The sequence below is a fragment of the Clupea harengus genome, chromosome 15, assembly GCF_900700415.2.
Source record: "Clupea harengus chromosome 15, Ch_v2.0.2, whole genome shotgun sequence".
Lineage (NCBI taxonomy): Eukaryota > Metazoa > Chordata > Actinopteri > Clupeiformes > Clupeidae > Clupea > Clupea harengus.
The window spans coordinates 23,004,413-23,148,591 of record NC_045166.1 but is presented as its reverse complement, the minus strand read 5'-3'; the positions used below and the strand labels follow the sequence as shown (position 1 = coordinate 23,148,591).

Here is a 144,179-nt window from a genome sequence, read left to right as displayed (position 1 = left end):
ACACACCTAACTACCCTCCCCAGTGGGTCTTCAGCCCCTATATCTCTCCATCCCTCCGCCTCACTCAGTCGCCCCCTCTCCTCGTCTCCCTCTATCTCTGTTTCAGTCTCTCTCTCTCTCCCTCTGCATGTTTCTGTCTACGTCTCTCTGGCTCACTCCCTCGTTTTTTTCTGCCTCTCTATGTCTCAGTGTCTCTCTCTCTCTCTCTCTCTGCATGTTTCTCTATACATCTCCCTGGCTCATCTCCATTTCTGTCTCAGTCTCACTTCCACACTCTCCCCCTGCGTGTCTCGTTTCTCTTAACATCTCTTTGCTTTCTTGCCTCCTTTCCTCTTCTCTCTCTTCTTCTCATTCTCTGTCTTCCCTTTTTCTCTCTCTTCAATCATTCCCTGGCGCTCTCCCTTTCTTTGTCTGTGCTTTTTCAGCGTTCTCTCTCCCTCTCTGTCAGACATCTCTCTCCTCCACTCTCCTCACCATTTATTAGGACACATCTGCATCACCTCAGTGTGCTCCCTCTCTCTCTCTCTCTCTCTCTCTCTCTCTCTCTCTCTCTCTTCATCTCATTCTCACATTCACTCCTCAGCCCACCCTCGGGACTGCACTCATCACCTCTCCTCTCTCCCTCCTTCTTGTATTCCCTCACTCTCGCCTCCCTCTGCCACGCTTGACCTCCATGTCCCTTTATTCCCCACCTCTCTCCTCCTCCTCCTCCACCTCTCTCCCTCCTCCGCTCCCTCCATCTCCCCGTGTCAGCCAATATCTCCTGTCGCATGTCACCCCGGAGACCCCCATCTCCCGGACTTCCTGCGTGAGCTGTTTACCTGACAGCCCCCACGGGGGGAAAGCTGACTGGCCTATCTGAGCAGCATCTGCACCCCACCCCGCAACAACCAACACCCAACCTCGTTTCCCCCAGCCGCCTCCACTGTCCCCCGGGGAATGGGGGAGGACGACAGGGGATGTGGGGAAGAGGGGATACAGGATTGTGGACAGTGGTTGTGTAGGGGGAATGATATCTCTCCCTGCCTCACCACTGCACAGGTCAAAGGGGGGCTCTGTTCAGCATGTTTGCGTTCAGGCTAGGAGCTCCGGGTGTTTGTTTTGCTGGTAGTTGGGGTGGGGGGTGGAGAGGGGGAGGTTGGTTGAGTCTATCACCACTGACTGACACGTCGGGGATTGAGGGGCGCTCGCTCACTCGCGGTGTGGCTCTCTTCAGGATCGTTTTGCTGTAGGGGTAAGAGAAGGAGGACTGAGAATGCGGTGGCATGAAACAGAAACCCTGCTTGCCATGTACTCAAAACATCTTGACAACGAGTGGTTTTCTTCAGATCAGTCCACCTGTTCAGATGACTCTAAGTGAGTTCCTCACCATGTTTCTTTTCTTTGTGTGTCTCTCTCTCTCTCTCTGTCTGTCTGTCTGTCTGTCTATCTGTCTTTTCTGTCTACCAGCAAAGTTTTAAAGTATGCAGTAGTCAACCTGACAATGGGACAGGATAAAACAGACAAGATTCTAGCCCTGATTCCTTTAATGGTAGAATCCCTATCAAGGAGCACCAGGCGCGGATCAATTGTGGGCCGATAGACAAGTCGAAGACATTGACTTCAACCAGCATCTCCCACTCTATAAATAAACAGGAGAAGAAGCAATTCAGGCTGTCTTTGAATTTGAACTTAGAGATATAATGATATGTTTAAAATTGTCTTTATTGTTTGTTTGAGTATTACAAAGTATTGCCTCAATGTACCTCATCCTGCCAGGGATCTGTTCAAAAGGTGTTATCTTAGCCATTTCCTTTGAGGCCAGGTTAGCAGAGTTTATACCCGATGGGTCTTGTGACTGAAATATTAATTTCAGCTTTCTTTGCTCCATGTGTGGAAAATATATGTTCAGGCTTTGAAAATGAAATAGAGAAATAAAAAAGTATTTTATATTGCAAAACCTAGGCATGAGGCGTATTTATATTGAGGCATGTTTGTTTAAAACAGCTCTATAAAGTACGGCAAAAAATGAATCAAGCATGTCTCTCCTCCTATATGCAATTAGCTATACACACATATATATGATCATTCCCCTCAATCGACAATTTCCTCAGAGGCCAATACTGGCAGGGAAAAAAAAGCTATATCTGCATTGACATTGGCCTTAGTTGTTTTCCTTTGCAATGGATATAAATTGTTTACAACTTGATGCATTTGCAACTTGACCTGTGTCTGATGCTTTTCGAAGAAAGTAATTGCTCAGCAGTAGGAGAGGATCACTAACAGTAACCGCAATAACCATACATGGAAACAAAAGCAGTGGACACATACTGTGATGCCGCGTTTCCTAGGCGCATCCTCACCGCGTCCTAATGGTGGAAAGCAACAGACTTTCGTTATACTTTTAACCCCCAACGGAGATTTCTACAGTCCTTATTGTACATCCCCACATATCTCTATGAACTGGTTCATCATGGCTGGTGTGTGTGGGTGCACACTTATCGCTAACACCACGCCAAACATTTCACTGCACACTCATTAATTTACCGTTGATCAAAATCTCCATTTTATTATTCCGTTATATCACTGATATTCCGTTGTCTTTACATATAGAATATAATAAAGTTTGACAGCGTACCCAGCATGCTTGTTCACCAAACAAGCTTGAATGAGTTCTTGCCGCCATTGATCATTTTCCTGTATTAGGAAGTGCACTCCCGTCCCGAGACAACTTTATGGTTTGGGCAGGTTTACGAGGAACATGGTTTCGCCCTCGCGAATTCAATTAACTATAGTGTAAGGTTTTCAATGGTGAAATGTGACCTATAACTATTGTTATCGTTATTATAATTATTATTGGTACCATTCTAACATTGTATAATGTGTATTTCTTCTGCCACATGACATCACACCTGAGCTGTGAGCCTGTGATGGTATGTGCCAATTAGGGAGAGTTCAGCTACCTGTTAATATGGTTGGCGTAGTAGTTGTTGGGGAGCTTCTGTGCAGAGAGTTTCTTTGGTGAGAATATGGTTGTTAGCTTAGTCTATGCTCTTCTCTATCAGCTTCAGAAGCGTGAGGTTGATATCTGTGCACAGTTAATACAGTCATAGATTTCCTGCTGATGGGTGGAATGACAAGAATCTGTGGAAAAGCGTCTGTTCTTTTTACACACACAATTCTGTGCCTGATAGTCTATAGGCTACCAAGGTAAATCTGTTTGTGCACTGACATAGGCTATTTATGGACCGCAGCTGTCCTAATTAAGTCGCAGTTTAGGCAAGACTATTTGTTTGGTGGGAAATGCAATCAGTTATCCACTAATCCAAAATCAGTGGATTATATGAATTATATATTTTTTTACCTTACTTTATCATGTCCATCTGTAAGCGTTAGTGTATTCTTTATTTTCTACAATCCCAATAAATAAATGGCCTTAGATTCTATAGATAATAGACAATAGATTCTACAATTGATTGTATGCATGTAGACATACAACGTGTTGATGGCTTCTTCTGTATTTGATTTCACATGCATTCAAAGTGATCATGCTATAGGCACCCCAACCACCATTAACCCATCAAATCCATCTTGCATTCTATTCCTGCAAACTTGTTGAACACCTTATCCATATCGGTGTTTGCAGCTCACTCTCGATAAAAAGTAGTGCAAATTGTGAGAGGCGTTCCTTGCCCATGGTGGCACGCAAGTACATTTGTAATAGTTTAAAGCGACTGAAGGAATGCTCTGCCTGTGTGCTACTCACAGAAATTGTGCAATATCTTTTGTAAAGCGGAGGCAGTTTCATGCCATTGGCTACAACCAGGCTAAAACCTGGCCTGTGGAACTGAGAACATGTGGAACTTGAGCTTTCATTGTTTGTCTACAGGTCCAAGAGCATAACATTTTACCAAAGTCCTTATAATGTCTCTGTTTTCTCTCCCTCTGCAGGCAGCCATGAGTGTGTTGTGTGTTTTAGAAGGTACTATCGGTAAAAATGTTTGATTGAATACACCAGAAACTGTGGTAAACTCGCCAAAGTGATTATACTAGGTAATACTGCTGACTCCAAAGATATTTTTTGCTAGCCGTGGGACTTGATCGAGGGTGCAGGACTATATCCTGGGTAAATAGCCTGCTAGTCACTTGCTATGTGAACATTTATGGGCAGTCTGTTGATTATCAATCAACATGTTTAAGTTCATAACTGACCTGTTTTGTAGTGTGTAAAAGGCAACGTATGAGCATATATGTGGACACAAAGTTAGCTAAATTTAGCTGTTGGAAGTTACTGTTTGGGCCTGCTAGATATGTTAGTGAGTTAATGTGTGGTTTGTTATTGTAGACAGTAATGTACTTTGTCACTGTGAATTTACACAAGCAAAGCATCAGCTATAATATAGACTGCTATTATTCCGCATTGGTGGAGGTAACCTTCATTTGTTTGAAAATTACAGCAGGTGAGCAGTAATATGTTTCCTGCTCGCCCCGGAACAAAACAATCTGTTCCATTAAAAAGGCAAAAGTCAGGTGTAACTTCATGGTGTGGTGGAAATGTAAACTTAATGGTGTGGTTGAAATGAAATCTTTCATTTAAAGTTCGGAAAATTCTCTGATTAGCAGCCAGATTTGCACTCTATAATCTTTTGTTCGCTACCATCTGTACCTACTGTAGCCTACAGCTGGCAGAGTGAGTTACGTCACAATAGAATAACGTTACACCATTCATTTCAATGGGAAAAGAGAGGGATAAAAAACTAAAATAACAAAAGATGGTTGCATTGCAACCATTGTTACAAGATCACTACAGAGGATCAGGACGGATTCGTCAGAGCTGGAGCGCTGTCGATACGGCAAAAACGCTAAGAGCAAAAGCTGTGCCAAAAAAAGGGTGGAATAAAGAAAATAGACCTTATTTTAAAAAAGGCAATAATTACCTGTCATGGAGGATCAGACATGGAGGATGATTTCCCCTGCATGAGGGTTTTTTTTTGCGGACGTGCATCGATTATTGAAAGGGGCTGCTAATAATTCACAAGGTAAGTGGAGCTTGGTCTCACACAGATGGCCCCCCTGAGCGGAAATGAATATTACCTTCATAGCAGACCCACTGGAAACAAAGGTAGGGGGAAAGGGATATTCAAGGCAGACTCTTAAATAAGAAACCATTTCTTGAAGACAGGAAATGGACTGACTATTCTTTCAGACAAGAAATGGGAAGACCGTGGGGGTAGAGAAAGAATGAATGAAAGAACGCAAGAGAGGAAGAAAGAAAGAAAGCTAAAAGTACTGCTAGCATTGGTGACCTTTCCTTTCATAAGTTGGATAATGAGAATGAATTAAGCAGCAGGCATTTATTGACCTGTCCCTTCCTTGCATTCTGTCTCTGCCTCCCTTTCAGGGATCTGGTTGCTGTCCACTCAGCCTCTTCAGTTCCTGATCCTTGCTCATGTGCCTCTTTAACACCCCCAATGACATTTGCCACTAGCAGTTTCCCCTGCTTCATAGTGCCTCTTCTCTACAATGAAACAAGCAAGCATATGCTTATTGAAAGAGGATCCATGTCAATAAACACCCACAGAAAGAAAGAAAGAAAGAAAGAAAGAAAGAAAGAAAGAATGAAAGAAAGGATGGTTGGGATGCAAGTTAAAAGTTACAGTTGCTTCATGTAAAATACAGGAACACACCAAAATCTGTAGTATGATAATGTTTTCCCAACTTCCCATCCAGTTATACAATACAGTATGTTTGACTGGACAAATTCCAGATACTTATTTAATAGTAGTCCATACTTTTGTCATTACTATTATATATTCACATATTTATATTTACAAGAGGTTTATGCAACTTAACTCACAGCAATGGGAAGGTATACATTTTAACAGCAGGGCCTTCAACTGCACATGTCTTTGACGATACTAGAGCCTTGTACATCCAGTTGTGTTATAGGAACACATCATAATCCAACATTAGATAACACACACCTTAATTCAACATCAGTATTAAAAGGAATAACGAATTAATCCAACCTAGAGAAAGTAAACATGGGGGAAAGCAAAGCATTCAGCAGCTAATGAACTTAAGACACAGAGTCTAAATTACAGCGTTGTGGTTGCCATTAATCATTCATAGCGCCTGCACGCCATGGCTTGAGCTGTTTGGAGCGCATCCACACAAAGGCCACTGCTTTGGCAGGCGACGATGAGTGGCAAGTACATTTAAGAGCTCATAATCACAAAGCACCTCCACTTAATTGCTTGGCCATCACATTGCATTATTTTAGCTACATATCTATTCACGGCATGACAACCCTGGTGACATGAGAAACTAAAAACTTCACAAAAGCTGTCCCTAGTAAGAAAGAAAGAAAGAAAGAAAGACATGCTCTTTCAGCAAGTTTGCATTTGCATAGAGAATGATGAACGACCATGGGCATGATCATTAGGACGAGCAACAATGGCCAGTGAGCTGCATGTCATGTGACATGAAGAACGAGCCAATCAGAGACCTGGGATAAACAACTGAGACAGGACAGGATGGAGATGTGTGATGGACTGCTCCATTAAGGAAGAGATGGGGGAGAACTGGAGACCCTTCAATCAACTGTGAAATACAAAAGTAGAATGCCTAGATAGACTCATGACTCCCATTGTACTCACTACAGAAGTGCAGATTCTATTCAGCATTGCAGGGGCAGTGATAAAATGTAGTACGCAGTGCCTTTACAAGTCAGCACACTATTTAGTGTCCTTATTGTGTCGATTGAGCCAACCCATTTCAAGAATCTCCATCATTGTCTCAATCATTGGATTCTCTCTGGACCAGCACCAATGTAAATAACTAATACAAAGAAATAAAAAAATAACATACATACATGAGATACATAAAATTATGCAAAAACAAACAGCTGTTCATTAGCTGACGCTCCATTATTATGAGGCAACACCTGGTACAGCATAACATTCCCTCTCTCTGAAAGAGAAGCAGAAAGAGCTCTTCAAGAGCTGACGAGCTGCTCTTTATCAGACCAAATCTGGTGCTCACGCTATGACCATTTAGACATGTGACTCCAAACTCTATTTTATCTTCACCATCCCTATCTGATTTGAAATAAGATGATCAACTCTTGAACACTCCCTTCAGGTGACGTATGATCGCAAGCAGAGGGCACCATCTATCTCTCTTGCCCTTAAATGCGAATGCATATGCAACCGGACCAATCTGAGCAGACATTAGAGAGCAGACATGTTTCAGACAATAGCAGAGGGGATGCGCTACCCACTGGAGCATAGGCACCTTTAAAAGCCTGCGCTCCGTGGCGTTATCCTATGTGACACACTGCATAATCACCAAGGACCCACGGTAAGACGTACGAGGCCCGTCGGCCATCAATCATTTAGGGAGTCACATGCTGGAAATGATGATTGCTTGCCTCCGAGCCTGTTTTTTCCCCCCGTTTTTTTCCAGCTCAATAATATTCTCAAAGGGGACATAAATATCTAAAGAGCCGCATGAAAGCAGCCCATCCTCAGTCTATCAACTGGCTGAGGAGGGCGGGGAGGGGACAGGGGAGGAGGGGACAGGGGAGGAGGGGACACGAGAGGAGGTGGTGGAGGAGGTGGTGGAGAAGGTGGTGGGTGACTGGGTGTAGGGGAGAGTATGTGATGTATGCCTTTAAGTAGCTAACCCCTCTCCTCATCCCGCGCCCCCCACAGTTACACACACACACACACACACACACACACACACACACACACACACACACAGATACAAAACACAACACAAACCCTCACACAGACCCCCCCACCACCAACTGAAAAGAGGCAACATCTGCATGCGGCAGAGAGAGAGAGAGAGAGAGAGAGAGAGGGGAGAGAGAGAGCAATAGGGGTGAGGGAGGGGCAACTCCCACCATCACCATCCCCGCCGCCGCTGCTGCCAGCGCTCCTGAGAGCAGCTGTTCTTTGGCGGGAAGCCAGAATGAATTACACTTGCCAGTGTGGCAGCGGCCCGTGGGCCACGGAGGACGGAACACAATGGAGGAGGAGGGAGCCTCACCTACAATAGGCAGTCTATACTGCCGTCTCCAGATTAAAGCGCATGGTAATACTGTGAGGAGCTCTCCCAGAAAAACCTCAACCCATAAGAAATAGAGTAAGACGTTTAGAAATCTGAACTGTGGGACGCCTTAAACTATGTTTCTTGCTGCGTGCAATGTTACACTGTCACATTATTTGGTACTCCAGTACCGTAATGAAAATATGTAATTTAATGACTGTGGATAATTCAAGAAATAAATAAAATGTGGAACTTTTTTGAGTGTCACATATCATGTTCTCCATAACTCCTAAGAGCTGCCTGTAGCAGTAGAAGTCAATGATGGATTGTGTTAATTACAGCTGTCGGATTGCATTCTGGGATACAGTGTAAGGTACAGCATACAATAATTCCTTCTTTCTCTGCCAGTCTGCTCTGACTTGTCCCAGGTAATTTGGAGATCCCATATCAGACTCCAGGCTGTCCACTCTTATGTCTTTCAAACGCAGCATCTGTCAGAATGCATTCCCTAACAAATTAAGAACCCTCCAGGACCTGAATGTACATATAATTCAGCGGCACAAAATAGGAAACTCATCTTGCCAGTTAAGACAATCTTGTAGTGTAACAGGTCTAAAAATACAGAGACAGTGTAGCTTATTAGACTTGTCTAGAATGATATCTTTATTAGAATTACTACTGTATTTGTACTGGCTGAGTATACTGCATATGCTTCCTTGAATACAGCTCTTAATTTTTAGGTGGAGCATAATCAGGGTCCAACACACCACTGCTATCTTTAAAAAGGCAATACTGTAGCATTGGCCTGGTAGTCTGCAGAATCAAACACTGAAAATAGCGTCAAAAAGGACCTAACACACATAAATGTATTGATAGCGGTTTCATGTGTGGGTTCCCACAGAAGCCTTTAAAAAAAAATCTCCACAAGCTGTGGACTTCTTCAGCGCTACACATTCTGGCAGATTACTGAAACAGAAGATTACTCATAATACTTCTCCTGGAGCTAGGAGTCCATTAGCCCAAAGAAATATCACCACTACACATTTGCGCTGCCTGAACATGGGACCTCCTGAGTGGTCAAGTGAAGCACAATCATAATCTGTCATTACAGACAGCCTCCAGAAGCAATGTACTCCCCACTCCCCAACCGGAGAGTGTAATACCACAACAGTGGAACAGCAACATATCCAGAGGAAATCTGACACATCATGTATACTGTAAGTCTTATGCTACACCAGTGGAACAGCAACATATCCAGAGGAAATCTGACACATCATGTATACTGTAAGTGTTATGCTACACCAGTGGAACAGCAACCTATCCAGAGGAAATCTGACACATCATGTATACTGTAAGTGTTATGCTACACCAGTGGAACAGCAACATATCCAGAGGAAATCTGACACATCATGTATACTGTAAGTCTTATGCTACACCAGTGGAACAGCAACATATCCAGAGGAAATCTGACACATCATGTATACTGTAAGTCTTATGCTACACCAGTGGAACAGCAACCTATCCAGAGGAAATCTGACACATCATGTATACTGTAAGTCTTATGCTACACCAGTGGAACAGCAACCTATCCAGAGGAAATCTGACACATCATGTATACTGTAAGTCTTATGCTACACCAGTGGAACAGCAACCTATCCAGAGGAAATCTGACACATCATGTATACTGTAAGTGTTATGCTACACCAGTGGAACAGCAACCTATCCAGAGGAAATCTGACACATCATGTATACTGTAAGTCTTATGCTACACCAGCATATGAGATGATGTCACATTGACACACAACCAAAAAAACGAACAAACGCAAAAAGAAAACAAAACAAACTGGAGCCGAATCAGAACGAATCGGAAAAACGGAGTATCTGTGCACTGTGCCATACTGAAAACCATGCCGCTGGCACGCGCTGCACTCCGCGTATCACTACATTCCAGCATACTGGGAGGGACAGCAGACGGAGAAGGGAAGGAACGGAGGATGCAGACTGTCTCGGGAGATGTGCGAGATGCTACTGGACGCCCACGTGAGCGGCATGGTGGGAGACGTTTTAGAAATAAATGCCCCCTTCTGCTGGAGCTGGGAGACCATTAGCGCGCTGAGATCTTTATTGGTGTGGACCAGCTGCCACGTCGGGCTGCAGGCGCAAGGCACAATAACCACGGCTGACACTCCTGACCTTTCCCATTAAAGGAACCGCGCTGCTCCCCGCAAACGGGCCTTTCTCTGCTCATTAGCCTGTGTGTGCCTGTGTGTGCCTGTGTGTGTGTGTGTGTGTGTTTGTATCTGTGTGTGTGTGGCTCAGCTTGGCTTCCATCTTTATGTTGGGTTCAGGTAATTAATTTCTCCCCATTATACTCTGCTAGGATGGCCAGACTGGGCTTGTTGCGGTGGAGAGAGAGAGAGTGTGTGTCTGTGTGTATTAATGTGTGTGTGTTTGTGTGTGTGTGTGTGTGTGTGTGTCTGTGTGTGTGTGTGTTGGTTGGTGTTTGGGTAAGTGGTGTGTGCTTATGTGAGGGCATGCGTACATGCTCTTTGTGAGTCATCATTCCCTCAGTCTGTCTCTTTCTCTCACCCACAAACAAACATACACATACGCATATGCATATACACACATACACACAGCCATTGCTAACCAATGATTAGCAACGCTTTTGGCTGCTCCCTCCACTATGAGACAGGAAGTGACCCATCTAATATGCGGCAGACCACACAGACAGAACAAGAGCTCTGCCAACGCAGAGTGGCATAGCTTCCACTAACAGCTACCAGCGATTCATTAAAAGCCCCAACGCACAGTTACGCCAAGACAGGTGTTCTTGGCAGATTACAAAAATCAACTGCTGTCAAAACCACACATAGCCACCAGCTCGAAAACAAGCAATGGCATATGATGCTATTAGAATGCATATGTGCAGTAAGGTTGTTAATCAGGGAGACAGGCACGATTGTCCCTAAGATTGCAACGCCCGCCTGAGAGAGGGGATGACGAGAGGCAGAGACAGAGAGAGAGAGTAGGAAAGAAGATGACAAGGAAGAAGAGGAAGGAGAAGAGAGAGATGAGAAGAGTATGAAAGAAAGGGGACAAGGAGACAGGAATACAGAGAGAGTCAGAGTGGTACAGAAACAGTGCTATGCAGATGGACAGAGAGGAGGGGAAGCTGAAAGAAAGAGACACGGTAAGTGTGAGACAAATGGCGAGGGAGTGAATTTGATGAAACGAGAAAGAGAGAGAGACAGAGGCAGAGAGGGAGTGTGAGAGAGAGAGAAAAAAGCGGCCCTCATGCTTCCAGGTCTTTTCAGTGAGCCAGGTCTTTCCCTAGTGGGGGCCGGGAGGAAAGCATCACAAGCCGGAGCAGATCCATCATTCCTGACCACCTCCCCGGCTCACTCTCTCTCTCTCTTTCTTCCTCTCTCTCTCTTTCTCTCTCTCTTTCTCTCTCTCCCCCACAAGGTCACCACGCACTCAGGCGTTCAGGCAGAGGCAAAGGCACAGGCAGCGAGGCAGGCAGGGAGGCAGACGGGAAGGCTCACCCCCCCCCCTCCCCCCTCCCTCTCTCTCTCCAACACAATCAGCACCGCTCCCCACAAGCCCACTGCCTGGAGGCTTCAAGGAAATTATATTTATGAATCACCAACAGCCATCGCTCCTCCGTGACCCGGCGACTCTCTCTCTCTCTTCTTCTGACATCCACCACCACCATCGCCACCACCACCACAACCGCTACCATCACCAAAATAAATAAATAAAATAAAATAAAAACAAATAGAAATAATAATAATGGTCTGCCCCTAGACAGTGGTCGATACAGCCTGTGGGGTCGGCTCCGATTGTTTATTTCAGTGGTTGCGGCTCCTTGTGCGGTGGTGAGGGAGGGTAGTGAAGGGAGGCTTTGTATACTAAAGACCTGCTGGACGGTGGGGGGGGGGTGATGGGGGGCGTGGGGGGGGTACAGGGAGAGCGAGTCTGGAGGTGAGCCAAGAGAAGCAGGGGGTTCGTGGGCAGGGATGAGCCCCCACCTGGAGCCTGTGGCTGGAGGCAATGGGCGGATTTAAGAGGACACAGGCAAAGCTGGCAACATGAATGTGTGAGGGACATGGTGAGAATTCTTTGCATAAAGCATTTATTTCACATATACAAACTACTACTACTTAAACATTAACAAGCCATGGTCACGTAATCCAAGCCTGTATGAACTTTCAATTTCTGTGCCAGTTTCGGTGCATTGCAAAGCTTTGTGTTACGTGTGAATGTCTTGTCAGGGTTAACCAATGTCAGTGCAAGGGCTATTACAGGATCCTGTAACATAACACATCATCTGTTTTAGGACACAGTGTGTTCACCAAGTCAGTCCAATGTACAATGTGATCCTTAGGAATTCAAACCCAATTTACTTCTAGGTACCACAATGATTTTCTTTAGTCTCTAATGTTTCATCTGTTAACTCAGCCCCTTTGTCCAAACTTATTCTAAACACAATGTGGACCTCCTATTCATGTCTAAAATACTGCCCACTCCTGAGTCCTGGCCTTGCATGCAGGGCAATGCTTTACTAGCTGACCTGCGGGAGTTTCTTATAGGTCTGTCTGTGCGTGTGGTTTAAAGCAAGCACATCCCAGCTTAAGTTGTAGAGACTCTAGTTGGAGGAGGGCTGCTATTGGTTGGACAGAAAGACCAAATACTGAAAAACCTGCCTCACGATTGTCCCTCTGTCAGACCTTGCCTCTGCCCTGCTGCTCGTAAGCATGTTTCTCTTTTCTCTGGGTCTCAGCAATCCCCCTTCTCCCCACCACACCTGCCTTGCACACAGCCGACCGGCTCTCAAACAATAACAATCAAATTGACATTCAGTTTCTCCCACCTGCTCCCCTCGGCTCCTGTCAAAAAGCACAAAGTGAGGTGGGCAGAAAGAGCGAGAGGCAGCCTCGTTCTTTCGCTTCAAGCGTCCTAAATATTACTCATGTATTCAGCAAGGGCTTTCGCTTCTCTCCCTTGTGCTGAGGTTCAATAAATATTTCTGACTCTGTGAATGAGGAGGTTTTTGTGGTGGTGGTGGTGGTGGTGGTGGTGGTGGCAATGGCTCCTGAAGCACAGCTTCAGCATGCAATCGGTCATGCTTCGTCACAGAATGACAACAGAGCCCTTTCGATTCCTTCAGAAAGGAAAAAAAAAGCTGGATAGCTGGGATTCGCTAGCCCACCAGTGTGCTCCAGGGCAGAAATGGAATGAAGCTCTCGGAATTGGAAAAACGGCTTTGATGGAAGCCTGTCTATCCCGTCAGGAGAGGGGGAGAGGAAGAATGAAATCCGACTGATCTCCAGGGGAATTATTTGGGATTCTGCTGTGACAAATTAGCACTCGGAGCTAGAAACGTATACCTCGGATACAATAGATACTAACACTCTCTCTTCATTAGAGAGCCCAAGGAATGATTTAAATTTACGGAATGCAGGAGAGGTGTTGATTCAGAGAAAGAGCACCTTACATGCAAATGAAGACCTCTGGAGTCAAATAAAAACCTTGAGGCTTGAAAGCTTTACACAGCTGCTCAGAGTGAAGATGTATCACTTTAAATGTGATTCGATCCCTACTTCATATCCGTCACAAAAAGATGACCCCATGATGGCCACTGAAGTGTCTCGCTTTCCCAAATCAAAGGCCCCAACAATGTCAGGGGAACCATCTGCTACCCACCCCTTCCCAAATCACCCTTTATGAGAAGCCCCTTTAGAAACGATTCCTCATTGACAAAGACCTTGACCTCTAATGGGAAAGAGACTTTGAGCGCTGAATGGGAGAGGTTAATAAACGGGGGAGTGGAGCATGTATGGTAGCAGTCCGCAACCGCCCCACGCCCAACCCACTCCACCTACCTTCCTGCACCCCACTGACCTCAACCGGAGCCTGGGTCACTCTATCATACAGCTGGCTCGCCACCTGGGACCATGTTTTCTCAGATGGAGAACCTCCCAATCCAGCAGCCTTTGGGGCATTTCTAGCCCCTTATGCAATCTTCCAGGCGCACTATTACACTGCTTTAGAAAGGGAGCGTATCCGTGGCCTAGTTTAGCTGACTAAATGTTCACGAGGAGATGGGGTTTTGGGGGGAAACATGATAGGAGACAGGATGGAGGACGGTTGTCATTTCATGTATCCTAATGGTTTTCCTATGTTTGATGTCATCACTTAGCACCATTTTCAAATGAGGGGCCACTCTCCTCTCCCAGCATACACACACACACACACACACCAACACACACACCAACACACAGGTACGCACGAACAGTCAGGATGAATCAAAATACCCTTTCAATAAGCATTAATATTCAAAAGGTGGAATCCCATAGTGTAGTTGCTGGTTTGACCCAAAAGCTGAAAGGGTATTATGTATGTAAAGCATTATGTGTACTGTGTATTAGCAATGTATTATCAGCGCTGTCATCATATAAACTCACAAATTTGGAACAGGAATAAACACGAAAACGCTACTGACACAATAAGCCCTAAATTCCATTAGACACCTTGTCCAGTCGCATGCGTTTAAACGTGTCCTAGTTTGTTTGGTCCCAGTTCTGTTGTTGGTCTGCCAGGCACATTGATTGGACTTCCTTTTACTGTCAGATTACAGATCAGATTTCAAGCGCACACATCCGACTTGCCACCTGAAACCTGTCACACTGCCCAAAGATAAGCACCAGCGATAAAGCAGAAGAGAGAGAGAGAGAGAGAGAGAGAGAGAGAGAGAGAGAGAGATATGGCCCATATTTCACATGTAACAGCACTGTCACAAAAGTGTGCCCACAATCTGATTTTGGCAGGGATCAAATGGCAGAGGCTTCAGTCATGTTTGGGAACACTGTATAAAGGGTATCAATGACTTCAGGGTGAAGCAGACACTCATTTCTATGTAGACGTGCATTCCTCATTCTTTTCCAAAAGGCTTTATCCTCTGTTGAGTCAATATGAAATCAATAGTCAAACCTGTAGTGGGATCACTTCGGCTTTAGTTCTTCTGAAGTTGGCAAAATAGCTTTCAACCTCTTGCTTTATGAGCCTCGGTTCATACCATGGAGTAATGATTTAGGTATTGCACAGTACATCATCCATGTAAGGAGGACTGTAAGTAGCTAGAGAATGGGGAACATGACTGTTTGTTATTCTCCTTATTTATCTCCCACCTTCTATTTATGGTGACAGGCCAAGCAGAAAAATATCTGTACAGGCTCCTCTGAGTGCTTCTTAATGAGAGCATTACCTATCATCTAGGCTAGATGTGCAGAAGCCATACCTATCGCATCACAGCCCATTCATACATCCTTACATACATACATACATACATACATACATACATACTGTACATACATACATACATACATACATACATACATACTGTACATACATACATTCATCCTTACATACATACATACATACATACATACATACATACTGTACATACATACATACATTCATCCTTACATAAATACATACATACATACATACATACATACACAAACACACACACACATACATAAATACATACATACATACATACATACATACATACATACATACATACATACAGACAGACAGACATTCATCCATCATTACATACAGTACATACACACACACATACATACATGCATACAAACATACTGTGTATACATACATACATACATACATACATACATACATACATACATACATACATACATACATACATACAGTACATACATACATACATACATACATGCATACATACATACATACATACATACATACATACACATACATACATACATACATACACCTATCTATCTTTTTCTTCCTCTTCCTTTCGACCATTTGCCCTTCTTTAAAATTCCCTTCCCTTTCCTCTCTTATGACCTTTTCTCCTTTCCTCACCTCCTCACTGTCTTCTTCCCTCTCCTTTCCTCTCCCTCTACCTCCCCACTGTTCTCAAGTCCTCTCACCCCCGCTCCTTCTAACCAATCCCTTCTCCTCCTCTCTCCTCTCCCCCACCTCCCCTCTCCCTCTCTCTCCCCCCACACCTCTCCAGTCCGCTCAGTCCTCCTGTCCAATCCCTTATCCCTTATCTCTCCCTCCTTTCTTCTCCTCTCCTCCCGTCGATGTCCCCTTCCCCTACCTCTGAGAGGACATTGAGGGGTAGAGCCCACGACACACACTCCAGACCCACTCCAGGCCCCTCGGTGCAGTTTACAGATGACGCCAAAGCCACCTTGAGCTTCCTCCTAACATCACCTTCAGGAATAACAGGCTCAGTCTGCGGACCTGCCAATCTAAAGCTATCCAGCCCCAGAACTCTTTCTCCCTGCTACAGCTCCAGATAACTTCATTCTCTTCCCCGGGGAGGAAGATGTGTGTCGCACGCGCAAGAGAGAGAGAGGGAGAGCCTCGGAAAGGTCGTCACCTGACGCGGCATTCTAATACCTCCATTTCAGGAGGAAGAGGCCTGCTGATAAGGCTGATAAGGCTGCTGGGGAAACAGGCCTGCGGTGACTCAATGGCTCAGCACTGGAGCTTTCAGCTCTGTGCGCCCTCAATGGAGGCTGGGCACACACACACACACACCAAAACACACACACACACACACACACACACACATACATACATACATACATACAGACACTGACATACACACACATTAGTGTACCAAATAAAAAGGTACACATCCATCTCCACATGCATATTCACAGACACACATCTACTGTATACGCATGCAGAGGCATGCAGGAATATACAGAGAAAAAACCAGTTGCACAGGTTCACATGAACACAGACCTGCAGCCAAAGATCCACAGTATAGCTACGAACACACAAACACTCACGCCCCACCCCATACGCACACACACACACACACACACACACACACACACACACACACACACACACACACACACACACACACACACACACACACACACACACACACACACACACACACAGACACACATAGTCATTGGAACAGAGAGGCAACAGATACTTTCTACATGGGTGCGTCTGCGCGTGCTTCCAGCAGCAGCATGTAAGGCCCTCGGTCTCATTCCCCTTGGGGCCTGCCGCAGTCTGAGAGAGTCTCGTACCGTGGGAGCGTACACACACAGGTACAGCTGCAGCATTATGGGTAGTCTTAGTCTCCGTGCCGCAGACAAAAGCTCTGGGAGATGTTTATTATTAGATCATAAAAACTACAGACCAAGGCTGCTCGACGGGACAAAAACAAGACGTTCTGGCAAGCCGTGGCGAGTTGTGGCCCAAAGACATACCCTGCCTCTCAGGTTGCAGGGTGTCACGCATCCAGAAACATGTGAATAATTCAACGGCATTCATGAAAGGTCTAAATTGTCTGGGACAAAAACGACTGGTTAATTATGAGATGTCAATCTGTCAATCTTTGGAAAGGGCCATGCTGATGCTGCATCACAGCTCCAGGTCACACCACGTCCAGAGCTTGCCTTCACCAGTGCACCAACCACCAGCCAACCAGCCAACCAGCCAACCAGCCACCATTTTGTGTCTTTTCGCACGTTGAGAGCCTCAGACGTTGAGACATGAATGTAAAAGTCACTCAGCGCATACATTACAGCACTCTCAGTGGCACGCCTCCTTAAACGAGATGCTTCTGCCAGCTCGTATCTGCTCTAGCGCCTGTGCACTCAGTGAAACTGACTCTCCGTTTGAAATCCCTCTGTGTTTGTCTATCACATAACCACAACATCATCAACCTCTCTCCCGTTCGGTTCCTTGGCTCTACCCGGGAGTCTACGGTGAGCGAGCCAGGTTCTTCCTGCCTGCCTATATGCCTTTACGGCTCGGCTCGATGGAAATCTTATCTGGGGAACACAGCTGCGGGGCTGGACCCCGTGTCATCGCTGTGTCCTTGCGTGCACTAAAAATGCCATTCCCGCCGCCACTCAGACATGGATCTGAGAGAAAAGGTTAATTTGATGCCATGGGGGCTGAAAGCGTTGCAAGTAAATGCCTCTCTGCTGATATGCTCTCCATACATACACACACACACACACACACACACACACACACACACACACAAACACACGCCTACTCACACATACACACACACACACACACACACACACACACACAAACGCCTACTCACACACACATATACACACTCACCTAATAGCACATGCACATCGTCACAAACATATGCGAAAAACATACATACTCATACACAGTCAACATACACAGTCATTTATACACATACACACACATGCATAAACACATAAGAGCACATAGTCACAAACACAGACGTCAGCACATACACACAAGTCACGTACACACACATACACACACACACACACACACACACACACACACACACACACACACACACACACACACACACTCTCATGCTAAACTCTGGCACTTGTATTTATTGACCTTGTTAAACCATGACTGATTTATAATATTTGAAGAGTCATTAAATCTCTCTGCCATCTCCGATATCCACCACCGGTGTGGGAAGCCGGTGATTCATCGCCACCACACTCCGCAATATCAAGGACTTCTTGCTCTTCCTCCGCTTCCCCTGGCAGGTCTCTGTCATCTGCCTGGCCCACCCGCCCTGCACGGTTCCTTTCATCTCCATGGGAACCACTGAGGGTTCTCAAAACATGGGAGGGTACCAGCTACTTTTCTCATTGTGCACTTTAAGGAAGGCTGGGCTGTGACGAGGGAACCACCAGCCATGCTTAGCCAAGACGTCTGGGGTCTGTTGGTGCCAGCACCTTCACTAAAAAGTATGATTTGTCAGAGGAGCAAGAACTATTGGGAACTCCTTCATCCAGGACCAAAAAACAGAACCTCCTTAAGCAAAGTGAGATGCTGAGGTGTCCTACATAGTTCTTACGCATGTGCCCCTTTGCAACTATAAAGCAATGGAGATTCACAGATCCTCTAAGAGCAAGACAGTACATGTGACTGACTGTTAACAGCTCGTAAATTATAAGTTTAGAGGCAGCTGTATCTCAACTCAGCTCTGAATTAATTGAATCAGCCAATTCACATAACAGTTCATTAACATTGAAAGTCTAACAAAAATAAATGATATGTGTTGTATTTCAAACCACCACTAAGAAATCTACCTTGAACATGCCATTTGTTTTCTCTCTGCAAAAAATAGCAGCAGTGATATTGCTTAAAACTGAACCTTCCGTACCAAGTTGCATTTGGTCTGTGTTTGCTCTGTGCATGCTGGGAAATATTTTGATGAAATCTGGCTGGCCGCCTTTCCCTGCCATCTGTCATGTGCGGAAACCTAAGGTCATATTCCAAGGCTGCGGCTGATGGAACCAGGCCTCATGTTCGCAGCCTTTTGTTTGGCCGGCAAAGTCTGTGTGCTGTGTTCTGTGCATATGTGTATATGAGTGAGAGAAATAAAGAGAGAGAGAGAGGGAGAGACAGAGTGAAAATGCCTGTGAGAGAATCTGTGTGTTTGTGTGTGAGCAGCTGTGCATGCATGCGTGGGTGCGTGTGTATGTGTGTGTGTGTGTGTGTGTGTGTGTGTGTGTGTGTGTGTTTGTGTGGGGAGTCCGACAAAGAGAGAGAGAGAGAGAGAGAGAGAGAGCGAGAGAGAAAAGATAGAGAGACTGTATATGTGTTTTTTAAGTGGAGAGAAAGAGGCAAAGCATAAACAGTGCACTGTGCATTTTGCACTTTATGTTAAGTAGTTCTTTCTGAGCCACTCACAGCAGGTGCCTCTTACTGTGTGTGTATGTGGGAGGGGGGGAGGGGGGGGGGGAGAGAGAGAGGGTGACTTCTGTTTGGGGAAAAATCCACAAGCTCCCCCGTCGGGGGGTAAACCTCCACCGGGCTCCTCTCCAGCAGGGAAACAGCAGAGGAGGGGATTTAAATGGCGGCGTGTGGCAGCCACCACAATTACAGAACACAGCCACTGACAAGTGCAGTGAGTCTTTAAAGGAAATGTCTTATCTGGATCCCTCGTCTCGTAGGGTCTCTCTGTTCTGTCCTCGGGCTAGTTTTCTATGTGTCTGTCAAAGACACGGCTCAGGACATTGGCAGATTCACAGTAGGACCAACGTGAGAACATCTCATTTTGTATGTTGCGGTGCTCTGACTTACAGACGGCACAGCATGAACAGGAAGGGGGCCATAACACTTGAACAAATGAGGCCCCAGATGAACCGTGATGGGAGATTTACTTCGATGTAAATAACCTGAGGTTGAATGCTCGAGCAGTGCGTTCTCCACTGACTGTCTAAAATGTGATAAGGGGCTTCCGTTGCCAGGCCAACCACATGGTCGGATGAAATGGTGAGCCAGATGCATTTTACAATCCACATCTGGGTACAGGCCGAGGGGGGTTTGGGATTAGATGGGGATGGGAGATATTAGGGAGTTATTTTGACATTTCTAAACCCATCCAATACTCCATAAAGGTGGAGCTCAACAAAGCAGTCTTGATTAAAACTGAAAAGTGACCTGTGTTCTTGCCAAGCTGTGGGGCGATTTTAAAAAGGACAGCCAGCCATGTTAACTGGGGATCTCATTCTAATCCATGACCAAAATCTTGGCTAATTCTCCGCTGCCAAATAGGACTAGCGTTGCAATTCTAGGTGGTGTGAAACCAAACAAATGGGAAACCCGATTAGGCTGACTCTCCCCCTTTAAGGACACAAGGGTTGTGTGTGTTTCCATGAAGAGTTTTGGAGAACTATCAGTACAGTTGGACTGTGAGGACCTCTCAGCACGGATTGAAGTATATGGGGCAAAAGTGCTCAGTGAAGAGAAAGGCTTGTGGAAATATGTGCCTTGAACTTTCAAATCCACCTCAAATTTGGTGGTGCCGTCTTGTGGGGATTGCTTGTTTCAAAAGGCTTGTTTAAAAAATGTTATGTTTAAATTTGGATTCCACTTGAATTCTTATTCTACACTGTTCATTCTTATTAAATCCATCCATAATACAACTAAATATGATTTCAAAAGTAGCGTAGCTGTTGAAACACGTATTGCCAACCATGTGACTGTCATGGAAGGCCTTGTAATAATGGCGAGATTTTTTTTTATCTTTTTAAGAAAATGGGAAGCATGTGCACTGAGACACGAGGGGATTGGAGTTTTGTTGACACCTCGCTCGCAAAGCTAAGTGGCAACACTTAAGAAATAACTGTGAACCATTACGTCTCATCAAGCTGAAAAGAGAAAAGAGAGAGACAGAAACAGGGAGAAAGAGAGAGAGAGAGAGAGCATAACAAGATGGAATGAGATTAAATGAGATAGGACGGGAAAGGAATCAATTGAGGGTGAATCTCATTAGTTTGGAGGTAAATATACGCAAAGAAAACTAATGGTGTATTTTTCCCTTGTCAATTTGTCAGCCATAAAATGAACAATGCAAACAGACAATAAATTGGAAGGCACTTTTAAAGCACAATGGAGCCATTGTCAATATGCTTTGTAATTAGCACTGTTGGCCCGTCATAAATATTGAGCTCGATTCAAATAAACTAAAAAAACTGAAAAACAGATGGGAACGCATCTATGAAAAACCTCATTCCTTCTCTGTTTCCCTCTTTCTTGGAACACCGGGTCCTCTGTGGCTGAAGTGATGCTGATTCTTTGAAAGGCAAATTTGAAATCAAACTCCAAAAAAAAAAAAAAAACTGGACAATGCATGGGCAACAAGACAAAGAGAAAGCTGCATAAAAACAATGAGTGTCTACCAGAAGACTCTTGCTATTTGTGAGATACATTTTTCAGCAGGTATTTGGGCTGCAAGGAAATCTGCTAAGTACTACTGCCTGTCATACCTCCAGCATTACCCTTACTGTCAACTACTGACTTCAGTGTGATTAGTGACGTATACTCTACTTTGTTTGCCTTCACCCTATGTCAAACTGGCCTTTCTCTTAAACAGACTGCCATCAGCACCACCACAATGCTGTAGTACAAAGAGAGATAGAGGAAGAAAGGAGGTGGAGGACAAAGAGGGAGGGAGCGTCTGAGTAAAGAAATCAAATTGGCCATAGAAAGCCACAATGACATGATGACTTGATGAGGTGCCCCTTTTCAGATCAAAATGATTCTTCAGAGTCAGATGTTAAGAGCTGTGTGTTGTTGTTTCCACCTCAGATTGGTCTACACTGTACAGACCACATTACAGATTAGTTTGTGTGCTTTAAGCAAACCACAGACAAGTTTCTCAAGGGCACTGGGTCAGTGTAGAAGCTGTGAACAGACTGATGACTGCAGCACAAAATAATAATTTTCCAATTATGTGGGCGCCTAGAGAATGAATTAGAATAGTGGACATTATTACAGTAAAACACTGAACAAAACTCAGCAAGCAACAAAGGAATGTTCTGGAAATGGCAGGAATTGTACACAAGCATAATCGTCATCTAATGTGATGATAAACCCTGGAACAGGCTAAGGGATACAAACTACCATGCTATCTCTACATAGTGCTCTAAGCACTTAGAAAACGTATTACTTCAATATATCAGTATCTAGTGTACTTGTACAGCTGACTAATGTCATCCCCCCCCCCCCCCCTTCACTGTAGCTTGTTTATGCGTGCCACTAACTGGAAGACTCCCTCAGCTTAAACAAATGTACAAACACACACACATCCACACATGGTGGGACTGTATCAGAATTTTTATTATTTTTTCCTAAATATTTAAGCCCTAGCAACACCTAACAACATCAAGCTGACGGCCAACCAATGAGGCACCAGGGGATAAGGTTCCCCCGGCTGCTATCTGAGAGCTAGCAGGTTAGACATGCCAAGAAGGAGGACCGCCGCTGAACGAACAGATATTTTTAATGCAAGTCTTATTAGACACTATCTGTTAACAGCAAGACTCCATGCTAATTTAGAGGTGACCTCCACAACATGTTTAAAGAGTACTTTGGTACTATGTTCAGTGGAAACAGATTTTTTCAAAGACCTCTAGCAGCTTGTGCCTTCAAGAAATATGTTGGGGTTTAAGTGTCATTTCATCAAGATGAAAAGGATCCGCAGACCATTTTTTTGTATTCCATCCAAAATAAGCGACATGGTAAGGAAATGTATTTTGTGGGGCCTAAAAAACAGAAGTTAACCAACTCATCCATACATGCACCTCATCCATAAACATGAACTTCACTGTTTTGCCGTCAGTGAGCTGGTAATTATAACATGCCAAACACGCTGCACCAAACAACCCTAAACTCATTTTCCCCTTAGCAATCCTTCAGCTGAGCTGCTCTATTAGCCTGGCACGTGCTTCCATTTCCAAAAGAAATAGGCATGTTGAGGTGACACCACTGCTCGCAGGGCTTTCTTTTATAGGCAAGCATTACCCAGCGGTGGGGTTAAAAGCTTGTAAAAAGCTTTTCTGTTGTGTTTATTTTGCCCATATTCATGGCCTCGCCAATAAAACTGGCCTCTCAGGCCATATTGTCAAATCAAAGGCATTAGCGCTACAATACATTATGTTGATGAGTCCTTGGCTTGTTGTGAGGGGGTAATCATGCTGTGGATGCAGATCATTTGGGTTAGTGGGTTTGGTAGGATGGGTGTATGGGTTCATCTGTGTGTTTCAAACTGATCCACACGCTGAAAGGTGAAGGAGATATCATGTGTGCATGTGTGTGTGTGTGTGTGTGTGTGTGTGTGTGCGTGTGTGCGTGAAAGTTGATAAAAATATGCTAGAAGTTCTGCTACATTGACTGAAAAAAAGTTAAAACCAACAGAATGGTTGTGAACCATTAAAATACAACAATGTTTGTTGAGGTTTACTGTTCACAGGGTCAAGTTAGCACTCTGAGATAACAGAATGGCCCTGAATGTAATTAAAGAAATGTACTGTGTCTCTCTAACAAGAACTCTCTTTAATGAAAGTGGAGGCTATTTTGGTGTAAGAACACAGCATGCCTACGAGTGATTCCAGAAATACCAGTGCTTCAAGCATTCAGCAGAATGCTGAGAGTAGACAAAGGCGTCAGGGTGTTGGAAAGAGCTATTTAGCACAACAGATAACTAGCCTGGTGTGTTTGTGAGTCTGTCTGTGTGTGTGTGTGTGCTCTTGTGTGTTGTGTGTGTGTGTGTGTTTGTGTGTATACATGCGTGTACATGTGTCTGTTTATGTGTGTGAGTGCATGAGAGTGTAGGTATGAATGTGCAAATGCAAATGATAATGTGTATACTGTACATGCAGTGTGTTTGAAGCATACATGAGTCTTTGTATGAGCGTGCGTGTGTGTGTGTGTGTGTGTATGTGTGTGTGTGTGTGTGTGTGTGTGTGTGTGTGTGTGTGTGTGTGTGTATGTGTGTGTGCTGGTGCTGGAGCCTGAGATGTACGCTGAATGGACAATAAGCTAAAGCAGAAGGAGAGATGGGGTGTGGTGCTGTGGAATGTGAAAAGGTCACCGGTATACGTGTGTGTGTGTGTGTGTGTGTGTGTGTGTGTGTGTGTGTGTGTCTGTGCGGTGTCCGTGTCCGTGAGGCAGGGCAAATGATCATTGCCTCCAAGACCAGAGGACCAGTGCAGAGGCTGTGAGTGATCTCAAGCCTCCTGTAGTCTGTCTCTGTGCTCACCTCATCTATAACACACACTGCACATCACAAAACAACACGGGATGAATGTTAAACCCAGCCCTGGGAGTCCACCCAGTCAACACCACTACAGCTCAGTCCAAATAACTAATCAAAAAATACCTATAAAGTTGATGTTATTGACAGGATATCATCGTGAATGGATACTTTCCTGACAATCTTGGCGCGTTCTGAAGTTTTCATGGAATATAAACGATTTTGTTTCTATATAGTAGGACCATATAGTAGGACCTTTACCTGCCAATGCTGATGGCTGTGACAAGATTGCTACTCATCATGGACATACATTTCCAAGATATCTTGGTGCACATGATAAACGTATGCTGCGTGTCAGACACGAACAAAGATTTCCAGGCCTTTCTTCCTGTTCACCTTACAGTTAAAAACAGGATACCATCAGCCAGGTCAGACTTGTTAAGGCATGTACCTGAGTACAGCTTCAGTGGGAGGCTGCATTTAAGGCCTCCAAAGTGGGACACCACCACTCAACCAGCATGCGGTCCCTTTTGAACCAGCTTTAAGTGCAATGTCCCCTTAAAGTTCACAGAAAAGTGAGGCCATTTCAGGACTGTCGAGCAAAAGGCACAGAACAAAGGGATTGAAAAAAAGAGAGAGAACAACCTGGGCAGTACACGGTTAGCTGTCTTTTAAACACAACCTGTCAGGGACCACGCCAGAAGCCTTCCCTCCACAAATTCTCAGCAACATCTAATTAACCGACTCCAATGGGGGTGATATCACGTGGGAGTTGCCCAGTCTGACTGAACAGTGTCAGTGGTTACTCACACTCACAAAACAGCCATCTGCGACCATTTTTATTTTGGTTGGGGTGGTGGTGAGGGGGTTATGGAGGGTTGGTTATGCTCATCAAATAACATGTCACCCATCACGAAAGCATGATTCATACGGCCAGCTGGTGGGCATAGAGAGTTTGCTGCCCAACCCCACCGTAATAAGTGCCTAACCACCGTGATTCATGGGAGCAGTGGGTGCGCTAGCTAAGTTATGGAATTTGTCGTGTGACTGTTCGCCGAGCAGCGATTAGACATGGTTTGGTGACTGCTGGTCAGCCAGACATTCTCGGAGATTAGATTTGATTAAAGGAGACTCGAGGCCACATTGTGTGTTTTTGGGCTCTACTGGCGAATGTGTTTTGGAGAAACAACATCATAAAGAGGGCCCTACAAGTGTGAGCACTATTTCACATATACAGGAGGGACATTACCAAATATAACTTGAAATGATGCATTCCTGTGGAACAAAGACCTTGTCTGTAACTGTGTGTGTGTGTGTGTGTGTGTGTGTGTGTGTGTGTGTGTGTGTGTGTGTGTGTGTGTGTGTGTGTCTGTCTGAGAGGGGAGGGGGGATTCTTGAACATCTATAAACACTGCCAATTTTAGCAAGAGAGTGTAATCAAATAGATTTTCGAGGAGCGTTTCCTGTTGATGCTGTTGATCTAAATGTATTTCCTCACTTATCCTAATTTAGTTAGGGTGCAGCTATGAGCTGTTCTGGATAAACAAAACCCTTTCTTCATCCGGACCCTGAAGTCATTTAAAAAAAGCTAACAACAGTCGCAGCTGCGTGTCCAAATACCACAGTATCTGCCTGTGGGGATAAGGCGCTATATGGCACGACCTGTCAAGAATGTTGTATAGAGTTCAAACGAATCACTTCACGACACAATTTAACCGTATCCGATTGCGTTTATGGGCAACCGAAACCACTGGAGTTACGCGAGCCGCACGTCATTACGCTTCTCCTAAAGCTCTCAGCACACACTGACACCGATAACCCCACTCCAAGATCGCACTTTCATCTGGCAGGCGCTCCCACGGTTACGCTCAGAAGGAACGGTGGTGTGCAGCGGCAAGAACCGGGAGGAGCAGCTGGATGCAAGTCCTTTGTGTTGCCGAAAGCACCCTCCGTTACACGTGAATGGAAACACATTAATTTCCCCCATATGTTACACTTGAATTGACCCGTGGACTGAGCTCACTACACAGATGTGTTTGTATTGAGTCAAAATGAAAGAACCGCCACAAGGCTTTTCGTGACATATGGGGTTAGATGAGCCCGTCTTGTGCACACAATTCTACTCCGCACTTTCAACCGCACACACCTCAGTATAAAAGCGCTGTTACAACTTACCAGCTGCATCCCACAAATGAAGGCAAGCGTGCATCGTCCGCTGCAACAGCCCATGGTGAACGCAACACTGGTTTTCCCTTTCCACGTGGGTCCCTGTACCTCCAAACCGACTGAAAATCACCACTCTTGTTGACCGGGCTGTGGCTGCCGGACCACCCCAGCAGCGACGCGGCGTGCCGTTAGCACCTGGTACACTTCCAGGCGATATCAATCAGTTAAACCGTATCTTCTTGCTGCGGTCATACCTCTGCGTCCACAATCATCCACCTTTTACCAGAGAGAAGATATAACTGATTTGTAGCCATATGAAATACGCCACCAAATTTCAATAGGACAAACACTTGTACGGGTGGCAATGATGGTGACTGTTCCCAGTTAAAGATTCTGAAAGTCCGTTTGCTCCTGATTGGCCCCAAGCTCTTCTCTGAATTGTTGGGTGTATGCTCCAAAACCCAATTGTGAGTGTAAACAATAAAATTAAAATCCAGACAGGCCTTATTTGATAGTCGCCTATATAGCCTATCTCAAGGAAAAATGTTCACTTTGAAAAATTAGTTAGCAGAAGCCGTCATAGAGAGTCCAAACCGTGAAGCCCAAATCCGAGATGAGAAATGTCACTCTCACCACGGTCTACCGCTGAGACAAAGCAATCCAGTGTTGTTTATGGCGATGGGGCTGCTTTCATCGCTCCTCCCTCCACGGGTAGCCTCCTCGGGTCGTTGTGTAAAACTGAATTAAAACAGCGATGAAATGTATTATGCACACACAGGCTACAAACCCAGCGACTAAATACGTCTCATACCCGTTACGTACTATTTCTTTGTCTTGCGAATATGCGACATATCGGTCCCTTGTTGGAAATCGATACAAACGAACAGTGTCTTGAGGAGCCTGTGCATCCTTGGTCGCCGACTCTCACAAATTGCCAATTGTCCGCCACCGCAACACTTTACAGCAGACTGTTTCGAACAGTATCCCGAACATTCATCCCGTGACAGACCTTGAGAGAAGCTCCAGAAGAGGACAATAGCCGAAGAGCACTTCGCCTAGTCGCCAGCTCTACCATCTGACGCTCCAGATTGAATGAGTCGCACGCAGTGTTTCTCACCACGGGGATGCAACTAGGTTTCTTTCTCACGCTGTGGGCTGGAGCTGAGACGAATACGGCGCGCAGCTGAAGGCTCGCGCATCCTTTGAATCCACTGGATTGGCTTTCTGCTCCGTTTTTCAGTGGGCGCGTATTGCCAAGGAGTTGAGATTTGATACTGAACTAATGATTATATACAGTGTCGCCCGGTGGTTGTGGAGAAGGCTAACTCGCATGTTCAAGGTGGAGACATTGATTGACATTTACTCGCCCTAGAGATTAGGTGGGTTAGTTGCCTAATCGGTGGATAGGCTATTTCAAACCGAAATATTCAGACTCTAGGCCTACCCAGTCTGTGTTGTTTAGTAATGTGTTTCCTCAAAAATGTTCCGTATTAGAATATTTTTTTTTAAACTATCCTGATGAAAGACATGTTAATGCGTCCCTTTCATGTGGATCATTCGCCTTATGAATATTTATGAATATGAATGACGCACAGATGCAAATCCATACTTCTGACTTCAACCTCAGTGTTTTTTTAGCGTTGTGTTTACTTTCGTGTAAAGGGAATGCTTCCCTGGCGGTGTGTCTGGATGTGAGTCTTTGGTGACAAGCCGCTGAGTGTGCTGACAGTGCTGACAGTATTGATTGAACTTTTTGACTTTGTCTTAATTCGAATGTCTGATAAAGTTATCTAGCCTTTGAAGCCTGTTCTTCACCTCCGCTGATAATTTGACTTCAGAGGTGACATTCGCCCACATTGCTTGTCATTCGTGAAGTAAAATGTCGCGGTGAAGTAGTCTCGCTCTGGGGGGAAAATGAATAAAAGGTTTCCGAGAGAGATGTGACCGTTTTCAGAGAGTTCGTTTTGTGCCAGTGAACAGCTGATGTTCTAGGATAGACTATCATTCAAAATAATAGTACACTTTCCTATGATTTTCTATGATTAGTCAAAGGACGCCTGGAAACTTGGTGAGTCATTTGCTAATCAGCTCAGCTACAGATCTATGAAAAAAATGGTAGTTTGTACTTTGACATCTCTACAGAACCATTTCCAAATGATATTTCCTCATGTGTCACATGGCTTGAACTTGGACTTTAAGATGTATGGAATTATCTATTTGAACGTGTGAATTTTTATGGAAAACTACACCATTAATGGAAAAAAAAAATCTGCATGAAGCTACAATCTTATCGGAAAGACTCAGCAAGCATGTTAAACCACGGCCCACTCACTGACTTCCCCAGAGAGAGCTGTGAGAGCATGTACTCACTCTCTTTAGTGGCATGCATCTGAATTGAAATGCTCATACTCACTGAGAGCAGCAATGACTGAAACCTGTAAACAGGAATCAGTACACTCCTCTGAGCAGTTTCTCATTTCAGACATGTATTCCCACGGAGTATTGCATCAATTATCTCCTAGACAAGAATGTCAACTGAGAAAATGACTTTAATAACATCCAGAGGAGGCACACCACGCAAGCTAAGCTATCCACGGCGCAGTAGTTGGGATGACATCATGTGCACTGGTGACAGACTGTTTGTGCTGTTAGTCTGCTTGTCATTCCAGGAGGTGTCAATTCATTTTCATATTCTCGTAACACTTCCATGACACTTTATGTCTGTGTTTGGTTGGCTAGGCTTAGTCTTGAGCAATAAGCAGCCGTACCATAAAATGTTTCATGCTCGGAAGCACCACTCTCCTTTGTCGTGAGACAGCCTGCTGCAGGCTGAAAAGACACAGGTAGCTATTTGAGGATAGAGGAACTTTCTTTGAAGACAGCAATGACATCTGAATCAGGACTGTGCAAAACCACTTCATACGGTTTTTCAAAGGAAAGAGTGCTGTTTGGAAGCGTGTACAGTTCTCGCATGGGCACCCGTAAGGCCATGAAGGTTCTTAAGAACTCTTTAGGGTTCTGTAAAGCAGGGTGACGGTTCTAAATGGAACTTGTCATAGATCTCCTCTCAGGGAACCTGTATGTCTTCTCACTGGAAGACAATGTTTCACTTTGTCATTTAGTTAATGGTGTCTTGCTGTACTGTATACATACTTTAGGACAGGATACGTGTGGTCCTCAGTGCTCCAGCCCTGGCACTTGTACATTCAGTGAATTCTGTAGAGCAAGATTGTGGATTAAGTTTCTACTACATTTCTGCAGTGACCCAGTAGTCAAAAAAGCAGAAGCTTATAGAATATCCTTATTTAAGTTTTTGTTTGTGTGTCACAGGTATAGTGCATTCACTTGCTGAAATCATAAACAGGGCTGTGTCAGTGTTTAGACTGAGCCTGCGCTGTATGGTTGCACAAACAGAGAACCCAGTGACCGCTGGGCACACGTGAAATCTCAGCCGCTGGCCTGAATCTACAGCTAATTACTGCAGGGAGGTTGACATTCATCAAGTAAAGGCACAGCTCCACATCTCTGTACTCTGTCTTTGGAGCCTAATAGAAGTGAGTGTTAGTAGGACACGAGGTGGTGGAGTGCTTATATAAGCACCATTAATGAAGCAATTAAATTCAACAACAATGCCTTTGGTGCAGTGGCTCAATAATTAATATTTTAATAAGGGCTGTGACAGGTCCCTGCCGGGCTCCCCAGTGCCCCCTAGTGGTTTAGGTGTTAGCAGATTAGCCACACCCATGTTCTCCGAAGTCGCTTTTAATTAGACAGAGGAGCGTCGGCTGGGGACAGTGTGGGAAGGGGGAGAGTGGTAGTTGCTAACGCGGAGGATTTCTTAAGTCTGACCACACATGGGGCTGGTCTCAGGGACGGCGGCACCCCTCCCCTTCTCATTCCTTTCAGTGCTGTGCTGTCGATAATTGAACTCATTTGAGGTGCTTCTTCAGGAGAATGCTGAGCCATTGAGGCCTAGCGATGATTTGTGTGCGTGTTTGTGTGCATTCCAGTTTGTACGAACACATGCATACACACACATACACACACACACACACACACACACACACACACACACACACACACACACACACACGCGCGCGCGCGCACACACACACGCACACACGCACACACACACACACACACACACTGTGAAACACTGTGCAGCAGGACAACAGCGACCACATATTAAACATTGCAGGTGGTCCGACAGTGACTCTCTCTCTCTCTGTCACGTCTATAACTCTTTCTTTCTCTCTGTCTCTCTCTGAAGCAAGCATGCGCTGTGAAGTCACAATCCCAGAATCCTCTAGGGACATCCAGGCCTAGTCGCTGCAGCCCACAGAATTCATTAGGCATCGTAACGAGTGCCACACTCTCACTCCCTCTCTTCCTCTCTCTCTCCTTCCTTCTCTCTCTCTCTCTTCCTCTCACTCTCTCTCTCTCCACGCCGGTGTCTTACATGAGGCAGCAGACTGCCCCTGTGCAGCGAGATGAGCGTTATTAATGAATATCACAAGCTGGCGATCGTAAAGGGAGATAGAAAGCGGCACACACACACACACACACACACACACACACACACACACACACACACCACACACACACACACACACCACACACACACACACACACACACATACACACACACACACACACACACACACACTCACACACTCACACACACAGATAGCCAGCTAATAACCAGAGCAATGGAACAGGTGTGGGCTCTGGTTTTCTTAGATAATACTCAGGATGTAACTTAATACAAGGGCCCTTTCCTCTGAAGCTCTTAGGCTAATTTGTCTCACAGCCAAAAACAATGCTCTAGTTGAATATTTTATTGATTGACTCAATGGCATTGCATTGCTTTACAATAAAAATAGCTCTATATCCCCTAAAGATATTTCTTTCTGTCATTTCTTTCTCTCTATTGTCTCTCTATCTCATCCTCTTGTATGATTTGTTTTCAGTGTTTTCATTGTTCTTGAATCTGTTCTCAATGACAGGTGCCAACAGTGAGATCCATCAGCAGCTGATAAGATCAAGTCTTTGCAGTTCATTTGGGAAAATGTTTAACTGGTGCCTTTGGTGCCTAATGGTATAGAAAATACATGGAAGAAATGGTCTGGTCTCTTCATGTAGGCCACTTCATTCACAGGGAGCAGCTATGACTGGAATGTAATGTGTCCCTTACAGGGACCCTTAGGGGCCTCTGCCCACTGACCATAACCCATAAGGATCTAAGGGTTGTCCAATCAACCAAGTCCAACCACCCATGCTAATGAAAAATATTTTGCCAGTGACAATGATACTTGAATACAACAACCCTGTTTTTTTTGAGGCCAGTATTCAGTGGTGCCAGGTTCATCATGAGCAGCCAAATCTCTCTCCCTCCTTTCCTTTCTTTCTCTCTCTCTCTCTCTCTCTCCCACTCTGTACATCTCTCTCCCTCTCTGTCTCCCTCCCGTTCTTTCTATCTCTCCCACTCTGTACTTTGCATTTCCTATCATAGCCTTTAGTGTGATGGAGAGATTCTACTCGGCACAACCCCAGGGCCTTCTGGGTGGCATCCCAGTTGAGTCACTATTGATATTCTCTTGGCTTTGAGGCTCTCATGGATTGCGGCTGTGGATGCGACCTGCACGATCTAGATAATATCATCACAGCTGAATGGACCTTGAGTCCTCTCACAGTAATCCCACACTAATGTTCCTGTCATGAATCCCCTGTGAATTAGCAGGAGAGGAGATGCTCCCCCCCCCCCCCCCCCCCCCCCCCCAACTTCTCTGTCCTCTATTTTCCTCTCTTGCCTTGCCACGTAGCTGGGATGGATGCTGAGGATGCTGTTTGGTTTTGGCATAGGATTGGTGTATATTTTTTGTATTAATGTCCGTCTTCACTTGCATGTATAGATTGATATCACAAGATTAGAGCCATAGCTGTGTAGTCAGCCAGACAGCTAAAATATATAAAATACAAAATATAAGTGATGGTAGATATGTGTTCCTATAAGGTTTGTCACCATTAATAAAAACCTTTGTGTGACTTCGGTTTGCATAAAGTGTATGAACTGTTCAGGCTTGTGTCCAAAGTGTTGATCGATAGATGCATGCAAATACCCCAGATGTTTGAGAAAATGAGATGTGGAGAGAGTAAAATGTGTCGGAGGCCGCAGGACATGGGTTGGACAGAGGGGATGTGGAACTGGCTACCATGGTGACGTGTTACTTTTCTATTATGGTCTGCCATTCAAACACACTGAAAGGAGAGTATCACAATGGAAATCAGAGACAACCATAAAAGTTGACCTCCTTTAGTCTTAAAAACTATTTTTTTAAATCTTGAATGGCATTTCTTCATGTAAACATGACAACAAAACCATAAACAAAACCATTATTTGTCAAAGTGTGTGATTCCCGGAGCAACATGCCCCTGTTGACCCCTACTATTACAGTGTGATCTCATCAAACAATGTCCATGTGCTCCTGCCAGCTTTGTGCCCTCAGAGAGTTCGAATTCATATATATATTTTTGTCTCTGCTGTGATTTTAGACATTTGCCATGTGCTCACGCCTCCATGTTGTGCCTGTGTGAGCGGCACCGGTCCAGATGGCCACTTAAAGCTGACATGCCTGAGAGATGATGCGCGGTGACGTCGACAATCTTTTGGCAGCGGATTATCTTTCTCTGTCTGCACCCACCGAATGACCACAACAACAGCAACAACCAGCAACAGCAGCCGTATCGTCATTCCACGACAACAACAGACACTAACAAACAACAAAGGCAGCCAGAAAAGCGATGAACACGACAAGCTGTTCCTCAAAGGACCAGGAGTGTGTTTCCCAAAAACAGCATTGTGCAACTACAGAGAGAGAGAGAGAGAGAGAGTTCAAAACGATAGTCTCTTCATCATTAAACAATGGTTGTTGCACAACGAGGAAAGTGAGGAGAATTTCGCTGAATTCAACAAGCAGTGTAATGGATTAAACCTTAGATTCCTGTAACTCTTTTCTCCCTCTACAATGCCTCAGAGAGAGACGTTTGTGCGCTGCAGCAATGATAAGAACAACTGATACTGAGATGTCTTTTCCTTCCATCCCAGACCCTCTAGTCCCACTGTGGCCCTTCTCCAGTCAGTACAGTAGTTATTGCACTGCAGGCTCAGCTGTCCTTTTCACTATTAATGACTACATCAGCACTCTGTGTAGATTGGAAGTGCAGATGCAGTTTAAAACATCCACCCAGCCACTCCCCCACCCCGTTTCAATTTGAAGCTTCAACATTGTACTGAGCTCAGGTCTATTGGCTGTGAGAAGGCTGAACAAGGGAGTTTCTTCAGTTTGCAGTACCGAGCCTCCGTTCAGCGTGTTTGTTTCCTCAACGGCATTTCTGGGCCCAAAGAAACGCTCCTGAGGGATCATTGAGAGTTGTGCTTTTTTGTTTCATGCCAGGTGAGTGATGCTGGAGTTTTGACATCTCCTGCACGTGACTTTTTTTGTTGATGGTTCTGCCTTTGACACGTTGCCGGGAGAACGTGGTAGCGGATTAGAGAGCTTTAATTGTCTTCAAGGGGCTGACAGAGGAGTGGAGTAATTGTTCTGTTGTTCGGGTGTTAAAACATCGGTAATGTGATGAAATGGCTTGTTTGCGTTGACAGCCTGGTGTATCTCATATTTTTTCCAACAGTTAAGTTGGTGTGTGTGTGTCTGCACATTTGAGTGTATGTGTGTGTGTGTGTGTGTGTGTGTGTTTAGTGTGTGAGAGATTCATTATCTCACAATGCAGACATTTTTATTCAAGGCTCTCTCCCACTCATTTGTTTATCGCAACGAGTTTGTTTTGAAATGAATCTCGGCTTCGGAGTGACCCGTGATTCATAACTCACATTGTGCCACTGCCTCCTGGGTAGAAGTGGAGTGCTCACACACACACACACACACACACACACACACACACACACACACACACACACACACTCACACACACACCGGTGTACCACTGAAGCAGTGTCTGCTCGTCTTTGCCTGAAATGTGCACAAACTCAGGCAGTCAATCACACCTATCAAACCTTTCTCACTGCTGTCAGCTGCTGCGCACTACATAAGAAAGGACGTTCAAAAACTCCTCAGCAAAACCTTTCAGCTAAGGTTAGCCTGACCTCAATGAGCCTTTGTATATGACTATAAACCTAGTCACTCTTGACAGATTTTAGGTGCTGACTCAATTATCTGTTTAGCAAAGATGGTGACAGAATTTGAACGTTGCTAATAATCGAGCGTGCGGAACGTCTTTGCTAAACGCTGTACTGTTGTCATCATTATTACACCTCGTGTTTAGTGTGCGTTTAAATGTGCGGGTTAGGCTAAATAGGCTTAAAAGGAAACAATAAGATTACAAAAGATTAGATTAGATTCAACTTTATTGTCAATGTGCAGAGTGCAGGTACAAAGCCAATGAAACGCAGTAGGCATCTGACCAGTGCAAAGGTGCAAAAAAGTATTATTTCCAGGAAAGTACAGGTATGAGAAAGTACTAATATCTGTGTAAGTGTCAACTTATACTGTAGTTATAGTATGAGGACAAAAAAGTAAGACAAACAAAATGGAAATATAAAATCATTTAAATCAGAAGCATCTGTATTCATTATGTAAATCATCTCACACTAACCCCTCTCCTGTTCCTTCCGCGCGCGGTCAGAGTTGGCATCCTCCTCTCTATCTCAGTCTGCTCGCCACGCTCTAATCATCTGTGATTGAGCCCTCAGGTGGAATGGCAGAGCCCAAACCAGGACAGCCTATGCCTGCATCCACTGTCAGTCTCCATCGGCAGCGTGCTAGCATGCGCACATGTAATAGCATGCAAACTCACAAACACTTGCACATACACATGTGCACACACACACACACACACACACACACACACACACACACACACACACACACACACACACACACACACACACACACATACACATACACATACACACACACAAACACACACATACACTATATCCACACACAAACACTACATTCGCATATGTGACAATGGACACACAGTCACAGGCACGCATACACACACACACACACACACACACACACACACACACACACACACACACACACACACACACACACACAAACCTTCAACTTGCACAAACAGTACATAACAAGAACAGAGCAAGAACAGAGCCACTGGCGCACAAAATGCACATACGAGACACACACACACACATACACAAAACAATTGCATTGCATCGCAGTGCCAGTCATTCTTCTCCATGATTGCACCTGATTTCATCACTTTCTCTCTGCCTCATCCCAAAAACCTGCGAAGAACGACAGCTTGCTGCCGGAGAAGAGCAGAAGTGATCTCTTCAGCCCAAGCAGTGATAGACAGGAAAGACATGGGGCGTAGGCCTTTTTTCTTTGCTTGGTGGCAAAGCATTGGTCTGGATCAGATTGACGTTTGTTTAAAACATGATGTTGTTGTCATCATAGATTGAATTTTAATCAAATTGTGTTTATGTTTACCTGTTTACCATTATAGTGTCACGATTCTGAAGATTTGTCTCGGCATATTATGCCTTTTTCCGTTTTGCTCCACGCAGATGCGTCACCCTCGTCTCACAGCTGTTTTCATTCGGTTTGTTAGAAGAGGCAGCTTTGTTTTGTTTTGTGAAGGTGTCACGGCATTGTGTGGTGTGCAGCGCACCGCTTTGTGTGTTGTTGTGGTTAACAGGTGCCAGCAAAACAAAGCCAAAGTGCTGCTATGTAATTATACACTTGCATGTGCCAGAACTTAGACTTGAGCTCGTATTCATGGATCGCAATTCTCTGACTGGAGTACCTTGGAATCCTTGTCTGAGCCATGTGAGGAGAAAAATACTGTATTGTGCAAAAGGAGTAAGGCTAGATAGTGACAGACCCGATTATTGTCCTGATCTGGCCCTGATCTGGCCCTGATCTGGCTCAGATGTGGCTTCTGTCAGGGCCAGCTCAGTTCTAGATCCGGCTGCTTTCTAGGGCCCTGTAACAGCTGATGTGGCGAGTCCTCTGATTAAATATGCTTGTCGGGAATTGCTTCACTTTAGAATCACACCGTAGCAGTGATCAATTTTGGTCAAAGTTGGTTTACCGCTGACAAATGTTTCATTCTCCTCTCCAAAAATATGCAAAATACTACATTTACAAATGAGGAGGAATCACACTCACCTAATTCATCCTAGATTGACAAAACTCTGTTGTTAGCAGCTCAGAGAGATATTTTCTTTTCTTTTCATTTTGCATATTTCATATGCATACATTTTTTTCCTCTCTGTGCTGTAGAGAGATGACAAAAGCAGTGGAGCAATGAGTCAATTTGCCCCATCATATTTGTTCCTGTACTCCAGTGGCTAAGGAATAGTAAGACCAAAGAGAATGTGTACATAGCTGGTACAAACCAGACACAGAAGAACATTAGAATCCACTGATTTATAATAAAAGCTCATATTTTAAACATAGATCAGTAAACCAAGAAGGGGAAAATAGAATGTGGCTCCGCAAAACGAGAGAAGCCTGGTATGACGGCTGAAACATTATGCTTTTATCGTTATAAATGTTCAAGTGCTTTCTGCATTATGAAAGGAGTGCTGTGGATATTTTTCTTTTCAAGTATCACAGATCAGTCTTTAACTCTTTCAAAACGCCCAGAGCACCATCACGTTTTCAGACACAGTTAGGACCTACCCTCCATCTTTAGTGACAGGCCTGAATGGCACTGGGCTGTTGGGCTTTGAGCACGTACTGTAAATACACCATTGGGCCCCTGGTGTCCTGTCACGGACCCCTCACCCCTGATGCTCTGACGCCATCCATGCCAGCCCTCTCTGCCCACCCAGACTCCCGCCGACAGAAGGACCCCCCCCCCCCAGATATCAGGTCCCACCCCTTACCTTAAAAGGCAAGGTAGAATGCAGCTGGCTGGGAGTGCAACCAGAAGCTCTAAGAATAACAAGTCCAGGCTCCAGTTAAGGGATAAGGTTACCTCCAACCATCCCCCCCACCCTGCCTGGATCCCATGGTTCCTGTCCTACTGAAGGTGATTTTGGCTGAATCTGCTCCACCACCCACCCAAACACCCACCCTCCAGCCCCTGTCTGGCCCCAGCACTGCTTTTCTCCCTACCCCAGCTCGTGATTGTAGGCGCCCCACCTGGAAGCGCGACCGTTCGGCCCCTCAGCAGCAACGTTCACCACCCCTGGAGCCTCCAGGCTCCGTGCCCTAAGCTGACTAGCTTTTTTTTGTACTTTTTTAATCTTCTGAACTGGACTGAAATTAGGACAAGGGCACGCAACAGGTGTGGAACTCTCGCTCTCTCTCTTGCTGCGGCGCTTCCTTGTGGGGGGCTCACTTCTTGCTCTGGACCTTTAGCTTGAAGCAGGACTGGACAGGGAATAGGCAAAGAAAAGCCACAACATTTTTTTTATTTATTCTTTTTTTTTTGTGGCGTGACCATATTCTCTGAGAAAAAGGGGATTATTTCATAAACTTGAGGTCCCAAAAACCCATCATGGCGGAGGCTGAAGGTAATGTACCCTCATTTTGTAAATAAGCAACTGTAAGTTTGCTCGCCTTTCTACTATGATCTATTATCTACTGTCCATTATCTACTGCAGAAATGGATGTTGTTTTTTTTTCTAGAAGAATGTGGCAAATGTTGAATTGTACTGTACTGATGGAACCACAACATTCTGCCTCTTAGACTTGGGAAGAACTCTTAGTGGGAGAATGTCACGATCGAAGGGAGCTAAAAATAGCGCGTATCATGTAGCCCTTTCAGCCACTTGTCTCTAGCGCCTGCAGGCATGTTTATGACGTTGGCTGTGCTTTTTAAAGGATCTCAAGAAAACGCTCGCAATTGAATTAGATTTCAGCCAGATGGGAAAAGAGCGAAAGAGAGAGATCAAGAGAGAGAGAAAGAGAAAAGGAGAGGAAAAAAGAGAGAGAGAGAGAGAGAGAGAGAGAGAGAGAGCGCATTTTAGACTTTTTCAACTTCCAGTTTGATTTTTCCATCTGCGTAGTGTGTAAATAGGGTTCAGGACATGTCGCTAGGAGGGAGGGCGTGAAGAGAGGGAGTGCATTCGCATGCCAGAACCACTCCTCATCCCACATTCGGTCAATTACCATCACAAAAGTCTTAAAAGGCTCGACTACATTCTCATGGCTCACTATGACTATCAAAGCCAGGGGGAATGTTTCCAGTTGGATCCCAGTGTTTTGGAGAAAGTGTCAAAAACCCATTGCATCCTCTTGAGTCTTTAAGTGGTAGTGTAGGTATGGTAGCAATATGCACAAAAAGAAAAGTTGCTGTTGCTCCGGCAAAACATACCAAAGCTTTCAACTGGCCAAAGAAACAAATCCATACAGCTCACAATTACAATTTAAAAAGCTAAAACCACAGACGTCGACCAAGTCTGTATTTATAGCGCTTTTCCGGGGTGCGATAACTGATCTGAGATCAGATTGATTTCCATCAATTTTTGATAAACAACTTTTAAAAAAGAAACGAGATACTGATCCCAGGCTGGCAATCTAAGAAGAGCTAAGCTAAGAGGGACTGCTATTTTTGTCTGCGCTTTGTCGCTCTGTCAGAGAGAGGCATGCCATGATGACAGTGCACTGTGTTGTTAGTGATGAGTCCCAGCACTTGTCTACCCCCACCACGCCCATCACAAGAGCAGCAACAAACATGCCTCTACTCCAGAGCTGCAGAATGCCTGACATGCACTTAGTTTAGTCTTTATTTAAGAAAATGACAAAGCAGCATGAAAGCACAGAGTTGCCTTATCAGGAAGTCAAAGGGAGCTCAAGCACTGATAGACGTGCATTAACACATGCGTAGGTGTAAATACACACACACACACACACACACACACACACACACACACACACACACACACACACACACACACATCTAGTTTGTTTGCACTCCTACACTCACTTATCTCTGACTGTGAAGATATGCACTGTCCCACATGCAAACACACGCACAAAAAAAAAGAAACATGGACATAGACACACACATACACACTCACACACACACACACACACACACACACACACACACACACACACACACACAGGGAAGTAGTGTTGTTCTTGACTGAAGGAGGTGGGGAGGAAACCCAGCATATGGTGTGTGTGTGTGTGTGTGTGTGATCTTAGCTCTTTGAGTCAGCATTAAAATGAGTCCCCATAATCCCCAGTCTGACAAGGGAGCATAGCCTGAGGAGTCCTAACAGGTGGTGGTAGCTGACAGCCTCATTTCCACACACACACACACACACACACACACACACACACACACACACACACACACACACACACACACACACACACACACAGACACAGACACACACAGACACAGACACACACACATTTACACAAATACATAAACATACACACTTATATATATACACACAAAAGCATACATAAAAGCATACATACACCCACACAAAAGCACACAATCTCACCCAGATCTAAGGCACAAAGTTGGATGATATTCAATATTGGCCAACATACAGACACACACGCACACTCATGAAAACCACACACACACACACGCCAACCACACACACACAAGCCATACACATGACAACAAACACACACTGTATATGCAAGCTATACAAACACACAATCACAGAATAAAACCACATGCACACACATACAGCAGCCACAGCTATCTTTTGTTTCCACAGAGTATGGCGGCCTCCCTGCCATCACGCTGAAGAAACCTTACACCTGCATGGCAATTGCCCGGCCAAGAATCAATCACCTCCTCTGGCCAAAGTCAGGCGGTTTTGGGAGGGATCGATAGGGAGACTTGTAAAACGAACTCTGCAGATAAAGGTCACATGTAGCCAATGTAAGGAACCATTGAACGCCAAATGAAACTGCACAGTCGCGAGGATTTGTATCCATTTAGAAAGGGATCTGACAGAATGCCCAGATCAATATCTCACCAAAAAAAAAAAAAAAACGAAAGAAAGAAAAAGAAACATAACTTCTTTTTTCTGCTGTGGCTTTTGACAGCAGGGCTTGGTGAGTTTTTTTTTCTCTGTCTTTGCTGTCTGATGATCTGAGATCTAAAGATGAGAGGAAAAGTTTAGTTGAGAGAGAGGGAGAGAGAGAGAGATTCTTGCCAAGTTTTTTCTTCTTTCATTTGACCCAGACTTTCAAAGAGAGAGCAAATTGTGTAACAGCCGTTGGGTTTGATTAACAGTGTCACATAGCAAATGCAGATACAGTAACAGATACAACTTACTGGGGGGGGGACTTTTGCTCGTTAAAGCTGAAATGGAGTACCCCACCTGAGGGGGGCATTGACCATTCTTAGTGCAAAGATCTCTATTAGGTCTTACACTACCAACAATACCAACGTCAAGCTTTCTGTCTCATGTACACCCCCTCAGCTCGATACTCCTCCACAACCACCACCGTGATCGAGAGCAAAAATGGTGACGTCATGGGCTCGTCCGGCAAGGGGTCCAAACGCACCATGAGCGATGACCTTCACTCCACCTTCAGCTCCCCCATGGCCTGGGTCCTGGTGCTGGCTCTGGTGATCACCTGGTCTGGTGTGGCCATCATCATGTTCGACCTCCTGGACACCGATGGCCTGAAAGGTAGGTCAAGCTCTGGTTTCAGTTCACCTTTGGGGGCTGCAACTCTCTTTAGGGGGACATCTTTGGCAGTTTTGGTGTCTCCTCATGTTTTAGTTTAAGCCAATACAAAACATGGGAAAGGGAAATAGTGCAGTGGTTTCCCTGCGTCGGTGTGTGAAGCCGAATTGTCTTTTTCACATAAGCTAGTCATTTGTCTTTTCTAATTTGGGGGTTGTCTACGGAGAATGAGAACTGGAGCCAACCAATAACAACCACTGTAGTTAATCCATGCCATCACGTAACCTATCACTGTGGCTTAAATCGGCTGTTGAGGTTTGGAGGAGGGCTAGCGAGACAATATGATTAAGCCCAGTGCTTGTATATGGCTCAGCTTGTCTATCAGGAATGCGACTGTACTCTGTCCTGAGTGTGTGTAAGTGTGTGTTGGTCAGGGGGCTGTAGGGGCTTGTTGAGACTGAGACAGAGCTGATTGGCTGGTGCCTGATAGAGCTGTCATTGACAGAGATAGATGAAGTGTGTTTTTTCACTGGGCACTCTCAGCAGTTACATGCTTTCAGCTGGAGTTTACTGCAATGGGACTGCAGGCTGTCAAAGGTCTGCCAGTCCCTCAGACACTTCCTGGAAGGTTTACTGTCTGGATAAATGATGGCATTGCATTAAAAACATTCATGGTCAGTTTTTGATGGGAGCAATAGATGGGTTTATAAATAGTGTAGTGTCAGATGTCATTTCCACTGGCTTTTGTGTCATAATGTGTATTTTTGTTTCAAGATGTAGTTAAACACAGACTGTTTTCATGAAATTGTCATTGTTTAGGTGGTAGTCATGTTGTATTGTCATGTCAACCATGTTAACCTGTTCTTCACCCATCATCCCATTGATGTCACACTTTCACAAAAAAAGGTCCATTACCAAGGCCTGTCACACAGAACAGAACATTTTTGAAAGCATTTCAAAAAAGTGGAGACCTTTTTTTACCACCCACCTCTTCTTCGTATCCATCTAGATCCACACTGTATAGCATCTCCATCACTCAGACCTTTCTCATCACATCGCAAAATGGTGTTTTTCTTGACTCTCCACTGACCAGACAATGGACAGTGAAAAAGTGGAAGAAAAAAAAAAACACACCACACCATAATTCACCAATCACACATTCAGAAACCCAGCCCACTCTCCCCCAACTAGCAGACACATTCTCACTATCTCATTCTAATGATTCTCCCTCCCTCCTCTTTTCTACCCTTGTCCATTCTCATCATCCTGCCATCCTGTGTTCACCCATTTAAAAGCCCATACATTATACTGTGAAGACCCGTGTATGCCTCTGGGTAAAGACTCTCTGCCTGCAGTGGACTGCCTCTGTGTCTTTTGTTTTTCCATCAATCAGTGTGTTTTCTGTATGCATGTGTTTGTGTGTGTTTGCTATTTGTCAAACTGAATCATTGGGAATGTGCATGTCTGCCTGCTGCGGGTGCGACTGCCTCATGACTTAATGCCTGACTGGATTAGCTTACTCGCTAATCAGGTTGGGTAGCGCTTTCTACAAGGGCTGCATCCAGAATTCTGTAGAAATACACACGTTGAGAGGCAGTTTTCATGACGAAATGCAGCGTTAAGAGTCACACCTCACTTGTGATTGTAATTACTTGCTATAGTAATTTTTCAGCATTATCAGGACAAATGATAATCATTACATTACAGTCCTGATTCATGAAGCTGTAAGCCTCTTATAATCATTATTGCCATTTTGCTCATTGTCCTGGTATCTTCCTCCATTTATTAACATTTAAATATCACCATGGAAAGTTCTGAGACTTCCTGCATTTCATGTCTTTGTTGTTTAAAAAAAAAAAAAACATACTTGTGAGGAAGGGTTTTGGAGATCTGGTATGGTTACTTTGTACTGTTTCAGTCCTGATATAAAAGGTGAGTGAAGAATAGTGCAAAGGAGTGTGAAGAATAGTGCAAAGGAGTGTGAAGAATAGTGCAAAGGTGAGTGAAGAATAGTGCAAAGGAGTGTGAAGAATAGTGCAAAGGTGAGTGAAGAATAGTGCAAAGGAGGGACAGGTTTTGTAGTCATGCCCAAAGACAGCATCACTCAGGCCAACCTTACAGTTAGCCAACAGTGCTTACAAACCTGTGTTTCCATTCAACAACACACATTTAGGTGGTAATAGGGTAACGAGAACATTAATTATACTAGCGGTATCTCAAATAAACAGACCAGCTTGAAAAGGTCTGACTAGGCCAAACCTATTTTCTTTTATTCCAGGGGTCTTTTTTAATAATTGTGCCTGTGTATCAAGTACTCAGTATGATGATGAGATGATACATTCACACGTCATAAATCTCCATGTTTACATTGAAGTAATTGCTAATATTACAAGAAGTCATTACATTGCTGGCAGAGCTGATTTGCCCAACTCCCCCAGAGAGATTGGGGCATGAGAGAGCATGAGACTGATCCTATTTACAGTATCCGAGCAAGATAGCTGCGCTTATCTTCACAGATCGCCTACTCTGTTTTGCACATGTATGGCGGATGGAAGAACAAAACCCCAAACCCCCTCATCAATGCACAGGCTTAAGGAGGAAACCCTGTTTAACATATGAGAAAAAATACAAGAAGTCAACACCAGATGCACCAAACGCCCTTAACCATCCAAATCTGCTCTTACCCTGATGTGCTGAATGATGAATCCCTCTTGATCATAAATTGGAGGCGCGTGATTGATTGTTTGTTATTAGCATAGGCAAAGCCCCCTAAACACTATACAAAGGCAGGTGTTGTGCCGTGTGCAAATACTCTGGGACATGGCCAATAATTGGAGAATGTGTTCTCTGCGTAAGGCCTGGATGCCCAAAACATCTAAGAGCAGTAGGTTAACCATTCAGAAGCTGCAATATCATCCAAGGATTTTTAGTAGTCTTAATTGGGATGACTAGTATTTCTATAATAATATAAATGTGATAATTGGACAAACAATTTGTGGACTGAAAACAAGATGGTTTTTTTCTTATCTCTGTAAGAGTGCCCTCGACAACATTAAAATGTTCTCTTACCTAAGAGAAGAGCAAAAATAAGAATAAGAATAACATTGGTGAATCCTAAAAATCAATGGGTAGTAACAAAATAAGAACAAAACATGTTGACTTAGCAGGACTAAATGCACAAGGAGCGCCAGGCTTAATTGTGAGGTAAAAATATCACTTGGGAATACTGTGTTGCACTTGGACAGCATATTTCTGAGGGAAAGAAAGCTTGTTTCAAATGTATTCAAATATTTCAAGATATGGTATTCAAAGTCAAAAGTTGAGAACACTCAAAAATCTGTAGCACCATGTTGCTTTGATAATTTTAGTTTTCTTAAGATGTTAATCTTTACAGTGCAGGTGAAGGTGTGAGTGTGTGTGTGTGTGTGTGTGTGTGTGTGTGTGTGTGTGTGTGTGTGTGTGTGTGTGTGTGTGTGTGTGTGTGCGAGAGAGTGTGAATAAACACCAGATGGCATATATTAATGAAATAATGAAACATTTGGAACAATTTGCCGTTGTTATTGACATCTTCTGGACGTCACACTTTTTTGACTTTGCTTTGGGCATTTGCTGTGGTCTTTGAGCCAGACAATGGCCATGTCAAAGGGCTGACAAAAGAGAGAGAGAGAGAGAGAGAGAGAGGAGGAGGAGAGGAAAGAGAGAGAGAGAAGGGGAGGAGAGGGAAGAGAGAGAGAGAAGGAGAGGAGAGGAGAGAGAGAGAGAACCAGTGGAGGAAAACAAAGCATTTGCATTGCAATGGGTTACAAAGGCAATCAAACAAATGTCACTGAATTCATCAGTATGTCATCAGCATTATTATTTTCAGGCTAATTTCCCAGATCAAGACAATGCTGTGAATTCTGAAAGGTTGCCACACTGAACAATTCAGACGCACACAGTTCAAATACTACAGACTAGAGAGAGAAGAGAGGCTGGTAGGAAACCTCAACGATGATCTCAGTGCAATTCAACTACATTTCTACATTTTGCATTTCATCTTTTGTCTCTCATTATACTTGTTCTATTCAGTTTGACTAGATGTTTGCACAACCAAGACATTTGTTAGTCCTTCTGTTATGCTCCTTCGTGTGAACCTGTGTGGTGTGTGTTGCAGTGTGGTGGTAATGCATGTCAACACACACGAAATGGAAGAGGTTCTTGAACTTGTTCCCCCAAGTGAACTCTTGATGACATGATGACATGATGAACTCTCTGTCTCCTCACGTGTCACCCAAGTCACCAGATAGAGAACTACAAACCTTCCATTAGGAACCACTTTTCTCTAGACCCACTCAATTCTGTACAACACGGGCAAACAAAGAACCTTTTCCCCCTGAATCCATCTAAGCCACTGCATGTAAGTGGCGTGACCAGCCACAATGACAGCCAGTGTGTGTCTGTGTGTGTGTGTGTGTGTGTGTGTGTGTGTGTGTGTGTGTGTGTGTGTGCCGTGCATGTGTGTGTGTGTGTGTGTGTGTGTGTGTGTGTGTTCATGTGTGTGTGTGTGTGTGTGTGTCTGTGTGTGTGTGTGTGTGTGTTCATGTGTGTGTGTGTGTGTGTGTGTGTGTGTGTGTGTGTGTGTGTTTGTGTGTGTGTGTGTGAGTTTGAGCCTGCACCCTTATTGCCTATCTCCTCTTTGCCCCTCTCACGTATCTCTCGTCCTAACAGGACCACGCGCACCCGCTGTCAGAAAGGCACATAAGGCAGCCAGCAGAGGCAAGGCATCTCACCCGTCTCCCCCCCCCCCCCACCCCCACCCCTCACCCCCATCCAGTGCATTTACCCCCCACCCCGTGTGCATTTACCACCCCCACCCCCACCCCGTGCAGTGGTGTAGCTTTAGCAGGTCCCCCTCTGGGGCCACCTAGAGAGTTTGGAGTTGCCTCTCATTCACTAACATGGGGAGGAGGAATGATTGCTAGTTGCTAGCACCAGAAAATGCCTGAATAACTGCATGAGATGACACATCCAAACTGTTGACTGTTGGTTTACTAAAGCATTAATTACACGTTTACATCCAGAATATAATATGTAATACAAATTGTATTAACATGTTGAATTCAAAGGGACCTTTTAATTAATTTAATTTTAATTAATTGTTGTAACTTGTCATACCAGTATTTTTTGTATTTTACATAAGCTATCTATATTGCATAAGCTGTCTATATGACTAATATACACACATCACCGCACACATCACCGCACACACACACCCACACACACACACACACACACACACACACACACATGCACATCTCAGTCTTGTCTAATAACACCTGCCATGCTTGGTCACGATCTAGGCTATAATTCTGTCTTCATTTGCATCCTGTGGTGATTTCCACTAACGAGGGCAGTGATGGGGTAGCTGTGTAATGGGTGTGTTTGTGTCGTCTGTCGCCTGCTGCACGGCCTGACTCAACCGCCTCAGCGTCGTCTCTCGACCGTGGATAAACAAAGTCGGAGGAGTGTGGTTGCACCATTGTCCTGCGAGCCACTGCAGGCAGAGAGACAGACCCACGGGTGTCCAAAACTCCCATCAGACATCACCACTCGACCCCATCTGACCACAGAGAGAGGACACGCAATATCACACATTCACTTTACCGACCAGTGACCAAATAAATAAAGCGACGCACACACAAACACAAATGCACACGCTGTCAGACCTCAGATCAGTGGACCCAAGAGCACGGCACAAGAGGCAGGAGTAAAAGCAAACGCGAGCTTTAGGCACAGAATGCAGGTTCACAGTGACAAAGGCAAGGCAGACAAAGCACAGGGAGCAAGGTTCAGAAACACTCTCAGGGTCAAACCATAGCAGACAAGGAACACAGCACTGGAAAGCTAAGGCACATGGTACAAAGGTAATCAGGCACTTCAGTAGTGGGAGGGTGGGAGTTTATATACAGAGGAGCAGGAGTGGAAACAGGTGAGCAGAGGGGGGGGGGGGGGGGGGTCAGGTGATGTAGCAGGTGGGAGTGGAGAGGTCTGAAGAGGCAAGAGTGTGGATCATGAGAACACCACAACCACTGACTGAATGAATGACTGAAGAAAGCAATGACAAAAACCCTGACAGACACACACACACACACACACACACACACACACACACACACACACACACACACACACACACCAGGCACACACATACTCACATGAATAAAAGATTTCATACACATGTCCATAATCCATAACCTTTTTCAGAGAAACACTCCCCATAGTCATCCCACACACTCCATGTTCGGCATTCATCTCCATGTCTTGATGTCCACATTTGATTGTGATTGTTGTCTAGTTCTGTTTGTGTTCTTCCATCATGTTTGTTTTTTCATGCATTTACTATGTTTGCGAATATTTGAGTTTTGTATGGTTTGGTATGAACACTGTATCAATATGTGATCTCTGGTTATGTGACTGGTTTTAAGTGAGTTATGAGTTGGGATTACCTGTGGAAATGTAGTTTTGTATGTGATTTGCTCCCATCTGTTCAGTAGCACGGATATGTGACAAGTTGGTGTCTTGTAGGTAGAGTGCCCCAGTTACGTATGGTTGACAGTTTAGAGTTGAAGGAATCCAACCTTATCCATGAACCTGCCACTGTGACTCCAGACTTTCAGCTCTGTTGAACTACAGCCCTGCTAGCTGATTCAACAGATCCAACATGGTGCCAAAACAGCTCATCAAAATGACTGACCCTCTGATTGGGTGGAATGAAACAGCTCAACAAATGACTGACCCTATGACTGGGACAAAATGAAAGTCTGTAGCCACAGTGGCCATTTGTGCATAAGAGTTGACAGCTCAGGTTCTGTTTGACCCCGAGTGCACAGCTCCAATTCTGGAGAGCCAGAGTGTTTGTGCTATTTTGAATTGAGCTTATTTTAAACCTTGATTGGCTCGAGGATAAACCCCTGCTCTGAGATTTCCAGGCTCCCAGTTGTTCCTGACTGAGAGGTCAACCTTTGGGGGAAAAAACAAAAACTAAAACAATCTGGCACATTCACTGGCCACTGGAGTTGTGCAAATGAAGGCTATTGATTGCATGCAAGGTGCTTGAATATGCCTTTCCCCACAGCGAACCTAGGGGGCATTCCCGATATCACGGCTGCCGACCCGATGAAAGCAGTGACCGACGCAATGGAGGAGTCCAGCGACTGGATGAACACGTTTCTGGGTGTTGTGTCAAGCCTCTTTGCACCAGAGGAGGAGGATGAAGGTATATATACTCGTCAGCTAGAGTGTTTAATTGTGTTCTTAATAACGATTCACGTTAGGCTCGGTTGTGACACATTTCAAGTGCCGAAACATCACCAGTTCACCCCTGCACTCACAAGGTTTGAGTCACCTGCACTAATCGACATTCACACTCTGTTCTCTTGCTTTCCACAACCCAAGGGGACAAACGTGTCAAATTAAACATTATGTTCAAATCCCTCAGTACTCTCTCTCTCGAGAGAGAGAGATGAACAGTCAAAGCACAGCGTGACATTTGGAATTACGTCAGATCTATAGCTACATCTGTTCTGTTTCAGGAAAAATAGAGTTTTTCAAGGGAGAAGCCCACAGAATGATGTATTTCCTTCAAAATGTGAACAGATGCCTGATGATTAAATATGTGCATTTAGGGCCAGTTTTTGCACAGCACTAAGGTGACTTCAGGGACTAACTTGTATTTTAAATCGAAGTTCCCAAACACAGTTTATAGTCAAACCATGCGAGAGACCGAGATGACAACTTCAGTTGTTCCTTCCTTCCTGTGCGGGAATTTGGGTTTACATTCCAGCCACGCATTCAGTCTCCACTGACGAATAAGTCAGAGTCACAGTCTCTCGCTGAGTGTTTCTGAGTAGGGTGATCAGGTTGACTGTTTACGGTGAATCACATACTAAAAGCCAGTGGGGTACTGTCTCCGCAGCTGTGATCAATGAAGACCTTTGAGATGGGATGGCAACGAGGCTCTGTACCTGCACGCATGATGCCTAACACTTTTGACAAGTGTTTGTGACGACTGTATGATGAATGGATGTCAATAAAAGAACAAGCCAGAACAAAATCACTGCTACATCTCTCTTATCAGTCCCTCAGTGTTATTCTTCTGCATATGTTGAGTGTGATGTGCACCACTATGAACGATTGCACTGCAATAGCTCCGTGAGGACACACTTGTTAACAGAAAACACACACGTGAAAGGATTAAGCTAAAAAAAGGAATCTCAGATAGGCAGAGGGGTAATTTGGTATGTAGGTTACGAAAGTTACAAACCAACACATTGCACAGAAGGATGGATAACGAACGTAGGACAACACCTGCAGGAATGCACAGAAAGCAAGAAAGGAAAAGCAACACCTGCACGAATACACAGACGAGACAGAAACCAGACAGAAGCTTAAAAAAGAGGATTATATATAATATCCCCAAATTGGGTCATTATAGCAGCATGTACAGTATGAGGTCATTAAAGAGGCCAGGACTTTCTGAGAAGGGTTTCCGAGAATCTGTCACAGGGTAAAGTAGTGCAAAGCCTTATTTACTGTTTTAAAAATGTCTCTTCAGACAGATGACTCGCTAAAGCGAATAAGAGCCAGGAGAATCGTCAGCACTCCCTCTCTCGTTTATAATTGTCATCTACTTAAAAACTCCCCCAAGGTGGTTAAATATGTATAGTTGTAGTGGAGCTGGACCCCATCTTTTCCAAATGACTATAGAGGCTATTAAGACCATTACAGCTTAAAGGAGGAACACTCCTAGATGTAAGGTCAGAGTAGCAGCAGCCGAACGGAGATGAGAGGGGCCTCGTTATACATTTGTGTCACGGGTGTGAAACTTGAGTAGAGTGTGCCGCTCAAGATGGAGAGAGAGAGAGAGACAGAGAGGGAGGGGGAAAGAGAAAATCTGTGTGTGTGTGTGGGTGAGCGAGAAAGAGAGAGAGAGAGGGAGGGGGAAAGCAAAAATCTGTGTGTGTGTGTGTGTGTGTGAGAGAGAGAGAGAGAGAGAGAGAGAGAGAGAGAGAGAGGAGGCTGCATCAAGGCCATCGGTGGCATGCAATCAATTAAAATAAATGATATGAAAATCAGATAAACAACATTACACATCATCTATACATGAATTAACTTCATCCTGGACAGTCGCTATGTATCTCAAGCCAAACGGCAATAATACATATTGATTAAATTCAGTCCATGTCTCGCATGGCACACAGACATGATACTAATTCATTGAGCAGCATTAAGGCAAGTCAAAACATAATTTACAGTGTTCATGTGCTCACTTGCAGATAATGCCAAAATGTCTCATTGATATATGGCACAGTATAATTTAGAATGGTTGGAACCGATGTAGACTCAGAGTAGACCATTTCAAGTACCCATGCCTTTAACTGCCAGGAAGCATTACTGCGATCAGCATCAAGCACATATCCTAAAGGCAGACCTAATTATCCGCAATACCTAGCTAATGAGTTTAAGCAACCCCCCTTGCTTACGATGATGGCACGATGACCTTGACATTTTCAGCTCTGGGTTAAAGCATACAGTGAAACAAGGTCACGTCTCTGACTTAAACAAACTCGTACACATACGTAGATATGCCCAGTTATACGTGGCTTTGTTCTTCTTTATGAGATATGAGGATCGTTATGTTTCCGTCGTGTTGTGGACCCCCTCGAAAATTAGATGGTATATCTCGAGGGGTTTTTCCAAATAAAGAGAATTTCCAACCAAATACCAATTCAAGTACCAATTAATGTTCTTGGATGAACATTTGAGAGAAGAAAGCCGTGCCGAGGCCGACAGTAAACAACAGCACAGACAAATAGATGGAGACACTGGAAGGCAGATCGGACTGTGATAGAGACAGATCATGTGGAGAGCTGAAGAGGAGAGAAAATAAAACAAACATACGTGATGGAGACGGAAAGACAGTCACACTGACAGAGCTGTACAGCAGAGGGCGAGAAATGGAATGAATGGATGTTTTACTCAGGGAAATGTATCTAAAATGCTCCCAGGCCACTAGTGCCAAGGCCAAGGCTGCCCATAATCATAGTTTCATGGTTTCAAGTGAATATATCAGTCTAAATCTCACTCCTAATTTACACGAGGGCACTACAGTGAGGTGTTAGGCATGTAAATAAATATGAGTATCTGCATACACTGTCCACACCCCTGTCCTCTTCACGGCACCTGTGGAGACCCACACACATTGGTTTTACGTCACACTAGACAGGCATCCACATGCTCTACTCACGCACACGCACACGCACACGCACACGCACACACACTCCTCATAAATCATGTGTTGCAACACACATGCAGAAGTACACAATGTGCATACACTCTCATACAGATATAAATTACCCACTGATAATCACACACACACACACACACACACACACACACACACACACACACACACACACACACACACACACACACACACACACACACACACACACACAAACACACACACACATACACACACACACACACACAAACACACACACACACACACACACACACACACACACACACACACACACACACACACATCACACATAGATCAACTGGCAATTGGGCACTGCACATTTACTGCATTCACACATGCTTATACACATGATCCTATATTGCTGAACGTCCACACAATAACACAAAAGCCTGCATATGTACTCGCTGATACCCTGATATGCACACAATATCTAGTACATCCCCATCCTCGCATAGATCCATGCAGAAATACATTTGTTGAAACAGTGTTTGGACGCTATGCTCAAGGCTAATTCAGTCACGCTATGCTTCCACTGACTCATCTCCAAGCCCGCCCCCCCCCCCCCCCCCCGCCCCCCCAACCCTCCCAAAAAATTAAACACTCACACTCATTCCAACTCTATTTTCAATTTAAGCACACACCAATCTAAATTCCAGCTTTTCACTGGATGAAATATTGGCTCACTAAATCAAACCATTCTGTTGACAAGAAATTTGATGAATTCCTGTTCCTAATTCCTGTGAGCATATATAAACCTGGTGTGTCAACTGACAAAAGAATGTTTCACAGCAGATTTGTAGCTATTTCTACTCACACCGGTTGCTTAGAAAAGTGTAAAATGTTGTGAAGATGTGGCATTTATGCAGAGGTAGACTCCTTAATTAAGAGCGTATTTTGCTTTACTGTTGCGTTCAATGTGGGAAAACAAAGCATGCCCTGTGAACTTGAGTTGTTTACTAGAGAAAAAGGCTTTAGAAGGAGAGGGGCTGTTTTCTTTCTCTCGGTTTTTCTGTCTTTCCCTCTCACTTTTTTTCTGTCTCTCTCTCTTTCTCTCACTCTCGCTCTCTTTCTCGGTTGTACATGTATAATTAATTCTGCCATCAATGTTTTATGTGATCTACTTTGTGGACTCCTTCCTTACTCATTCTATCTTTCTCTCCTTCTCTCTTTCTCTGTCTCTCTCCTACAATTTAGGTGTCACGTCTCATGCTGTGAAAAAAAAAGGTTTGTCCTCCAATCTTTCTCAGCTTGTTTTCTGTTGTCTCTTCCCACTTGGAAGTTACAGTCATAGAAGCCAGCACTCTCCATTTCTTTAGGTGCAAGCTGTCATGAACCCTTTGAAATCACTGGGGCACAAACCAACTCATAGTGCACTTTGATTCTTTTATAAAACCAAAAAAAAATCAGAATGCAGCTCTAGCTTGTGTGTCAGAGTACAGTGCACTGTCACACTTAGAAACAGCAGGGGATCAACCGAACCCTTGACGTTCTACTCAGAATTCTTCAAGGTGTTAATTGGCCAAAGGTACTTTCAGTAGCAAAGGAACCCTCAACGGTTCATGGTCTGCCGTAAGAATTCTGAGTAGAACCAGGTGCTCCCTAGCCTACAAATTCTAATAGCACCTCTGTTCTAAGAGTGAAGGATCCCAACTGTCTGAGTGAAGTGCCCCTCCATGAGTTTTCGGCAAATGTTGAACTCTCATCCTTGGTAAATTCAGTGCAAAACTGGAGGGGTTCCACCCGACTAAAGGGACATATTCCTGTTTTTTACCTGTAAGCAAATAAACAGAATATATTGGCATGGTTTTAGCATGGTGATGGCCTTCACTCTGCTGACTTACAAGTGATGGCTCTGTTCCTACTAACCAAGAACTAAGCATTGAACTGACTCTTAAAAATGACTAATTTAGGCAACAATACCCATTTTATTTTACAGGTATCCTAAGGTAAAACCTTATTTTCAAACAATCAGTCGTAATAAAACTCAAAACTGATTCTCTTTGGATACAAAACCTATTTTTTCCTAATGTAGAATCCTACCCAGAGATACATTTTTTTTTTGAACAATTTTATAAAGCAAATGCCTCAATGCAATGCTGATAGACTAGCAACTTAACACAATGTCCCTGCTGTGCATGACCCGCTTTGTGTGACACTAGATATTTATTTTTGAACCCAAATTTCCCCTCATTTGCCCTAATTTAATTGACAGGCAAAGCAGCTGGCAACGCGTACAGTCCACCAAACATGAACTAAAGCTATTGGGTGTGTCCGTGCAAAGACTTGTTTTGTATAAATGAGTTCCTTTAAAGTAACACCATTTCCGTGAATCGTTTAAAAAGCACCGATGACCAACTTTCATTTAAAATCGACCTCCGTCATATGCTGCAAAGCGCTACAACTGCATATATTTGACTGTAAATGTAGTTGTGTATCATATATATATATATAACTGATCAACAATAAAGTCCCCATTAACTGAAGCGCAGTTGAATATTCCTACTAAGCATTGCTACATTTTAGCAAAGCGCCTGAGAAGTAGGTATAGGGACAGAGTGGCCCAGTTGCGCTGCTCGTTCATGGACCTCACCTCATCTCCACCTACCCCCAGAGGCTGTTAATTACATCTGCTGGTCTAACTGGTCTCGACAGTCGTGCAAATCTCATTCCTGTTGCTTAGAAAGTGCCTTTTAGGCCACTGGATCCTTCCAGCATCCCCTGGTTTCCAGATGACTTTAAGCTCAGTGAGCTTAAGCTCAGCTCTTGTTTGCAGAGCACCACAGTTTATTGTTTTTACATCGCGTGATACCCAGCATGTAACGAAGAGTACGTGGGTTCCCAGGGGTCTTAGCTGCAAACACATTCTGTGGCGTGTGACCCTGATCCATGTAAACAGTTTCATTCCATCAACGTTCAAGTGATCTGTGGCGCAAATTGTATGGTTGCTCATGTGTTCGCTAACTATCCTGGCTCTACACACGACCTTTTCGTTTTGGTGAATTCGGGTGTTCCTGCAGCCTTCCAGGGCATTGTGCCTCTGGTGAGTGGCTGTTAGGAGACAATGGCTATCCATTATGCACCTGGTTTATCACCACGCATTGTGCCAACCAGTCCTGTGCCATGTCTGTGGCCGAGTGGTCATTTGGCCTGTCTAAAATGCGTTTCAGACGCTTGGACATGCAGGCCAGGTGGCACATTACAATCCTGCCTTCAGAAAATCAGTGCCTTCTTCATGGCATGGATCATGGATGGCAAAACATTTCAGAGGGAACATTAGCAGGAGCACTGCATAGAGAGGCCAAACACAAATGGTCAAAGGTCAAAGGGCAGAGGACACATTAGCTGGATCAATGGAAAGGGAGTCTAAACTGCAGGTGCCGGCAGGTGACAACTAGACAGACAGGAGGGACCAGTTAGCAGATCAGTGGTTTCCTTGGTTAGCGTATAAAACACAAACCACAAATTTAATACAGAGACAGGATTTTATTGAAATTAATTCTTTCTTGTGCGTACACCAGACGGAAGCCGTTGTGGAGGACGGTGAGGGGGCTGCAACATCCCTGCGAGACAGAGGAGTTGCTTTTGCTTCTCTCTCCGCGTGAGATAATTGAACCGCCTTTTACACTGTAATACCAAAGCTACTTGCACTGATGCATTCAGTGATTTGGTCCCAGGCTGTCTTTACCTCTATGAAATGAGAGGGTCTGCTGACAGACCCAAAAACGATTTAATATCAGGCATGGATGTCCCGCACAAGAACCTCTGTCTCCTCTGGTGAAAACTGCTCATTCGCGACCGGAAATTAGTTGTTTGTTCCATTGTAGAGCAATGAATGAGCTCTGTGTGAACGTTAATAAGGTATGGTTGAATCATTGTGATTGGCTTACAAAGATTGCCTTGACTGCCACATCTGCTATTTACTCAACCCTTTCATGCTTCAATGCGCTCTGCCCTGTGTCAGTGAGATTAGCAAACATAGGTGTAAGAGCCAAATTCATGATTTCATCTGTTGTAATAATTTAGTTTAAAAAGATTTAAAAAGGTAACTGAAGATAAATAATTTCATTATGATTTGAAAGAATGTTTAGGTTAAACTATATAATTTAGTATTGTATTTAAAAGCTGAATAACTTGTCAGAATGTAAGCTTCCAATCAGATGACGTTACGTCAGTATAATACCTGCGTGTTGGACTTTTAGTTTAGATTTGAGCTCAGAGATGTTGGAAGCGACATCGTTTTTTGACCGTGTGAACTTGTAACTCTAAGTTTTCTAGTAAACATTTTTTATGGAAGATTTACTTGTCTCACTCGCGTGTCAATTAATAGTTTCTAAGACTGAACTCAAAATTGTGGTACAGAAGACTCAGAACAGACGGAGTGCCACTACAATAGGTATCCCCTATTCTCACTGTGTTGTTGCCGTTGCGCGAAGCCCGTTCGCAGTGCTCGTTGCGCCTTCAAATTAGGGCCCGCCATCTTGCCTGACCTAGACCCCTTCAACACGGACTCACAGCAAAAGTCTTCTCACCACAGAACTACTCCCCACCACCGGGGTGTCTCTCAGCTGCTACAGTAGATGAACCTCAGCGCCCTGATCAGATCAGTTGCTCTGTGTCTGTCTTCTTAGAGCCCGTCTGAGTCATGAGCTTGAACTCTCTCCAACTCTGATTCATAAAACATGACGGATGGGGCACAAAGTGGTCAGCGCGTTCAGCTGCTGTTCAGAGGAGGAGATCAAAGTAGAGAAGTTGAGAGGCATCCGCCCCCCTTTACCCCCCCCCCCCCCTTCTCAAAAGCACCTGCACGCCCAACTGAGGCGAGTAGGCGAGTCCATGCATTTGATGTGCAATACAATTTCACTGAATAGAGACATCTGCTGTCCTAAGAGATGGCAAGAACATGAAAAAGTGTATGTGGAATATCAGCAGAAAACTGCCTTTGGAATATGCGATATACTGCAGCAACCACAAGGAATTTGTCATGAAGTAACATATATTCAGTTCAATATAGTTAATTCAATTCAAGCATAAGAATGTCAACTGCAGCTGTTGTGGTAACATGTGACACACATAACAACTACATAACACAAAATGTTTTGTGACATACAATTCTGAGGATTGTCATGATCATTTCTGATAATGGTAATATGACATACGCACACCAACTGTCATGGTGACTAAAAGGTATAAAGGTATAACATGCTTATGGTTTGAGTAAACTATGGCCACTGTGGTGCGATGTAGCACAGCATATCTTCTAAAAAAACAAACTAAAAAAACCTCTGCCCATTCCCTCCTGAATTGTGTGAATAGGTGCTATAATTGAAAACCCTCCCCCTTTAATGCCACTGAATGCTCTACTCATAAAAAACCCCACTGACCTACCAATCTCATCACCCCTACATCTAAGCCCCGAGACTGTGGGAGACTAATGAGAAAATACCATAGCTGTACAACAGCCTGTGATCAAGCTGATTGCAGTCTCTTGTGTGCGGGCTCATTGTCACTCATCACAGGGGAATCCAGAGTGACAGTTTTAGTCCTGCAGGATAAATTGCAGGAAAATGGCCATTTTTGCCATAGAAATTCATAATGTGATTGGGCTGCATTTAAAACCCGGCCCTTCACCAATTAAAAGTGCAGAATGGGTTTTCAGGTCTTTTCACCTGCATTTTGCCTGAATACTGTAAGTTGGTTAGAAGCTAATTAGTACAATCAGTATAGATGAGACATTTGATAAAAAACTGTAATATTATTAATATTTGGCCTTTGTTCCATCATGTAATAATATTATTAATAATAATAATAATAATAATAATAACAATAATAATAATAATAATAATTCATTTTATTTGTAATGCACTCTTCATTCAGGAGAATCTGTCACTGAATGTGACAACAGTTTCCAAGTTGTGGGTTTCCAAATTCTGCTTCTTCAGTTTGAACAATGACAGAAAAACAGAAAAAACATTCAGACACTAAACATATCTTGGCTGACTAATTACAGTACACTGGAACTAGGCTGGAAATGTGTAAAATTCAGACCAACTCTGTATGGTTAAAGTGACCTCATAGCTAGTATAATCTTAGAGAAACTAAACCTTGTCTAATGTCTTCACCATGAAATCATTCCAAAAGCTAGAGAATGGTTTGAGGAAGACGATGAAGAAGTGAAGGAAACAAAAGGTATATTTTATTTATTTCTACCTCATTTCTCTACAAACTACATCAGTGTTATCACAAGACAACACACATTGTCACACTATCCTAGAGCACTAGCAAAGCAGTTCATGTTTGCGGTGTGCTTTCTTCAGACTAACACCTTGACCACTGTGCTGGATGCCTGAATGATTTTTGTGGAATGTTATCTCGTAACAACTCTTTCTGTCACTCTTAATGTCCTATTCAACATCACTTTTCTGTTCCAGGGGAATTTCTCCCACCCCGAAAAAAAGGTTTGTTCTTCCCTTTGATTCTTTGCTCATTGAGAGCACCTAAGAATGAGTCACACACAAACAAACTGTATGTTGTCCTTATCCACTGTATGCTATCCTTATAACATTTTTGCAGTTGTGTTTATTTTTCCACTAACCTATAGCTTTTCAGTAGCATTGTGCAACATTTTGCCTTTGAATGATCTGGCAACCCCAGTGCTATGGACATTTGATTAAATAAAAAAACACTCAAATCTTTAAGTTGGGCCCCTCTCACATAGAATACAAATAGAATACAATGTTCTGTACAACCTTCCTGTACTCTGAATTATTTTTTCCCTGATTTTTAGTGCAAATGAATTGTCCACGCTGGATTTGCCAGGACATTAAATGTATGCATCGCTCATAATCAGTAGCACCATTTCGCCTCAGACTCCGTAATCACTCTCACCAGTAATCAGATGACAGACACCATGTGCATTAACAGTCATTAAAAACTGTCAGAAACAATCATTAAATGCTTTCAGGGGGATGTCACCATGATTCTAGGAAGCTTCCAGAAATCAGACTTAATGAATTGTCATTAGCTCGCGTTCCATCTAGGTGTATCTTGTTTTGCGAGGATTTGATTGGTCCTTTTCTAACCTTGAATTGTCTTCTTGTGTCACTTTGATTGGTCTGTTTGATTTGACATGCCCTACCCATCGTCTTTTTCTTGCATACATCGGTTGCTCCATTTTGCATATAATGCAACTCTTAATCACTCAAGCATGAAGCAAGACCATACAGAATCATTAAGCGAGATGTCCGAGGCTCCATTGCAAGTCTCTTACCTTGTGGGTTAACGGCATTTCCTCAGTGACTCACTGACTTGTGGGTCATGGAACATCTCTAACTCTGCATTTGTCCACTTCGTGGTCATAAGTTGTGTGGAACTCATATTTGTTGAGAATGTGAGGTTAAATTGTCTTTTACAGTTTTTTTCTTGTCCTTGCATGAAATGGCATCAAGATGTTTATACCAAGTGCAGCCGAATCACTGCAAACACATTCACACAAAGCCACACCGAAACACATACACCCTCTTTCTCTGACACACACACACACACGCACACACACACACACACACACACACACACACAACCACTCAGAAACACTCAAGTGTGTTCGATTATGCTGGCAGTAAACCCTCTGCCATTTTTCGCATAGCATAACTTAGCATTGATTATAGTAATACTCCAAATGAATCTGCATTAATGATATGCACACACACAAATACTGAATGTAGAGACACACATCTAAACCAACTTGGTTAATCATGATGATTTTAACCATGATTGAGGAAGATTAAGACATATTAAATAACATGAATGATGATAATGACAATAATGGTTGATGATAACAAGAATGACGATGATGCCTATGACATAACTGATGGCATATGAACCTTGCACTGGATTGCGTTTGTATGGAAATCTCTTGAATGCAACCACTCTTGGGACTTTAGATCTTGCCTTGTTCCTATACCTTGCACTGAACCTGTCAGTCTTGCGCACATTAAGATAAACATAATAATCCAGTTACAGAACTGCTGAGTGAAGAATATGAAGATGAGGATGAGGAAGAGGAGGATGCAGATTTAGGTGAGGATGGAGATAAAGAGGGGGAGGAAGACGAGGAGGAAGAGGAGGAGGGGGAAGAAGAGGAGGAGGATGGAGATGATGATGAAGAAGATGATGACGAAGATGATGATGAAGATGAAGAAGATGAGGAAGAGGTTGAGGCAGCAGAGGATGAAGATGATGAAGACAAGGAAGAGACAGTAGCAGATGAGGCTGGACAGGAGGAAGAAGAAGCAGAGGCTGCAGCAGCAGAAGAGAAGGATAATGAAGAAGAGGGTGAGGCTGAGACAGAGGGTGAGGATGCAGGTGATGAAGAGGCAGTTGCAGTAGAAGAGGATCAGAAAGAGGCAGAGGCAGCAGTTGAGGGGGAGGAAGACAAGGAGGATGAGGAAGCAGCAGAAACAGAAGAGGAAAAGACTGAAGAGGAGGAGAAGGAGGAGGAGGAGGAGGAGGAGGAGGAAGAACCAGAGGAGGACGCTGAGGAAGCACCCGAAGTAGTAAGTCAACCTGCCAAAGAGGAAGAACCGGCTGCTGCCGCTGCTGCCGCTGCTGCAGTGGCCACTGATCATGCAGCTGCCCTTGCTGCTGCCCTTGCTGCTGCCCAATCTGCTGCTGCAGCCGCTGCAGACGCTGCTGCTTCTGCCATTAAAGCTGCTGCTGCTGCAGCAGATGCTGTTGCTATTGCCGCTGGCAAAGCAGTGGTGGCAGCTGAGGCTGCTCCTGAGACACCAGCTGCTGAGGAGGATGCCGAAGAGGAACCAACCAGTGACGAGGATGAGGGAGGTGAGGATGAAGAGACGGTTGAAGCTGTTGAGGTAAAGGAAGAAGAAGCACCAGCCACTGAGGAGTCTACCGCTGATGCTGCTGCTGCTGCTGCTGCTGCTGCTGATGATGAATATGAGGAAGAGAAGAAAGAGGATGAGGCTCCTGCAGCTGCCGAGATCAAGGAAGAAGAGGTTCCTCAGGCTGATGAGGAAGATGACGGCGAAGCTCCAAAGGCAGTAGAGGGTGAAGAAGATGAGGGTGACGACGATGAAGACGAAAAGAAGGAGGAAGAGGTTGAAGAACTTCCTGCTGCTGCCCCTGCTGATGTAGACATAGCCATGCCATCTACAGAGGCTGCTGCTGCTGATGATGACAATGATGAAGGTGACACTGAAGCTGATACAGCTGTTGAAGCACCTGCAGCTGATGACAGCAAAGATGATGACGATGATGATGATGATGATGATGATGAGGGGAAAATAGATATTGCCACCGAAACACCTGCAATTGATGCAGGCATGGTTGAGGAAGCTGAGATCAAAGATGATTCAGATGACACAAAAGATGGCACTGATATTGATGATGACGATAAAGATGAAGCTGATGAAATAGTTGAAACGCCTTCAGCTGATATCAGCAAAGATGATGATAATGATGAAAAACCAGATATAATCATAGAAACACCTTTAAAGGATGATGATGATGATGATGATGATGATGATGATGATAATGATGATAATGATGACGATAAACTAGCTGAGGAAGTAGCTTCAGCTGCCACTACTACAGTGGTTGATGACACTGATCATAATATTACTACCGATGACGACCAAAAAGATGATGATGACCAAATCAAAGAAGTGAAAGATGATGATGATGATGATACCGCTGACATCACCAAGCTGGATAAGGGTGAGGAGGCTGATGCTGATGTTGGTGAAGAACTTCTGTCTCTTGATACAAGTGACGATAAAGTTGACCAAGACATTAAAACTGACACCACTGAAGAAGTAACTGACACCGTAGACACAGATGTAGAATCTGTGACGGATGTAGTCACCACAGATGGTGATGATAGCGACGACGATGATGATGATGAGGATGATGATGGTGTTGTTAGTGACACCACAGATCTAAGGACAGACAAGACTGAAGATGAGGCTGACAAAGACATAGCAGAGGAGACTGGTGACTCTAACCTTGAACTTGACCTTGACCTAGACAGTGACGCTGATGCTAATGATAAAGACACTGAGGTTGTTGTAGATGTTGATGTGACGGTTAAAGAAGCCATCAAAGCTGAGGCTGATGATGATAATGGTGGTGATGATGAGGATGATGATGACGATCTAGCTGTTGCTGCTGACATTTCAGATCTCGATGGTGCTGATGATAAAGTTGAGGATCTAAAAATAGTTGATGATGACCAAGAAAAAGAATCTGAAATAGTTATTGACATCACTGAGGAAAAGGTGGAGAAGGTTGAGGAGAAAAAGGAGGAGGTGGGAGTGGAGAAAACCAAAGAAGAGGATGATAATGGTGATGATGATGATGATGATGACGATCACATTACAATAGCTCTTGCAAGCACTGCTGTAGGAGAAGAAGATGAGACCAAGGATTTGGAGGATGATGCTGACCAGCCATCTCTTGAGTCAGGTATAGAGAAACTTACAGTTTATCTTTAAAACCTTTTTCTTACAGTAACAATCACAAACTCTCTTCTGACATAGAATTCAGTATGTGGATCTGTTTGTATTATTTTTGATGCCCCAGATACCCATAGTTCTTACAGTAATAGACCGTATTATCATATCTTCAAATTTAATCAAAAATGTATTTATGAACTTGTTCTAGTGAGCTCATTTCAGAATAGATACACAGAATGCACATCATACTCACACCCACATACTTCACTCGATTTACAGTATGTTTCATATGACATATGAGTCACTTATTATGTTATTTAATTCCTAGTTGAATACACATTCATTTTGTGGATTTCCAGCTGAACTGGAATTGATTGAACAAGTCAATAGCTGTTTTAGTCTAAATGAAAGCTAAAAAAAAATACCTGATATGAAAACCAGTTGCCCCCCACTGGCAAAGCTTGAGAAGGGCACACACACATGCAGCATGTGTGATCTTAATCCCCTCCATGCTGAGAGGGATGGGGTCACCAGGGGTCACCAGATGCCACACAGCCCCTCTGGCTGCTAGAGGGCAGAGATGACAGGAACGCCGTCAAACCTCTAGATCCCACAGAGGTCACCCAAGGACACAGACACACACAGACATGTTGGGTGTGAGGGATACCGGCTGACTTTTTGTCACTATTGGTATTTTGTGTCGTTTTCAGGTACTCTTAGAATCGGTGCTTTTGCAGTGCTTTGCTTTTGTAGTTGTATAGGAAGTAAGAATGGTGGTAGCATTAGTCTAAATAGCAACTGTAGTGTTAGAATTGTACTGGCTGGAATGAAAAGCACACATTTATATGCCTGGTTATAAATGAGTATCCTCAGAAGCTCTATTGCTAGTGATATAGTATAAGTAGTTGTAAAAGTGGTTGTGGTTGTAGTTAATAGTAAGAACTGGCACCTCTCACTCATATAGTGGAACGCTATAATGTTGCTTAATACATGCTTTTAGTCTGATGCTCTGAATGTCTGTGAAGGTCTACAAAGTGGTACTGTTATAGTGTATGATGCAATTGTCATACACAGCTCCCTGGTACACAGTTGGAGAGAGAGAGAGAGAGAGAGAGAGAGAGAGAGAGAGAGTTAGAGAGAGAAAAGAGAGAAAAGAGGAGGAAAGAGAGAGTCTCAAAGGTATGCTCTTCTTTCTTCCAAAGTATAACTGACATGTAGTCCTGGGGCAAAAGAGCACGATGCCATTTACTTTAAGACAAGACACAGACAAGAGTGAACTAATAAAGTATTTTTGTCAGTGAACTGAATTAAACAAGGTATGCTTCATGACTAATGCTACCAAAGGCACTGGGCATAACTCGGTCACACAAATGTGACCCGTCTGAATAAAAAAAGAGACCCAATCCACCAGACTTCTGGACTGATGCAAGTTCTTGTAACCTGGGTTAAAATATCTGAGGTAGAAACTTAATGATGGCAAATGCATATAGCCCTTCAATAGGAGTAAAAGGCCACAAAGTAGGATACTTGATTCACCCATCACCCATGTAATAGGCTTTTATTGGTGTCCACAGAGATTCAACTACTGAAAGATGCACTCAAGGAGAAAGAAAGGGAAAGAGACGAAAAAGAGAAAGAGGAGAAAAAGCCTGAGCCAGAGCCCAAAGGTAAGACATGAAGCCAAAGACAAAATGTTTGTGGGCGTGTGTGTGCGTGTGTGCGTGTGTGCGTGCGCGTGCGTGTGCGTGCGTGTGCGTGCGTGTGCGTGTGCGTTTGTGCGTGTGTGTGTGTGTATGTCTACATAACCTGCAGAGTAATGAAACAGCAACAAAACTATTGACAAAAACATAGACACAAACTCTTCCTGCCATCCCTGGAGATGGTGCAACAGTATAAGCGCTCAAGTCAGGACCGTATATCAGCATCAAACAGTCAAACACAGCAGGGCCATGCAGTGCAGTTTGATACTCTTTACTATTCACAGCTGGTATCAGAGGCGATGCTGGAGCCATGGCCAAGTTGATTTCCATAATATTCTGCAGAATAAGGCATGGAGGACCAGCTGGGGATAGATTCAGGGGAACAATTCAAGGTGTTGATTTAGAAACAGACTTATTATTACCCATTTAAGGCCCAAGAGCCTTCGAGCACATCTTAAATAAGGGGAAGGAATACAACCATTATCTACCTATTAGAAAACTGCTCACATATATTTAGCAATATAAGAACTTAAATAGTGAAATGGAGAAATGGTGGTACAAAACAGGTGAATTCTACCTCGTACACTGACTAATAAACCCGTAGGCAACATGCCTACAGTATGATAGTAATAGTATCTCTTAACGGTACTGACTAATGACTCTTTAAATAATGTGGCTGCTGCCAGGGTGGCTGCTATTCGAGATCATAGGAGGAGCTGAAAAGGTAACCAGGGACTGGGTGGAGAGAGGGAGTGGGAGTGGGAGAGAAAGATAGAGAGAAAGAGACCGAGGCTCTTACTTTGATCTGCCTGCGTTCTTAGCATCGTTGGCTTTCCTGTTTGTAGGCTTCCATGATTGTGATGTCTGTCTGGGTGGTTAGGCAAGTAAGCTACAGTGCTGTTCACCCCACTACAGTGTTGTCTTCAGCAGTCACCTACCTCCGAAAACTGCCCAGAGATCCTAAAGCTGCTGTCTTAACCGGAGCTCTGCTACCTGTGTTGAGCTAACAGCCAGGGCTACCCATTCGAGCCAAACCAACTTTCACAGAAAGACAAATGGGGAAACGCATGCTCTCCAAAACAGCACAATTTCATGAACACGTCTTTACAACACACTGTCCTCCGTGGTAATTGTCAAAACAGCTTAATTTAGCATCACAAGTTATTCATTTTTATTTGATTTCCCATTTTTTTTCTCCTCGCGAGCAGAGGAATAAACAGCCTTTCTGACTGTGACTTGCTGAATACTCTTCGACTGCTGCCTGCTGTAATTACAGAAGACACCAGGGGAAAAAGAAAGGCTTTTTTTATGCTGATGTGTGATGATCAAAGGGACGTTTTTTTTTCTCCTGTTCTCTCCCATCGCTGTATGTGTCATCTGCATGCTACTGGGAACTTAAGCTCATATTTTAGACACGCCATCAAAAAAATTAAAAGAGACATCAACATGAGGTTAATGGATAATATAGTATGCTTGATACTCAAAGCTGGGGGAAAGCACACTCAGTGACTTAACCAAATGTGAATTACAGGCACAGAACCACTATGTAACCAGCCTCTGCTCATTATCACAGTGGGAAAATTGAGTTGTGTTTGGATGCTATTTTCTGAATTTTAAATGTCACTGAGCCATAAAAAGATGTACCCATTCAACACAAACTAAGTCAACTGGGGAGCCTAGGAAAGATACTTTTCGAGTCTTAGTATACAGTTGATGATAAGACACACCTAGAAGTATGTGTTGAGAGTAAAGAATGTGGTTTTCTGAGGTTTTGGCATTTCTGATGTGGACTACCCAGTGTAACATTCAGCTCACACTGAGTAAAAGGCAATTGGACCTGATCTACAAAATAATTGAGTATGTGCTCACATTCTGTATGTTTGTGTGTGTGTGTGTGTGTGTGTGTGTGTGTGTGTGTGTGAGTGTGTGTGTGTGTGTGTGTGTGTGTGTGTGTGTGTGTGTGTGTGTGTGTGTGTGTGTGTGTATGAGACAGAAACAGACAGAGAGCAAGAGAGAGCAGAGAGAAATCCTCCGCTAATCATATCTAAGACCCACCTCAGTGTAATGGAGATGGTGCAACACACGGAAATTGTATTTCTCTGTAGGGAGCCTCTAGTTCCAAAGAAGGCCACTGAGTGGTCCATCGCCTCACCGAAACTCAGTTCTCAAAGTGCTTCTGAGACCATCTGTCAGGAGATGAGGGAGACAGGCTCTGCGGTCCTGGTGTCCTCACAGAATACGGGCTCAGACCCACACTCAGGTCTGCAGAGAGATCTGTCTGTAAGAGAAACACTGAGAGATGCTTGTAGGCTGAAAGCTGTTTTGGAGGAGAGCATGAGGGTTGCTTGGGATAGACTGTGGTTGCCATAGAGGAGGTCAGACTGAAGATTCAGATGACTCTGAGTTACTTTCAGTTCATAGCAACAGTCATAGTAATGGCTACTTTTTACAGTCATTGAATTAATTGAATGAACTGAATACATTTTATGGCTAGTCTAAAATATAATAAAATGTTAGTTTGAACTTTCGTCTGAAAGGGTCTAAAACTTTCTGTATGCACAAAATCTGTTGGAAAAAAAAGTGTTTGTCATTTGTATTTTTGTAATTCAATGGAGGGAGGGTGATTCATTCTTTAGCATGACTCCTCTCCTCTCCTCTCCTCTCCTCTCCTCTCCTCTCTCCTCTCTCTCTCTCTCTCTCTCTCTCTCTCTTCCAGTGTGTTTGAGTAAATGTGTGATTAGCCACTCATCCATGATTCAACCCACACTAGACCAAGCCATAGATGACTCATTGCCCATTACTGCCAACAAATATTCAGATAAACAGGGACAAAACGCAAAGTGCATTACCCTCAGTTACCCCGGGGTATCTCCACCCATAACCAACCCCTTAAACATCCTAACTATCCCACAATACTTATGGTATCTATGTACAATTTCACAAAAATCGAATTCATTTCATTCTTAGTCTGAGGAAATATTCATGTCAGTGAGAGTAAATTGCAATAACGTACGCAATTGGTTGCTTTTTTTCTCAGTAAAATGTCACGATGGGCATCATCAGATTTTTTTCTGGGATGAGCCATCATGTATATATATATATATATAGGTACAGTATTTGCAGTATGGGTGTTATGTACCTCACACGGGTCTTAAAGGCAATAGGATTCAACTTGCTTTTACTTGAACTGGGTCCCTGGCACTGTTGAAGTCTGTGAAATATATGCATCCAAAAATCAAGTCTCTTTTTCATGAAAATCCTGCTGACTCTTAGCAGGTCTAAGACAGTGCACAAAGCCCAAATAGTCTGAGACAGTATTAAAAACTATTTTTTCATATACTTAGCAATACTACTGACTGCCCTCCCAAAAACTGACAGGCAGAAACGGCACGCCGGCGGAGTTATCTGCGGCTAGCGGAGATTCACAGTGAAAGCCCACAAAGCTGCCCTTGATTGCTCCCCTACAAGGGGTTTTTGCCCCAACTTCCACCCAGGGATTTGTGATCACGTGACACCACTAAAACCGGCCCACCCACCCCACCCACCCCACCCCTTCCACCCACCCATGATATTAAAAATAAAAAAGAAGAATGAAAAAGGGGGAGGAAAAGTGTAGTGGCAGCAACTTCGTGATGAGTCAGGGAGGTGGAAAGAAAGTAAGAAAAACGTCCTCTTCTGAAGAGTGATTTGGACTTTGGTGAGTGGTGCTTTGCAGGTTTTGGAGGTAGTAAGGGGTGGGGATGAGCCAGGGTGGGGTTAGAAAACTACCTCACGCCTTCTTGTGAAGATAAAGTGATGAGGTGTGTGGGCTGCTGACTGCAAGCTTTGATTTCTCACTGCAGGCAGGAGGGAAAAAAGCCACAAATTAAAATCTTCTCCCGACGCCAGAATAAGGCATGTCTGGCCCTGGCTGAGAATATATGTATATATATATATATATATATATATATATACTGTATATCAGGGTTGTTTTTCAGAAAAGTTAGCCTTTAAAGAGGATAAAGTCATTTGAAAGCCTGCTTAGTGGGAGAGGCTTTAATAGCAAAGTGACAGGATGACGAAATCCTGATGTTTCCTTTGTTTTTTCTTTCCTCTTTTTTGCATTTTTTGGTCACGATAAACCCCTTGTCTGTTCCTCTTTCCTCCTTACCTAGTCAGCTAATCAGTCACCTCATTTGTATTCGTTAATTATAATGTGGGCAGTGGGGTCCATTACAAGAGTTTGAATTTTGAGATTTGTATTTGGGCACCATCTCCAGCATATAGTCATATGTCATTATCACTCTCCAGTCAGTATAACTTCAAACTTGTGCTCCTCTATGACATGGGCTTAACTGTACTTTGGAGAGAAGGGATGGTGGCGTGACAAATCTTGGGGAATGAGGATGGGCTTGGTTGAGTTGGCGGTGCTCTTGTTCCTCTTGCAGGATGGCATCTGTGAAGAGAGCAGATGGCTTTGGAGAAACACTGTACTGTGCGTCCTGCGTCATCATCGTCATCATCGTCATCATCGCCCCCTCCCATGCCCCTTACTCGGTGGCTTGTTGCCATGGCGGACTCAATCCCAGAGTCCCTCTGCCTCGGGGAGAGCTCGTGCCATAGCCTTCCACGCAAAGCGTCCGGTGAAATGACTGTACATGGCTGTGTGTCAGTTTAACATAATACATTTGTCAACCTTGATATGTTCCCTGAGCCACATCTTTATCTTTAAACATTATTATTTGCTGTAGATGTCAAACAAGCATACAATACCTCCTACTCTTAAAGGGCTATGCCTTAATTAGTCATTTCACCCTATTGATTAGCCATAGACCTTCAGGCTCATTTGTTCCCTTAACAAGTGTATCAGTACTGGTTCCTCATGAACTGCTAACAGCAGCCAACTCTGATTTGAGAACCGGTTTGTTTTGTTAAGAGAAAAGTTCCCTGTTGTGCTGAGCCACCAACGCTTCTCCTCTGTCTCGCCTCAGTTGGTCAAGAAACCAACTGATCAGTCCACAGGTCTCTCCTGGTCTTCCCTGCTGAGACCTGACCTCGCAGGGTGGACAAAGAAGCAGCCACACAAATGGCCCCAAGAAACAGCCTTCAAAAACAAACAAAAATATCCTGAATGTAGTGTATAAACCAAACAAAGTATTTGCAGTATTTTCATTTTTTCTGACCGTATTTGCTAACGTTGTGCTCTTGCATCTCACAGAGAAGCCTGCACCAAAGCCTGTGAAGATAGTCAAAGAAGAACCAAAAGAGCCTGAAGTTCCTGTGAAGATAGTCAAAGAAGAACCAAAAGAGCCTGAAGTTCCTGTGAAGAAATCGAAGGCAGAGAAAGCAGGTACAGGGCTTAATTTTGTGGTTTTTGTTTTTCAACATCAAGTGTTACCGTTGTGTTCTGAATGACAACTCCATAAATAACTCAAAACGCAGCCAGAGGTATCTGCAAGAGTTTTCTCTGCAATCATCCTCAATGGTAATAAGGCAGACACACGACACACCAGCGACAGAGGGATTTTTTTAGCACGCTTTAAAGTGGCAACATCCAATTTGTACTTTTGGCACACATTTGACTCAACTAGTTTTGTTGCTGGTCTTCTTTGAGATTCTACGAGCAAGACACCATTTCAGCGGTTGTAGTGAAATGTGTATGTAGGTGGAGGGATAGTACAAACTGCCTAGTACTACCAGAGCAGGGGCATCCCTCTCTACCTTCAAGAAGCTTTTGAAGACCCAACTCTTCAAAGAGCACCTCCCTTCCTAACTGGCACTTTGACTAGCGCTTAACTTGCACTTCAGCAAATTACATTCCTGCACTTATTTTTTTCCTTTCTAGGTCGTTTTTCGAATTCTTATGTAAAGTAGTATTTATTGTTACACCATGTTCTTTATTGCTCTTAGCTTGACTGTTCTCTCCATTGTACGTCGCTTTGGACAAAAGCGTCTGCTAAATGACTAAATGTAAATGTAAATGTAAAAGATAGGATTTGTTCAAATTCTGAAAGAAAAAAAAGATTGGTGAGTTTTACACAAGCAACTGAGTGAAGAGAGGCTTTTCATTTGACACAATCTCTTCAACTGATGAAAGCTATGACATCACTCATACCCTTTCTAATGAAACCAACGTGGTGGTACTTTGCAATTTAAGACTAAGGTTATTCAGAAAACTCATAGTAAACCCTCTGAACAATCCGGATTCAGAAGAATTTCTAGGTTTTATCTTCCATAGCTATTTTGTTGACTTTTTTAATACCCCTCTAAATTCAAAAAGTCATCTGAAAGAAAGTCAGGTCCACTTTAATGGACAAAGTTTAGGTGATGACTAAAATTGAGATAATAGCACTGTTAGAGGGGATGGTGTTCCTCTGTACTCTAGGCTTTTCAGGCTTTTACTGAAGGTCTCTATACTCCTCCATCTATAGTTGAGGAGTGGACAAAAATGGGAGACACGACAAGTTACCTCTAGAGTGAATCTGTCCATTTCCTTTCTTTCCCTTTAGATATTTGATCAGGATGACACAGTAATCCCTCTTGTTTATCTAAAGATAATTTGGTTTATCTAAAGATAATGCGTGAAGTGCGTTTTCTATAAACCATTAGATTCTATAATAGATTCTACAATATTAGTGTTATTTTGGTACATTCAACTGCATTTGAAAGGCGGAAGAACTGTATCGGTGGATTCATTTCGAACTTCCCCACATTGTCTCTGTAAATTGTCAATGTGTGGTCTTTTTTTTTATTAGCGTTTCAAATACATGTGCAATTATTGTTCTGACATCTATGATTGTGAACAGTTATAGAACATTATACTAGAACTCCATTATCATCCCAACGCTATTGTACTCTGATATGGCAGGAAAAGGAGCCCTAGTTTTCCCCCTTCCAGATTTTCACGGCATTGTTATATTATTTTTAGCTGGGATGGGTGGTTGTTGCTATGATCCCCATCCCCAAGAAGGGGAATTGCACAATCAGAGGGTGACATATTCATTTTGACAAATTCAAGCAATTCACATTTCTAATAAAGCTGTCATATTTGTGCACCGTGAGTTACGGCCAGCACTTTTGAAATTAATTCCGGTAATAACCACCTGATTTATGAATACCGGATGAGAAGCCTGCCAAAGCCTTTCATCCTAAGTGCACATTATTTGTTCAATAAAATGATCATTTCAATATCCTGAATTCAATCTTGCACAGACACCCACCAACATGATTAAATATAATTCAGATGCCTATAATTCAGTGTTTACCTTGATCTGCACGTGACTTTTTTTTCCCATTCTGGCATCTCAGATCACATTACCTGAAGGGTCTTTTATCAAATTATCTCGAATTGACAACAAGACAATGAAAATGAGAACCTCTCTGTGTTTATTCGATGGCGGCTGGCTGATTGACTGATGTGATAGCTAGGTAGATGGGATTCTGCGACTTTCTGGGGCGTGTGTATGTATTTATTGCTATCGATTGGCAAAAAGCATTTCTCTCCAGAGCTAAAGGTCCAGAAACCACCACCAGAGAGAGCACAAGGTGTACAACTCTGCACTGTGGCATCCATTATAATGACCCCCCCCCGACTCCCACACCTCACTTTCACCCCCACCTCCACAAACATAGAGCTATCAAGAAGTACATGACAACTTGAAGATATGGATCTGCGCGTGAGGGACCTCCATAAATCCATAGCAATCTTTTTACTGTGGAGCCACTGTGATGAATTGTAATTTGACCTGCATTTCATTTCACTTTATTTGTTTATTTCTGAACAGATAAACAGGCCAAACCTAAGGCTAAGCCTGAGGAGACTAAAGGTAGACGCTGCCGCTGAGCGCACGCATGCCGCTATATCTAAGAGCAAAGCCTGTTTAGCATATTAACCTCCACAGATGGCCATGTATACAAACCCAGCACAAATGAAAATGAGGTGAAGTCCAATTTAGAGGGGAACAAAAAAGATCATCAGAACTCACCCACGTCTCTTCCATTCTAAGAAATCAGGGGATGAGCCTGCTGGTATGACATGTGAGCATGGACATAGAGACAGATGAGTCACGCAGTGAGCAGGTGTAATTAGACAAGCTTTTACTAACGGAACGAGGGCTGCGTTTGAATGGTCTTTTTTTCTTTGGAAGGTTCCTAACTGAGTGAAATGACCCGGAAGTATGTAAGTGGCATCCATGATGAGAGCTGGTTGAATTCTCTAAATGCTAAGGAAAGGTGCTTCAGTGCTTCCTTTCTTACCTCCTTTAGCAGAGGGTTCACTGGACCATACTTTAAGGAACGGAGAAAATGTTGTCCCACAATTCTTTGCGGCAGCAACATTTAAAGATTTAGGTCAATAACATCCACCGTCGCAAAATTACCTAGCCTAGTATTAGGCTGCCTGCTTAGTGCAGTCAGATTCTCTTAGCAGTGCGGTTCTTTTCTTATTTCCTTATGAATTCTCCTTCACATCTTTCCTGGAACCTCAAGACATTTTCCATCGAGGTCAAGGAAAAGTGGTTAGGAAAAGACATAAGACGTAAGATGAGGCCTGCCCAGCAAGCTGTTTCTACTCGCCCTAGACGATGCATTATGATTTAACAGCATAAACGAAAGGGAAACAGAAGAAAATATGCTTTTGTAGATAGAGATATGCTATATTCTGGCTTGCCGCTCATGAAACTGTCTGAGCTTATGTGGCCATTTATACTTTAGGAGCTTTCTTTGTTGTTTATATTTAATCATCTTAAACAAGCACTCTGAAGGAAGCCCTTGAACGGTCTGTGTTGAACACTGTTTTAGACTCAAAGCCACCATCTTGTGGCCAGGAGTAATAGTGCAATTCACATATTTTCAGCTGCTGATAAAGTGATAAATACTGAACCGTTGCTTACTTGTACCTTACAGCTGAACCTGAGAAACCTAAGCCGGAGAAAGTGAAAAAGACACCAGGTATTTAGCTATATGTAGATTAGAATTAGATTATAGACAGTCAAATCAGTACATCAACAAGCACAGCACTGGGCTGTACATTTCAAAGTTAGATATCCAGTCACTTTCATACAGTATGTAATCTGTTTGCCAAGAGAGATGACGGTATGGAACTGTTTTGCCTTCCATATGATTCTGTCCTTTTTTACATTGAAGATAAAAGTTATATCAAGTAAGCTACGATATGAGTTTCGAATTTGTAAATAGATCATCCAGATAAGAAAAACAGATCAGCATCAAATACTGTATAGAATATAAAGTATGACCCGATAATGTATAGCCTGTATGTTATTTCAGCAATATAGACATTTACCTGTGCATGTTTTTTTTTTTGTCACTCGACATTACGGAAAAGAAAGAGGAAAAGATTAAGAAGACAAAAGATAAAGATGGTATGGAAGCTCCATATGTAGCTAGTGGACAAGTACAGATATATAATTTATCCTATTAGCATGGACAGTAAGTGTAGTGTTTGTAAATGTCCTTAGGCCAGGCCGAGGAGATAAAAGTAGCTAATGAAGGTATATTGTCTGCCCTTCTAAAAGACATTGATGGGAATGCTGTAAATGATTTCTATACTGCAGTTATATAATGGCTTTGGTGCAACTTAGAAAACACAAAATATAAACTAAAGTCTGGTAATCACTAATTAACATGAAAGATTTGACTTTGTGCATTACTATTTTATTACAGCCGAAAAGGAGGAAAATGTGAAGGAGACAGAGGATAAAAAGGGTATGATATCTCCATGTGCTTTTGCCTTCAGTTAGCAGGAGAGCTTTGCCATTTTTAATATGCAATATGCTTTGCAGTATATTGTGTACAGCCTATGTCCATTGGCTGTAAATGTCAATGGCCTTGCACTAATTAGCATCAAAGGTTTGACTTTGTGCATTATCATTTTGTTACAGCCAAAAAGGAGGAAAAGATGAAAAAGAAAGATGATAAAAAGGGTATGATATCTCCATGTGCTTTTGCCTTCAGTTAACAGGAGAGCTTTGCCATTTTCAATATGCAATATGCTTTGCAGTATATTGTGTACAGCCTATGTCCATTGGCTGTAAATGTCAATGGCCTTGCACTAATTAGCATCAAAGGTTTGACTTTGTGCATTATCGTTTTGTTACAGCCAAAAAGGAGGAAAAGATGAAAAAGACAGATGATAAAAAGGGTATGATAGTCCCATGTGCTTTTGCCTTCAGTAAGACTAGTTGAGCTTTGCAATATTATTTGTATGTGCAACAAGCTTGTATCACTATTTCCGATGTCAAATACAAATATCAGTGGCTTAGCGTGAGGAGAGAACGTAATCTATTAGATGAGATGAAGGATGATAGTTCAGCTTTAAGGTGAAGATTAACTAGAAGGAGCATGAAGCATACCCACACCTAAAGTAAAAGCTTGTTATCATTATAAACTGATCAAAAGTGAGCCACTATATTTCACACCATCAGAGCACATCCAATGCTGACTTTACTGCAGCATGCGTTCTCGGAAACACAAAGTGTAGTAAAAGTCTAGTTAGTATCACATGTTTGATTTAGTATGTTATGCTTATATTACAGCCAAAAAGAAGGAAAATGTGAAGGAGACAGACGATAAAAAGGGTATGATATCTCAATGTGCTTTTGCCTTCAGTTAGCAGGAGAGCTTTGCCATTTTTGATATGCAATATGCTTTACAGTATATTGTGTACAGCCTATGTCCATTGGCTGTAAATGTCAATGGCCTTGCATGAGCAGAGAGAAAAAAGTCAAGGAAGCCACCTTTTAGATGAGAGAAATGTCAATAGTTGAGGTAGTAGTTCAGACCCCCATGACAATACAATCTCCTCCGAAAGATGTGATTAATTAATCATTAAGTGACAGTTATTGACACAACAATTTCCTTTCAAAGACTAAGGATTTTTATAGATCATTGTAATCTTCAGAGTGCTGCTATTTTGCGTAGTTGATGAGTGACAGATTGACTTTGGTGCAAAGGAGAAAACACAAAATCTGAGATAAAGTCTGGTAATCACTAATTAGCATGAAAGGTTTGACTCTGTGCATTACTATTTTATTACAGCCGAAAAGGAGGAAAAGATGATAAAGACAGACGATAAAAAGGGTATATCTCCATGTGCTTTTGCCTTCAGTTAACAGGAGAGCTTTGCCATTTTTAATATGCAATATGCTTAGCAGTATATTGTGTACAGCCTATGTCCATTGGCTGTAAATGTCAATGGCCTTGCACTAATTAGCATCAAAGGTTTGAGTTTGTGCATTATCATTTTTGTTACAGCCAAAAAGGAGGAAAAGATGAAAAAGACAGAAGATAAAAAGGGTATGATAGTCCCATGTGCTTTTGCCTTCAGTAAGACTAGTTGAGCTTTGCCATATTATTTGTATGTGCAACAAGCTTGTATCACTATTTCCGATGTCAAATACAAATATCAGTGGCTTAGCATGAGGAGAGAACGTAATCTATTAGATGAGATGAAGGATGATAGTTCAGCTTTAAGGTGAAGATTAACTAGAAGGTGCATGAAGCATACGCACACTTAAAGTAAAAGCTTGTTATCATTATAAACTGATCAAAAGTGAGCCACTATATTTCACACCATCAGAGCACATCAAATGCTGACTTTACTGCAGCATGCGTTCTTTGAAAACACAAAGTGTGGTAAAAGTCTAGTTAGTATCACATGTTTGATTTAGTATGTTATGTTTATATTACAGCCAAAAAGAAGGAAAATGTGAAGGAGACAGACGATAAAAAGGGTATGATAGTCCCATGTGCTTTTGCCTTCAGTCAGCAGGAGAACTTTGCCATTTTTGATATGCAATATGCTTTACAGTATACTGTGTGCAGCCTATGTCCATTGGCTTTAAATGTCAATGGCCTCGCATGAGCAGAGAGAAAAAGCCAAAGAAGTCGCCTTTTAGATGAGAGAAATGTCAATAGTTGAGTTAGTAGTTCACAGTACAATCTCATCCAAAAGATGTGATTAATTAATCATTAAGTGACAAATATTGACACAACAATTTCCCTTCAAATACTAAGGATTTTTTATAGATCATTGTAAGCTTCTGAGTGTTGCTATTTTGCGTAGTTGATGAGTGACAGACTGGCTTTGGTGCAAATGAGAAAACACAAAATCTAAACTAAAGTCTGGTAATCAGTAATTAGCATCAAAGGTTTGACTTTGTGCATACTATTTTATTTCAGCCGAAAAGGAGGAAAAGATGATAAAGACAGACGATAAAATGGGTATGATATCTCCATGTGCTTTTGCCTTCAGTTAACAGGAGAGCTTTGCCATTTTCAATATGCAATATGCTTTACAGTATATTGTGTACAGCCTATGTTCATTGGCTGTAAATGTCAATGGCCTTGCACTAATTAGCATCAAATGTTTGAGTTTGTGCATTATCATTTTGTTACAGCCAAAAAGGAGGAAAAGATGAAAAAGACAGATGATAAAAAGGGTATGATAGTCCCATGTGCTTTTGCCCACAGTAAGACTAGTTGAGCTTTGCCATATTATTTGTATATGCAATATGCTTGTATCACTATTTCCGATGTCAAATACAAATATCAGTGGCTTAGAATGAGGAGAGAACGTAATCTATTAGATGAGATGAAGGATGATAGTTCAGCTTTAAGGTGAAGATTAACTAGAAGGTGCATGAAGCATACACACACTTAAAGTAAAAGCTTGTTATCATTATAAACTGATCAAAAGTGAGCCACTATATTTAACACCATCAGAGCACATCAAATGCTGACTTTGGTGCAGAATGCGTTCTTTGAAAACACAAAGTGTGGTAAAAGTCTAGTTAGTATCACATGTTTGATTTAGTATGTTATGCTTATATTACAGCCAAAAAGAAGGAAAAGATGATAAAGACAGACGATAAAAAGGGTATGATAGCTCCATTTGCTTTTGCCTTCAGTTAACAGGAGAGCTTTGCCATTTTTGATATGCAATATGCTTTGCAGTATATTGTGTACAGCCTATGTCCATTGGCTGTAAATGTCAATGGCCTTGCACTAATTAGCATCAAAGGTTTGACTTTGTGCATTATCATTTTGTTACAGCCAAAAAGGAGGAAAAGATGAAAAAGACAGAAGATAAAAAGGGTATGATAGTCCCATGTGCTTTTGCCCACAGTAAGACTAGTTGAGCTTTGCCATATACTTTTTATGTGCAATATGTTAGTATCACTATTTACCATGTCAAATGTGTCAGTGTGTCAAAGTGTCAGTGGCTTAGCGTGGGGAGAGAAAGTCATCTATTAGATGCTATTTTTCCTTTCAAATACTAAGGATTTTTTTCTGGATCATTGTAAGCTTCTGAGTGTTGCTGGTTTGTGCAGTGAATGAGTGACAGACAGACAGTGCTCATTTGCATCAAGCAATACTGCACCCTGCTGGTTAGATGTAAGTTTCAACAGTGACAGCCAGTGGATTTATATGTGTTTGTTTGCTTCAGGGTCTGTCGTCTTCTATTTGCTTTTATTATTTTCATTTTCATTTTAATTATCCTTATTATTTTGCATGTATTTAACCACAGATTGTCTTCTTCACAGCCCCCAAGGTTTCCTCTGGCAAAAAGAGTATGTGTTCTCCAGCCCTGTTTATTAATGCCCTCAAGCTTGAAATGCACTCAAGTAAAGGCTAAATGTCTGAAATTAACCAGTTTGTTGCGTGAGAACACCCCTCGCACCCCCAGCCTATCTCACTCTCTCTCTCACACACAGAATGTTCCCAAGGGGAACAGGGGCAGAAGTGTGCACACTTTGCTGTCACACCTCTGTTGCCAGATGTGTTTATCAGCTTGCAAATAATATGTATCTGTTTTGTGTCATGATATTGTGCTATTGTGGTATGGAGCCCCCCACTCAATATTCACCCACACTGAATCAAAACTCGATTTAAATTGATTTCTTGTTATAAAGAATAAGTGACTATTGCTTTTTTCCTGTTGTAACCACTGGGAGATGGGATGTATTGACCAACAATAATTCATTCTACAGGTGGTTATCACAAATAATACTTCTTTCAGTTTCCTTCCTCATCATGGCATAAAAGCAAGCTATAACTGTTAGATTATTATTATTATAGGTTGATGTGTTTTCCCCATGGAAACGCAATCACTCTGCACAAAGTCCTACACTGTCTTAAAGCACCACAGTTTCACTCTTACAGCCACATACCGCAGCCTTTGCTAAGATAACACTGGCTTCGACTTCACAGCCCTCTTAAATGCATTGCCAATGCAAATGATGGTCAATCTGACATGTCTGTTTAGACATGACTTCAGTTACATTTCTGTAAAGGGAAGCTTTGGGATTTTTCAACCTGGACCCTATTTTTAGATCTTTTTGGCTCCAGCAGTGAGTTAGAATGCTAAAACCGGAAACAGAAATATCATGGAATCTGTACAAACAGTCATTTTCTATAGTTTGCCAACAGTTATAGGCAGGTGTATCTCTGTATGGATCCTTTAAATGTTGTCAGACCCTTATTAAAACATTTACGAGCCTGTCAGTGGCAAAAACAAGCGGTTTGCTTTGACGTGCTGGTTTGCCTCATAGGATTCCTTAATATAGCATTTTTGCGGTTGCCGGTTTTAGACTTCTGACTCAATACTGGACCGATTTCGATTGTTTATTGTCCTTACTGAAAGTTTGGACCTAAAACGATTTATAAATAGCGCCCAGGTTGAACCATTTGAAATCTACATATTATAACTGCCCTTATATTAGAACAACACTCATTTTGATATTAAGAGGATCTTTGAAATCTCTAGGCTTCACTGCTTCAGCTTTCAGTAGTCAATTCAATACAACGTCTAGCATACTAACGCTTAAAAACCATCACAATCATACATTTTTTTTATCCATAAAGAAAGGTACTTTTAAGACTGAAATTGAAACTTAATTGTACCCTCTTACCTAAAAAAACTAAGTACATAACATATACAAAGTCAACCTCCATAACATCTAATAACATTTTTGACGTTGTCATCAAAGTTAAGTTATAATTTTTCTGTTTCCAGAAGCTGATGCTCCCAAAGAAGCACCACAGAAACAGAAAGGTATGTTGTGTCTTGGGTTTCTATCTTATATGCTTGTATTGAATTGTTGAGCGTTCCCAAATCTGATGAATTATTTGTAATTTCTGAGTTCACACAAGACTGTTATAACCATGAAGACATTGCAGCTTGTTCATTTACACCAAAATGTATTCCTTCTCTCTCTCTGAGACTTCCCTGGCTATTTAATAACTTTTGTAGCCTGGATGCCAGACGAACTTAGCCCCGCCCACAAAAATGTAGGTTGGGAAGTTCGGTCTGGCATCGCTCCATTGGGGAGAAACTATCTCCTCACAAAAATCTGTGAGGAGATAGATAGACCAATCAAATTGTCAGGGCGGGCTTTATACGATGATGGACAGATGATCAACCGTAACGTAATCAACACGTCACCAAAGAGCGCTTGGGTTGAATTTGTTTTCAAAAAACATGGCTGCCGCTGGAGAGCTGAAATGTGGAGATTCGAGTCTGTTTTAGAAGATATTGACAGCACATTCATTTTGAAAGAGGAACAGAGAAACGTGATCAAGGCATTTGTCGATCGAAAAGATGTTTTTGCCGTCCTTCCTACACTGTAAACCTGAACAAGTTCAGAGTACTTAACACTTTTGATGTAACCGATTACATAATAAAATTTGAGTACATATATTATTATTTTTAAGTAAACTTAACTTAAAAATGATACATCGGCTAAACTGATTTATTTTGTTATCATTTTCATAATTTCTAAGTTCACTGAACTTATATTCAAATATTTTTATACTTAAATATTTTAATCTCTATGTACTAAATTATTTTCACTCAACAACACAAAATAAAATTAAGTTTTAAGCCTTAAAAATCAAGTTCAGTGCACTTAATATTGGTGAAAGAGTTCAACTTAATTATTCTAAGTAAATAATACTTAATAAGCTTACTTTTTTAAAGTTAACTCCGCTTGATTATTCTGAGTAGGTAATACTTAAATAGCTAACTTTTTTTAAGTGAGCACTACTTATTTTCAATTATTGACCACATATACTGATTTTCTGGTTCTGTTTACAAACTGACTTCAAACTGAAAGTTACTCTACAAGAAACATTCAAATCTATGTAAGACTCTATTAAAAAGAGTGAGATGAGAAAAACTTAAGAGGTATCACATCATTTATATTTCTTGTAAAACAACTGACAAAATAAAAGATTACATCAAAGCTTTAAAGAACAGCGTTACAAAGTTAACAAGTCAACAACAAATCGTTTATTTCAACAAATAATTTTTTAAGGTGAGTAAGGACGGTTTCAGAGGTTTGTTGTCATCCAAACACATACAAAGGTTCTGTATGAGAAGGTGTGCGTGAGTTTTTTTGGGATATTCTAAATTGAAAGCATATGTCAGGCCAAACAACAACATAAATGCCTCAGAAATCCTCTGCACCCAATTCAAAGATGTTCTCGCAGCTGAAGGGGTCGGGACCCGATGTAAGGAGAGCAACAGGAGCATCATCAAAATATGGCTCCTCTTCCTCCTGCAAAACACCATCAATACAATTACCAGGAGAGTTTCAATGGAAACACTTACAAAAAAAACTGGCAATTAATAATACATAGTATCAACTAATATTAAAGTTTCAGTAACAAACAAAATGTGATCACTGTTGTGCAGTTAATCCTAGACATACCTGAAGGTCATAAGCCTCAAGGATCACCCGTAGCACCTCTGCTGTCTTGCCAGTCCGTGATGGCTTCTGCTTGTACACAAAAATATCTCCTTTGGTTGACTCCTCTTCTTATATGTCTACATCAAATCGGTTTGTTGTTTATATGCAACACGAATGCTTTCAGGGCAAAAAGAATATTGTAGGTCTTAAGTAACTGAAGTTCTCGACCATTATTGTTAGCTTGCTGCAAACACTTTTATCCATCAGATCCATTAAAACACATAGAATCTAGCTAGCTGCTAAAAAGTTACATATAACATTAGCATGCTGATATGAATTATATGGTGTTTCTGTAGAACATGAGTTGTTTTCAACATAAACAATTGATTGTTGTTTACTTTGCACATGAACATATTTGGGGGGAAATAACCCACTAACTAGTTATTTAGCTCTTTAGCTTCCTAGCCGCTAGCGCCAACAGTCGTGCAACTGAACTTGCTACTTGACAGCCAAAACGTGATTACTCAATAATAATTACAAAGAGGGAAATTCGCCACTTAATATCGCAATTTCACTTGCTCCCGCAATTTTGTCGCAAAAACACCTAAAAAACACTGTTTACTTACCAGATAAGGACGCTTAGCAGCGACAGGATTACTAAAATATCTCCTTTGGTGGGGTGACCAGACGTCCTCTTTTACCCGGACATGCGTCCGGCAGAGATTGCAAAATCGTCCGGGATTTTGCCTCGTCGGATATTTGTGTTTCTCTGGGTCCTTCACAAACTAGTTTTACGCCCTTACAAGTTTAGGAAAGGGTATCTCCCTTACGTTCCACCTTCTAGCACAAGCTCTGTCTGTAGCGAGAACTGTCATTGGTCGACCGGCCTCTCAGTGTTGCCAGATGCACGATAATTATCCTCCAAAGACGACCATTTTGAGCATTTAATATGATACTTCACCATTTCCAATCTGGCAACACTGAGCACTGTGCCGCTTCCACTAGTTGCATTGTTTACAACAGCACATGACATCTGCATGTGGAAAAGGTGTCAAAATTCCGTCGCGGGGGGAGGGGGCGGGGTCATCTGTATGCTACACACTACCACGCCCCTCCCCGCGACGAAGTGTCCTCTTTTTCACAAACTCAAATATGGTCACCCTACGAAGTTGGTCGACTCCTCTTCTACAGGAGGAACATGCTTATAGAAGTCTAACTGATACTATACAATTATTAAGTCTGCTGTCTCTGTCTCTCATCACAAGATCTCTGATTCTGTTCTGAACACGTCCTGCAACGACGTTGATGACGTCAGACGTCACGTTTGAATGAAACTAAAAAAATATGAGTTATCAGGCAATGTTTACTCAAACAAATACATTCCAATACAATTAAAACGTCTTCACCTGCTCAGAAAACTGATACATTTAAAGTTGGGTCAACTAAATACCAGGTTTTAAGTACTGAATACATAATGTTAATAAGTTAGTAGAACTGTTTGGGTTTACAGTGTACGGGATCCGGTAAAAGTTTAATTTATCAGCTGGCCCAGAGGGTCTACGTTGGGGCGGCAGTGGTACAGGAGGTAAAGAAGTCGTTTAGTAATCAGAAGGTTGCTAGCAGGGGTGTGCGTGAGTTTTTTTGGGATATTCTAAATTGAAAGCATATGTCAGGCCAAACAACAACATAAATGCCTCAGAAATCCTCTGCACCCAATTCAAAGATGTTCTCGCAGCTGAAGGGGTCGGGACCCGATGTAAGGAGAGCAACAGGAGCATCATCAAAATATGGCTCCTCTTCCTCCTGCAAAACACCATCAATACAATTACCAGGAGAGTTTCAATGGAAACACTTACAAAAAAAACTGGCAATTAATAATACATAGTATCAACTAATATTAAAGTTTCAGTAACAAACAAAATGTGATCACTGTTGTGCAGTTAATCCTAGACATACCTGAAGGTCATAAGCCTCAAGGATCACCCGTAGCACCTCTGCTGTCTTGCCAGTCCGTGATGGCTTCTGCTTGTACACAAAAATATCTCCTTTGGTTGACTCCTCTTCTTATATGTCTACATCAAATCGGTTTGTTGTTTATATGCAACACGAATGCTTTCAGGGCAAAAAGAATATTGTAGGTCTTAAGTAACTGAAGTTCTCGACCATTATTGTTAGCTTGCTGCAAACACTTTTATCCATCAGATCCATTAAAACACATAGAATCTAGCTAGCTGCTAAAAAGTTACATATAACATTAGCATGCTGATATGAATTATATGGTGTTTCTGTAGAACATGAGTTGTTTTCAACATAAACAATTGATTGTTGTTTACTTTGCACATGAACATATTTGGGGGGAAATAACCCACTAACTAGTTATTTAGCTCTTTAGCTTCCTAGCCGCTAGCGCCAACAGTCGTGCAACTGAACTTGCTACTTGACAGCCAAAACGTGATTACTCAATAATAATTACAAAGAGGGAAATTCGCCACTTAATATCGCAATTTCACTTGCTCCCGCAATTTTGTCGCAAAAACACCTAAAAAACACTGTTTACTTACCAGATAAGGACGCTTAGCAGCGACAGGATTACTAAAATATCTCCTTTGGTGGGGTGACCAGACGTCCTCTTTTACCCGGACATGCGTCCGGCAGAGATTGCAAAATCGTCCGGGATTTTGCCTCGTCGGATATTTGTGTTTCTCTGGGTCCTTCACAAACTAGTTTTACGCCCTTACAAGTTTAGGAAAGGGTATCTCCCTTACGTTCCACCTTCTAGCACAAGCTCTGTCTGTAGCGAGAACTGTCATTGGTCGACCGGCCTCTCAGTGTTGCCAGATGCACGATAATTATCCTCCAAAGACGACCATTTTGAGCATTTAATATGATACTTCACCATTTCCAATCTGGCAACACTGAGCACTGTGCCGCTTCCACTAGTTGCATTGTTTACAACAGCACATGACATCTGCATGTGGAAAAGGTGTCAAAATTCCGTCGCGGGGGGAGGGGGCGGGGTCATCTGTATGCTACACACTACCACGCCCCTCCCCGCGACGAAGTGTCCTCTTTTTCACAAACTCAAATATGGTCACCCTACGAAGTTGGTCGACTCCTCTTCTACAGGAGGAACATGCTTATAGAAGTCTAACTGATACTATACAATTATTAAGTCTGCTGTCTCTGTCTCTCATCACAAGATCTCTGATTCTGTTCTGAACACGTCCTGCAACGACGTTGATGACGTCAGACGTCACGTTTGAATGAAACTAAAAAAATATGAGTTATCAGGCAATGTTTACTCAAACAAATACATTCCAATACAATTAAAACGTCTTCACCTGCTCAGAAAACTGATACATTTAAAGTTGGGTCAACTAAATACCAGGTTTTAAGTACTGAATACATAATGTTAATAAGTTAGTAGAACTGTTTGGGTTTACAGTGTACGGGATCCGGTAAAAGTTTAATTTATCAGCTGGCCCAGAGGGTCTACGTTGGGGCGGCAGTGGTACAGGAGGTAAAGAAGTCGTTTAGTAATCAGAAGGTTGCTAGCTCGATTCCCTGTCGAAGTGTCCTTGAGCAAGGCACTGAACCCCCAATTGCTCCTGATGTGCAGTGTGCCATCAGTGTAAATGTAAAATGTGTATACATTGTAAGTCGCACATATGTAAGTCGCTTTGGATAAAAGCGTCTGCTAAATGACTAAATGTAAATGTAAATGTACGTTATAGTCATACTACGTTGCTCTGATTGGTTGTAGGTACCGGTATATCCAATTGAGCAAAGATGCATTTTTTTTCCTGGTTCGGTTGAAACACGCCCCATAATCACAGCCCAATGGAGCGATATCAGACTCATATTCTGACTAGAATTATGAGTATGACATCGTCAGGCTATAACTTTTGCTCAGTGAGAAAGCAAATCTAAAGGGCTCTGAGACCATGGTTAAATCTTAATCCAAAAAATATACAATTAATGTATTCAACAGCAACCTTCAACAAGACAGTAGCCCAATGCAGCAGTAATCATGTATATATATATTCAACTCTTTGCACTACAGGTAGTTAATGCATTTGACATTTAACATGTTTATTAGTCAAGCTGCCCACACACATTCACCTATCAGTACATAACATAAAGTGATGTGGTAATCCAATGATTTGGCTTGAATAGATAACTTTTAGAGGTTGTTTAGTTAGATGTGATTCTATGATTCAAATAGTTGTCGTGCCTTGCTTTTATACTGCATAACAAAACTATGTTTGCGGTATGAAGGAGAAAGATACAATGTTAGTTACATTTTACGTTGACTTCAGACTGCACACAGTAGTTCCTTCATGGTAATCATTACATTTATTTTAATTTGTTTTTTATTAAAGTTTAGATTAGTGCATTATTTTATTTAGTTTTAAAAGCCCTCACATATCATGTTTGTTTTCAGTGATTGAGGTTCTTAAGAATGTAACACTTAATCCACAAAGGGTAGACTTCCAAGATGGTATTACACAAAACCTTTTTCTACTGTCCTAATTAAACAGGGGGGTGCTAATTCACAGTTTTACAGCAAGCAAAATTGACTTTCGCCACTGAATAAGAGCAGATTGGTTTTAATTGGGCATATCAATATGCAAAACAAACACCACCATGACATTTACTGGGGCTTGAAAATCCCTCTTATATTTCCACTTATACAGTCTTGTGGTTATCTCTGGCAGCCGTAAGAAACTTTCTGTAAGCTTGATTAAGCCATCATGAGAGAGGAAAATCCTGATCCTGATCTGAAATCCTTTATTTTCTCAGAAATAAAAGTACTAAAAAAGACACACAATGAGCTTATGCCAAACATGCTTTTCTGCTGGCATACTCAAGGCCAATTTGGAACTAAAACTCATGAATCAGTCATAATAAATGGGACTTAATTTTATCATTAATTTAATCATTAGTCATCCACTGTTGTAGACAAGTAGAATCTAGAATTAGTTTCAATTACAAATATGATTAATTTTGTGTGTGGAAGTGGAAGAAAAATACACACACACACACACGTGCACACCAACTTTCACACTCACATACACACAAATATTGATGCATAGTTGAACAGTTAACTTTCTTGTCAGAATAAACATAATTTTAAAACTGTGGTAATTAATACTGCATGGATGTTATGGCTGTTATGATTATAAATATAATTTAACTAATTTATAATGATAATTATGATAAATTATAATGTTATAATGTATATTCACATCAAATTTGACCAAAACAATTATATTTCTTCAGAAAAGTTGTTTGTACACTGTACAATCCACACAGTCTATAGCTGATCGGCAAACACAATACATTGTCACGAGTCAGAGAATCACAGCCTCTGAATCATCAGTTTGGGGTAGAATGGTTCTCTGCAACTAAAAAGGAAAACACAGTTACAGTGATAAACTCTTCCATAGAATCCAAATCCAAGAAAGAAGACATGGTTTCCACCAAGGAAGGTATGCATACTCTCTTTTTTTTGTGTGTGTGGAGATTTCAGAACCACTGTCTAGTATGTAATTGCCCAATGGTCAAAATGTTGGGTCACGTATGTAACTTCGGTTCTCTGAGGAGAACATGAGACGTCACCTTTGGATGGGATATGCCACTTTCTGATGTGTGTTCCTGAAATTCTTCTACAGCCAATGCCTGAATGCCTGAGTGTGCTATCTGTCACAGAGCACCGCCTCCGCGTATAGTGTTGCAAAGTGTTGCAAAAACTGCAAAATCATTTCAATAGAACATGCAGATAGGTCCTGGTTTCGAGCAGCACTTGCCACTTTAGCGAATAGAGCAACCATATTGACGGTGCTCTCGACCTCTGAATAGTTTCAACAACTGTCGCAGTTAAACCTTCCATTAATAAACAATCCCGTTCAGTGGTCAGGCTGCCAGTTTCCAGTTCTCAGAGGGTCTCTGCGTATCGGCAGTTCCCATGGATCCCCATCTACTAGTGATATTAGGTCCGCCAACCATGTCTGACTTGACAAACATGGGGCAATCAGAATCACCGTGTTTTTCTTCACAAACTTTGTCGAGCACTGACTGGAGAAGTGCGAGAGGGGAAAAGGCATATAACAGCATGCAAGGCCACTAATGGGCTAATGCATTGGTCCCTAACGGGGGGTATTCGTTCCTAATTGAAAAGAGAGTTGTCCAAATGCACTGTCCCAAAGTAATGGTAAGTTCAGGGCAGTGCTTCAGGGCAAGATACACTGGCAGCAGTTCTAGCACATTGATATGAAGATGCTTCTGCACTCCTTTTCACAGATCGTTCACTGGGCTCACCTCACACATATCCCCCCCCCCCCGGCCATGAAGTGAGTCATCTGTCAACAAAACCCGTGTGCGTGGAACCGAAGGACACACCGCATGTCAATACACTCAGGTCTCTCCATGATGACAAACATTTTTGTGACACAGCCGGCAGCCCGTTCAAATCCTTGCCATCATGGCCGTCCCCCGGGCTTTCAGGTAGTAGTTTTCTCTAGAAGGGTGATAATACAATTAGTACAGAATTCAATATTAGAGGAACGTTAGCTAGCCAGCTAATGCAACTGCAGTGTAGGTAGCTAGCTGGAATAATATGATTCCAGATACCATCAAACCTGCTGGAGGAAAGCCCCTTCAGAGGCTGCTGCCAACTGAAACCAATTTAAAAGTTCCAGAAACACTGCAAGGAACTCAAAGTCATTAGTAAGATTCACTAACACTCGCTAGCAAGAAGGTTCTCTGACTTTCCTGTGGATACCACACTGAAAGGAGGTGAGAGGCTGAGACTGCACTGTGAATGGCGTTATATACGCGGAGGCGATACACCGTGACAGATAACGCACTCAGCCATTCAGGTGTTGGTTGAAGAAGGTTTTCAGGAACGCACAACGTAAAAGGATGTATCCCATACGGTGATGTTGAAGTTCTTCGATTGAAAGAGAACAGAGTTTCTTGTCAAAATATATTTTCATATATATTTCACCTCCACAGAGAAACCTGAAGAGTCAAAACCAGCTGAAGTGGCTCTGCCTCCAACTGAAGGTAAACCAGCTTTAGATCAGTCTGATTACACCAAGAATAGAGTAATTCTTGAGCTGCAGAATCTTTGTTACTGTAGTTTTATATTTGAGTTACTCTAGGAATCAAAATGTAGCAGTATTTGTATTTGTCTGTTAATTTGGTTGATGCCATTGTGTTAATGATGAGGTGAAATATCTGACAATCAATGTGATTATCAGCTGCTCCATGCCGACCAACACCAGTCTACTGCCCATCGCCTCCAGGCTGGTATGGTGAGTACAACAACTGGTTACCTATTCAAGGAGAACTCCATTTAACCAGTACAGCCAGCCATGGATGGCTGGTGTGATACTATGTTTGCTTTGAAGTACATCGCAGTTGGACAAACACTAAAACTATTTAAACCCCAATGCCATATCCTATGCATAAATATACATTCCTAAATATACATTCCTGTTATGTGATACTTCAAACTTCATCTGACCCACAAAAACACTTTTCAATGTGATTGTATAGTTTTCCATTGTTATAGTTTTAATGAAAGTAATGTTTATCAATTTCATCTGTCTCACTTACATCATGACCATAATTTATGTTGCAGTGCATCATATAGTCACAGACAATCCAAAGCCACCGGAGATGGGCCCAGGTATTTCATATGAGCGTGAAATTGAAGTGGGGTCTTTAATTGCTAGTATTGACACTACTAGACAACAGGCTACTGCTGCTGTGTCTCTGTATACTGTAGGTCCAGCAGGCTTACTGAAAGCTTAACACTCTCACTCTCACTGTGTGCTCTGTGCTATGCTCTCTACACAAAATGGGAAGGCAGCCCATGTTAAACTTTTTTCCATCTGCGTTCAAAGGTAGATTAGGGCCATAGGCATTATTTTTCACTTGCATATTTTTTTATATAAATAAATAAGAAATAAGAGAGACCTAGATTTACTTCTTTCTCTCTGCTTTTTGATGTCTCCCTCCTGATGTATCGCTTCAAGGTCATTTTTCCCCTGGTTGGGTTGATAAGAGTCTGTATCAGCGTGTGCATTTGATCACTTAATTATTCATTGCTGAACTTCTTCGTTTTGGAGCGAGGCGTGGACACTGCCTCTGATGTGCAGTTAGGCAGAGATTTATCTCACTTTGACCACTCGGCCTGCATTTTACGTGACCTGGGAAAAAATTTAATACGAACGGATGAATTTACATGACCCTGATTCAGATTCGCTCAACCAAATCAGGGGTAAAGACACCCACATCTTTGGCTACTTTATGCTTTGCTGCTTGCCCCTCAGGTTGTGTCTTTCTATAAGTGAATTGGTCTTACTCCTTTACCTAATTTTGTATAGGGATGAGAGTGTGATATAGTGATAAAACAATTGCACATTACTTTTCAGTACCTCAGGTTCCTGTTCTGACAACAGTGTATCCAACTGCTCCACCATCATACCCTGCTGAAACAGGTAGTTCATTTCATTAGTATTTCATTCAGGCCCATCAATTTAAACTGATCGGGACCTATTTGTTGTAACACATATTAAGTAAAATGTCCGATACTTGATCTGCCAAAGAAACCAAAAGCCACAGTAACAAACACACACACACACACACACACACACACACACACACACACACACACACACACACACACACACACACAAACACACACTAGCTGTGCCCGGTCAGGAACTATTCATATGGAAATAAAAATATTAACAGAGAGTGCCAGAAACATTTTTTATGTTTGTTGAACAATCATTGACTACGTACGATTCTTAAAGTTTGATACAAACATGACTAATACTTGATTTGTGGATAAACAAAAGGCAGCTGTGACAAAGAAGGGTGTACAGATAGATAGATAGATAGATAGATAGATAGATAGATAGATAGATAGATAGATAGATGGATACTTTATTAATCCCGAGGGAAATTTAGGTCATCCAGTAGCTTATACACATATACACTTATACACCTCACTGACATACATACATAAATCACATATACATACACATACACATAGGGAGAACATATATACATACACATAGGGAGAACATTTCCACACAGAGTGTTTCCAGATAAAGGAAAATGGTCTGACCCTATTGTAATGTGCAATGATTTTGACAGTGTCTGTGTCCAGGAGGAAAGCGATCTTGTGCTGCTGGTGTGGATAGTGCAAAAAATATAAATAATGTTCTTGTGCTTGAGAGGATGGGTAGTGCAAGATAGTGGTCTTGTGCTTGTGTGTGTGTGTGTGTGTGTGTGTGTGTGTTATGAAAGTGCAAAGAGCAAAGTGATGTGTACATTAATTTCTTCTGATTGTGCAGTTTATTCCGCACTGAGGACCGGACAGAATTTCAGCATTTCTGTGATAATTAGCTACATTGTCATTAACAATTCCTTACCTTATCCTTATCAGAAGCAGCTGAGACAGAGAAGACAGAAGAGAAAAAAGGTAATTACTACACGGCATAGTGAGAATGCACGGTACGTCTCCGTTAAGACATAAGGTTAAAGTGTTACTTGTTAACATGCTAATTCACTTGAACCATGACATCTGTGTTATTCCTCAGAGGTATATGTTCAGCATTAATAAATCACATTATACGTCGTCTAACGGTGCATATTTGCCATTTCTCAGCACCTGCAGCCAAGAGAGATGTGGACGAAGTTTGCATTGTGAGGAGTGGTAAGATGGACCAGATATAAAAACACATTTTCAAAATTCCATTTCCACAAAACTGTTATGTTAATAGTTTCCCTTCCTCATCTACAAGACCTGAAAGAGAAGGCCAAAAAGACAGGTAATTATTGGTCAGTAATCATACTACCATGTCTGTATACAATGCACTTGTATATGTTTTAGAGCTCAATTGTTCCCTTCATTTTGCACCACTGCAGAAACTGTGGCCCAAGGAAAACCTAAGACCACTGCTAAAAAAGGTAAAATGGGTAACTAATAGCAACAGGAGATTAAATATGTAATGACATATTTAATGAAGGGGCACAAGGTGCATCCTAATGGGAAAAGAAGCTGATATAAGATGTATCTTAGTGTGTCCGGCTGTCCAGTGGCAACGGATCAGCTTCTGAGGAATGTGGCGCTACACTTATCTATGTAGCAAGAATATTAACATGTGTGAATACATTTATATTCATGTAGTGTTGTGTCTTAACATTCCATTTGTGTGAGTTTTCCTTTGATCTAGAGACTGTAAGTCAGGCTTTACATTCTCCCAGGGGTCAACCTTTGCATTCAGTTGCTACCTAATCACACCTGGTTCTTTTGAAGTTCCTGTGGCTCAACTGGTGGAACACGTGCTAACAGCACCACCAAGGTCACGGGTGCAATCCCTATAGAGCCCAGATAAATGTGAACACTTCATGTTCTGTACCTTTCTTTGGATAAAAGCTCCTGCTAAATTAATTCATGGTAAATGATATAGTTGTGTAAAACAAATATAGTTCAGAGACTGTTAGACATTGAAGGTTTCTAGTAATGAGGTTCTCCAGCCTCATTTGTAGTAATGTGTAGGGCTCCAACCATGCTCTGAGGACCAATATTATGGCCAGCTCTCTCCTGTTGGTCTGTGAATGAAAAGATCCTGATCTGTTAATTACAGAAAGCCAGTGGTAAACATTGTATCTCTCAATAGCCGGGCTGTAGTAAATTCTGCCATGTAATTGCTTTTCATTCTGTTCTTTTTAGCGCCTGAGGTGTCCAAAGACAGGGCCAAGTCTGCAGCTGTTAAAAAAGGTGCAGCAATTAAAGCAGGAATTTGTGCTGACGTGGAGATTGCAGTATTATGCAATTATAATAGCACAGTCGGGATGCAGATGCAGAGATTCAGGCTTTATTCAACAGTCCAGAGCATAAATGACAAAGACACATAAGACACATATGTCATAATGCTTTGCAGTATTCAGACCATGTTATACATACTTTACGCATATTAAGGTTTTATTTCGTTTTATTTCATTCAGACGTTTTGTCTTGAAATGTAAATATACCCTCCACCCTAGTGACTCATATTTGGTCTTGATTTCTTGATTTCTCCTGCTGCCTCACCTTCGGCCTCCCTCAGAGTCTGCACCTGCCAAAAAGAAGCCGGTGAAGAAAGAAGGTATTTCACCTCCAGAATATTCCTGTCTTCTCTCTGAACCTCCTTTAAGGCTCCTCTCTTCACCTCACAAAATCTGAGAGCAAAGTCTAACTCCCAACCCAAACCCAATGATAATATAGGATGAAATACGTGAAGATCTATCTGTCTATCCATCTCTCTTGCTCACTCACTCTCTTTTCCTGTGTTTTTATATCTCTGTTTATGCAGTATAGATGGATATAGATAGACATACTGTACATATATAGATAGACAGACACATGTATGGGCAGACAGATATAAATAAATATTGAAAATACATTGCAACCATACAAAACTATTTCACTTTATTCGATTACATTTACGTTTTCAATATATTCATGTCAGCACAAAGTACAGATATATTTTGTAAGTGAAGGCTCTTGTTTGAATGAAATGAAAAAATAAATGTTTGTGTGCATCTAATAGGCCTGATTTTAGTCCCACCGACTGTCGCAGAAGCCGCTCCCAAAGAGAAGCTCAGACCGAGCCCAGCACAAAAAGGTGAAAAAGCAGGGCTCTGTGATGTTCTTGTGTACCTTTAAAACTAGTCAGACTGGAGAGTGAATGAATCAATGAATGACCAATTTTAGCACTTTGAACTGCAATTCTTGTACGAAATGTGCTATATAAATAAAGTCTTACTTATTTACTTACTTACAATGAATGAATGAGGAAATATTCGTATATACAGTGCCTGTATGTAAGTATGCATGTTTACGTTGCGTTAAGTAACATGAAAATGTCCATCTAACGAGTAGTTCACTGTGCACTAACGAGGTACAGTTTCATTGTACATTCCCGCTTCTGTCACGACTCACACAAACAACACCACAACAGATTACAGCCAGGAACACGGTATTTTGTGACTCATGCTCTTTTTGTTCCTCCCTCACAGCCAAACCAGAAGTCAAATCTGTGGACAAAAAAGGTCAGTGTGTGACTCGCAAAAGCTCCCCACTTACCCGTGTGTCATCAAAAAAAAAAGCTTGCATAACACACGCGTGTCCATGCAGCCACATTCCCTTGCACCCATTCTGTGGCTTTGGACCCAAAGACACCCACCCTGACACACATTAACATCACAGATTCTTCAGCAGGGATAATAAAGTGTCCCTGAGAGTCATTATCAAGATGACACTCTGTGAATAAGGAGGGCCCAATCAGGGTCAGCTGTGATGAGGTTTGTGACAAAACCCCCTAGCCCTGTCCTATATACCACATACCACTTCATCAGAGACAAAGGTCCCATTCCGCTTCAGACTACTACACAGAATGCAAGCTTATTGGGGTGGTGCGTCATACCTCAGTAGGACATCACGGACCTGGCGGGCGTTTGCAGTGGAGGAAAGAGCAGGGTGGTGTTTGTCCTCTGTGCGTCTTTGGCACTCGGACAGTAAAAAGGTGCCAGAGGATGAAAACTGATGTTTAGCGATGAGTTGTCAATATTAGCAAGCACTGTAGGAGGCTCACACAGTCTGAATACTGTAGGTAGAGAGTCGACATTGACATGTATATTTAAACTTGCATTCGTATTTGCACATATGATTCTCTCTCTCTCTTTCTTTCTCTCTCTCTCTTACACACACACACACATACATACTCATATCAAATCATACAAGGCTAGCTTCAGCTAATGGAGACAGACACATTTGTGTTTTACACCTTATGAATTTCCAAAAGCTAAATTGCATGCCATTATGAATTGACAATTACCAGTGGACATGCTATGAAGGCGCCCAATTGCATGTGAATCATTCAAGCGTAATCATCAATTTGGCGTTCACATCTGCTGTTGATAACAACATGTCAATTACACAAAACAGCAGTTTTTTCCCTCAGTGCGATACATTTTTGTATTATTGTTATTGAATTCACTAGCAATCCAGGTAGTTTTATTGTCACTACATTTCAATTCAATCATGACCAGGATGGCCAAACAGGAGGCAGATTACAGTAGGTGGTGTTCCTCTGTCGTATTTGCCCTTTACGCCTTTGTTCCATTTGACTCCGCCATTATGTCTGCCGTCTACCCACACATTACCGTGGCAACAGCCGAGGTGAAAAGCCTGCCATTCGCTCACGTCCATCTCACGTTGCTGTACCCTGTCAAACCAACATCTTTGATGAGTGCAGGGTGGAAAACAATAATAATAGTGTAGTAAAAAAAACACTGTTCCTACCTTACACTAAATGTCTTTGTAACAGTGTACTTATAAAGGCCTTAAGTAATACATAATATTATCTTTCCAAGTGCGTACATGTAAGTGCACATTGCTACTCCCCTATCCTGAAACAAACACTAACCTCAAATACTTCCTATATTGTGGTTATTATTTAAGTATTAGGTTAAAGACAATTTCTATAGGTTGTGTCTAAAACAGCTCCAATTCACCAGCTGTTCTGGTGTCAACTCTATTCACATTAACAAGTTGGTTGTTGAGGCCTTATGAGCCCCCAGTCGTAACACTCATCACACCAGCAACCACGTGCTGGTCTCAGATGGAAAACTCCCCCCTGTTTACTGTTTGTATTCAGTCACTGAATCTAAAGATGTGTTGCAAATCTTGGCACTATCCTTTGGCACTGTCCACCAGAATCAGAATCAGAATCAGGTTTTATTGGCCAAGTAAGTTTGCACAAACAAGGAATTTGTCTTTGTACAGTGGCTCTCAGTGTGCTTACACATATTACACAAAATATACATCACAACACAAACAATACAACAGTGCAAAACAATACAACAGTGCAATGGTCTAACAGTCCAAGAAGTCTAAAAAAGTATATACAAGGCGGAATAGTGCAAAGAAGATGAGAGTCCAGAAAGTGCAGGAATAAATAAATACTATACGGTATGAGTATGACGGTTATACAGTAAGGGTGAAATAAATAAATATGATTGAGGTAGTAATTGTACATTGGTTATTACGATGACCCAGGGTTATTTCACAGTGCCACAATGTGTTAGCTGTTCAGTAAAGAGACGGCAAGAGGGGAGAAACCAAGTACCAAGTACCTATCCAACACATATGCCACTGATTTGGATGAAAGTAATAACTCCTAGGATGTAACCCATCTTCAAAAATAGTTTAGGGGAAGGCCATGGTAGAAGGGGGATGCCTGGTCAAGAATAAAGGTGAGGGCTATCTTTCTTCTGCAAGGCCTACCTCTTCCTGAGGTCCAAAAATACTTTGCTGACTAGTGTCTAGAATATTCACAGATGCAGTGCTCATGGATGGTCTGGTTGGATATGTCAGTGTCACAGGTCTCAATTTTTTCAGCTGAGTGTGCTTTCCTGGCGATGAATAGCTTCTGAAAAGGAGCATGGCAATTGCTTTGTGAACTAACGTCTGGTCTCGTGCATGCATTTGTGCTGACACACCGCCTCAGAGGATTGCTTTTCTCAGATGACAACATCTGGTGGCCGGCAGTTACAGTAACTGCTCCTATCTGCTCACTGGACTGCCCCTCCCGCATATACAAAGTATCAACTCCATAATTGCACTCAGATGATGCAACACATGGGCCGTGTTCTGTGCTGAGAATGCAGGGGATGAATGTGACATGGGTTCATATTATGGCAGGCAAAATATCTAAGAATTGTCAGGACAATGAGCGATAATGATAACATGCCACTGACATGTCATATGTCTACTGTAATAATGACTAATGCTTAGATAGGGCATGTTTATGACAAGGTTATTTCACTCCTGTGATGGAGGGTACAAGTAGTGGCCAACTGAATTATCATGTCATTGCGTGAAACCTGGCTGCTAAGTTGAATCCGCATTGCGTCTCTGGCCATGACATTTACAGCAGTAAATGTAACGCAGTAACACATAGGAACTTGGGATGGGCTGCCATATTACTCTTTGCTATTTGTTGATGTCAATTTTCATTGCCGAATTACAGATGCCTGCCTGCCTAACCAGCTTCTCTCTCTCTCTCTCTCTCTCTCTCTCTCTCTCTCTCTCTCTTCCATGTCTGTTCACACATGAAGAAGACAAAGTGAAAGAGGAGCGGTCCACCGCCGAGAGTGAGTGATTACGCCTGGCTGCAATTTCCATTTTATCACGCTGACATTTCACACTGCGTGCGTCGGCGAGAACAATGAGTAGAATACATTATGTACTTGTCCGACCACCGTTCGTGCAGTTTGCTTGAGACAGTAAGATCAATTCATACTGTATGGTGGCAGTCCACAGGGCAGTCCATGTACGGTAGGTTATGATGTGTCGGTTCCAATTAAAGACACAGCGAAACACGCTAAGCCCTTTGATTGGCGTCACTGTCTGTTCTTGGCAACTGACAATAACATGATTATCTTCGTCAAACTTTCATGCATTTAGTAGGAATGAGATGAGGAGAGCCACTCATAGGAGAGGCTGTCTCATCTTGTAGTGGTGATCTAATCTCCTCTAATGTCCTCTCTGGCAAAGGAATGTTCCGGGCTTTTAGATTAGGTGCCAGCCGCCATTTCCCAATTCACCATCACAAAGGCTAGCAGAAAGAGCTTGCAGATAATGAAGTGAGCCATGGAGTGGGAGAAAGAGGGAAAGAAAGAGAGAGAAAAGAGAGGGGGAGAAGGAGGAAGAGGGAAACCTGGCTACCCAGTATTGGCTGTGTGTAATGCGTCTGTATCAGAGGGTGGGCGGGGACTGACTTGTAATCAATACCACTGAAACAAATGGCTCAATTTAATTAATGACCCCTGGCCAAGGAGTGCCATCGGTCAATAAGGCTCTGGCACAGTACTTAGGCATTTGTTGGTGTTTGCCTTTCATATTTGATCAGTTTCTCCCTTTTGCAATGGCCTAGCGTGTGTATAGGGAGGGGGGGAAACGGGCCAGAGAGCGCTTTCTCGTTGATCCATCAATCTACATGGTCCATGCTTCGAACGGTAACGGTGTAACGGTAACGGAGTGCTGAGTGGAAATGACAAGCAACTGACACAAAATCGGCACGGCGCGTTTCGCCCTCCGTTGGCTCGCTCACATCTCGTAAAAGTCAAGACAGCCGAGACAACCTAATGGGGCTAGCGATGTCTACACAAACGACCCGGCCATGTAGGTCCATTCTCACAAACACACACACACACACACACACACACACACACACACACACACACACACACACACACACACAGACACACACACACAGCTGGGTCTTGAGGAGACTCTTGACCTGATGTGTTAATGTTGGGGCTCTCCTTTGTAGTCTGTTTGTGGCGTTTTAGAAAAGAAAAGTGTTCCGGTAACAAAGAGCCGGAGGCCTGCCAAAGGGGGAAAGCAAATGACCACCATTCATCACAGATGCTAATGCTGCAACGACCGCTTGTCTTAACAAATGAGGCACAAATGAGATGTGATAATTGATTAAGCATTGCTCACATCGCTTGATTTATTTATCTATTACTACTGTGGTCTTTTTATTCCCACCCCGCGCTTGAATTTTTTAGCATTTACACACAATGCGGTTTTGTTGTGTTGCCCTCATGAGACAGATGTAAAAGTTCAAACCTGACACAGGAAAAATGCAACTGTAACTGAAGGGTGACACGAGGAGGGCAAACGTAATCGATAACAGCGTCACAGTTGCAGTTAGAGAAACACCTTTGTAATGATAGCCTAGAAGTTCAACAATTCAATGGAAACGTTCCCTATTTTAGCTCATAACAAATGTTATACTGCACTGCTGATTAGATGCCTGAGAAACATTGTCATCGTATTCTCATTAAAGACGTGTCACCGAATGACAACAGGAAATTGGATCTGTCAAGTAACGCAACTTTTAAATAAAGGCCATGTGGAATTTCACTACCCTCAGACAGGGGTGAATCAATTTCAGACATGTATTCCCCAGATTCTCTCTCTCTCTCTCTCTCTCTCTCTTTCTCTCTCTCTCTCTCTCTCTCTCTCTCCTTAATGTGCAAGTATGCATGTCCTCAAATGTATTCACAACACGTGGGAAATGAAATCACTCATTTCTCTAACCTGATTAGCAAAGTCTCGTTGGCACGGGGAAAGTGCAATCAAGGAGGTGTCAGTGTGTGTTAATGTGAAGACAGGTGAAAAAGAAAGTGTATCGCAGGCTCCAGGTCTTATGACACCACGTTTCTCACCCTCTCCTCAACAGGTAAACCCGACACAGAGGAGAAGGCAGAAGCTAAAGAGGCACCAAGTAAGTAGACCTCATAAGTGCACAAGTCCACAAGTGTACAAGTGCACAAGTCCACAAGTGTACAAGTGCACAAGTCCACAAGTGTATAAGTGCACAAGTCCACAAGTGTACCCTTTTTAAAAAATAGCCCTTGCCCATTGTCTGCGCTTGACATACAGGTGTAAAGTGTGTGCATTCAGCACAGTGCAAAAAGGAAAGCAGATAAAACATTACCCACACGGATATGAATGTGCCATGTGTCTTAAAAGACAGTAGTTGTGGGGGAATCATTGTCTTCGTTTTTCACATGTGATTCCTATAATATGAGGATAACTTCTTTTTATGACATTACATGATTAGAAACCACACCTCTGAACAGTTCTCTCACCTTCATTGTAGTGTGTGTGCATTCCATCATCTGTGGCTTTCTGTAGATAACTCTCTCACAGTGGTGCAACATAACGTGCCCACTTGATGCACGTGTGAGAACAACCCGTTTCATTTTGTTTTCAGAAAAAGACGCCAACGTGTCTGCCCCCGCGAGTGAGTAGCATGAGTTTGCAGTCTGTCAGGGGGTGATGAGTTGTGATTTGGGGGAGGGGGGGGGGGTGTTGAAGACCTGGCTGGTTAAGGGCTGCTGTGTTGGCTGTCTGATTGACGTGTTCAGCTCTTGTTAAACATGCACTCGTTAGCCTGGTGTTCTGCTTTACTTGTGAGTATTCTCATTCTGCACTCTGTGAGAACCAACTTCCCAGCTAATTAATATGAATATGTTATTATTAAGATAAGAAAGTTGTGTTTAAAACTGTTATTAGTGGGGTTTTATACAATTGTTATCACATATACAATACAAAGAAGAACCCATTATTTATAATTTTGCACAGAGGCATTCATTATTATCATTAATTCATGTTGTAATCATTTCAAACCTTGTCTGAGGCTGCAGTACACGACATTATATCTGTATAGCTTTAAAACACTGTGATAACAGTACAGTATCTAGAGGAAATATATGTTTGTATTATGACTGTAGAAAAGCCTGACCAAAGCCTGACCAAAGTTGTAACAAATATGCCATTTCTAGAGAAACGGACAAAAGGCTCTAAAACTCCAAGTTCACGCAGGTACCTTCATCACTCCACTGGTTATTTAAACAATTAACATTTCTGTAAATGCCTATAAACTATATCCTTTCAACTAGAAGTCAGTAAGCTGTTCTGAAGCTGCTGCTGATTCCTCGTACATGGATATTTATCAGATCCATTGAGTGTATGGGTGTTACTGAAGTGTTTAAGAATTCCATACAGGCTGTGGAGGGACAGCTCAAGCCAGTGCATGATTGACATTGACTACACCAGTGGAGTGACAGTATCTCCTTTTCATTAATAGCTTTAGTCCCGCCTTTCTCATTCTACTCCCTCCTTACCACCCCTCCCATCCTGTTTGCCTACCCTCACAGGCCACAGCTGGTATAGGATTTATTCCCCCTCCCCACCCCACAAAAGAAAAATTCACGTTGTGCAACACCATGCCTGGCATGCTATTAGTGTTTTTTGCTGAGACTGATCCTGCCCTCTGCCTGATTATCTAACGTCCATGCTAAAGCTTTAGTAACAACACGGGTGTTGTGAGTTTAACCGCCAGTGCTACTGCCAGCTTGTATTACTGCTGCTCTTAGAGCAAAATGGCTTTAATCTCTTGATCAGCGGTATCTGTGTTGTGTTTCTGTAACCAGCAAGACAGCCTCACTGCCTGGATGTATTGAGTAACTGCAGTATATGTGTCTACTGTATTTGTTCACACAGATGCTGCAGACTTAGATTACATAATAGCATGTGTATTTTAAGACTGTACGGCCCTTTTATAAAATTGTTATTATTTTCTCCTCCACCAACTAGATGTAGCTGTTATATTCCTCATCTGATTGTAGTTGTTTATGTGTAATGTCACAGCGAAATGGCTGGACGGTTAGCATTTTCAGCCTCGTTTTGGTCTGCATCCATCAAAGAATCCTTTGAAGGTCACCTGTTTCATTGAAATTCAAGCCCCCCCCCCCCCCCCCAGGGGATTACCAGACTCCCTAGTCTGATGTGTGAGGGGGGGAAAACGCTCAAACATCTAGTGCTCCCCCCCCCCCCCCCCCCCTAATGTCACTGCTCCACCATTCTCCACAGTGGCAGTGAGTTTGTAGGAGATCCACTTCCCCTCCTTGTGTGTCAATCATGGGCAGGCTGCATGTTACATTGTAATGCTGCTCTCTGTGTTATTACTAATGTCCTCCTTCACTGCCTTCACCAGAAGAGCCTGAGAACACTCAGAGTGGAGAAGAGCAGAAGAAGCCAGGTATGAACTGCTGCCTCGACCTATTTGTGTTTACAGAGGACAGATAGCTAACGAAGCTCTTTCAAAGAGAAACCAGTAATGGGGTTCAAGGTACTCTTTTTAGAAATCTAAAGCTCTCCTGGAAACAGGGCAAGAGCCCTTTCCTAACCTGTTTCTAAAGATGAGAGAGCACTTTTTAAAGCCATTTCTGTATTTTCTTTTCCATTCAAAATCTAAGAGAAAGTGGTTGTTCATAGCTACTTGAATTTGAATTTAATGAAGACATTTCAGTAAAAAATAGGACTCTTGACGTGTACCCTTTGTACAAATGTAGCGCCCCCCATGCCCCTAAACTAGCTTAAGCAATCCTTAATGAAACTAAATTACTAGTATAATAAATCAAGAATCTTCCATTTTTTTGTAAAAAAATGTTTACTGTGTACAATTTTAAATGAAATTACAACAAAGTTTTTTTAAATAAAATGTTTCTTTCTTACCCTTGAAATGAAATTACCTTTGTTCACTGAAAACAATGAATTTCAAACAAATAAGGCACCTATTTCACCTTTAAACTCAAATACACAAACCAAGGGTAGGTCACCTCTAAAATGAGCCTAGCGCCCTGGTGCATAAACCAAATAAATCATATTACCAAAATGGAATATATGGGCAAATTAAAACATTCAAATATATCAGTCAAACAGTGAAATAGAACACAGTCCAATATAAATGTCCTATGATAACCTAAACTTACCCCCAACGTTGCATGCCTGTTCGTTGCTTGGGTGCGGTGTGACCATAAACGAAAAGCCTGCTTCCCTCGAAAGTACTATAAGCTAAAATGGCGCAGAGGCTAGGCGTCACAAGGCAGGCTACTCACGTTCTTTAAACTCAATAAACTGTCCAAGAACACAGTCACTGATGTCCTAGTTATCTGTCCGACAACTTAAATAAGTAAAAATATCGTCCTATAGCGTAGACATAGATAATAACAGTGTAATTGTAAAGTTATGAACAGCGAGCTCAGACAAGCCGTCCGCCCTCGTCCATCTTCTCTCTTCCTCTCCTCTCCTCAACCCTCCAGCTTCCGTTACCACAGGTTGTGGTTCAAAGGTCACATTATTATAACAACCAATAAAGTTACAGAAACGAAGTATTCAAATAAAAATAAAATACAGGCCATTGAAAAATAAAATACATATTGGCATTTTTAAACATTTGTAAATATTTTGTACATAAAGAAAATTCAAATAAAATACAGCAAAGGGCTACACAAATACACACTGGCTGATAATTACAGGGCCCTTTGCACTACACTACACTACAGTATACTATAGAATACATTGCTATTCGATACAGCTACACATCTGAATTTCCATAACTTCAGTTAAAGGGATATTTTCAATGTTCTCCCTAACCTATGTTCCTAACACATCCCTCTTTGTCTCACTCAGTAATAATTCAGTAATTACCGCACTTTGGCACACAGGCAAGATCCCCTACTTCCAGTGTGTGGTGTACGGCGGCAAATCCAAACAAGCCCCTTGGCGTTCCACCGGTCCCAACATGACCCCAGCCATGACCACAGCCATGAGAGCGGCCATGGAGCAGAGGGCCTCTCTCATGGAGGCCAGAGCCAGGGCTGCAGGCCAGTAGGAACCACATCCACCATCACCCTTCACCTCAAGCCCTGGAACTTTTCTACTCCATAGCAACAGGTGGCACTGCTCCTCTGCACCTCTCCACACTGACTGTGTATCCTGACAAAGGCTGGTTTCTGCCAGTGGGTTCTCTTATACTCTGATCTCGATCAATATACAATGCATTAAGGGACTTATCGGAGGGTGGAATGATTATATATGTGATATTTCAAATGAGTGGTTTTGCTGCCTGTATTCAAGAGTCGAAAAAATTCCCAGTCTTTATAGGCACTGGCTTTGGTGTATTTATTTATTTAAACTTTGTCACAGACATGGCTGTCAGATTTTGCACCAACCAGTGTTACAATGGTCCCACCTAGCTGTATATAAAGGGATGTAAAAAGGAAATATTGCAAACCAGTTAAGATATTTTTCTAATTTATTCAGATATTTTCAATGAAGCGTTTCTCTTTTTGAATAGTACAGATTGTGAATGCACATGTCATAATGTATATAACATGCACAAATCTTAATATATCAACTGGCAGTTTACATTTGTATTAACTTTACACAAAATTGTAGTCGAGGACTTTGAGTCGAATTGAAACTTAATAGACTTTCATGTTTGATAGTTTGACAATAAGCATTGTATCACTTTTTCTCTCTCTCACACACACACACTCACACACACACAGAGTTCTTGGCTCCCATCCCTTGCTTAGCTCCACTGGTAATGGGATTATGTAAAGTGTGTCTGTGTGTTTCAGCTCTGATATGACACAGGCAGCCCAGCTGCATGCATCTGGACAAAAGCAAGAAGTCCCATTTCAGCCTCGCTCCCTGGTTGACACAGATTTCACTGCCATACTTTTCAACAATTTGAAGTGCTCAAACGGCCCTCTGCTTGATTTGGGACTAATAAAAGATTAAATTAGACGAGAAATTATAAAAAAACGGCCCATATAATGGCCCATACCTTTGAAAGCACAGGAGAGAGAATACGAATGAGAGGAACCCGTCCGGAAATCTAAATTACATGTCCCAAGAAAAGCCAGGGCACTGTTCATTTCCTTGCTTATTTCCTTTGTTTTGTCCTCTGCTTAGAATGTGTTCCTTCCCCCACAGAGACACACACACACACACGCACACACACAGACACACGAACACACATCAATCTGCCTTAAGGCATGCAAGCTGGTGTCTGCTTTTTTGTGCACCAAAGCTTCAAATGAAAGTGAGGGTGTTTTTGTGTTTGAAAACAGAGATGCCTTCACGGCTAAACTGAAAACGAGCCCTCTCTCAGTCCAAAGAAACACCGCAGCAGACGTGAGAGAGGTGAAGACCTATGGGTGCCTATGCGCTCTTTTGACCAAGTCTGAGAGACAGTGTTGGTGCAATCCGAACCAGCACCATTTCTGTCTTGTTTGTGAAACTACTTATTTATTTGCACATTGCTACACGCTATTTGTATGTGGCAAATGTGTCTTGTGATATGTGATGTCGTCACTTATCAGTTTTGTCTTATTCAAAATCGTCCGACCTGAGGTGACAATCAGTCGAGACAATTACTGAACTACCGCTGGACCTAAACACTCGAGGGAGCCGAATGGCTTTACTTGCTAAGAAACCTACACCACAGCCACACTTGAGCATGGTTTAGTTCGTTTTATTTTTCCCTCTTTTACGCAACCTTACCAGATGGCTGTAGAGATATAACAAGATTGTATATTTTGATCTGTTCATAGGCCTTTTTTTCCCTTATTCTCTGGAACCCTCTGTTGCCTGCCTGCCTGTCTGCGCGCCTGTGTGAGCCTGTGCGTCTGTGTGAGTGCCGTGTGCAGGGACAGACAGCTGCAGCAGCCTGACAGGCGACTAGGAAGTAGGCCAGGGAAGTAATCTGACTTTGAAGTTACAGAACGGGCGACTTCCTTTCCCTACCCAACCCCATATCGGTCCCCCCCCTCAACCCACACCACCCCCTCAGCTTGGAAGGAAGAGGGGGACGTCAGATGCACCGTGTCGTGTGATGCCTCCATGCGCGCTGCACAGCATGCGTTCGCAAACGGAGCTAATAATAATTTATGCTAATTTCTAGCCGCACTGAGAATGACGTGAGGGAGGGTGATCGTGATTATTTCATGTGACTGTTCTACAGTACCTAATAGATGTCAGCTTGTGCCTGGCGCTTGTTTGTCTTTACTTCAGACTCTCAAGGAGAATAACCTGTATGCCTGTCTTCAGAAATGAAGGACAGCTTTATGATGTTATGAGTTGAGAAAGATGGACCTTATGTTTACATGACTCTGGATGGATGTCTTGGCATCTGTTCATATGGGTCCATAAACACTCTTTAAATACTCTTTGTTCTAGTGGGAAAACATTGCAATCTACGAGGGATTGCATTGTCATTCGAGATGCCGTTCAGGAAAGACACTTTTTAATGATGTCGACGGTCTTTTAGCTGTACAGTATGCGTTGTTGGTTGTTTTGCATGGTGCATACTTTCAGATTTCCTTTGTGAGCACATCCACAGGATTTTGTTTGACATTTATGTTGCTAGATGTGTCTACACTGATATGCTGAAGCAATAAGGTATAATAATATACTGTCATGTAATTTGCTAGCTGTTACAAATTACCCTTTATTATTCTATATGAACTGAATAAAACAGTTGGATTGATTGACCACAACAGTTAATGAGTTTATGATATACCGAAACCTTATGTTTCAGATAATAACTTAAGTTACCAATCTTCCTGAAGTTGAAATATTCTATCGCATTTTTTCCCCTTATTAGTTATTACAGGCCTGTGACTAGAAAATACTAGAAATAGATCTTCAGACCTACTTATCATTACTTGTGTTACATGTTACAAGCACAGCATCAAATTGAAATATAAAAACTATTGATTGGTGTACTGAGTACTGAATGGTTGGTAAAATGTGTAGTACCTACAATAATGCATTACGAACACATCTGTTAGGGTATTATGAGCGTATTGCCTTTGATCTACATGCATGACTGAACGGCTCACGATGGCTCCCAATACAATGTTCCCATGCATCCCCAAACACAAGTGACTTTGGGCCAAGGGCTAACTTATTTTGGACTAAGGGCTAAGTGAGTTGAATATCCGATAACAAAGCACAGGCTATATAAATTTTTGAATGTATACGGTCTTTAACCAGATTGCATGCATTATGTTTCCGTCAGATAGTTTCTGTTTTGAGTGATGTATTTCTGACAAACTATTGGGATCTGATAGAGTGTCGTAATGGTCCACTTAGTTTGACAATATTTAACTGTCTATGTCATTTATGGCATCAAAAAATTACTAATCTGGCCTTGAATGTCACCAAAGCTATATGAACCTTAGCTATTGCCATTTGATTTCCTCAAGAAAGACTGGGAGTACAATACAAAAATACATACCTTTTCATAGTACCTGATTGATCTTGATTTTACCAGCCGCTGTTTGCAACAACCGCACTCTTGCCACTATCTTGCCTAAAAGGGACAGAAATTGGAGACACTTGGTGTCCGGGAGTACAGTTGGTACAGGAAGAGACTGCCATTAATGACGGTAAATCTCAGGCTGAGTAGGGCTGCCATGGGGAAAAAGGTGCACATCCTGCAGTGCACTGGGGAGTGCATTTTGTAATGGGATTAATCAGAAGAGCTCCATCTTTAATGTCCATGGAGGATTAAAGCGGCATTAAGTGGCTTTTTCTTTCATTGCATGCAGTGGTTAAGTGGGGATTTAGGGACGGACTTATGTTTTAAATTAATATTTCCTCAGCCAATCATCTCCTTCCTTTGGTTACCAATGTGCAGAACTGATGTTGTTATAGTTCTGGTCAAATCTGCTTTGAAAATGTCGATGAATTTGATGAATGTTTGTTTGTTTTTTTCCCCTCAGAGCTGTCACTGCACTGGTTTTCAAAATTGATTACATCTTGAGATGTTTGCACAAAAACAGTTGTTAATTCAGCAACATGAGTAAAGAGCACAAATGTTTCAACACAAAAGGTGTCTGTGTGTTTTTTCCCAATGCATAATGCAAAAGCACACTTTGAACATAAACACTCGCTTCTATGACCTGAGGCCTATTTTACACATGGAGATTGACCTTATGTTTATTCAAAGTCTTGAGTATACCGCAACCCAGTGTCACCTTACAAGCATCCCAAACAATAATGCGTCCTCAGACCTCCTTGCTATAGTTTCCTTTCTCCTTGCTATAGTTTCTTCACAAAGCTAATAAATAACACTATGCACTTCTGAAATAAATAGGTCATCACACAACCCTAAACCTAACCTAGCCTCACCTATATGCATTTTGTAACAACATGATAATAAATATATTATTATCCGTACACAGTACCTCAGGACACTACATTAAACTGAGGTACATTAAACAATAAAACTACATTGACATTTGCTCCTGTGTTCTGTCATTGTACAGTATGGTAGAGGTTTCTCTCCACATGATGCTAAATGCTAGCATTAGCACAGTGAAGGCTAAAACCAGCTGCTGTATTAGTGTCACTGCTGCAGAGGGATAATCACTCTTGACATTTTTATTGCTTGGCTTTGCCCTTGTGATGGTGCAGCTGACCCCACACGCCACACATCTAACAATAACCGCTGCGGCGGCCGCCAATCCCTGCCTAATTTAAGATGCCCATTAGGATTGGAGGCATGCTGTTAATATGCGTTGTTGTTTTGTTTCTCTGTGATTGTAACACAAAAGAAAGCTGTAAGCAAAGTGCCAGGGGCATGCGTGATTGGCGGCTTGTTTTGTTTATAAAATGGAGGGAGAGCTATTTGGAAGGTGTGCTCAAATGCAGCTGTAGTTATCACAAGTGAGTGGCCTTAAGGAAACTTGAGCAAATGGCGAGCCGACCGACCGCCACTTCTTCTCCCCAATCGCCCCCTCAAAAAAGAAAAAGAGAAACAAGGGCGGTTGCTGCTCACAGGAAGGTGGTTTGAGGGACAAAATCTTGCCAAAATTTGCTGACCTCAAAGTTTCTCCTTCAGTCCCCCATGAAAGTCACAGCAGCTGAGTCTGGCCATCTTGGGATAGTCTCTGGCCGTCGTGCCTGTATGATTTACGCTTTAAGCCAGTATTTTGTAGCATCCACCAGTCTCTCTGTTCATCAAATTGCAACATTTATGGGTCTGTGTCGGCTTTTGGTTGAAGGAATTTGTTCTCAATTCAGTCTCATATAAAGTGTTTACCTGTTGCAGTATGCTACATCCATAAATTCTGGAAAATGCCTTGAGCAATAAATGTCAACCCTTTGACAGTTGCTGCATTAATGCATATCAGCAAGCATCCCCCTCTACCATTTTAGCAATGACCATGGCAAAATGTATTATTGTATCATTAAAGAGGTGCATTTCATATGTTCTGTAGATATTATGTTCAGTATAACACATTACACAATAGTCATTGCATGCATCATCCATAGAATGTCCCTCATGTTAAACCAACCAAACATCCCTCTGGCATTCACACACAGCTTTGACGACCAGCCCTGCCACTGGGGATGGAGCACATCTACAGTATGCTAGTGCATTAGCAACCCTGTGTCGTGTTCCACTCCCTCTCTCCATCTCTCCGCCTCTCTGTCCCCCTGTCTGCCACGCGGGAGATGAAAGGGAAGGAGCGCACTATTTTAAGAGAAATTCTCCACGGCTCTGCGGGGCAAGAACAAATAATTAGTGCGGACGCGTTCCAGAGAGCGAGAGCCACACTGGTGCCCTGCCGGACATGAAGGAAGAGGGAAGGAGAGAGTGGCTGAAAAAGAGCGGGAGAAGAAACGAGAGATACATAGAGAATGGAGGAGGAAAGGAGAGAGAGAGAGAGAGAGAAAGGGGAAGAGAATTAGAAAACAAGAGAGAGAAAACCGAAATGAGAGGGACAGAGACATAGATGAGGGAAGAAGGCAGAGAAGAGAGAATGACACAGAGAAGGTGATCCAGTGATCCAGTTTATGAAAGAAGGTAGAGCTTTCAGAAGCCCTCCCAACCAAAAAGAGACTTGAGCGTGCATGTGTGTGTGTGTGTTATTAAGAGCAAGAACAATTGAATGAGAGAGAGAATGAGTAATGAGTCATTGTGTAATGATCACAGGTGAGACCCAAGTCCAGAGTGTTCTTAAAAGTTTACTTCAACAGGAGTCAGAGGGGAATTCAAACAGGGTAACACAAGAAGACAGAATCCAAGTCAAACACGGCAAAGGAAATACAGAGGCAGACACCACCAGTAAAACCCGAATCCAAGCTCAAGGTCAAAGACAAGGCACGGTCATAGATCAAAGAATCCAACACAGTGACATTTAGCAAAGGCTCAGAGGAGTTGACACAGAAGCAATACCTCACAATGAGACAGAGCACACAGAGTCTTCGAAAAGCCTTCGGATAATTAGCAAACAGTCTTCAGGGGTTATAACTCAGGTGATGCAGGACAGGGTGGGGGTGGGCCTGGCTGATGTTGTTGACGTGGATGACACAGTTGAGAACACTGATCGGGTGTTACAAGACGAGAGAGACGAGAGAGAGAGAGAGAGAGAGAGAGAGAGAGAAAATGAGTGAATGAGATCAGATGAGAGAGAGGGAGAGAGCGTGAGTCGCACGATCAGCTGATGAGCAGAAGTGGGTCAGCCAGAGCACTAAATTAGTGCAGCGTGGTTCACACTCGCCTCTGCGGCAGCTCCACATAAATAATACACACACGGGCACCAGCACTGGGATTGGAGCGCCTGGTGCCTTACCACCAGAGGATGCTGGGAATGACAACATGGGCCAGAACTGCGTGATGGATGCAGGCAGAGACGCACACTTGATATCACAGATTACACAATAAATACACACACACACACACACACACACACACACACATAGACTCGCATGCACCACACACACATATGTGACAAAAACACATCAAGAAGATGTCTGTGCTTTGTCTGGGAAATGATCAATAGAGAACAGTCCCATGCTCATTACCTCTGCTATGATAAATGAAAAATCCATTTGTAATTATAAATAAGGTTCGCTCTGCCATTTTTTACCTCCATAAAACCAGGTAACCGTCACGGGCAAGACACTCGGTATTGTAGCTGTATGCACACACACAAACACACATACATATGGAAATAGAAGTCTTCAAACAGGTAAATAGGAAGAGGCATGTTATCTTACAAGCATATCTAGCTTGCTTTGATCACATTGTCAGGGAAGCAGTGTGCCAGACTCACTGATGTACCACACAGGCAGGGTCTCGCTGCGGATTGGATCCCATGTACTGGGTCTGCTGAATCCCTACGGTCCCAATGGAGTACAAGGAGACAGCTATCAAAAAGGCAGTCGGTAGAACTGTGAGTTCTACTCAGAGAAACCGAAAACAGAGATGAAGATCGCATTAAAACAAACACATACATTCAACACAAATACACAATAATCAGTTTGAAGAAATGGCTAAGAGTACTGAACATTGAGACAGAAAAGTGAATAAATGTATGTTAGATAAATTAATATAAAGACGTTAATATTAATGAGACCAGCAATTATAATTATACCAGCGCTTTATCTTTTGCAAAAGAGGGAGTGTCACAACCAAATATCAATAACAAACTCCAAAGATTAGCTGGGCGCAGCCAGCCTTTATATGAGTATAAAAATGTTTCATGAGCAGACACGGGGCGTTATTCTGTCCCAGGATGTTGATATGTCTGTTTCGTATCATTACAGAAGAGCTCTCAAACATGTCCTTGAAAGAAGAACGGTATGTATGATTATCTGTAAAAACAGGTTGTATGCCTCAGTAAAACAGGATAAGCATTCAGTTTAAAAAATAGAATAACAACGTATTACATTTCTCTATCAATGTACCAGCTCCTGTCTCCCATATGAGACAATACAGCCCCACACAGATTTTGTAACCTTCAATCAGCTGGATGTTTGCCTGAAGGCCCAAATAAAAAAATTCACATAAGCTGATGGATTTATTTTAGAAATCATGACCATCTCTAATAAGCCCACTATTAAGAGTACATCAAAGAGTGCATCTAAAAAGGAAAGTGAAATGTTGGTGATGGAGATAGTATTACATTTCTCTCTTGTTTCAAAAGTAAATGCAGTAATGAGTTGATGAGTATCAGAGCGTCCCTACCCACTGGGCATGATATTTACCACAAGAGGGTGGAGTCGAGGGCAAGAAATATCATGAGGGATGACTCACACCCCAATGCCAGCATCTTCACCCTGTTGCCGTTGAGAGACGCCTCCGCAGTCTAAATTCAAGGACTGAGAGACTTAGGAGGAGTTTTTACCCACAGGCAGTGAGACACTTGATCTCAAATTTTTCTTATTTTTATTTATTTATTCATTTTATTTTATTTTATTTTATTTTATTTTTGCACAGTGTGGAGCGTAGACCCTTTTACATTTCACTACATTCGTTGTATATGACAAATAAAACACTTGAATCTTGGGTCAAATATGGAATTTTGAAAGTTCTGAATGCAGTGACATCATCATCATGTGAGAGTAGAATGCTCAAAGTAGAATACTCAAAGTAGAATGTTCAAAGTAGAACGCGCAAAGTAGAATGTTGATGTTCAACAGCACTTTTCTCAAACCACAGAGAAACTGCAACATTGTTTTCATTTGCTCTGAGATATTGTTCATTTCGACTTAAAGGATGGCGACGAATTTTGAGTATCATTTTGTGAATTATTCACAAAGTGTACAAAATGGCTTCCACTACAAGAAAGGTATAGTGTGAACTTTAATTTTTTGAAATAAACTGTAAAATGTCCTTGTTTTACTTCAGGAGTTTTAACTTTATATCGTATCTCTTTAGATGGCACCAGTCAGCCACTTTCCCTGCTGACCACCAAGTTCCCCTCTGTCCTCTGCCGAGAAGTCTCCAAGCCCATCTCTCCCTCACAGAGGGCAGAGAGAGAGGCTTTGAAGAGAGAGGCCCAGAGGCAGAGAGAGGAGGCGGCAAGGGTCACCAAGAATGGCCTGGACTGCAGTGTGCTTGCTGACCGTATCCATCTTCCCATTACATGGCATCTTGAGCCACAGTTCACTACACCGAAGGAAGATCTAGAGGCCCAAGGAACTCACTTTGGCCAAAGCAAAGCTAGCACCCACTCGCAGCATCCAGATCCGATCAGCTCTCCTAACATTCTGGTGGATGAAGACCTTCTGGCTACTCCAGTGGCACCACGCTCTTTTCACTGCCAGGAAATCTCCGAGCCCATTTCTGTCTCTCAGAGGGCAGAGAGGGAGGCTATGAAGAGAGAGGCCCAGAGGCAGAGAGAGGAGGCGGCAAGGCTCACCAGCAAGAGCCTGGACTGCAGTGTGCAAAATGGCTTCCATTACAAGCAAGGTATAGTGTGATCCTTAATTTCTTGAAAAAAAAAGTAAAATGTCCTTGTTTTACTTGAGAGGTTTTTGACTTTATAACTTCTGTCTTTAGATGGCACCAGTCAGCCACTTTTCCTGCTGATCACCAACTTCCCCTCTTTCCTCTGCCGAGAAGTCTCCAAGCCCATCTCTCCCTCACAGAGGGCAGAGAGGGAGGCTATGAAGAGAGAGGCCCAGAGGCAGAGAGAGGAGGCAGCAAGGGTCACCAAGAATGGCCTGGACTGCAGTGTGCTTGCTGACCGCACACATCTTCCTGTTATGTGGCCTTTTGAGCCACAGTTGACTACACCAAAGGAAGATCTAGAGGCCCAAGGAACTCACTTTAGCCAACCCAAAGTTAGCAGCCACTCGCAGCATCCAGATCCTATCAGCTCTCAGAACATCCTGCATAGTGTGGGGAAAATGAATCCTACAGCGGCAGGTGGAGCTAAATGCACCACAGAAAAGGAACAGGCATTGATGCCTGATTTAAGTGTCAAAGACAAAGACAAGAAGAGTTTCAGTGATGTGACGGGCAGAAAAAGAAATGGAACATATAACAGAAAAGGGTCCAAGGAGAATCCTCCCGAGAAAATAAAGATTCTTGCAGAAAACATGACAGAGCTAAGGGAGGTTCGTATGGCCAAGTTCAACTCCAGCAACAGGGCGCATGGTTCTAAGAAGCTGGGAGAAAACTCCACTGCTGTCAGTTCAGTCCCTACAAGACCAAAGTGGAACTGGACCAAAGTGGGCTCCATTCAGGCCAAAAGCAGCCTTGACAACACTACGATGAAGTCTGTGAATGTTCACCAGAAGACTGGTCGAGCAAAATGCAGCACAGAAATGGAACAGGCATTGATGCCTGATTTAAGTGTCAAAGACATAAACAAGAAGAGTTTCAGTGATGAGACGGGGAGAAAAAGGAAGGGAACATATGACAGAAATGACAGAAAAGGGTCCGAGGAAAAACCTCCCAAGAAAATAAAGATCCTTGCAGAAAACATGACAGAGCCAAGGGAGGTCCGTATGGCCAAGAATAACTCCAGCAACAGGGTGCATGGTTCTAAGAAGCTGGGAGAAAACTCCACTGCTGTCAGTTCAGTCCCTATAAGACCAAAGTGGAACTGGACCAAAGTGGGCTCCATTCAGGCCAAAAGCAGCCTTGACAAGACAACGATAAAGTCTGTGAATGTGCACCAGAAGACTGGTAACAAAAAGGAAATATTAAGAACTGGGGCTGGGAACCAAGGCTACAATAGGACAACAAAATTGAGTCAGGGGCCCAAGGCTGTTCCTCCTAAGTCTGTGACAGCATTAACCAGCGGCCAGAAAGGAGAGGAAAATAAACCCTGTCCTTGTCAAGGTGAAAAGAGGATGCAAAGACACCCCATCAGACCACACAACCAGAAACCTGGGCAGAACAAGCCCAGTTCTGCCCACACACAATCATGCAGCAGGTCTGATGTGAAGAAACCCATCTGTAACACACACAGCCATGGTTCTTCTACGGCAAACCCACCACACAGAGGACTCAAGAACACTGCAGCCCGTTCTAGTCGCAATGGACCTGTCAATCCAACCAGAGCCTTCAATGACAGTAGCAAGTCCATCTCAGGCATCAAGAAGGGGCCCAAAGCTGGCACCAAAGCTTCTCAGCCAACTACTCGTGGGGTATCACGCTCTCTCTACCATCGAGAGGTGTAAACCCCTCATAGAGAGGAAGAGAAGAGGTGGATCGATGGATATCCATCTATCCATTATTATTATTATTATTATTATTATTATTATTATTATTATTATTATTATGATTATGATTATTATTATTATTATTATTATTATTGTTGTTGTTATTGTTAATATTATAATTGTTATTAATAATAATAATAAATAATAAATTCATCATTGTAACATCTTACATTACATGTTTTTGTGTGTGCTTTGTTGAAGCAGGGGTAATGCATTAGAACTTACAGGAAAATAGTTGTGGCTCCTCTGAAAATATACACAATAACACATACAAATATACTGTAGATATGTTTACAATGGTGAATGGCGAGAGAATAATTAATTTGTGAGCACCCATGCCAATACAGAAGAGATGAGAAACAATGAAATATGAATCAAAACATTGCTCTGAGTCAATAATACCTTCACCTCACACCATAGCTCCATATCCTGATTCTCTCTCTTATTCAGCACCTGTGGGTTGGTACATTCCATACACAAATGTAGAGATATTTAGAAATTACAGACACATATTAATCAAAGAAATTAACAGTCTCGGTTGTACCTATGTGTGTATTGTTTGAACGTGGAAGAATGGCAGACAGTAGTTTGTCTGAGCAAGAGATAGAGGGCAGAGTTAATACAGTATTTTTGTTTGTATGACAGATAAAGAGCGATGAAGAAGTAAACAGAACATAATCATGTATGTGTGAGAAGCAGAGATGTGTTTATTTTGTGCTGGGATTCAGACTTCATCTCTGGCCTCTATCAGTCCTCTCAGTATCCACTTTTGAAGCAGAAGTGGAGAAATTCAGACTCAAGTACAGTCCAGTACACACTCAAATAAGCACCACACACAAACAGACACACACACACCACATCCCCATACTCCCCCAACTCAAAACTCCCATTCAGTACACACACACACACACACACACACACACACACACAGGCACATACACACACAGGCACATACACACACATTCATACTCATGAGTGTATACACATTCACATTCACACACACAAACACACACACAGTAATTCACAGCCATCTTTATTAGATACCAGAGCTATCCCTAAGGGGGAAGTAGCATTGGGGCGGAAAGGGGCAGATCCTACAGTATGGAGACTGCTGGTGTAAGTGGTGTGTGTGTGTGTGTGTGTGTGTGTGTGTGTGTGTGTGTGTGTGTGTGTGTGTGTGTGTGTGTGTGTCTCTGTGTGTGTGTGTGTGTGTGCGTGCGTGCGTGCGTGCGTGCGTGCGTGCGTGCGTGCGTGCGTGCGTGCGTGCGTGCGTGCGTGCGTACGTGTGTGTGATGATGAATGCTGCATTGGCTCTGGCATAAAATGGTCTCAGTAGACAATGGAGCCCTGGAGAAAGAAATGTGCAATCAGAGAAGCAGCTCTCTCCACTCCACTCATGCTGGGCGACAGTAGCGCAGGAGGTAGAGAAGTCGTTTAGTAATCAGAAGGTTGCTAGTTCGATTCCCTGTCGAAGCGTCCTTGAGCAAGGCACTGAACCCCTAATTGCTCCTGATGTGCAGTGTGCCATCAGTGTAAATGTAAAACGTGTATACATTGTAAGTCGCTTTGGATAAAAGCGTCTGCTAAATGACTAAATGTAAATGTAGCGAGAGAGAGAGAGAGAGAGAGAGAGGAAGAGTAACACTGGCACACAGGGGAAGGATATAGAGAAGGAGAAGGGAAAGTGAAAGCAGAAATTAATACCATAGACAACACCTTTGCCCCTCCTGGTGAAAACCAGCAGACATCAAACTCTCCAGCAGCTGGCGTCGGCTTTACCAGCCGTATCAACCCAGAGCTGTGGAGCGCTGGAGCTGCCCTGCAAAAACATGGCAAATACAAGCCTGCCTCAGACATCAGTGCAGCCCACCTGGATACTAGACTGGCTATTTCACTGTGGAATCAAGAATGCCAGTAGAGTAGTGTGTGTGTGTGTCTCTGTGTGTGTGTGTACACGTATGTGTGTGTGTGTGTGCATTTGTTTGTGTGCGCTCATGCGCAACTGTGTGTGTGTGTATTTATGTCTGCCTGTGTGCATATGTTTGTGTGGGCAGTTGCCTTGGGCATAACTGAGAATGAACAGGAAGAGAAAAAGTCCAACACAGAGCCTTGAATTCCACTCACTTCCTCTCCTCTCGCTCCTCTCCATTCTTCTCCATCTGCAGTTGCCTGGAGTTGCTTTGAGAGAGCCTCCCCCAAGTACTTGAGGGTTATTAGACTACAACCAATTACCTCAACAGTGTGTGTAACAGGAGTTCCCCCTGCCATCAGTCCTGGGACTGGGAGAGCCGAATCTCGGGAGCAGACGGCTCTCATTCATTCATTCATTCGGTCAATCATTCGTTTACCACAGCTCTTCTGTTCCCACCAATCAACTGCAGATCCTACAGTATGGAGACTGTATGTGTGTGTGTGTGTGTGTGTGTGTGTGTGTGTGTGTGTGTGTGCGTGCGTGCGTATTCGGTCAATCATTCGTTTACCACAGCTCTTCTGTTCCCGCCAATCAACTGCTTCTCCACCACAAGCTGCTCTTGGCCGTAGCAGACGGTTCCGCAGCTACTCAGGGAGCTGCATGTTAAATACAGAGCCTAAAATTGTTGCAATACAGTAGAATTAGATGGAGAGAGGGGGAAGAAAGAGAGAGAGAGAGAGAGAAAGAGAGAGAGAGAGTGAGGTTGACGGTTGCTTCTTCAAATACATTTCAAGTTGGTTTTTGGAGATATGATTGGTAAACATGTACTCAAACACACGCACACGCAGACACAAATTTAATGCAAATAAAAGCACCTCAGAGAAGTAGGTTCAAACTAACTGTGTCAATATTTATTGGTGTTTTTTTTTTCATTTTTTATGTTTTGTTTAAGTTACATACTGTCATTTATTTCAGCATGTTGTTGGTAAGGACATTTACACATATCACACTCTGGTGTTCTGCTCACACCACCACCACGAGCATTGTTTCTAGTTTCCTATGTACAATCAATGTGATATGAAAAGAAAAGTAATTTGGCCAAACTAAAAGCACTGTGTGTCATATATTTAATAATAATACACAAACTTTTTTTTTTATTCGGAGTGACTAAATAAGAACTATGCAACGGTTGAGAAAGCCCTACGTAACATTATCTTGGGAACTTCACGAGTATCGTGTTAATAATTTCATTGCGTAATGCAGTTTTGATCACAAGTATGACCATATCAGCAGTACTGCTTACAGTACCAGGAAGTTGCCCAAGAGGAGTTGCATAGCTTTTATTTAGTCAACCTTATTAGAGAATCTTACCAAAAATATCATGATGTTAGTTATCTACTGTGTATGCTCAAGATTCAGTTTGAAACTAAAGTGAAGGATTATGCAGGAGGGGGGGGGGGGGGGGAGTAGGTGGCGGCTTTGGTTGTGAATGACACTTAACACATTTACTGACTTCAGTGTGCATATATAGCAAAACAACTCCAGAAATAATTATCAAAAAACACACAGAATTTGAGAAACATTCCATAACTCTTTGTAACACATTGTTTTCAAATTAGAAAAAGGCTGGTCTTCAACATTGCATGATCTGAAAAGAAAAGTGCACAGGACAATAAATAATCAGTGACTCGTCAAAATCCTCAAAATACTGACAAAAAATGGAAAATAAATGCCTTTAAATAACACGCAATAACACGGGTATGAGTAACAGACTACGGCGCCACCTCGAGACGTCCATTTTCAAAAGAGCCTTTTTGGCATTTTTGCCAAAAACAAAGTAAACACCTCAGTGGATTTGTAGTATACTACTAATGAAGCACATACTTGAATACTCATAATAATCATACTCAAGCCAACATTCAATGGTTTAGAAGGGGACAGAGGGCGGTGGATCTCAAATGAACACTGTTAACTCATACAGGTACAGCGCCCATTTAGTAACAAAAGAAAAGCAACAGCGGAGGACAGAGGAATCAACCCCCCCCCCCCCCCCGCAAACAACCCCACACATGAGCGGTACATTCCGGCAGCTACAGTTTGCCAAGCTCCAGTTTTTGAGGAGGTTCATGCTGAGCTGACGTGCCCTGTGCTGTGTAGCGGCGCTGGGCTTAAAGGACTGTCTGCCCCAGTTCACTGCGGGGACGGAGACGGAGACGGGGCCGGGCAGAGGCAGCGGTTGTGACATAACGGGCATTGCTGTGTCAGGAACTCAAAAGCCTGCTTGCCGAGAATAGCCCCAAGCTCTGCCGCCTCCCATAAAGAGAAGTATGGGAGGAAAGATTGGAATAGAGAGGGGAAAAAAGGTATGCTCACACACACTCACACTCACACACACACACACACACACACACACACACACATACACAAACACAGGATGGAAATAAGCAGTGCTTTGTTCGAGAAGAAAAGAGAAGAAAACAGTAGATAGTAACCTACAAAACGTCCACGTCCACACCAAAAAAGCTCCAGTCCTTTTAGATAAGTATACATCTTGTCGTTTTGTGTTTCTGTTAAAGTTTAGTCATAAAATAACAACGTGAGAAAAATAATATCTTTATATACTGTATTTAAATCGGATTTCAAGTAACAATCCTCGCGCCTGGTAGTGTGCGCTGTTGGCAATGAGCCTCTCACGACAGCCACTGATTGGTTATCCATCCCTGTCAAATGTGTTTGACTGTACACTAGCTCAAGCTGGAGACATTACAGAATACAGAGAAACATATGCGATGTTAAAAAAAACACTCAATACCGTATGCTAAGCTACCTCTGGGTTAACCTTGAAACAGTAAAAGATGGCTACCTCCATGGCTAACACATCGCTTTGCCCCGATGCAAGTAACCATGTTGGGTCACGTCAAACTCCCTCCAAGGTATCATCTTCTAGCTATGACATTGGACAAGCTGTTTTCTTATTGGTGTAATGGTTAACCCTTCGTTACGACACAGCTAATAAGAATAATCAATTCAAGGACCCCACCACAGAGGTCTTGCCGAAATCTTTTTAGCCTCCTGCAAGTCGTTTTCAATGTTGTGTGTCTTTCCAATTGTTCTTAAGAACTTGTTACTAACATTGACATGAAATAGCCTTTGATTGAGCCTTTCACTACATTCGTCCATGTGAGGCAAATACTGCTTTTGGCTTACATGTAAGCATTGCTTCCATCCAATGCTAATATTTAAAAATGGCTAGAATTAGAAATAAAAGAAGAACAATCAAACCCTCGCCTGGACAATCAGATGCGTTCCTGTTTCTCTGTGTGCTCTCTCTAGCATATGGGAAGAAAAAGAAGACCCTAATACCGCAACAGAGAGCAACAGATCAAGATGCTATCCTAAATGCCTCAAACAACCAAGTAACAAAACGCCATCATTATAGCAATGTACAGCCAAGGCTTGATAGATCCGAAATACTGAACAAGATTTGTCGTCCCTTTTTAACAATGAAGCAAATGTTTCACAGACAACCAGGGAAACATTCGATCCGTTCACAATGAGTATGAGAGTAGACCTCTTCAAACCCTTGGCATTCTCTCAATCCAGACCTGACAGGAACTGGCCTTGAACAACATTATTCCCTGCACCTCCTGGTGTAAAGGGTGATTTGCTTGAACTCTTGTTTGTTCTTGCCCGACGTGCGAAGCACACATTAAACTGACTCAGCCAAACCTTTTTCACTCGCTTGCTGTTTGAAGCATGATGTAGTTATTACTTATCCTGAGCTGCGCTTTTTGTCGATTTCTGATATTAGAATCATCGAAAGAAGCCCATAAGTCCCCCCCACCCTCATATCCTCACAGAAGCTCAATTTACCCGCCTTAACATACAATGCCCTTTCAAATTTTCAGATTTCTGTTTGTTGTTGTTGTCCACAAAATATTTCACGAGAAGCACATACAGAGTATTCACAGCAGCCTTTACATGGCGTGTTCTTGTCACTTTTAACTCCCCCAACCTAGGCTTAGTTCTAGAGTGTATGTACAGTTCTGAGTTGGCACCTGACAATGACATATGGATCTCCTCCATCAGCTCTTTACCACACCTTACCCGCTGCCCCTCCACCCTCTTAAAAAAACAGGAAATAAACAAACAAAAAATGACAAATCTCTCAAAATGGCAGCCACTCTCCTCTCCTCCGTCTCAGTCCTTTGTTCATTCTCGCCCTCTTCAGGGCTCTCTTCATGGATTTCCACCGCTCCTTCCCTTCATCAGTTGTCTGTGTTACGTTACATTTATTATATATATTTATATAACTCGCATGGTGTTCAATTTTGAGAACAAGGAATTCTCTCCCTCTCCTGTTGTTTTTTGGGAAGGAGGGGAGGTCGGATGGTTGGAGGGGGTGGTGGTTGATGTCTCCCTCTGGCCGGCAGGGTCTGGGGTGGGGTGGGTGGGCTGTTAGTCCAGGGAGAGCAGCGGCTGCATGTTCTCCTCCTCGCTCTTCACTTTCTCCGGCCTCTTAAGCACCCCAGGCTCCACCACCGATTGAGACCTGCGCACACACATGAATAAAATATGGCTGGTTTGTGTTTGGCAGTGTGCCAGTGGCTATATATTCTTGAGTGAGTGTGAGTGTGTGTGTGTGTGTGTGTGTGTGTGTGTGTGTGTGTGTAGGGTAGGTATTTTGTTGTGGGTATTAGTTAACCTGTTTGTGTAAATGTGTGGTTGTTTGGTTTTATGTTGTGTCTATGCATGTGAGTGTCTGTGTGCATGCGTGTGTGTGTTCTCTCTCTGTGTGTGTGTGTGTGCGAGGGTCTATGGTGGGATTAAAGATGCTTCTTCATCTCTATTTATTTTTGTGAAAATTGATCCAGTGTCTAACGATCTAATGTCATGTAACCAAATTCCCTGTGGAGCACAGTGAGTGAGCTGTGGGTTGTGTGCAAATAGATACAAACATACACACCAACACACACACACATACACACACACACACACACACACACACACACACACACACACACACAGACAGACAGACACACAGACACACACAAACAGAGACTGCAGCAGTCCCACACATTCTCCATGCACAGACGTGATTCCATTGTGGAAAAAGCCATTCCAGAAGCCTAGTTTCTCCCACGCCAACGGACAGCTACTGTCACTAAAGCCAGTAAAGGTCATTTCAATAGTGACAGAGTGGGAGAAAGAGAGAGAGAGAGAGAGAAAAAGAACGAAAAAAGTCATCCTCGGACACGTTGACCTAATTCTGATGTATTTCCCTGCTAGAGGCCTAAGCAGCTTTAGAACAAGGGGGAAGCCATCATTCATCGCATACAAATCTGGGACAGCTTCGTCTCTGGTGTCTCACACCAGTGCCCCCCTGCACACTCCCTCTCATGTTTTCCTCATTTCTCACGGCACCAAAACACACACTGCCACCACCTGTGTGAGGAAAGACACACACCCCGCAGGTATTCCCACTTTCCAATCAAGGCACTGATTTCACTGTATATCCAAGAAGAAAAACACCATTCTAAAAAAAAAAATCCCTCGGGATTCACAAACTCAATCAGCTGAGCTTATAGCACGCAGGAGCGAATCAAAGCGCTACGTGACTCATCGCAGATCATACGACCTTTGAAAAAAAACGACAAAACGTCCCCTGATTATTAACGAGCGTTCAATTAAAAACGCAATCACTGCGCATCCTGCTCACTCCCGTCCCACTGCATTCGGTGGCACTCTCTCGCTTATCCTTCCGCGCATAAACAAGAGCGAGCGACGCTCATCAGCCACTGAGTGCTGATTTTAATCAAGCGAGCACCCAGTAATGCCAGCCTGACCTTTCTGGCACAGACGGGCGAAAGCGGAGCTAATTGCCCCGACTGAACGCATCCTCGCATTGGCACGTGGGGGTGGGCTGGGGTAAACTTTGCATCTAATCTAAGCTTTCTCGGAACAGCCCCACGCTCTCCATGAAGGCTACCACGAGCCTACCAACTGCCATCAAAACAATGAGCAAAAAAAGGAAAACAAATAAACAGATAGCGTATTAAACACTTTTTCTTTGAGAATTATCAGTGTTTCTGTGTTATTTGTTTGGGCTTGTTGCCAAAAAGCCTGCAAGCAGAAAATTCCATTTTGGTGCATCTGTCATAAGTAAAAGAAGCTAAATCCTTATAAGTGCCCTTGGTATTACTGAAGAATCTGCACTTTATCTTACGCCCCCTGGGTTTGAGGGGCCAAACACACACACACACACACACACACACACACACACACAAAGCTAGGATTCTTAAAAGCACATTTCGACCACTGATGTACACTTAGAGAAAGTCCTTTGAGGAGAATTCAGTGATGCAGATGGGTTCTGTCGCCACTGGCAAGGGTGGCATTGTGACATCATGGCATCGCGTCAGTGTAGAGGGCTTAGTCAGGGAGCACCATAGCGTCTGGAGACAGGAGTGGAAATGAGATCACCGCCATAGGTAAAAAGTCATCCCATCTGCTCATGCTCCGGTGGGTGCTGAGGGATGCTCACGGTGTGCCCATGGCGTCACCGCTCCCGCCTAATGCCGATTTCATGACCCAATAAGTCAAGACACCAAGCCCCGAAGACAGCTGGGGCAGACAATGAACTTCTACATTCACTTCAGTTCATTACAAAGGGGCATGCTCCATTTATCAAGCCATTTGCAAGGGAACGTGAGGAAGCTGAGCTGAGAGAACAACTTTCTCACTGACTAATAACCCTGGGCAATCACCAAGCCTGTGGTATTCATTCTGGTCTGGAAGAAGGAAAAAACAAATGAATGATTCATAAGCATTAGTTGGAAAAGTCTAGAATATACAAGTGAAAAAAAAACCTGCTAGTTGGTAAGAACCAAACCCACTGCAAATGTCACAAGTGGGGATTTCTGAATGAGTGACCCATTTTTCTCGGGGGGGATATACAGAAACATAATACATATATATATATATATGTGAGTGAATGAATATATCACAATGTTGTGCTGTTTGGTTTCCCCACACTCTGAAACTAACATCACTCATATCCTCCTTGAGATGGTTCATTCTCTGCCTCTCTCGCTCTTTCTCTCTCTCTCTCCCTCCCAGGCAATCTTCCGGATGATTCAAATGAATGAGCTTTTGGGCCTCGGCCCACCGAGACAAACAAATGACGCTTCTCTTCGGCTCTCCTACAAATTATTCCATCTAATGAGAGCAATCTTTTTTCATTAAGTCATGCCTCCATGATCAGTACGCATTGCAACCTCATCTCGACCCCCGACTCTCATAAATCATCACTATTCGAGACAAGTTTGGGTTTCTTAAAAAAATTGTGCTGGATGTAAATGCAAAACAGTTTATGTGTGACATCATGTCAACAAAACAAACAAATAAGCTAAATAAAAACACATCGGGACTGATGTTAAAGTTCAATGAGCATCATGCAGTGGCACCAGCTGGATGCTTTTGACTGAGTCATTTGATACAGTCCTTTCAGCCGTGAGTCATGCTAAACTGACTGAAACTCAGCAACCCTGTGTTCTATCTTTTCCCACCCCTTGTCTTTCTCTATCTATCCATCTATCTATTCATCTATTTATTGATCTATCTATCATTCTGTTTCCTCTGTCTCTTCTAAAAGCAACTCTCTCTCTCTCTCTCTCTCTCCCTTTCTCTCTCTCTCTCTCTCTCTGATAAACAGACAGACTTTCCCACATGGCCTTTCACACACGCACGCAAAGACAGACACACACACACACACACACACACACACACACACACACATATATATATATATATACACACACAAACACACTCACGGAATACATCACCTCTCCGCCTAAACGTCACAAACAACAGCGGCAGCAGTCACCGACCTCTTCATGGTTTTGGGGGACAGGTCTTTCTCCAGGTCCTTGACGGAGAGTGTGTACGACTCGGGGCAGTAGTCGGAGTCCTCGTCGTAGGCATGATCCAGCAGTGTGCGGGCCCAGGTGCCCATGTCGTAGGGGGGCAGCATGCCGCCCAGCTCCGAGGGCAGGATCTCGGGCAGAATGAGCTGGTGCAGGCTGTTCAGGTTGTTTCCATGCATGAAGATCTGCATGGGATAAGGAAGCTTTGGTAAGAGGAAATGGAACAGGAACAAATATGTACATATACATACACACACACACACACATACTGTACATACAGACACACGGACAGACACTCACATGAACACAGAGACACATAGATGTACACACATATGCGCAAAGAACTTCAGGCAATCCAATGTTTATTTACAGATTAGTAAGAACACACACACAGACACACAAAACCACACAGCTATAAAGGTCTGCAGGCAAATAAATGCTTACTTAAATAGACGGGTAAAAACTCAAACACTCATACAAATGCATGCTTAAAGGCAGGCAATTTACCATTTGTCTAGACAGATTAGTTTGATTTTTTCTCTGCAGGGATAAAGGTGGACTCACGGCTAATGAACCGTGAATATGAGCATGAGCAACATATTAGCACCCTCAAGCATTTAGTGTATGTGGCCATAAGTGAGACAGCTGAAATACCTTACTTCATATATCAAACCAATGCACTGTGGTTAAGACATTACTTAGCAGGTGGTGTTTACGACAGAGGTGCGCAGAGTTTATAAAGCTGTCAAAAGGGCTTTGCCCATGAGCGGTTCAATTACATGAACATCTGAGCGCACATGCTAACAGTTTCAGATGGTGCGCAATGTGTTCTGCTCCATCACTGGGATCACAACAGGATCCTCTTCATGTAGTCACTCACAATTGAGTTGATTTGCTTTTATCTTATTTCGTTTTATATGAGCTGGTCAAAGGGATGTTAATAATAATCTGGGGTGAGTCAGGGTGAGATAGGTAGGCAGTATGTTTTTTCGTCGCTCACCCTTTTCCTTGTTTTGTCCTTCAGGAAAGGTCGTATGACGGTGTACAGCGCATGAATGTACCACGGCTGGTTGACAAAGTGGATCCCTCCAAACCTGGCCGGGAAGCTATCCTGTTTCCAACGAAACAGAGAGACAAAAACGGCATAAATGATTGCACACTTTCAGGGTCAAGAAAGACATGGTGGAAATATCGTTCTTCCAGCACTCTTCAGAGTGTAATTTTGTTCCTGCTGGTGGGAAAGGGCTTGTTAATGCTCCACATTCACATCTCTATTTATTAATAAAAAAAGAAAACACTTCTATTGTGTTCATCCCTCCCTCGTGTGTTTATGTCAGTTTTGGCACCTCTTTGATGGTACCGTACATATTTCACACCCACTCATCAGAAGGCTGTGGTGTACAGGAAACACAAGGCCACATCCTGGAGAAGAAGGAGAGACGCAGGAGGGGGGCGGGGGACGGGGGGGGGGAAGCATCACCTCACCTGATATGTGGTAGGAGGAGCACACACCAGCTGTCTGCGGTTTGGATTTATGAAAGCGATTTATGTCTTCACACACACACCCACACACACACTATATATATGTTATTCGGCGAAGCAGAAACAATGCTATGGAAACAGATATTTGTCCTACCCGAAGTTGCTCTTTATTATTCAAAGGGGGGGGGGGGGGTCACCTCCATGACTGACATGTCTGTTTGTCAGCCATTATGTTTCTTCAAATCGATTCATGTCTTTCTGGATGGCCACAAGCTAAAAATGGCCATTCTCTTCGCAACCCAGGACTTTGATTTCACTTATTAGTCATTTAATTTACTACACATTATTGAAAAGGGATCGCTACATTCTGTTATCGCCCCTACCAAGTCAGCACACAGCAGGCATCGGGCTGTGAGCTCACCATTCCTGTCTATCACACAGGGAAAGCTAGTGAAACATAAACCTGTAGAATTTCTTTCAAACCCCCGCAACCTATATATATCACCTGTCATTTCTTAGTTGTATGTGTTCATTTCCTTTATTTAAAAAAAAAAACAGTTGAAATACTGTTAAACTTGATGTTTCACCTTGTATTTCAGTCAATATACATCCATTTTAGATGTAACATGCTATATGTATCAATCACAGGTTTCATGGAATTTTGACTTCAACTAACACTCTACCAAGTAGCCTAGCCTATTTCGTGGCTATTTAAACAGACAGCAACAAATATTTTCTATGGATTTTATTGATGTTTCCAGAGAGTGATACAGGTGGGAATCTGAAGGGGTTGTCATGTATGAAAACGTGCGGTGATGAGCTTCACTCAGGGCTACCAAGACTTTTCCAGGCCTACCCTTCAGCCACTTTCTGTATCCGCCACTGGGGCAATGATGAAATAATTCCACTTTCTAATGCCAAGCCTCGTCAACTCTGACTCATCATGTAGCCTATAGGCATATGCTGGTCATACTGCACTGCAGGTAGGCTAATGTGGTCTTTCCCTGCTCGCCATGGCAAATATGATGTTGCATGTTTATGAAGTATGGGGAGGTTGGACAGTGTGGCGACTCTCCTGGACTGTGTTGTGTGTGTGTTGGATGCTTTAATTGACTAAAGGCTAATGGGCAAAGAATCTGGTCTGTGCTTGATTTTTGTAGGCCCCTATTAAGTATGCATGACCAATGAATATTAGGTTGGAAAATACAACATTTGCTGATTTAACGATTTAACTTCCAGTATTCTATCTGAATTCAGAGACAAATCATTTGGTTGGTTGAACAGATACAGATACAGATACAGATAATGACACCTCTGTACACCTCCAACCCACACACACACTGACTGCACGAGAGAACACAGCACATGCACCGGGTGATCTCTCTGACCGTGAGCGAGTTGCGTTCACATACGTCAGCGCCAGCCTTGAACGACCGACACCACCAATCTGACAGCACTTCATGGAAACATGTGATGTGATAACACCTGACAGGGCCACTGAGGCCATGAAAGAACCACGTGACAAAATGTCATCCAATGTCTTACGTCAAACGACCGGGCCAAATGTCACGCACTAGACCCACTGTAGTCACCTCCGTGCCACTCACACCCTGCAACTGATGGATTACTGCCAGTCAGTCTATTAGGAATTGATCACACTTCATACAACCACCCTTTTTACAGTATCACTATATTGATTACAGTATAATATATTGCAAAAGCACATGGATATTTAGTGGTTATATACAACTAGGGTGAGAGTTAGGACTAGGGTTACGATGAGTAGAGAGTATCAAAGTGCTGTTTCACTGATGAGTACTGTCTACACTGAACTTAATTGTTCAGTCACCATGTAAAGGGCTATGTAACGGAACATGTTATAGAGTCATCAACTACAAGCAAAGGTGATTTAATATAAGACCTCTACATTTAACAAGATCTGTTTCTTTAATGAACCTCACAGCACAATTCAGGCCTGCATTAGATCAGTCGCACTGGCTGGGAATATCTTCCTGTGATATTTACATTTACATTTAGTCATTTAGCAGACGCTTTTATCCAAAGCGACTTACATACGTGCGACTTACAATGTATACACATTTTACATTTACACTGATGGCACACTGCACATCAGGAGCAATTAGGGGTTCAGTGCCTTGCTCAAGGACACTTCGACAGGGAATCGAACTAGCAACCTTCTGATTACTAAACGACTTCTTTACCACCTGTACCACTGTCGCCCCATATGCTGTCAGCTGACCTGGCTCTGTCTATATACAGCTGAGACCTGCACTTGGACTCATCTTGCTCACCAGATCCTTCATAAACCCTTGGAGGATGGTTCTCAATATTCACAGGTGACGTGGGCGACATTACCGCTGTGGTTCATTTGTTTTGGCTACTGAACCGCTCGAGGAAGTCAACCTGTGATTTCTTCGTTACAGCGAGTGTCTTTGAATGCCAGGGCTCAGCAGGGGAATAGCTTTACGCATGCTGAATGTCAATAAGACACCTCACACACAGTCAAGCAGGAAATACCCTGTTTTAATGCAATTACTTTAGCTCACATTATTATTCTTGCGTTATGTGCAAACTTGTGATCAGACATGGTACCCATTTTTGGTACCCTTGTCATTTGCTATCTATTTATGAGTCTATCTATGGCTGTCTCTCAGTCTGTTATTCATCCATCCACCTATCTATATGTAAAGAAGAGGTAGTGGCATGTCACCCTAGGCGCATATCAATCAGGTACATATGCGTTTCTAAAAAAGCAGGATGATTTGGACAAATGTCCTTCGGCTGATCATGTGAGAGCTTCTGAGGCGGAGTGAACTGAGCAAAGATGTTTATGGTAAAATATTCATTTGGAGGGGTTCCAACGTCCTCAGTGTGTATATAACCTGATCTTCCTTTTTCATAAAAGTGGTTCGCATTACTATTCAACTGCCTAGCTATACTGTAAATGATGTCTGTCTGTCTGTCTGTCTGTCTGTCTGTCTGTCTCTCTCTATCGCTCTCTCAGAATAACTCGAAACAGACGGGCCTTCTTGCCCTCCTCACAAGCTGCTCCACAGAGCTGACTGCCCGGGCATTGTGACAGCGCCATGCTTCCAGGCAGCGCCCGCAACATTAGCCACGCCTGGCATGGCCGCCACGGCGTGACGTTAGGCAGCTGCGGGTAAGCACGGCCCGTGGCCTCTCTCCTCCGCCGGCGTGGCGTCTCGGGCAGCTGGCACCGGGCACAGACCTTGCACACCCGCAGCAGAGCTGGCACCACATCTGACAATGGAGGGGAGAGGGTTATGTGATACTGCTGATGCCATGCTAAAGAGGGCAGAGGGAAAGAGCAGGAGAGGACCACCACCACCACCATCTGCCAGAAGGCTCTCAGAGACGGGGTTGCCATTCAATGATGCATGATGGGATGAGGCGCACGCTTGATTGTGAACGCGTCCCTTATAGCTCTGTGTACTCTGTAGCTAGGGGAACAGGCACTAATGAGAGGAGTGCTTTTGTGCATCTGCATTTGGGTGTGATTGATGACAGGAGCTCAGAGGAAGAATGTGTTAATGAAGAGGTTTTGTCTGTGTGTGTGTGTGTGTGTGTGTGTGTGTGTGTGTGTGTGTGTGTGTGTGTGTGTGTGTGTGTGTGTGTGTGTGTGTGTGTTTGTGTGTGTGAGTGTGTGTGTCTATGTTTGTGTGTCTGTAAACACCAAAAGATTGTCCACTTCCAAAAATCTCAAAGCAGACAGATGGGTACCGGCAGCATGTGACGTCCTGTTGGGTGGTTCTATCTCTCAACTCCCGACCAGGGGAATTAATTCATTAGCACTGGCTTTGATGTGTCTTGTCATAGCAGTTGTCTGATAGCAGCAGGGGATGTGTCTCCTTCTTTTTTGCCCACATAAACTGAAGGTTACCATGGGAGATTTACTGAAATTGACATTCCGGTCACCCAAAGGAAAACAGAAAAGAAAAAGAAAATGTAAAAAGCTTTTTTTTTCTTCCCCAGTGGTTCAATGGTGATTGCAGAGGCTAATGAAGGCTACATGTGGCTTGAGTCCCATACCATCCACCCATCCTGACTGGGACGAAGCCAAAAGTGGATAGAGCAAAGGATTGCTTACAAAAAAAATATATCCTCTTACACAAATAATCAGTAAAATGAGATTTAAATTTAGTTGAGGTTAATATAAATCAAATGTGGTAACATTTAAGGCAGATCTCTGTTAATTAAGAAACTAGGGTGCAATAAAAAAAAAATTCAGATTGTAGAATGTTTCTGCTCGCTGAGCTTCATAAGGAAGTCAAAGACAACCGAAACATTTTCCCATCAGCTGTTAAGATGTAAATAATCCGCTCTGGTGATAAGGGGACTGGTTCTTCCATTTGTTATTTGTGGTTCTGTTTAGAACTCCATTTACTTGTTTTGATCCGAGGCACAAGACAAGATGCTGTTAGATACCCGCAGAAATAAAAAGGCGGATTTTTCTTTCTTCGCATTTTTGCTCAGTGCTTATTAGCAGTCATTGGGGAAAGTGAATTAAGTGAAGATTGAGATGTTGAAAAGGAGCTTTGAAGGAGTCCTGTTTTGAGACGATTCTCCACACCCTGCAGCCAATCCAGCCCAATGCCGGCCCAAATCTGGGCCGGATCCGCTCTGGTGTCAGCTTCTATCTGGGCTATGCTTGCAGAAGATTACAAGTCCTCACAAAACAGACACTTTCATAAACAGTGATTTCTGACAGCAGCGCTGTCTGACTGCATCAATGCAGTTCTGTTGCTTGAAGCCATTTCTGATGTGCTCCCTCTTTTGCTCTCTCACTTTCACTCTCACTCTCTCTCTCTCTCTCTCTCTCTCTCTCTCTCTGTCTATCTCTCTTTTTCTCTTTCTCTCTGCAGTGTGGATAAACATTCACTTAGCACACAATGCATCAGGGCTTGGGCTCAGGATTTATCTGTAAACCTGTTAAAAAGTGGAAAAACCCATCGCCCCGCTCCCTCTCTCCTACAGGGACGGCGAAGGCAGCCGCTAGCAGGTAGCAGCGCTAATGGGAGGAAACGCTGATTCGTATGATAGGTCACGTCACTACGTCACGGTGGGCTCCGTGGGAGATGGGTTATCTGCACCGGCCAGATCCGCACCCACTGAGGGGAACTGTAAAAGCCCCCCACACTACGCCACACGGGCACTGGTCACCGGTTGACAATGCTCCGCCTTGCACAAATGGCGGCCAACCGCAGGGAATAGGGAATGAGAATCCGGTGTGAAGTCTCAGGGGGAGCCAGACTATTGGGTTTGTAATCCTGTCCTGCCCTTTAGCCATTTAGCATTTTGTTTCACAAACACACACACACACACAAACACACACACATGCATGCACACACACATAAACACACACACACGCATGCACAAACACACACACACACACACACACACATGCACAAGCACACACGTATACACACACACACGCATGCACAAACACACACACACACACACACAAACACACACACACACACACATGCACGAACACACGCACGCACAAACGCATGCATAAACACACACACAAACACACACATACAAACATACACACACACACACACACACACACACACCAATACACACGCACACACACATCATGAACCCCCAGTTGAGAGCTGGAGGCTTCAGGACAGCCACGCGGGCATCTGCAAGCCGCACTGTTGATATCCACTCTGCATAATCCTTGACCTCTTCTTCTCTGAGTCGGCCTCTCATTCGTTGGCCTCGCTGATAGCCTGTTTTTTTTCCCCTATTGTTTGTGCTGGAGCAAAAAACTGCCAGCTCAGCAATGAATTTTGCATAGCCTGTTGCCCTTTACACAAACCCAGTCAAGCAGCGAGGCACAAAGTTGACCCCGCTCCAAGACCAGATACAAAGACACAATGACTTGGCTGTGATCCATGGTGATTTAAATGAGAAGATGCTGTGAAAAAAAATTAAAAATAAAAAGCCATATGAAAAAGCAAATGTAAATATTTTGCTGCTTTCTTAGACAAACACAATGGAGGAATTACTTCAGGGCTTAAAGTGTGTCATTTGGCCATGAATGGCTCTTGGTTTATCCCTGTTTATTGGGAGGTTGTGGGCACTGCAATCAGTGGGAAGAGAAGAGAAGAGAAGGGCTGAAGTAGTTATTCTAGGAAACACTGCTGAAGTGTCTCTGTCTGCAGCTGCTCAGCGGTCGTTTCAAGACACATAGAAGACACATTTCTATCATCGAACTGATGCATCGAAATGCACCTCTCTGTGTATATGTTTATATAATGTATAATCATATCCACAATCCATAAAGCAATTAAGTGATTCAGCTGGGACAGAGGACAGATATGTGGCTTAAAGGATTTCAGACACGAGCTGAAAGGGACAAGGACAGATACAGATAAGACTGTCCAATCGATTCCTGACGCAGCCAAACCCACTCTAAACTCACATGAAGCTGTGCAAAGCATATTTAGGAATACAAATAAAATTGTTGCAATGTTGGTAGTACTAAGTCTCAACTTGTGAAGAATGTGCAGGTCGTGGGGAGCCTGGGTTTGTTTTTAATCAAATTCCGTTTCAGGTGCTTCATTCGCAGAACAATCACATAACGATCAGAAATTCTCTCCTGCTAGGAGATTAACCTGATAAGAAAACTGTATCAAATACGGTCTCCCAGTAGAATGCGTAGCAGTGATTGGGTATAGATGAGGACCAAGAGGCCATTTTGGATACAATTATTTCACTGCTTCTCTCTCTTATTAAAAGGGAAGCGAATTGGGCATTATTAAATTTCACTGCACTAGGGCCGTTGAAGAATGTGCCACATCCCTGCACTATTAATACTTCAGATGATGGCTGCACTTAATGGGCTTCAGTCACAGATGGCGATGATGAGAGTAACCACTAGAAATGGCTAGTGCAAAACGTTACATAATTTAAAGGAGGAGATGGGCTAGCTTGAGTAATACGCTTAAAATGTGATTCTGGACAAAAGTTCTCTCCCTGTATACCTACACATTGTTAGCACACACACACACACACACACAACGTTGCCCTATTTATTGTTGGAGGCAGCTATAAGCTGTGACACATACACTCCAAGACCACATCATGTACACCATACACACTAATGTGTGTATTACATTACATCAGGTGGGCATGTTCTATAAACGTCCTCCTTTCCTTCCTTCCTCATTTAGGTGAGATAGAGAGAGGAGGTGGGAGATAAAGATAGTAAGCATAAACACACACACACAAACATACACACACACACACACACACACACACACACACACACACACACACACACACACACACACACACACACACTGATAGGGAAAGAGAGTGACAAGAGTGTGTTTCTCTGTGCGAACACAGCCCATCTGAAGGGCGCATAGCATGACGGTTGAACAGGTTGCCAAGGCAACTCAGTATGGGGTGGGATTGAAGAGATCGGTGCGCTGTGATTGGCTGACATCCGTGGGTTATTTCTCAACACCAAGAGAGACAAAAGGCCTGTCCAAGACGGCAAGTAGGAGAAAAGCAGGAGGCTGACATAACAAAGCCCGGCTTCAGGAAAACTAACTCACCACCACAATTCCCACCTCATTCATGGTTCTTTATGGTCATTTTGCCAAGAACGGACATTTTCTATATGCTGGCTTCTATGCCTCCTCTTCAATGTGCCGTGTTGTTTTCCATCTGTTTGTTTACCAGTGTCTGTGAGTGTTTATGAGTGTTTGTTTGCAAGCGAAACAGATAGTGAGTGAAAGAGAGAGAGAGAGTGTGTTTGCTTGTGTGTGTGAATATGCTTACATTTTTTTTTAAATCAGGCTATCTTAGTAACCCAAACGGGTTTTAGCCTTGTAGTGAGTAATAACTGCTCACACGTGTTATGTCTCGACATAAACTAAATGTACAAATCAGCGATGAAAAATGGAGTTGACTGTTGACAGGAAATTATAGGCATGCTGAGAGGAGATCATATCATAAACATCTGGGGACTCTCGCTCTTATCCTGTGTCTCACAGCGTGCTCACACACATACACACGCGCGCGCACGCGCACACAAACAAACACAAACAATAACACACACCGAAGATATATATTGAAGCACAAGAGGTGAAATACAGGGTCAGCCTTCTGTGTCCTTCAGGCGAGTAACACAAAATTAACCACCCCATCACTTTGATAGTCTAGTGTGCATGATGAAAGAAGATACTGACAGATTTATATGCTGTTGTTATGGCTGTACCCCATCCCCTACTTCTCCACATGACAACAAACACACTAACACATGCTTGCACACGCGCGTACACGTACACACACACACACACACACACACACACACACACACGGTTATCTCAGTCCCTGCAACGCTTCAATATGATTTCTCTCATAAGCCTGAATTGAAGTGACAAGTGTAATGAATCATGCGACTGGGTGACACACAGATGCCCCTCCCTGTCATTCCGAAATTCACCACGGGGCCTTCATGAACCCCCGGACATCCACTTGAACCGTTTCATAGCTCATGCGGCCAAAAACCACACTCGTGTTACATTAGCATCAGTGTTCTGGGACGATACTGGACAACGTATTTAAAATGTAAATGTTGGCATCCAACAGGTCACAGTCTCCGACCCGTAGCTTTTTCAGTGCTTGCTATTTCATTTTAGTTAACTGATTGGATGGCAGTGACAGAAGTAGTCTAGAGTAGTACTGAAGGATATCTTTGCTATTTTCCACACTGTCGAGTTTCACTGTGTATATTTATAATTAGCTATGATATTCCACTGTTTGTCACAGGAGTCTAGAAAGTCATCTTAGGGAGAAAAATGGCACCATAACTTGGTTCTGCCATTGCACTTGCATCACCCCTGGCTGCAAGAGTATAGTATAGTATAGTATATAGTATATACCTTTCTCTTTAGCCAGTGAGCATGAAAACATGAACATTTCATTTTCAGAAAGAAAGCACTAACAGAAGAGAGTGTAACGAACACAAGTAAAGCCACTGCAGCCAAGATGAAAAATCCCGCCATGTTCTTCCTGTCCCACATTAGTAGAGGCTGAAATCTCGTACTTTCTTCTGCCCCTGTTTCCTATTTTAGGGGTTTGGTGAGGGATGGATGAGGGAACGCACACTATACATCCACAGATACAAATGAAGAGGTCCCATTCATGTGCAGCAGTGATGCACAAAGGGAATAATTACCGGTGCAGGCTAACATCAACCACCTGCTCTGGGTCCACTCCCCCTCCCGCTCCCCCTCCCCCTCCCATCCCCACGTGTAGAGCAGGGGCCTGCTGGGCCAGCCTCACGCTCACTAATCCATCTCTGCAACCAGGGGGCCAAACCAGAGTATTCTGCCTCAGTCTCCTAGAAGATGATGACTAGGAAAGGCGCCGTGAAGAAAGAACTCACAGATTTCATTGGGCCCTTGTGAGCTGAGTGAAATTAAATTCATATTGTGTGTGTGTGTGTGTGTGTGTGTGTGTGTGTGTGTGTGTGTGTGTGTGTATGATTAGTGAAAAAGACCATTATTATTGTGGAAAAAAATACAACCGAGTCCTGTGGAGCATTTCTGTTACACCACAGGTAAAAAGAAGCAACTATTCAGCTTAATGGTAACAACTGGATACGGGTCGTGTCTGTCAGAAACAACAAGCAGTCAAGATGCCATTATCTTACCTGTAGTCCCTCTATGGCCAGTCGCAGCATGCTTGGTGTGAGTTTGGAGGCCTGCTTGAACGTGAAGTTACTCCAGTCGATGATCAACACAAATCCATTCACCTGTAGCTCTGGGTCCTCAATCATGGCCTCAAGTGACAACAGAATCGCCCGCAAAATATCCACAAACGTGTACCTGTGGGAAGGCCAGGCAACAGTTAGGACACGGAAAGAACTACATGTAACACTTTTCTTCATAAATACATGAAACAGGATTCATTTTTACTTTCCACTGGCCTGACATCTTAAAAAAGGTGAACGCACACCATTAATAAATTGATATAACTGATAAATGTGAAATTAACATTTTCCAAAAACATGACACATGTACTATGATACATTTTCAATAAACACTCCTTTTTTGCTAAGATATGTGGTGTGAAGATGTACTATGAAGGACGAAGAAAATAGAAAGGTTGTAGAAGTAAAGGACCAGTCCAAGACTTTTTGTGTGGTGAAGACAACCAATCATTAGTTGATATAAATATGCATGGTCAGAAATGCCTGAGGTGTTGTAACGGACCAAGCTAATGGACAACCTTCTTGACCTTTGCTGGTGGCTCATTGAGTGTCCTTATTGTAAGTGGAAGCAAAAAAGGAGAGTGGCACCATTTCAAAGGGCCATTTAACTGGACAGTGGCATTGTGCTCACTCATCCTGTCTACATCAATTAGCTGCTCCAACAATTACATGAAAAATTGATCAGTGCAAGCCACGCTGCTTAAGATTGGCGTTTGTGTCTTAAAAAGAGTGGTCAAGTAAGCAGTATTTACCTTTCCCCGTGCTAACAGGGTGACCTATTGTACGCTGATAAATTAGCTCAAGCAGTGGTTCACGTGGTAAAAGGTCTAAAGATTTCCTTATCTGTGATGGATGCTCACTGTTGGTCTAAATGACTCCTGAGCCTTTTCATCCTGACAAGACTGATAATGTCGTCATCTCAACTGACATGGACAGAAATCGGTCTCTGACACATTTCATGCAGAAGAGTGGAATTGGCAGTAGCTTTGTTGAATGGTGGTACTGAACGAACAGCACCAATATGTCGCCTTGCTGCACACCATTGGTGAAAATTCAATATTACCTGCTCTGATCCCAGTTGGCTGCGAACAAGACCAGAATTTTCCTGCCATATCGGTCCAAGTTGGAAAGCACCCCTGGAAACCCATCCTTGAGAGCTTGCTTGATCCCTGGATCGGTTGCTTTCAAGTTTTTGAACATATCAAGGTTCTGCTGGCGATACTCGAAATACTGGGCCAGGAGGCGGAACGCCTCGAAATGGTTAAATTTCCGCGCTCGGAGGAACCTTAGGATGAAAGCATCGTCTGTCCTGAGAAAGCCAATGTCTGGTCGGGTGATGATCATGTCCCTCACCTCCTGTATGTCCTGATGTAAAGTGTCGGGGTTCTCTTTTAACTCCACCTTGGCTTTCTCCAGCGTCTCCGGAGAAAGGCCTGCTTGCAAATGAGTCATTGTCCTTGTACAAACGCGAACGCGTAGAACGAAACAGTAAGAAAGTGGCACAGCAGATTTGGGAAAATCGCCAAAAAAGAAGACAACAATATTAAATGCGTCACGTATTGACAACCCTCTGTGTGGTGCTTCCAGATTAAAAACCGACTTTCGAGATCGTCCTGAGCATGATTAACGATAGCAATCTAGTTTCCAGTCAGCGCAGTTGTGAGTTTACCTGTATACAAGTTCTGGTTATCTATTTTCTCTACAATGTATTCGCGTACATTCAAACTGTCGTATTGAGCAATTCAAATGCATATGGCTTCAGCCGATAGACTTACTGTATCGCGTGAAGATGTATACATTTAACCTGGCGACGTTGGTAACACAAATGTACAAGCCGTTCATTCAACCATCCCCACCCAAAAAGACCTAAACATTACCATCACCATTAAAGCATTACACTATCCTACCATCAAGCGGCCAGGCAATGCGGCACCCTGCAGCAACTCTTGACACAACTCTCCATTCTGAATGCATTTTAAACCTTTGAAGTGCAGCCATGGATTGCTAGAAATTACAGCAAAACGGTGATGTTGCTCGTCGACAGACTCGGGGTTTCCCGGCGGCCGATTCCCATCCTGTGTATTTGTTTTCGAAGATTTCCTTTATTGTTTCGGTCCAAGTGCCCCTGTTCCCGGCGTCGTATTGCCTCGGTGCTGTGGTGGCGGGTTTACGTCAGTGCTGCTGTTGCCGCTTTGTTGCTGGTGAAAGTGACTTAAAACCATCGCTCCGGTGATACAGTCAGCCCGTCCGTCATCACATGGCGGCAGAAGAGGAGGAGGAGAAAGGCGTCCTTTCCTCTCGCTATTCACATCCCAACACCTGCCCCGTGCCTGCAACCAGCTAGTACCTCTCTCCCATTTTACACTTCAAATCCTGCTCATTTCCTGCGTTTTAGACACCACTTATTTTTTTCCATTCGCTATAGAATGTTGAGAAGTGATCATATCACAATAAAAATCTTTGAAAATGCTTTGTTTGAAACGACCGAAAATGGCGATATTTTGTATGTTTGAGATGTGGACTACTTGGTCCCGCTGCAAAAAAAACAACCCGTAAATATTGGCCACTTTTAAATCACTCGAGTCTTACAGGGGATAACAAGTACGATACGCTTGCTTCGATGTGGAGACATTGAGTGGATCACTGGAAGAACAGCCTACTGTTTAGTAGCATTACGTCAACCCTGTGGTAGGAACATACCATTGTTCAGTTAAAACTCTTAAACTTCAGGAGAGCTTGTTCATTTGGAAATGACGAATATCCTATGATTTATTTTTCATATGCAAATTGAATCATATTGTGTTGACAGGGTGCGTCATCACGGTGGAAAAAAATATAATTCTGTAGGTGTTTTGGATGCTTACTTAGTCTGTAAGTTTTGAAGGTTACTTAGTATGTAAGTTATGTTAAATGCTTGTTTGCCTTCAGGTAAAAGTAGAAAGATATCCGGTGCATCCTGGTGAGCTCCGTTATGTCAGGGTAACTCGCCAGGTCCTCCTACGCAAGGCGGGGCTTTCGTTGCTGCCAGAGCGGTGCGTGAGCATCAACCTGGGTCAGCATTTGCTGTGCTTGTTGCATTCCTCCCTCAGAACAAACAAATGTGATCACAAGCTGTGTTAAACAGGTTGGACCAAACTTGGCAAAGCCTGTAAGAAACAGGTTCAAAAATGTTTTCCGACATCAGATACACATACACATACACACACAAACACACACACACACTCTCTCTCTCTCTCTCTCTCTCTCTCTCTCTCTCTCACACACACACACACACACACACACACACACACACACACACACACACACACACACACACACACACACACATACATACACACTTTAAAAAGGGCAATCAATGCGTTCAAGCACCATCTGTGAAGACGTTTTCAAATCAACCCGTGAGTGTCCTGAATATGATCTTGCCGCAATTCCAGCTTTACAATGAACTCTGCTTTTACGGGGAAATTCAAAAGCAACCCCTTATCTTCCACACAGGATGCGGTTGTATTGTGGGCAATATTGTATTAGAGTTCAGAGGGAACACAGGAATTATTATTTCCTAAGGGGGACTGCTCTGCCTTTAGTAGTTATGGAAAGAGGTTAGGAGACTCTCTTTCTCCATGTGTGGGTGTGTGTGTGGGGAGAGAGAGAGAGAGAGAGGGAGAGGCCAGAGGGCACGAGGACGCACAGCTGAAGAGGGAGCGAAAGGACTCCCGGGGGATGCGGAGATGGAGGCACGATAATTACATTCTGTGTCAGGGGATATATGCAGGAAATCAGATGAGTGGACGGGCCTGCATCCGAAATTACCTTTTGTTATCGAGGAACAGTGCCCATTTACTCTCTTCTGGGCTAGCTTTCTAAACCTTTCGGTGACCCCTGAAATCGCAAATTACCCATGTGCGTTAAAAATATGTATGATGGAAAAAGACAACAAAGGTGGAGTAGTGTATAGCCTATTAGAATAGAATAATAAAATAGGCCGTGGGTTTTCAGAACAAACAAGCACGGTGAAAAAACTACATTTCCCGACATTTAGTGAAATGAAAAGCACCTCGATTCCACTCAGGTCGTAGAGAACAGTTGGCAAACATGCTGACATAAACAGGATAGCATAAAGGAGGTGTGTGATTTAATGAGTCACTGTCGCCGCCAAAATTCACATCGATTCCAGAGCGGCATGCTCGGTCTTGCCGATACCAATTTCAGCACCTATGCTCTTGGACAGCGCCCGTTGGATACAGTATGGCATGTGTTTCGTTGGTTACGGCGCCGTTTTATTTACGTTTCCTTCAAGTGTTCCTTCCTCTATGAAACACAGAGAGCGAGAGAGGGGGGTGAGAGAGAGATGAACATAAACATATGTGCACACACACCTAATTTGCAGTATCACAATTTCCTAATAATGTTAGTGTGTTCTTCAGCTCTTCCACCAAATAATCAAGCTGTATTATGTGAACTGTGATTGAGGGACCAGAAATAAACAAAGCCGGAACTGCAATTTGGGGAAAGCTGTATTCACGTATTAAAGGAAGCCTTGGGGGAGCGCAGTCTGTGACCTCGTCTAGTCCCATGTGCATGTGTGAAAACCACTGGTGTGACTATATAATGTTAGTCAGGGAAGCCCATCGAGGCAATGCCCCAGAGCTTATCTCACCAGCCAGATGGTGAGAACAGACTATCCTTGAGCCAGCAATGGGCCGTACCGAGCACACATAGCGAGAATTAGCAAACGACGCCGTAGGAATATTCTCCCTGTTTTCCAGTCTTTATTAAGGGCATACGGAATAGAAAAGACCAGAGAGAGATGAAGAGGCAATCTCATTTGACTTCTCTGACAACCAGTTCCCTTCAGTGGGCGGTGGTACAGTGTGTTCAAGGCAGGATGGCCTCTGCGCCATTCGCGCTTGTTCATCCAGACAGTGATTCAGATGGTTTCTAATGGACTGAAGCGGCGCGTCGAAGGCTAGCCCACGGGCGTCACTAATATAGTCACCACGTTTGCACTTACGTACGGGTGGAGCAATATGCCGCAGCCGAGGCATAACTCACGATAAATTACACACCATATGGCTAACCGGCCCGTGGCAGTGGCGTGACCCACTCCTCTTTCTTGTCCCTCCCTCCCCCGTCTTCCGACATCTGGTTGGACGTGTCTGCCGTTATACGAAGACAGTATACATTTATAAGGGGTTGCGAAGCAGAAGACTATGGTCATTCATAATGTTTTGACTAATCACGTCATGTCTAATGAACATATAGGCGGTCAGTTCCCCTACATCTTGTTCTGTTCTGCAAGTGCCTATTGTGGTGTCGACTAGATCATCAGCTGGTGTGAATAATGTATCTCTTACCCGATGTTAATTAATGGCCTTTTATTTAAAAAATGTATCTACCATGGTAAAGATACCGATACAATAGAGGAAGACAATGCAATTAATCCAAATCCAAACGAATATGATATCGCCTCAGGCCTATGCAAAGTGCTTGTATGTTAGGTAGTGTAGAGATCTCACTTTCTGAATATATTCGATATTGTAAAATGTTTATAAAACATATAAGATATAGACTAGTATATAAAATAAAATAACTCTTCTGTAGTATATTCCAGGCAGTGGTATTATTGATCAGAAGGAAACGGACTTCTTTTTGGCATGTTTTGCCGTTTACGGAAAACACGCAGCAAATGAACATTCAGGATCTGTTAAGGTATGGGCAGGATGCAGGGATCTTATGCGCAGACATAGCGCACAGGCAAGGGTAGACATAATACGCCAATACACGAGAAAAACTACACCGGGGCATTACACATAAGACAGAATAAAATGGCAACAGAAATCTACACTGACATTAACACAGACAGGGAAACACGAGTACATTCTAAAATGGAACACTTAAAGGTATAGTATGTTGGATTCAGCGGCATCTAGCGGTGAGGCTGCAGATTGCAACCAACTGAATGCTCACTTTCCAAGCGTGTTTGAGAAACTATGGTGGCCGTCAGGTGCCATAAAAAACGTGAAAGCCCCCTCTAAAGCCAGTATTTTGGTTTGTCCAACATAGACATGAAACATGGCGGTAGAAACATGGCAGTGCAACTTGGTGGACCCCGAGGACCAGGACCCACTACCTAGGTGAACAATACACAAATAGCAAACACAGTTCCCCTGCTCGCTACAACATGTTATTGTCATGTCATTTCATCTTATGCATGTATCATCAAAATGAATTTGTTGGGCCATATAAATACATAAAACAGGTCCTCTCTTGACCATATCGTCAAGAGGGCATCACCAAAAACGATATGTTACCATATGACGGTGTTACAAAAGCAGCAGTAATTCTTTTCACTACATGCCTATATTGTTATTGTTGCTACTGCTCTGTCCATTGTTGATCATCTAACTCAATGCACATAATCATACATGATCTTACTGTTAAATGAGCACAACAGTGGCGAAGAAGAATTTATTAAGCCTCTTGATGTATAATGATGGTAATTAGTTTTATACCATATATTGAAGATTCAGTCTTAGGTTTGATCAGTCAGGATTCAGGTTTATTCTTGAAGAATGGCGGCCGACCATTTGTGAGACAGAGACTTTCAGATCCATCCTCTCTCACAGAACTTCACCTCAGCATATCTGACTTATTCCTTGAGGAACAGTCTGTTAAATACACTATATCTAAGGGGTGTCACCGTCTATTCAAATGGGCCATGCATGCAGGGTTCTTTGTCTCGACCTGGGGGGGGGGGGGGGGGAGAGTCTAGTATCACACCTCACTACCCAGGTCAGAGACAAAGAATATTCACCAAGCAAAGTCCACTCATGGCTAGTTAAATCCAAATAAAAGTAACAATTATGACTAGGTATAATATCATTGACTTATTGACTATGGCATATTCTTATGACCTATGCTGGTCCCTTCAATAACAGTAAATGAAGCACCTGATGCTGGGTTGAATCCTAGATGGTTTATGAGCTCATGGCTGCTGCATATCACTGTATGTGCATTCAGTAGCACACCATGCGTGTGTGTGTCTGTAACTCTCTCTCTCTTTCTCTGTCTCTCTGTATGTGTGTGTGTGTGTGTGTGTGTATGTGTGTGTGTGTGTGTGTGTGTGCGTGTGTGCGCACCGGCTCCCCTCAAGGCTGCGTTCTTTCCGCTCTACTCTTCTCCCTGTATACAAACAGCTGCATCTCCAGTCACCAGTCCGTCAAACTCCTCAAGTTCGCGGATGACACCACCCTTATTGGGCTCATCTCTGGTGGGGATGAGTCCGCTTACAGGTGGGAGATTGACCATCTTGTGACCTGGTGTGGCCAGAACAACCTGGAGCTAAATGCTCTGAAAACAGTGGAGATGGTTGTAGACTTTAGAAAGAACCCAGCCCCACCCACCCCCATCACCCTGAGAGACTCCCCAGTCGACACTGCGGAGTCCTTCCGCTTCCTGGGCACCATCATCTCCCAGGACCTCAAGTGGGAGCTGAACATCAGCTCCCTCACCAAAAGAGCTCAACAGAGGATGTACTTCCTGCGGCAGCTGAAGAAGTTCAACCTGCCAAAGGCAATGATGGGGCACTTCTACACCTGCATCATCGAGTCCATCCTCACCTCCTCCATCACCGTCTGGTACGCTGCTGCCACTGCCAATGAGGCGGGCAGGTAAGATTGTGGCCGATCCCTCCCACCCGGGTCACAAACTCTTTGAGGTTCTTCCCTCCGGCAGGAAGATGCGGTCCATCAGGACCAAAACCTCACGCCACAAAACCAGCTTCTCCCCGGCTGCAGTTGGCCTTATTAACAAGGCCCGGGACCCCCATCTGACCTGAACTCTTATCCCACCCCCACACCCCAAGTCTTTTTGGCAATAAATCCAATTCTGATTCTGATTCTGATTCTGGTGTGTTAAGCAGACATGACTAGTGTCATGCAGATTGAAGATCAAAAATGTGCCTGCAGTACATCTTCCAAATTGCTAAGACACAAACATTGTTATACTTGCGCAAAGATCTAGTCAACTTTTTTTCTTTTTTTTTAAAGGATCCATGTAGTATTGCCTCTTGTTAATAAAATAAAAATGTGCTTTCAACAATGCAAGAGACTAGTACAATTTAAATTATGTTCATGACGGTCTCTGGCCACAAGAGGGCATTGTTGCTTTATAAGAAAATGGGGTTTCCTCTCTTCGGTTCTACTTCTGAGCTTAAGGAAGTAAAGTAAAACTTTAACCAGCTATTTAACAAATGGAGAAATGTATTTTAAATGTCCTACAAACAGACACTGTACGCACAGAAGACTGAGATATGAAATACGTTTTATTTATTTATTATTTTAATTTTTTTAAATATTATTGTTGCCGAAGCCCTCTGTGTAAAGACAATACACATTTGTGAAGAGCATTTGAGCAACATAACAGCTTTAACCTCTGATATAAGATGAGGCGAACACTCCTTTGAGCAACAGAAAAATGTGTCTATGGACCTCAAAATATTAAGGCATATTCATCGTGGTTGAACATATGGTGCCTTACGGAAATTTCTACCACATAAAAGGGTATATGCTGTAAATAAGAGTTCTATGGTTTTTGTATTTACATATCTCCATTTATTGTATTCCACTATTGAATTATTTTCCTCCCATTCTTGAACCTGCTGTGAGATGATCACTGGAGGTTCAGGGAGGGGTCACTGGACGTTTTATGCCATGTGGAAGGAAAGGGATCTCCAGGCTCCCCTGCTGTTTGTCCCCTCTACCACTGCCATCAGAGCACTGTATGTGAGGTCATGGTAAACCCACTGACCCCCTGCATCCTTCTCTTACTGAGGGGGGCCATCACTGCATTTACATTTACATTTACATTTAGTCATTTAGCAGACGCTTTTGTCCAAAGCGACGTACAAGGGAGAGAATATTCAAGCTACGAGCAATAGAACCTGGTGTAACAATAAATAAATACTACTTTACATCAGAAATATAACAAAATGAAATAAAAAGAAAGAAAGAGTGCAGAAGTGTAACTGCTGTAATTGCAAGTCACGCACTAGTCGAAGTGCCAGTTAGGACGGGAAGTGCTCTCTGAAGAGTTGGGTCTTCACCACTGCCATCAGAGCACTGTATGTGAGGTCATGGTAAACCCACTGACCCCCTGCATCCTTCTCTTACTGAGGGGGGGCCATTACTGGAAGAGGATAAAGGAAGGAGAGGAAAAAAAACGAGTGGTCAATGGAGAGACACAACGAGATTAAGGTTAACTTTCCTGGAAGCTCATACGATACATCCTCGCATTTAAAATCCCCACTGGAGAAAGAAGCTGGGGGGATGGTTGATGCTAATTACTGCTAATATCTTTGTTTGGGTTCAAATCTGCCTCGACATACAACCCAGCTGCAGGCAATTGATACATTTAGGGAAATAAACATATGTACTTTGGACATCAACATCCACGTTAACTTCCAGGAGTAATTAAAACAGATGGAAATCCATTCACTTACACATCCATGTAGAATTTTCAGTCTATTATTTACATACAAGCAAGGCTGTTAGATGTTACATAGGATTTGTAAGGAATTCTCTCACAAAAGAAAGAGACAGATGCTTCTCTCAAAGGCTACAACTACGGATACAGGAGCAAGTCGTGCCAACATTTGCTGGCTCACCAGTCTATTGCACGCACATATACAATATGCCCACGTCCACAATTAAAGCTTTGTGTGGACGGACAATGGCCTGAACCTCCACTACATGGGAAACTGCTTTACAGTTCCCAAGCACAGCGGGCCGAATTTTAATTGGCAATGATCACTACTACTGTCATTTCTTTCCTTGTACTTTCTGCTGTTCTCAGTGTCCCCGGTTCACACATTCTTATCACATACAACAAGCTACAATCGGAAATATTTCCCCACAGTGGTCATTTGCCTATTGTGTGGCCCACACTCTTGTTGCACACTCTCAAGTTTGAAGGATGCCTCCGGTTCCC

The 144,179-nt window shown here is 43.0% G+C and overlaps 2 protein-coding genes across 25 annotated transcripts; one reads left to right on the top strand and one right to left on the bottom strand.

Moving 5' to 3' along the window:
* Positions 1–37,782: 37,782 nt before the first annotated feature.
* trdn (triadin) lies at positions 37,783–105,955 on the top strand. 22 transcript variants are annotated; one of them, XM_031582247.2, is made up of 36 exons: positions 37,784–38,363; positions 41,250–41,462; positions 42,755–42,793; positions 46,167–46,214; positions 48,574–48,714; positions 52,957–52,986; positions 57,901–57,948; positions 58,191–58,217; positions 59,776–62,241; positions 63,806–63,898; positions 69,129–69,260; positions 71,695–71,736; positions 72,815–72,859; positions 73,592–73,633; positions 73,810–73,851; positions 77,473–77,499; positions 78,945–78,983; positions 86,070–86,111; positions 87,637–87,687; positions 87,885–87,938; positions 88,268–88,315; positions 89,064–89,129; positions 90,086–90,121; positions 90,308–90,355; positions 90,444–90,470; positions 90,568–90,609; positions 91,376–91,423; positions 91,752–91,790; positions 92,235–92,309; positions 92,704–92,736; positions 95,806–95,841; positions 97,941–97,985; positions 98,478–98,507; positions 99,049–99,088; positions 100,266–100,307; positions 101,776–101,792. In XM_031582247.2, exons 1-35 carry the CDS (start codon positions 38,348–38,350, stop codon positions 100,270–100,272), a joined length of 4,257 nt encoding a protein of 1,418 aa, XP_031438107.1. In that variant the 5' UTR covers positions 37,784–38,347; the 3' UTR covers positions 100,273–100,307; positions 101,776–101,792. The 22 variants fall into 22 exon arrangements, with proteins under 22 accessions (XP_042565930.1, XP_031438107.1, XP_031438092.1 ...); XM_031582253.2 differs by lacking the exon at positions 99,049–99,088 and having other exon boundaries at positions 37,785–38,363; positions 59,776–61,494; positions 61,957–62,241; positions 100,263–100,307; positions 101,776–105,955; XM_042709995.1 differs by having other exon boundaries at positions 37,785–38,363; positions 100,263–100,307; positions 101,776–101,830.
* Positions 105,956–115,893: 9,938 nt separating this feature from the next.
* clvs2 (clavesin 2) lies at positions 115,894–136,842 on the bottom strand. Of its 3 annotated transcripts, none has more exons than XM_012829654.3 (5): positions 135,256–136,842; positions 134,133–134,307; positions 123,930–124,040; positions 122,894–123,114; positions 115,894–119,556 (listed from the first exon to the last, which is right to left on the bottom strand). In XM_012829654.3, exons 1-5 carry the CDS (start codon positions 135,642–135,644, stop codon positions 119,463–119,465), a joined length of 990 nt encoding a protein of 329 aa, XP_012685108.1. In that variant the 5' UTR covers positions 135,645–136,842; the 3' UTR covers positions 115,894–119,462. The 3 variants fall into 3 exon arrangements, with proteins under 3 accessions (XP_012685108.1, XP_031437642.1, XP_031437641.1); XM_031581782.2 differs by having other exon boundaries at positions 119,470–119,556; positions 122,849–123,114; XM_031581781.2 differs by having other exon boundaries at positions 119,479–119,556; positions 122,837–123,114.
* Positions 136,843–144,179: the final 7,337 nt, after the last annotated feature.

Coding starts and splice junctions, on each gene's coding strand:
- trdn (XM_031582230.2), top strand. Junction 90,610..91,375: donor TAAGACCACTGCTAAAAAAG/GTAAAATGGGTA, acceptor TGTTCTTTTTAG/CGCCTGAGGTGTCCAAAGAC. Junction 100,308..101,775: donor AGAAGAGCAGAAGAAGCCAG/GTATGAACTGCT, acceptor TTTGGCACACAG/GCAAGATCCCCTACTTCCAG.
- clvs2 (XM_012829654.3), bottom strand. CDS start 135,644: ATGACTCATTTGCAAGCAGGCCTTTCTCCGGAGACGCTGGAGAAAGCC. Junction 134,308..135,255: donor GCCAACTGGGATCAGAGCAG/GTAATATTGAAT, acceptor GCCTTCCCACAG/GTACACGTTTGTGGATATTT. Junction 119,557..122,893: donor TCCCCCAAAACCATGAAGAG/GTCGGTGACTGC, acceptor GTGTGTGCGCAG/GTCTCAATCGGTGGTGGAGC.